The sequence below is a fragment of the Poecilia mexicana genome, unplaced genomic scaffold (assembly GCF_051168715.1).
Source record: "Poecilia mexicana isolate PSO_F unplaced genomic scaffold, ASM5116871v1 scaffold_19, whole genome shotgun sequence".
Lineage (NCBI taxonomy): Eukaryota > Metazoa > Chordata > Actinopteri > Cyprinodontiformes > Poeciliidae > Poecilia > Poecilia mexicana.
In genome coordinates, this window is record NW_028263388.1 from 22,710,201 (window position 1) to 22,827,373 (window position 117,173).

The window sequence follows — 117,173 nt, forward strand, 5'->3', positions numbered from 1 at the left end:
TAACATTTTAATACAGAAATGTGGGATTAATAAAAGTGTAGATACTGACATGAAGCACTTCAAATATTTCTATTTCTAGTTGGAATATTTATATAATTAATTGTCATGATTTAATCTAATCTATTAAACATCAAGAAATCACAGTCCTGTGTTGTCGCATTATGTAATAATGTGAGAAATTCTGCATTCAAAAAAATCGTTTTATGTAATAAGTCGGCTTCTTTGGCTAACTCCTTGAGCAAATTTTCTAAGTTTTTGTCTCATAATGTAATATGTAATGCTAAAATTGTAATGTTAAGAGTTAAGAGCTCGTGGTGAATGAGCAGGAGAAACAAATCTGATTTGAACTAGAAAAACATTGAAAAACTTTATTAATCATTGGACATCAAATAATTACAGACAAAATTATGTCAACAAAAAATGCAACTATCAAACAAGTAAATCAAATATGTAGCTATTAGTATTTCAAAATTCCATCATACATCTTAACATTAAATTCAGTACCAAGTTTAGCATTAATTACCAATAAGCTTCTACACTGATTCATTCACAATATGTTGCACAAAACGGATCAAGTCATTCCTTAACCCTTGTATGTAGAAATGGGGTCCAACCGACCCCACACTTGTATCCTAAAACTTGTATCATTTGCCATAGTCCTCTATGTTTGCCTCAGTCCTGCACACACAAGGGTTAAAAATACATTCAATGCTCTGTACCGAAAATAAGCTCAGGTATCACAGGCATTTCACTAACAATGCAACAAGCACTAACATAAAAAAGTCAAAACATCATAAAAAAAAATAAATAAATACATATGTCAATGGCAGTTTACCCAATTTGTTAAGGATCCTTAAATGTTTATCTTTAAAAAAATTACTTGTGCCATCTTGGATATTAAATAGTTTTTTCACAAACTTATCAAAAAGTTCCGTTTCGTGAACGTGGAAGTGGTATAAGAGACCAAATGGGACTTAAAATCATGTCCTAGAGACGTTCGGCAAGAGTCCAAGCAGCCTAAATACCAAGCAACTCACTGGCAATTCCACATTAAGTTTCCATCCAGTTCCAGAATGAAAAAGACAGACGTCTCCACTTGAGCAAAACACCCCCAGCAGCAGAAAGCAGAATCCAGCCCCAGAAGTGGCGTCTTCTTCTTCTTCTTTTCTATTATGGCGGATCGCAAGCAACTTTATGGTGCATACCGCCACCTACTGTACACGAGTGAGTAGCACATTTACTTTACGTCTATTAAATTCTATTTTTTAATTTTGTATTCTGAAGATAAATAAATAGTGCTTTCCTTAATCTGTAAATATCCATTATGTTTCCTTCATTTTCGAATATTCCTTTAAGGTTCCATTCTTGTCCTGTCCTTCCAACCATTCTTCTCAATTTCTTCCTTTCAGGTTCAAATCTTTTACAGTTCATCAATACATATTCTACATGTTCTTTCTCTCCACATCCTTCACATTTATCATTATTTTTTGTTCCTAATATACATAACATGTCATTTAAATAGGTATGACCTACTATTAATCTGATCATTATTATTTCTTCTCTTCTGTATCTCTCAGTAATATTTTTAATTAATACTGACTTTTTTATTTTATATAAACTTCCTTTCTTGTCTTCATTTCATTTTTGTTGCCATATTTCTATTTCTTTACTCTTGATAATGGCTTTCCCTTCTACTGTGCTGAAGTGTGGGCCAGAGTATTTTTCTTTTATTAACCTAACTTAAATTCCTATATGTATAATGCTGTTTCCTTTAAAAATTTAATAACTATTTTATTTATCTTGTCATGTTGAATTAATATCTTTTTCACTTTTGATGTCTCCACATCATATTTCCTAATGTTTTGTTTCAATTTTTCTCAACTTACCCTATGCTTTTCACAATGAATTATTACATCCTCCTCATCATATTGATCCTTCTTGCAATGTCCTCCCTCTGTATGTTGTATAAATGCCTTCCTCGGTACTCAGTCTCTCCTGCCATTTTATATTCTTTTTATCTTTATTAATTACTTTCATTTCTGTTCTACTCTACTCAATAAAATATATGAATGTAATATTGGACCCTTAAGTTCAATTTCAGTTTCTTTGACTGCTTCTCTGGCCAACATATCCACCTTTTTATTACTCAACCCCATTTTGTGCTGGAACTCATGTACATTGAATATTTGTTTATTTGTTCATATTAAATAATCATTTAGAAGTTTTTGCATGTTAGTCACATTTCCTTGTTTCAGATCATCAAGCCTATTTAAATATCAGTCAGAGACAACACAAGTAAAAATGAAATGCAGTGTTTAAATTCAAGTGTTTATTATCAATGTAAAAAAAAAAATCAGACCCACATCACCCTGTGTGATTGCTTGTTAAAACATAATTTCACTGTGGTTCATCACACCTGAGTTCACTGCCTCCAGATGTACATAGTCATGATTGGTGCAACACCTGTTCTCAATCAAGACATCACTTAAGTAAGACCTGTTGAGGAGGTGATGTACACTAAAAGATCTACAAAAGCTTGACATCATGGTGAGATTCAAATAAATTTCCAAACAAATGAGAAACAAAGTAACTGAGATCTCTCAGTGTGGAAAGGGTTACAAAGTCATTTTTGAAGCTTTGGGACTCCAGCAAAGCACAGTGGGAGCCACTGAATGCCAAATGGTGAAAACAGGGCAGCAGTGAACCTTCCCAGGTTGATCAAAATTAAAGGCATTTTGCTATAGTTTCTGCTGCATTATGAAATAATGTTGTTACATTTTGTGTCATTTTAGGACACTCAGAAAGGTAGAGCTGTGATAATTAAGACTATCTTCTAATGATTCCACCAAATGGATCCATGGATCAGTTTAGTGTGCTGGACCTAAATTAGAGTCTTTTGATGCTTGTCATTAATTATTGTTTTTAACATTTAGAAACTGTTCTAATTAGATTTACAAACATATATTTATCTAGTCGTGACCCAACCTATCGTTTGTACGAACAATATGACTTACAAAAGCAGGAAAAATGTTTAGAAAATATCTTGACAATTTAGTGTGATACGTGGACGAATTTGAGTCATTTTGTGATGGTGACATAACATCCTTTTTCCATCCACACCCAAGATGGCATTGAAAAGGAACAAGCAATGAAAAGTGCAAATCGGATCCAAGTTTTATAAAGGTGATTTTGTTTAACGAGCGGCTGGCAGTATAGCTACGCTTTAGGAACCATAAAAACCTTCACTTCTCTTTTAGCGTGCATCCTCAATCTCAGCAGTCAGTAATTTAGCTGAGTTGAGGCTGACTTCACTCAAATTTTATTTGAGTTTATCTTTTTACAGTGATTTGATAAAGGATATCTTTATATCAAAGATCAGATTGTACATAATCTGATTTTCCAAAATGTTTGTGATGATAAATGCTGTAAGTGGGCCATAAAAAAAAACCTTCAGAGACAGAGACTTATTACAAATAAATTATAATAAAGTATTCAGTGATTTGGGAAGGTATTTATATTTATGCTAGTGAATCCATCAAGCTAATTGAGGACATTTTTTTTCGAGCTTTACATCAAGTTGTAATGTTATTCTCTCATCAAAAACATACATGGAGTATTGCTTTGATTCTTTCATGCATATTTGAGAAATCCTTTAATGTCCCGTTGCAACCATTCGGCAATACCAATATTGAGCTGCGGAGTTACTGGATGATTCCATCCCATCATCGCTTTATGGCACTGCTCAGTTATGTGTGATTAAGTTAATCTGTCTAGAATTGTTGTAGCTTAAAGTTTTTACTGCTATTTTGCAACACCGTGACATACGTTTTTTTTTTTAATGCAGTAATTTTATTTTAACTCCATAGTTTTCAACTTCACCTTTCTTATGGCCGCTCTCCTCACCAACTCCCTCCACGATGACAGCCTCGTAGCACAGGTAAAATCCATGCATGTGCAATTTTTATTTTTTTTATAAGAAATTTAACACTACATAATAGGAATCTTATAAGATTTGCAACTTATTTCCCAAAAACACCCTATGAGGAGTAGTTACTGATTAAAACTACCACAACAGGAATGATTTCACACTCATCCTATGGTTTCAGGCTCTCAGGTGTTATCCACACAGTTCTTACAGTTTTCAGGCTTTTTATAGATATAACCTTCAGGTTTCTTTCTACACTTGCTAAAATATTCATCGTGATTTTCATCCTTTGGATTGCCGTTTGCACTGTTGCTTTCTATATATATTATCTTTAGATTACTTTATTTAAAAGTTATTGTGAAGGAACACATTTATGCACTGATTTATTTATACATATGAGGTTGAAAAATGTTTGCTTTTCCATTAAAGCAGAAACAAAAAGTGTTTGCTTTTCCATGAAAGCAGAAACAGCTGCGGTCTATACCTTTAGGATGACAACAACCACAGAAACTCCAACCACATCCAGAGCTCCTTTAACAACAACCACAACAGCTGCTACAACAACTACAGCAGCTCTAACCACAACAGCAGGTCCAATGACAACAACAGGAGCTCCAGGTATCTTAGCTACTTAATGTAGTCAAAGCTTAACGTAGCTTTATTAAAATAGCAGAAAATAAACTAACTTAACTGATGAAAATCTTACATGGTGTGTTTGTGGTCCTTGTCTTATTTATCAAGGTGTGTGTGCTTCAAGCCCATGTCTCAGTGGAAGCACCTGTGAAGAACGTGCTTGTGTCTGGCTGATGAGGTTTATGGTCCTCAAGGCTGTCGAAAGGGTGAGTGACTGAATCTGAACTAACAAGGAAATATGTTGTTTCTCTTGAATAAATGTTGAGAATTATGCATTATGGTAATATAGTAATTTTTCTCAGTTTCTTCTTAAGGACTTTTGGTATTTATGTTCTGCATTCAGTAAACAGACTGAATTAAAGCAGTAAGTTCAGTTTTTATTTTGTGTTTTTGGAGTAGCTTTGCCAATGCGGATCATGCAAAGTGGGTAGGGCACCAAAATATTAAGCTTATGAGAAATCATAAAATTGTGTGCATGTTGATAGATGTTTTGCATCAAGAGAAAAGAAAGAGCCAGATGATGGTTGGACGTAGTTCATACTCTGTGTCTCTGTGGTCCTCTTATTCTTTGCACTCTTTGGCAGCAATCACAGCAGCCTTGACCACCATTTGGTAGCTCAGAGCTGAAAATAAATATTTTACTGTTGTAGACAAAAAAAAATCTCCATCAGTTATTCACACTAACCTGCTTTGAACACATGAAAAACATGAAAGCTATACAAATGCAACAAGGACATGAGAAATGACCGAAAGTTCAGCCCATAACACCTGTCCTGCTTTGAAAATGATTTACATTGAACCACAGTTTGAGTCTGGTAATATAAAATAATATGTAACTTAATGTCATGCAGGCTTTGTGAATATTTGTTTTTACAGTTCTTCTCAGTTGCTATGGTACATTTCCAAAATTACCATGAACATTTGCAAAACAGCCAGTGCCTTTCTCATCAGAAACTCATTAGAAACTGCAAAACCTAGTTGATGATCTGCAAAAATGAGTTGCTTGATCAAAATGGATTGTTTATTCCTCAAAAGCCAGTATTGCTTTACAAAATGTTATGTATAACTGTTGAAGCAAGGTCCTAAAAAGGCTGAGACTCACTGACACCTTCTCATGTCTTTTTTTTAGCCTGGTTGTTGACCATTATTATCATTTCGTCTATCTTTGGATGCCTGCTGGTCGCAGTATTGATCACGTTGCTAGTGATAGTGAAAAAGTAAGTTTTAATCCTGTTCATCTATTACCTTGGTGCTTTTTAACAATCACCTTTGTCTTGTTTTTTGTTTTTTTCTAAAGCTGCATTCTAACCTTTGTATTAAACTATAAGCTGTGTTAACTGTGAGTGGTCATTTTAAAGTTGGTCGGGTTTTTAAAGACACTAGAGCAAGGCAGACACTGTTGCACTACTCTTTGTTACTCTTTCTTTTCAGATTCAAGATGAAAAGATTCAAACCAAAGAAAAAGACATCGGGAAACCGTACCAAATCCCTCCGACTGTCAGGTCTCCACCATCCTATAATCCTATAGCAGCAACGGTTTTTCCACCTGGATCTTAGAACCAACAAACAACCTGGCAAACTCTGGGATCCCACGAATCCCACGGGCCAAACTCGCCAGCAGGACCAACCTGGAGACAACTCCAAGCAACAGCAGACAAAGCTTGATTCCATCAGGGAGGAACTCGGTGGGTACACATCTACGTATGACACTGTGAAGAAAAAACATTTGCTTTATTCGCTCACAAATTATTTCTTTTTCTTTGCTGCAGCGATTCGGTGACAACCAAGATGACACGTTTTCTTCCAAGAATCGACCCAGGAACAACCCCTGCAAGCAGGTCTGATCCAGCAGAAACCTTCATGCCCAGAACCTTTACGCTCAGCTCAGAAGCGAGACCAACCCAGAACTAAACAGGAACATCTCATCTGGGATGTGTAGATATTGTTGTATCGCATTCCTTTACTGCTTTTGCTTCTATTACTTAACTTCTATTCTCGCCTGTTATAAACTGTCATAAACCAGTGTGGCTTTCATTGTCAAAAATCAGGAAGGTTGTTTTATACTTCCTACATTATAAGTCACCAAGCCTCATGGTTCTGTATGCTAACTGAACAAAGACACTTAATTTAATTGATGTTTATTCCCACTGAGCAAAATCTCAGATGAGGAAATATTGTCCAATATTTTTTCATTTCTTCATTTATGGATTCACTAAAGATGTTCACAATGTGTTGCACAACAAGAACCAAGTTATTCTGCATTCAGTACTCTTAGTTTGAACAAAAAAAAAAAAAAAAAACAGGTATCATTGGCAGTTCACTAAAAATGCTATGATCATAGTAGCATACAGATGCAATCAGAAGCAAAGACACCAAGTGCTGCCGAATATATTAAACCCCCCTACCCTCCAAAAAACAAACAAATCTCTTTTTTTTAATAATAATAAAAAGATAAATTATTAGATGGTGTTTATCAGCTTCTATATCATCTTAAAAGATGGCAAAAGTGAGTGAAATGTTGAAATCCTACAATTAAGACGGCTAATGAGAATTTTTTCCCTTAAATGGACAGACGCATACAAATACATGAAAATTACATACCAGTTCCTATCAATCAATCAATCAATCAAATTTTATTTGTATAGCACATTTCAGCAGCAAGGCATTTCAAAGTGCTTTACAGCATGTGACATTGCATAAACAGTAAGAAAGAGAAAGAGATTTTGGAAAAAAAAAAGATCCAGATTTTTAGTCAAAACGCCATTTGACAAGGACTATAAACCACCAAAAAAAGAGATTAGAGATTAATAAATAGATAAAAAGTAAAGATAAAAACATTAAAAACATCGAAGACATCAAAACCCACACTCTAACCCTAATTTAGCCATAAGCAACTCTAAACGTAGGTTTTAAGTTGAGATTTAAAGGCACCCAGTGTTTCAGCTGTTTTACAGTTTTCTGGAAGTTTGTTCCAATTCATTAATATTAGGAAGTTATTTAATTGTTTAAAAACTGCTTTTTCAATACCTTTGCTGATGAATGGGAGGCTGGAGATCGGCCTGTAATTCTGCAGCAGTGATTTGTCTAGATAGTTCTTTTTTATCAGAGGTTTGATAACAGCTGTTTTCAAAGCCTGGGGGAAAACATCTGAAGACAGCGATGAGTTTACTATTTGGATCAAATCATTAGCAACAACAGGCAGGACTTTCTTAAAGAAATGTGTGGGTAGGACATCCAGACAGCAGGAACTGGAGCTTAATTGACTTATAATTTCTTCTAGGGTTTTATAATGAAGTAGTTGAAATTGGGTCATTTTTCCTGCATTTGTTTTGTTTGGGCACAGCATTGATACTGGCTTCGGAGTGGACGTGCAGATTGATCCTCTGATCTTTTGAATTTTCTCTGAAAAGAAACTGGAAAACTTATTGCATGTGGCATTAGATTGAAGTTCAGGTGGTGACGTCATAGGGGGGTTTGTGAGCCTGTCAACAATAGCAAATAAAGCTCGAACATTGTTAAGATTTTTGTTTATGACATCTGCAAAGAAAGCCTCTCTTGCATGTTTTAGTGTTGTGTGATAGTTACGTTATCTTTCTTTGTAGATGTCACAATAAACACGCAGTTGAGTTTTACGCCATTTCCGTTAAGCCCTACGGCAGTGTTGTCTTGCAGATTGAACTGTTTGTGCATTTCTCCATGGAGATTTCTTCCTACCTGTCACAACTTTCACTTTAATGGGGGCAATGTAATCAATATCTGAAAGTTTGCACTGAAAATCATCTACCAACTTATCTACGCCATTATAGATTAAGGGTGAGGAAGAAGAGTAGATTTGATTAAATGTTTCTGCTGTGTTTTCTGTGAAAGTACGTTTTGTGATAGTAGCTGTTTGTCCAAGTGGGTTAACGGATAAAGAACTGTCAAAGATAACAGCAAAGTGATCCGACAGGGTGACATCAGTTACAGAGACATTGGAAATATTCACACCCTTACTGATAACCAGGTCCAGTGTGTGACCTTGAGTGTGTGTTGCTTGTTTGACACGTTGTGTTAGACCAAAACTCTCTAATATATTAAACAGCTTTTTTGCCCTTCGGTCTAGGGGGTTGTCGACATGAATGTTGAAATCACAGACAATTATCAAACAATCGTAATCAATGCATATGAGAGACAGAAGCTCATTCAAGTCCGTAAAGAAATTTTCCTCATATGTTGGGGTTTTGTATAAAGTTGGTGTCAAAGTTCTTTTGTGGCCTTTTACCTCAATTCCAAGATACTCAAAAGACATAAAATTACCCAAAGAGATTTTACTACAGTTTATGGTATTCTTAAATATTGAAGCCACGCCTCCTCCTTTTTTGTGTTTTCTATTCTCACTTAAAAAATTGTACATAGGAGGCGCTGATTCAATTAGTACGATTGCTTCATTATTGTCATTCAGCCATGTTTCTGTCAGAAATCAAAAATCAATATTATGCTCGGTGATGAAATCATTAATTAATAGAGCTTTAGCACAGAGAGATCTGGTGTTTAAAAGAGCTAATTTATGCGACTTGGAGGCTGAAAGTTCTTCAGTCTGAGGTTCCTTTAGGCAGGGGATCAGTCTGAGGTTTGAATTGAGACTGCTGCTTTTTGTATTTCTGTTTTTTGTAACTTTTCTTGTAGTGATCCAGACCGGTAATGTCCTGCTATGCGGTGCCGGGGGGCCAGACTCATTCTGGTGGAAGACGGGGGTAAAGATAATATCTGGACCCCGGTGTGGATCCTAGGTGAAAATGACAATTATTTAATTATTTTTTCCAAATAGGGCCTTTATTTTTGTATTTAATGTTTGTATCCCAGTTGCCTTTTTGGGGTAAAAAAAAAATTGTGTATGTGTCATGTAAATATTTTTAAACATTCTAAATAATGAAGTAGTTAAATGTTATTTTCTGCATTGCAAAGTAAAAAAAAGTGCCACACAATAAATGAATTTGAGTAAAGAATCAATTGTAGATCAGTTGAGTTCATATTTTTATAGAGCAGAAATTTACAACAAATATTTACAACAAAATTGGTAAAAAGTTTTTTATTAAAGGAAACCTATGTGATCGAGTCAAATAATTGTCAGAAGATATTTACTCGTGTCTTTGACTTTATATCGATCCTTCATGTAGTGACAACGGAGAGGAACAAACTCCAGTTTAAAAGAAAAAAAAAAGTCTTGCAAAACCTGAACATAGCTCAATGTTAGCAACAATCTGCCATGACTGACTGGGGGTTTGAGAAGACAGAACATACATGTGTAAAAACTGAAAACACACAGACAGACACTGGTCCGGGAGTATTTTCTATGTTGATGCAGTGCAAAGAGTTTATGACAATAGAAACTGTTTTAGTATCTTCATTCAGCAGATAAAGACAGCTAAACAGATATGCTCTTATCCAGTTCTCGACTCCACAGGATGAAAGATAGTACACTATTAGTCACAGAAAAAGCTCAGTCGCAGATGTGACTAGAGAGAGCAGGGAAGGTTTCGAGTGGAGTGGAGAGCTCATTAGGTGTGCAGTAAATCTTTGTGTTGTAGTAATAAACTGGTGCTCAAATGCTAGTTTCCTCCAACTGTTGAGAAGAAATATAATACAAAAGCATATGTCCTCTCTATTCTTTTCCTTTTATGTAATAATTTGCAATCCTCTTTCCGTGCCAGAGCTACCAGTAAAAAATTAATCGCTACTGCTATCATACTCTGGCCCACTCCATTCAGTTTGTCTTCTTTATCTTTATCACAGCTTCCCACTGAATCTGAACCATCACAATGCCTTTTCTTTTTCTTGGACTGAAAATACTCACTGACATTGCCTGAATATCTATAGTTACAGCATAAAGTTAAATAATCCATATTTGAGGCTAAAATAAAGCTTAAATATTATCTTAGTATTGAACATCTGTAAACACTCCAAATAAAATAAATTCTGATGTTATTTTCTTGCAGTAACCAAACTGCCATTGAGAGTACATTACTCTGTAACATATACACACTATTTCATGTAAGAATTAATTTAAAGTTGAAAAAACTTAATTGAAAATGTTTCTTCTGCCTGAATGTGTTAAGAATATTTATTTCTGGTATTTTTTATTTTTATTTTATTCTTTAAAATACACAACTTTATATTTTGTCTAAATTTAGTTTGAATTTGTGATCATTTACTCAGAGCTTAAGGTCTGAGTAAATGATCACTGCAAAGTTTCGTTTCACGTGAAGTAAAACTGGTTTCCTCGGGTAGCTGCTCCTGATTTTACTATAGGTATCATGCTGAATGTTATCTCGCCATCTTTCAAACGACAATAAAACATGGCAGCTAATGAGCCATGCAGTTCCTGAACAGCTGTGTTAAACATTACTCAGGAGGTAAAACGCTACAATAAGAAAATTATAGTGAATTTAATAAAATGGGTGCATTTGGGGTAAATGACATGTACATTTACATATCATTAGCATTAAATGTTGTAGGGCCACAACATTTAATGCTAACATTCCAGTCTGCTTTCATTTTTGTGTAGAAGCTGTGCTCACTATTGCTTCCTCTTTATTGTCACAATAGAGCAAATAGAGCAAAGTCGGGGAGGAGACATTGGACAAGAGGCAGGGATGATGATGGGTTGTGTTGAGTTGAGGGTGGGCTGCTGGTGAATGCCCTATAGCGCTCCAACCAGGGGAAACTCTGTTGTGAAAGTGAAACATTTATTTGACTTGTAAAAAAATTTTTCATTGGTGAAGGCTGAATAAAGAACTCTGAGACGCTGGAACTGCTCCAACTCAGAAACTACAATACTTCCGACTCTTCAAACATGGAGTAGATTATTCTACACTAATGACAGAATATCTAAAGCCCTGTTCTTCATTAACAAAACCTTTATTTAACTTTATTTTTATTTCCCAGAAAGGGCTTCCTCAGAAAATGACAAAATATGCTGGTTCCTTGGAAGCTGTTCACAGCCTTTTATGCTTGGAAAAAATATATTTCAATACATGAGATTATTTTATCTTGCTAAATGAATTAAAAATATATTTTTTCATGGATTTTCTCTACATTGCCTTATTTCTAAATTTTTAGTGGATCTATGAAATACAAAAAAAATCTTGTATTTTTGCAAAATGATTTTTCATTTTGCGTGAAAGCTGTGTTGGACGCAATTTACATGGACAAAAACAGGAGAGTAATGGCTTAAGTAATATTGCCTTGTGAAAATTTGCCTTCAGGATAATGCTTAAAAATAAACAGTTTTAAAAAGTGCTTAAATACCGCAGTTACTGCAGCACGTTTGAATGCTGCTATAGAGCTACCAATGGAATTTACAGACAAACTCAAGCATCACTACATTCACTTATTGATCTTGTGCAGCCAGAGGAGACACTTACTTAGTTCCCTAGTAATAAATGTTACTATGGCAAAAAAAATTGGATATTTACAACCAGTTACCTTTGTAAATGTAAACTATAAGGTAAGCAGGAACTACAAGGTTTCATGTTTGTTCCCCTGGGACATATCTTGCTGCAGCAGGCTAATCTACAAGTGGTCACTTGAGGAGCTAATTAAAACTGCCTAAGTACAAAAAGAGGCTGGTTTTCAAGTTGCAACTTCTTTTTTGACCTTTTAAGAAGTGAATTAATTCCCTCTTAGCTTTGCACAGTTAAAGAGGTATGTCATTTTGTGATTTTAATCTTGCTTATTTGTTTATTTGCAATCTGTAGAAATGTATGTTTTAGTGACATATGATACATTATTATACATTTTTCAGTTTGATAGTGGAATTTAAAGAACAAACCCTTCAGTAAAGAAAGAACCATGGTGTTGTGTATTTCCTGGAGCATCACAATCACTATTGATTGCTGGTTTTTACCAAAACATCCAAGAAGTCAGTCAGTAAGGTTATGGTATAAAATGCATCACAAGAACTGAGAAGTAAGAACTTTGCAGCTTGATAAAAATCACTGCCTCACATTGCATGAAGTTGAACTGACACATTGTGACTCGTTTATGATTTTACTTCAGAACTGGTTTTAGTTTTATTGGTAAAGTAAATTTGTTTGACTATTTCATAAAAAGGGGTTTTATTGCATATTGCCATAACTAAGAATGTTGCTATAGGATGTTTTCTATACTTTAAAGGGATGACTCAGAACATAGGCCTCTGGAATGTCATGATATGTTACTGAAAGGTTTCCTTGGATAATTTTAAGGTACACTGCCCTTTGAGAAAAGTTGCGTGAAGATATTTTTCAGAAAAATCAGAAACAAAGACAGTGTGTGGTTGCTGATACGGATATTCAATCACAGCAAACGGTACAGTCTGAATTGTCTTGGAAAGAGTTCACAATCTAACAGAAGAGGGAAAATAATATAACAAGGAAAAAATTGATGAATACTTCAATAGTTGTTATGAGCACTAAGTCTAAAAAACATCAACAAGACAGGATCTAGACGACATCCTCAAAGAACAAATGAGCATTATTCAAATACAGAGTGAAATTTCTGAATTAATATTGTATATGATTGATAGCCTGCCTCCCTGAATGTTCGTCCAAGGAACAGAAGATTGGTTGATTTGGCCTCACTGACTGTTTTTGTATCCTTGGTTTACAGAGTTTCACCTGTAACCTAAGATTGCTCAAAAGCTAATTCCATTCACTCTAATACATCTACACACCTCTGTTCAAATTCCAAATGCCAAATGTGAAAAGACAAGAATCAGCTGAGTGTGAAGCTACACAGGCAGTGGTAAAGATTATGGCAGAGCAAGAATGCTATCCAAGAACAAAATACTAAAACCTGAAGCTGAAGATAAACTAATAGCAACAGAACAAGAAACTGTTTTGAAACCTGTTTGTAACGGACATGCAGCATTGTTCAGAGTGTAGCTCTTCCTATGGTAAGTATGATGCGTGGTATACCATCAAGGAACTTTGTGATGATGATGCAACATCACATGGGTGTTTTAACTGACACTCAGGATGACTTTGAAATTGATTGTGTCAGCGCAAAGAACAATAAAGACAAGATAAGTTATTTCTGTTAATCAGCAGCAGTGTGATTACAGTTCAGGCCCCATAAAAGGATTCATTTCTCACTTTGTATACAACCTTTTCTTAGTAGTTAGTAATTTAGCTGGGCTCCTTCCAAATCCATGCCCATTTTACTTTAGTATATGAACTGATTTCATAAGAAGTCTTAAAATCAAAGGTCAGATTGTTCATTGTCCCGCCGTGTTTCACTGGAAACGGAATGTGATCATAGGTGGATCAAAAAATGCTATTGAGACTTATTAGAAATAAATCATAAACTATTTGGTGACGATTTTTGAATCTAAAGTGGATATAAGAAGTCCACACACCCCTGTTCACATACCAGCTTTTCATGATGCAGCAAACAAATAATTTCACAACTCTTTCCACCTTCAATATGACCTATAGCCTGTAAAACGCAACTAAAAATCTTAAATAAATATGCACACCCTTAAGCCAATACTTTGTGGCACCACCTTTGGTTTTAATTATGGGACTCAGTCCTTTTAGTCAGAAGCCTATGAGCGTGACAAATTTTGGTGTGGCAGAATTTCCCCACTCTTCTTTGTAAAACCACTTAAAATCTGACAGATTATGAGGGCACCGCCTGTGCACAGACCTCGTCAATGGGATGATGACGATGTTCAATGGGATTCAGGTCCGGACTTTGGCTGGGCTATTCCAAAACCTCAGTGTTTTCCGGTGAAACCATTCATTTGTTGATTTAGATGTGTGCTTTGGGCCGTCTCCACTTGATGACAGTCTCCACTGTGTTCCATAGTATGCTTAATTCCTTGGAAATGCTTTCACCTGACCGAGGAATAATGAGATTCCTCTGATGCTTTAGAAGCTCTTTGCGAACCATGGCTTGTGCTGGAAGATGTGGCTACAAAAACATCAGGAAAAACCTACTAGAACAGCATAACTTTATTTTGGATTGATCAGAAGCATCTTAATTGGTGACAAGCCTGTGCTGACTCCAATTTAACATGAGTTTGAATGCAATTGGTTAAATCTGAACACAGCCACATCTCCAGTTTTTAAAGTGTGTGCACACATTATCTCAGTTGTTTATTTTTACTTCACTTCCCTGAGCTATTTCTGTTTTTCAAATGCGTTGCTCGGGTTAGAGGTCACATTAAATGTGAAAAGAGTTGAGGGACTATTTGTCTTGCTGTTATCTTTTTACGTCATGAAAACCTGGTATTTGAACAGGTGTGTGCAGACTTTTTTCAGTGTATTCATACTTGAGTAAATGAACCAAGCTTCAGAAATGGAGAAGTACAAAAGCATTAAAGAACTGGCAAACAATGCAATCTTTGTTCCTCTGGGTTATTATTAACATCTTTCTCTATCTGAGATATAGATATGCGTGAGAAATCAAAGCAGACCTATCCTTAACTATCCGTGTTGGCATACTATCACTTTCAATTTGGTTGCGCAACATTTTCCGAACTCCTTGCAACTTATTAGACATTTAATAAAAAATAAATATTTCATTGGCAAGCTTTAGTCATTCCACAAAGTTATTTATTCTACACAAGGGTATTTGACACATTTATTTAGTACATTGATGGGTTTAAGAAATACTTCATTTCAGTTTTTAAAAAATAATTTAGAGAAATTTACTGCTTAGTAAAGGGCAAAGGTAAGGAAATGAAGGATAAGTGAGAAACCTAAAACCACAAAATATAGGCAAGAATAAATAAACAAATAGGTTTATAACTTATAAATAAGCATTATTAAAACCGAAACCAACTGTAATGAAACATCCTCCGAGATTTTTTTTTTCCCACTCTGACATTATAGAATTGCACGGTAGCTGCAGATTTTTTGGCTGCATTTCCATGTCGCGATTCTCCTGTTTCACAACCTCCCAAATGTGCTCTGCTGGATGAGTCTGGAGGTTATCACTTATCGCATACAGTGTAATCTTTCTCATGTTGAGGAGATATGAGCTTTGTGACATGAAGGGATTGATGTGGTCAGCAACAAGCCACGCACTGGATCTGTTGATAACACTGCTGTCTTTCAGCAAGACAGTCCTGGGTTTGAGTCCCAACCTTTCTGCGTGGAGTTTGCACATTCTTCACCTGTATGCTTCCTGACATAGCCCAATAACGTAACAGTTAAGTTAATTAATCTCAGTTGTCCTTTGGAGTGAATTTGTGTGCTTGTTTGTCCTTTTTGTCACTGTTTTGCCCTGCGATTGACTGGTTACCTGTCCAGGTTGTACCCCGCCTCTCACCCAATGGCCCCAACACTCTGACATGCCTTAGAGGAGCAACACTCATGTTGGCCGTCACATTAAAATGATCCTCAGATTGTACAAACGAACCTGAGGTGTTGAGTAGACCTGAGTTTGCAATACAATAGGCTAGAGATCATTTTCCGTTTTCATTTTACATTTTCAAAAGAATGAGTGAAGATCCCAGTTGATCTTAAGTTTCAAAAATATCCAGATCAGTTTGTCTGGTGCCGTGCCACATTCAAAGTTACTTCAGTCTGATTTCTTTCTCCTTTCCTTTTGATGCTCACTTTTACGCTCACCAAGTCATCCTCAGCATTCAATCAATGTTGTTGGGGTTAACAAGTAACAGATCAGGTTTATGTTGTCAGGTGGCTGGGGGTCTAATAAAACTACACAAACAATAAACTAGAGATCATTTTACATTTTCGAAAGGATAAATTTTAAGTGCTTGAAGTCAGAATCAAAAGATCCATGTTTTTTTGGAGGGGGGGTTACTGTTAACTGTCATTTTGATGCCATATTTTTAAAACTAGGACTCTTTAGGTAAGCTATAAGTTAGAGAGCCTTGGATTATCATCACCCCTCCTAGAAAAGTCAATAATACCCTGCTGGTATTTGCACTCTTATTTGCACAGTTCTGCTCCTTTCAAATAATATTTCTGCTGTTACTTGCATATCTCTGTTTTTTTATTGTCCCTTGTTGTAAAACGTCTGTTAATGTACAAGCCCTCGTGGACATCTTGTAATTTTTTTTAATAATCTTATTCAGTTGCTCATTCCTTTGGACCAAAGTATACTATGGTTTTGACTGAACTTCAGTAAATTATGTTGAAATTTTGCCTTTACACTACTGCAGGTTATTTTTAATTCAGTTTTTAAAATTCAGTTCAGTTCAATTCAAATTCAAAAAAACTTTGTTGTTGGAAATTAAATGTAGTGAAACATATTAAATAAACTTTAAAAGAGTTGTTGTTGCAGATCGTAATGGCTGTGGGCAGGAAGGATTTCTTTCCAGTACTACAGTCAATATGAAGAAGCCTCCGACTGAAGACAATGTTTATCTTTATCAGTCTCACTAAGGGAAGAATGCTCAGCATTGTCCATCATTTTCTTGACTTTATATAAAATTGTTCATCGTACCTTCATCTCCAGATGTAATAGATGTTTTTTACTGCTGCGGCTGAATTTTCCCGCTGTGGGACCATGAAGAATATTTCTATTTTATCCTGCCCTTACTAGTTCCTACAATTGTATTACCTATTTAAAAAACGTTAATTTGGAGACACATTTGACTTTCTAAAGCGTTATTTAGCTAGGTTTTTATTTTTATTATATTAATGAATATTAATAAATATTAATATTAACAATTTTTATTAAATGTTTTTATTTTTATGTTGTAACTTTGAGATAATTATTCAAATGAAATGTATTGTTATTGTTTTTAATAACTTCATGATTTTCAACTTCAAATTATTTTCATGGCCACTCTGCTCTCTGACACTCTTCATGATGACAGCCAAAATCCTAATTTAAATAGGATTTGCAGCAGTAATCAATTATGCATGCATTCTTTGTAGACTGCCAGCAAAACGCCCAATAATTGCACGTGCATTGCTTTATTTGTTGATGTTTCCCATTAGAAAGTTTGCGCTCTTTACTAAGTATTTCAGATCAAGCCTCTAGAGCTAAACAACACTCCCTGTGGAGTGGGGAGTGGTTACTGATTAAAATTTACTCACGAGGATGGCTTCACTTCATTTCTTATGTTACGCTTCCAGGCACTCAGGTGTCATTAACACTTGATTTGTACTTTATTCTGTTTATTTATGGGATTTTTTCCTTCATGTTTTTTTTACAATGGCTCAGACATTGACTGTGATTTTGATCTTTTGGATATCTGTAACCACTTTTGGTAAGCTGCAATGTTTTTATCCATTATCTGTGAATTACCTTGTTTAGAACATGTTGTGAATGAACACATTATTTGTGTACAAATTAGATTTGTTTTTATCTAAGTCAGGTTAAAAAAAAGAATGTTTTTATTAAAGCAGAAACAGCTGCAGCCTGTAAAGGTGTAAGGTAGGAAGGTGAAAGGAGATTTTAACAGGTGGGTTATATCTATTGTAAAATATTTATTTACTTTCTTAGATTTCATAACTGTCATCAAAAAGACAACCATGAAAAAAACGAGTGCCTCAGGCTGCCAGAAATTAAAAATCAATACGATTGTTCACAAAATGAACAGCACAATGCAAAAAATATTCACTGCTTGTCACTTTTCTTTATTCCAGCTTTATTTAAATTAATTGATTTCCTTAACATTCTAGAGATCAATATCCTATTATGCCCTGCAACAGACTGGCAATCTGTCCAGGGTGAACCCCGCCTCTCGCCCGTAACGTTAGCTGGAGATGGGCATCAGCAACCCTCCCGACCCCACTAGGGACAAAGGTGTAAAGAAAATGGATGGATGGAATATCCTATTATGACAACTTGGAAAAAAATTTATGGCTGTTTTTGCAAATTTATTAAAAAAAATAGAAAACCAAGAAATCACATTTACATAAAAATAAAATAATTCACAACCTTTGGTTAATACTAGGGATGCACCGACTTATTGGCCAGCTGATTTTCTTAATTTTCGGAGATCAGTGATCAGCCGATGCTTACATGTGAAGCTGAAACTATCCACCGATCTTATTTACCTCAACGAAGGTCTAAAAATAAACCACTGTCCTCTTCCGGACACCAGGTCATGTCCACATGTTTGCGGTTAATAACAATCGCCCCACTGTTGCCAAGTCATTGGCTTTCTTACTATATTTAGCAACATTTCAGACAAACAAAATTAGTATTGGTCAAACACTTAATTGACTGGTTAAGTTTTTTAAAGATTGGTAATCGGAGATTGGCTAAAAATCTGTAATTGGTGCACCCCTCGTTCATACTTTGTGGATCCACCTATGGCAGAAATTCATGCCTCAATTCTTTTTTATTTTAATGCCTCAAGCTTAACACACCTGTCTTTAGGTAGTGCTCATTGGGACCTTAATGGCAAATGGCAAGTCCCCCCTGTTGTTGAAAAGGGTGCGGGTTGGAGTCCTCCCCACCCCCAGCTGTTTTATTTTCTTTTTTTTTCTGCTGATTCGAAGGGCTGAACTTCGACTCGGCAGGAAAATTAATGTTTTTCATTGTTTATTCAATGTTGCATGAGTCTGTTTTTGTGTTGTCGTTTTAAAATGCCTTGCTACTGAAATGTGCTATACAAATAAAATTTGATTTGATTTCAAATCACATTTTCAGCATCCTTCCCCAAATTTGTGTCTCAAGAAAGGCACACACAAATCAAGCGATTTGCACTGTAGAAACTACTAAAGGATTACCAGTGGAAACAAATCAATTCTAAGCTTTATCAACAAAGTGTTAAGCAAATGCTATGAACACTGTGGTTCTCTATTTTTAATAAATTTGCAAAGCATGCAAAAAATACCATCCATCCATCTTCTAACACCCTTGTTCCTAGTGGGGTTGGGATTGGTGCCGGTGCCATCTCCAGCGAACATTTTAGGCGAGAGGCGGGGTACACCCTGGACAGGTCGCCAGTCTGTCACAGGGCAACGCAGGACAGGACAAACAACCATGCACGCACACACTCACACCTAGGGAGAATTTAGAGAGACCAATTAACCTAACAGTCATGTTTTTGGACTGTGGGAGGAAGCCGGAGTACCCGGAGAGAACCCACGCATGCACAGGGAGAACATGCACAAAACCATGCAGAAAGATCCTGGACCGGGAATCGAACCCAGGTTGCTGCAAGGCAACGGTTCTACCAACTGCGCCACTGTGCACCCCAATTTTGCAAAACACACAAAAAAAATCCATAATATCAAAATAAGGTATGATAGTGGTGTGAACAACTGTTTGCCGCATTCTTGATTTTCTATTTTTTTGGATCCTACATGCTACATCAGAACATCAAACCAATTTTAATATTTGTTGAATACAACACAAGCAAACAGAAAATCTAAATGAAGGTATTTCTTATTAAAAGAAGAAAAAATCAAACCTACATGGTCTTATGTATAAAGTGATTCATACTCTCTGATAAAAAAAAAAAACTTAACTGTGGGTTTATCACAGCCTAGTTAACTTTCTCTTTATCACATTCCAGTTCTTCCTGGTTCTGCCTCTTTCATGTCCCATTATGCTACTGGAGGACCTATTTCACTACTCTACAATTTGTATTATTTAAGTGATTCTTGAGAATAGGGACAAAATGGGTTTTAATTTCCCCATTTTTTTTTAATTATTTCTCAACTTTATGTATGCAAATATGACAAATAATGTTTTGGAAATGTAAAGATGCTAAGGTACAGGCTCCCAGTTGCAACATTTTTTTAAAAAATTATATTTTTAATCGACCTGACCCAGAACTTTGTCATCACCATCTGACAAAAATAAATATAAAATGATTTTTAAAATACCCTATTAGTGATATTTCTACTCATTTTACAGACAAATGCTTCTCAAGAAACAAAAGAAATATTATTTAAAATAAACAACAAAAAGTCCATCTGACGGAGTTGACACAGAACTGAAGGTGGTGACAAACTAGTGAGTAAAATGAAAAACTTGATACATGTGAAGTAATGCAATTTATGTAAAATACATTAAAATGAATTAATTGCACATTTAAGTGAGATTTGACAACAATTTCACTGAAAGAGTCACAAAAACTGATGGAGTTGACATCTGACGGAGTTGATGAAATGCCAAACTACCTCAATTTATATGATGTTATTCTGAAGGAGGCCATATTGTAGCTCATCAGGTCCATGAAATCCTTACATTATACCAAAATTAAGCTTTTATTTCACAAAATTTCATCAAAGTTTTGAAAATTGTCAGTTATGGAGTTGACACATCATGGTTGTAACAAGCAACTTAGGAATAAAACAAGAAAAAACTAAAGAATAACATATGCTAACCAGAGCTAACTAGCCCTCTGAGCAAAGGAAGAGAAAAGACGACGTCATGGGGTCCTCAGAAGTTCTGATGCCCCCCAATAATGCCTGATTTTTTTTACATTCTTTTCATGTCTGACGGTGTTGACAAAAACTAGGGACAAATTTCAACGGAGTTGGAAAATATCTAAAAATTATTTTTAATTCAATTTATTGATACTTTTATAATTATTTATATGACTACTTATACTTAAACCCCCATACCAGCCTAAACTCCTACCTGTTCCAGTGGAAAAAGGTGAGCAACACCGTGTTCGGTGACAAGGTAGTTAGCATCATTCCTTTCTTTTCGCTCTGATTACAACTACCCAACAAAAACAATGTATTTATTACTGATGTTAAGGAAGAAATATATTCTAAATTGGTTAACTTTGGAAAAAGTTTGGCTCTCTCTCTTCCTCTGGATCCCAGGTCCTCTCGGCGAGCCACGTGTAGCCACAAGGAAAACAACAATGCGTGTTGACGTCACAGAATTACAGAATTTAATCCAATAGAAAACAACGTATGAATTAACAACAAAACTGCAGAACAACAAAGATATGCATTCATTACCTGAGACAAAAAGATAGAGAAAGAAAAGGCAAAGACGCGTCTTTGGAGAGAGCTGGTGCAAAAAAGGCAAAATAGTGGCAGCTATCTGAATTATTACTCCTGTGCACGAACTTTTATAATGTAGGTGTGTCTTTCCTTTTTAATATATTCAATTAAGGCGTACCTCCGCTTGACCAACTGGAAGCTACCTTGGACACTCAGAAAACTTAGAACTTCCCCTAATTTGCTGCTGTGAACAAAGGCCATTTGCTCTTTTGTTTAACAAACGAAGAGGAGAGCCTCATCCTGAACTCCTGCGGTTTTAAAACCATCTAGATAAAGGATATACAGAGAAAAGGATTTCACAGATATGTGTGAAATCCGGAGTCTCTCCCGCTATCTCTCCCTACATAAATTCTCAGGAACAAACTTAAATTTTGTAATTAATTTAAGGAAAGTTTATGTTAACAAACTCAGTTTTGCTCTTCTGCACTCAGCATCCCAAAAGATTGAGTCCTGCCTTAAACCAAAAATAACACATAAAATCAACAGAACAAAATGAGGTACAATTCCTTTTTCTAACCTATGAAACATAATATTCAATCCTAAGTATACAAGTTAACACAATCATTTTCCAAAACCCCATTTAGCATAAATCCTGAGTAATTTTCTAATACTAAACAAAACATTTTCATTTAATTCTAACAGTCAGAAATAATACAATTTTCAAATCCATTCATCATCGTCTAAATTAATTCTAAAACTAAATAATACAATTTCCATCAGAGAATGCTATCTATAACTAAGAAAAATATCTTGTAAATTAAATGTTAGTGGTTCAAAATCTTCACACAACCCAGATGTTCACAGAACGATTCTGATCTCCCGTGAACTCGGTACAGTTCCTGTTTCCCAAGGTAATTTAAATGATACTGGCCTCTACTTTCCTGCATATGTTAATCTATGACCTCCTGTCCTATGTGTTACGACCACAGGGGTCCAAGGAGAAGCTCTACAGATCACCCCATTTTCCTTGGTACTTTTGAATACTTACCCAGCCATAGTTTAATTTTAAATCACTAACAGAAACCTGTTCAAAGTTTAAAAAATTGTTCAAAAAGATTAAACTGTATTAAACACTAAAAATAATCATTTTTCTCAACACTGACCAAAAAAATCAAAGCATCTTAATAAAATGATAATAGAAACTGGACTGGAGGCTGGACAGTTCGAACAGCGAGTATCCTACCTTAACTTGCTTTTAAGTTACAGATACCTGCTGCCACTTTCCCTCATGACCTGTCTCCTTTTCTCCTAAGTGAAATTAACAAAATGACATTACATATTATTGGTGGGGAGAGACCTTACAGTAAGGTAAAACTAAAAATAATAAACATATATGCATGCACAGATATTGTGATACTTTCAATATTGGACCAAAGAAAGTAAGGGAATTGCAAGCCTTTAATTTTATGTAACATTTCTGATGAGTAATATTGACACAAAAAATATTTAGCTTAACATTGCAGAGGTGGCCCAATTTAATTTTTGTTTATTGGGGCTAACATTCCAGGCAGCACAACATATATTTCCTGTTTGTGAAATATTCAGAATATGGGACTAAGAAGAACCTATTGCATTTAATGATTATAAAGAAACATTAATATAAATGTTAAATTTTAACATGGTTCAAAGTACAGCAAGAGTTCACTGCAATTAATAATTATAGTTTAATTTTCAAACATTTCTTGCTTGAACCAAAATATGTCATTGTAAGCAACTAAAGGCAAAACATAGTTAGCATCTTGCATTACTAATTAATAGCAAGCTTATGCTGCAGCAGCCACGTTGAGGTAAATCGAGCTGAAAGCACCCTTTAATAATTTGAGAGTTGTTATAGGCACAATTTCAAATGAAGAGCTTTATATGATTGCAAAAGTTAAATTATGTTCAACAATCTACAGGAGCTCAAAGCACGACTACAGTAGCACCAACTATAACCACAGCAGCTCCAACCACAACCACAGCAGCTCAAACAACAACCACAGCTGCTCCAACAACAACCACAGCGGCTCCAACTACCACCACTGCAGCTCCAACTACAACCACAGCGGCTCCAACAACAACCACAGCGGCTCCAACCACAACCACAGAGTCTCCAACTACAACCACAGCGTCTCCAACTACAACCACAGCAGCACCAACAACAACGACAGCAGCTCCAACCACAACCACAACAACAGCGGCTCCAACTACCACCACTGCAGCTCCAACTACAACCACAGCGGCTCCAACAACAACGACAGCGGTTCCAACAACAACCACTGCGGCTCCAACTACAACCACTGCAGCTGCAACAACAACCACAGCGGCTACAACCACAACCACTGCGGCTCCAACTACAACAACTGAAGCACCAACCACAACAACAGCAGCTCCAACAACAACCACAGCAGCTCCAACAACAACCACAGCTGCTCCAACCACAACCACAGCTGCTCCAACCACAACCACAGCTGCTCCAACCACAACGGCTCCAACCACCACCACTGCAGCTCAAACTACAACCACAGCGGCTCCAACTACAACCACAGCAGCTCCAACAACGACGACAACGGCTCAAACTACAACCACAGCAGCTCCAACAACAACCACAGCAGCTCCAACCACAACCACAGAGGCTCCAACTACAACCACAGCGGCTCCAACTACAACCACAGCAGCACCAACTACAACCACAGCAGCACCAACTACCACCACTGCAGCTCCAACCACAACCACAGCAGCTCCAATTACCACCACTGCAGCTCCAACTACAACCACAGCGGCTCCAACTACAACCACAGCAGCACCAACTACCACCACTACAGCTCCAACCACAACCACAGCTGCTCCAACCACAACCACAGCGGCTCCAACTACAACCACAGCAGCACCAACTACAACCACAGCAGCACCAACTACCACCACTGCAGCTCCAACCACAAACACAGCTGCTCCAACCACAACCACAGCAGCTCCAACTACCACCACTGCAGCTCCAACTACAACGACAGCGCCTCCAACTACAACCACAGCAGCACCAACTACCACCACTGCAGCTCCAACCACAACCACAGCTGCTCCAACCACAACCACAGCAGCTCCAACTACCACCACTGCAGCTCCAACTACAACCACAGCGGCTCCAACAACAACCACTGCGGCTCCAACTACAACCACTGCAGCTGCAACAACAACCACAGCGGCTACAACCATAACCACTGCGGCTCCAACTACAACAACTGAAGCACCAACCACAACAACAGCAGCTCCAACAACAACCACAGCAGCTCCAACAACAACCACAGCAGCTCCAACCACTACCACAGCTGCTCCAACCACAACCACAGCTGCTCCAACCACAACGGCTCCAACCACCACCACTGCAGCTCAAACTACAACCACAGCGGCTCCAACTACAACCACAGCAGCTCCAACAACGACGACAACGGCTCAAACTACAACCACAGCAGCTCCAACAACAACCACAGCAGCTCCAACCACAACCACAGAGGCTCCAACTACAACCACAGCGGCTCCAACTACAACCACAGCAGCACCAACTACAACCACAGCAGCACCAACTACCACCACTGCAGCTCCAACCACAACCACAGCTGCTCCAACCACAACCACAGCAGCTCCAACTACCACCACTGCAGCTCCAACTACAACCACAGCGGCTCCAACTACAACCACAGCAGCACCAACTACCACCACTGCAGCTCCAACCACAACCACAGCTGCTCCAACCACTACCACATCGGCTCCAACTACAACCACAGCAGCACCAACTACAACCACAGCAGCACCAACTACCACCACTGCAGCTCCAACCACAACCACAGCTGCTCCAACCACAACCACAGCAGCTCCAACTACCACCACTGCAGCTCCAACTACAACGACAGCGGCTCCAACTATAACCACAGCAGCACGAACTACCACCACTGCAGCTCCAACCACAACCACAGCTGCTCCAACCACAACCACAGCAGCTCCAACTACCACCACTGCAGCTCCAACTACAACCACAGCGGCTCCAACCACAACAACTGAAGCCCCAACCACAACCACAGCGGGTCCAACTACAACCACAGCTGCTCCAACCACAACCACAACGGCTCCAACTACAACCACAGCTGCTCCAACCACAACCACAGCAGCTCCAACTACTACCACTGCAGCTCCAACTACAACCACAGCGGCTCCAACCACAACAACTGAAGCCCCAACCACAACCAGAGTGGGTCCAACTACATCCACAGCTGCTCCAACCACAACCACAGCGGCTTTAACTACCACCACTGCAGCTCCAACCACAACCACAGCTGCTCCAACAACAACCACAGCGGCTCCAACCACAACCACAGCTGCTCCAACCACAACGGCTCCAACCACCACCACTGCATCTCCAACTACAACCACAGCGGCTCCAACAACAACGACAGCGGCTACAACCACAACCACTGCGGCTCCAACTACAACAACTGAAGCACCAACCACAACAACAGCAGCTCCAACAACAACCACAGCAGCTCCAACAACAAACACAGCTGCTCCAACCACAACCACAGCTGCTCCAACCACAACCACAGCGGCTCCAACCACCACCACTGCAGCTCAAACTACAACCACAGCGGCTCCAACTACAACCACAGCAGCTCCAACAACAACCACAGCTGCTCCAACCACAACCACAGCGGCTCCAACCACAACCACAGCGGCTCCAACTACCACCACTGCAGCTCCAACCACAACCACAGCTGCTCCAACAACAACCACAGCTGCTCCAACCACAACCACAGCGGCTCCAACAACAACCACAGCAGCTCCAACCACAACCACAGAGGCTCCAACTACAACCACAGCGGCTCCAACTACAACCACAGCAGCACCAACAACAACCACAGCAGCTCCAACAACAACCACAGCAGCTCCAACCACAACCACAGAGGCTCCAACTACAACCACAGCGGCTCCAACTACCACCACTGCAGCTCCAACCACAACCACAGCTGCTCCAACCACAACCACAGAAGCTCCAACTACCACCACTGCAGCTCCAACTACAACCAAAGCGGCTCCAACTACCACCACTGCAGCTCCAACTACAACCACTGCAGCTGCAACAACAACCACAGCAGCTCCAACCACAACCACAGAGGCTCCAACTACAACCACAGCGGCTCCAACTACAACCACAGCAGCACCAACAACAACCACAGCAGCTCCACCAACAACCACAGCGGCTCCAACAACAACCACAGCAGCTCCAACAACAACCACAGAGGCTCCAACTACAACCACATCGGCTCCAACTACCACCACTGCAGCTCCAACCACAACCACAGCTGCTCCAACCACAACGGCTCCAACCACCACCACTGCAGCTCAAACTACAACCACAGCGGCTCCAACTACAACCACAGCAGCTCCAACAACGACGACAACGGCTCAAACTACAACCACAGCAGCTCCAACAACAACCACAGCAGCTCCAACCACAACCACAGAGGCTCCAACTACAACCACAGCGGCTCCAACTACAACCACAGCAGCACCAACTACAACCACAGCAGCACCAACTACCACCACTGCAGCTCCAACCACAACCACAGCTGCTCCAACCACAACCACAGCAGCTCCAACTACCACCACTGCAGCTCCAACTACAACCACAGCGGCTCCAACTACAACCACAGCAGCACCAACTACCACCACTGCAGCTCCAACCACAACCACAGCTGCTCCAACCACAACCACAGCGGCTCCAACTACAACCACAGCAGCACCAACTACAACCACAGCAGCACCAACTACCACCACTGCAGCTCCAACCACAAACACAGCTGCTCCAACCACAACCACAGCAGCTCCAACTACCACCACTGCAGCTCCAACTACAACGACAGCGGCTCCAACTACAACCACAGCAGCACCAACTACCACCACTGCAGCTCCAACCACAACCACAGCTGCTCCAACCACAACCACAGCAGCTCCAACTACCACCACTGCAGCTCCAACTACAACCACAGCGGCTCCAACAACAACCACTGCGGCTCCAACTACAACCACTGCAGCTGCAACAACAACCACAGCGGCTACAACCACAACCACTGCGGCTCCAACTACAACAACTGAAGCACCAACCACAACCACAGCTGCTCCAACCACAACCACAGCGGCTCCAACTACAACCACAGCAGCACCAACTACAACCACAGCAGCACCAACTACCACCACTGCAGCTCCAACCACAAACACAGCTGCTCCAACCACAACCACAGCAGCTCCAACTACCACCACTGCAGCTCCAACCACAACCACAGAGTCTCCAACTACAACCACAGCGTCTCCAACTACAACCACAGCAGCACCAACAACAACGACAGCAGCTCCAACCACAACCACAACAACAGCGGCTCCAACTACCACCACTGCAGCTCCAACTACAACCACAGCGGCTCCAACAACAACGACAGCGGTTCCAACAACAACCACTGCGGCTCCAACTACAACCACTGCAGCTGCAACAACAACCACAGCGGCTACAACCACAACCACTGCGGCTCCAACTACAACAACTGAAGCACCAACCACAACAACAGCAGCTCCAACAACAACCACAGCAGCTCCAACAACAACCACAGCTGCTCCAACCACAACCACAGCTGCTCCAACCACAACCACAGCTGCTCCAACCACAACGGCTCCAACCACCACCACTGCAGCTCAAACTACAACCACAGCGGCTCCAACTACAACCACAGCAGCTCCAACAACGACGACAACGGCTCAAACTACAACCACAGCAGCTCCAACAACAACCACAGCAGCTCCAACCACAACCACAGAGGCTCCAACTACAACCACAGCGGCTCCAACTACAACCACAGCAGCACCAACTACAACCACAGCAGCACCAACTACCACCACTGCAGCTCCAACCACAACCACAGCTGCTCCAACCACAACCACAGCAGCTCCAATTACCACCACTGCAGCTCCAACTACAACCACAGCGGCTCCAACTACAACCACAGCAGCACCAACTACCACCACTACAGCTCCAACCACAACCACAGCTGCTCCAACCACAACCACAGCGGCTCCAACTACAACCACAGCAGCACCAACTACAACCACAGCAGCACCAACTACCACCACTGCAGCTCCAACCACAAACACAGCTGCTCCAACCACAACCACAGCAGCTCCAACTACCACCACTGCAGCTCCAACTACAACAACAGCGCCTCCAACTACAACCACAGCAGCACCAACTACCACCACTGCAGCTCCAACCACAACCACAGCTGCTCCAACCACAACCACAGCGGCTCCAACTACCACCACTGCAGCTCCAACTACAACCACAGCGGCTCCAACAACAACCACTGCGGCTCCAACTACAACCACTGCAGCTGCAACAACAACCACAGCGGCTACAACCATAACCACTGCGGCTCCAACTACAACAACTGAAGCACCAACCACAACAACAGCAGCTCCAACAACAACCACAGCAGCTCCAACAACAACCACAGCAGCTCCAACCACTACCACAGCTGCTCCAACCACAACCACAGCTGCTCCAACCACAACGGCTCCAACCACCACCACTGCAGCTCAAACTACAACCACAGCGGCTCCAACTACAACCACAGCAGCTCCAACAACGACGACAACGGCTCAAACTACAACCACAGCAGCTCCAACAACAACCACAGCAGCTCCAACCACAACCACAGAGGCTCCAACTACAACCACAGCGGCTCCAACTACAACCACAGCAGCACCAACTACAACCACAGCAGCACCAACTACCACCACTGCAGCTCCAACCACAACCACAGCTGCTCCAACCACAACCACAGCAGCTCCAACTACCACCACTGCAGCTCCAACTACAACCACAGCGGCTCCAACTACAACCACAGCAGCACCAACTACCACCACTGCAGCTCCAACCACAACCACAGCTGCTCCAACCACTACCACATCGGCTCCAACTACAACCACAGCAGCACCAACTACAACCACAGCAGCACCAACTACCACCACTGCAGCTCCAACCACAACCACAGCTGCTCCAACCACAACCACAGCAGCTCCAACTACCACCACTGCAGCTCCAACTACAACGACAGCGGCTCCAACTATAACCACAGCAGCACGAACTACCACCACTGCAGCTCCAACCACAACCACAGCTGCTCCAACCACAACCACAGCAGCTCCAACTACCACCACTGCAGCTCCAACTACAACCACAGCGGCTCCAACCACAACAACTGAAGCCCCAACCACAACCACAGCGGGTCCAACTACAACCACAGCTGCTCCAACCACAACCACAACGGCTCCAACTACAACCACAGCTGCTCCAACCACAACCACAGCAGCTCCAACTACTACCACTGCAGCTCCAACTACAACCACAGCGGCTCCAACCACAACAACTGAAGCCCCAACCACAACCAGAGTGGGTCCAACTACATCCACAGCTGCTCCAACCACAACCACAGCGGCTTTAACTACCACCACTGCAGCTCCAACCACAACCACAGCTGCTCCAACAACAACCACAGCGGCTCCAACCACAACCACAGCTGCTCCAACCACAACGGCTCCAACCACCACCACTGCATCTCCAACTACAACCACAGCGGCTCCAACAACAACGACAGCGGCTACAACCACAACCACTGCGGCTCCAACTACAACAACTGAAGCACCAACCACAACAACAGCAGCTCCAACAACAACCACAGCAGCTCCAACAACAAACACAGCTGCTCCAACCACAACCACAGCTGCTCCAACCACAACCACAGCGGCTCCAACCACCACCACTGCAGCTCAAACTACAACCACAGCGGCTCCAACTACAACCACAGCAGCTCCAACAACAACCACAGCTGCTCCAACCACAACCACAGCGGCTCCAACCACAACCACAGCGGCTCCAACTACCACCACTGCAGCTCCAACCACAACCACAGCTGCTCCAACAACAACCACAGCTGCTCCAACCACAACCACAGCGGCTCCAACAACAACCACAGCAGCTCCAACCACAACCACAGAGGCTCCAACTACAACCACAGCGGCTCCAACTACAACCACAGCAGCACCAACAACAACCACAGCAGCTCCAACAACAACCACAGCAGCTCCAACCACAACCACAGAGGCTCCAACTACAACCACAGCGGCTCCAACTACCACCACTGCAGCTCCAACCACAACCACAGCTGCTCCAACCACAACCACAGAAGCTCCAACTACCACCACTGCAGCTCCAACTACAACCAAAGCGGCTCCAACTACCACCACTGCAGCTCCAACTACAACCACTGCAGCTGCAACAACAACCACAGCAGCTCCAACCACAACCACAGAGGCTCCAACTACAACCACAGCGGCTCCAACTACAACCACAGCAGCACCAACAACAACCACAGCAGCTCCACCAACAACCACAGCGGCTCCAACAACAACCACAGCAGCTCCAACAACAACCACAGAGGCTCCAACTACAACCACATCGGCTCCAACTACCACCACTGCAGCTCCAACCACAACCACAGCTGCTCCAACCACAACGGCTCCAACCACCACCACTGCAGCTCAAACTACAACCACAGCGGCTCCAACTACAACCACAGCAGCTCCAACAACGACGACAACGGCTCAAACTACAACCACAGCAGCTCCAACAACAACCACAGCAGCTCCAACCACAACCACAGAGGCTCCAACTACAACCACAGCGGCTCCAACTACAACCACAGCAGCACCAACTACAACCACAGCAGCACCAACTACCACCACTGCAGCTCCAACCACAACCACAGCTGCTCCAACCACAACCACAGCAGCTCCAACTACCACCACTGCAGCTCCAACTACAACCACAGCGGCTCCAACTACAACCACAGCAGCACCAACTACCACCACTGCAGCTCCAACCACAACCACAGCTGCTCCAACCACAACCACAGCGGCTCCAACTACAACCACAGCAGCACCAACTACAACCACAGCAGCACCAACTACCACCACTGCAGCTCCAACCACAAACACAGCTGCTCCAACCACAACCACAGCAGCTCCAACTACCACCACTGCAGCTCCAACTACAACGACAGCGGCTCCAACTACAACCACAGCAGCACCAACTACCACCACTGCAGCTCCAACCACAACCACAGCTGCTCCAACCACAACCACAGCAGCTCCAACTACCACCACTGCAGCTCCAACTACAACCACAGCGGCTCCAACAACAACCACTGCGGCTCCAACTACAACCACTGCAGCTGCAACAACAACCACAGCGGCTACAACCACAACCACTGCGGCTCCAACTACAACAACTGAAGCACCAACCACAACAACAGCAGCTCCAACAACAACCACAGCAGCTCCAACAACAACCACAGCAGCTCCAACCACAACCACAGCTGCTCCAACCACAACCACAGCTGCTCCAACCACAACGGCTCCAACCACCACCACTGCAGCTCAAACTACAACCACAGCGGCTCCAACTACAACCACAGCAGCTCCAACAACGACGACAATGGCTCAAACTACAACCACAGCAGCTCCAACAACAACCACAGCAGCTCCAACCACAACCACAGAGGCTCCAACTACAACCACAGCGGCTCCAACTACAACCACAGCAGCACCAACTACAACCACAGCAGCACCAACTACCACCACTGCAGCTCCAACCACAACCACAGCTGCTCCAACCACAACCACAGCAGCTCCAACTACCACCACTGCAGCTCCAACTACAACCACAGCGGCTCCAACTACAACCACAGCAGCACCAACTACCACCACTGCAGCTCCAACCACAACCACAGCTGCTCCAACCACAACCACATCGGCTCCAACTACAACCACAGCAGCACCAACTACAACCACAGCAGCACCAACTACCACCACTGCAGCTCAAACCACAACCACAGCTGCTCCAACCACAACCACAGCAGCTCCAACTACCACCACTGCAGCTCCAACTACAACGACAGCGGCTCCAACTACAACCACAGCAGCACCAACTACCACCACTGCAGCTCCAACCACAACCACAGCGGCTCCAACCACAACAACTGAAGCCCCAACCACAACCACAGCGGGTCCAACTACAACCACAGCTGCTCCAACCACAACCACAACGGCTCCAACTACAACCACAGCTGCTCCAACCACAACCACAGCAGCTCCAACTACTACCACTGCAGCTCCAACTACAACCACAGCGGCTCCAACCACAACAACTGAAGCCCCAACCACAACCACAGTGGGTCCAACTACATCCACAGCTGCTCCAACCACAACCACAGCGGCTTTAACTACCACCACTGCAGCTCCAACCACAACCACAGCTGCTCCAACAACAACCACAGCGGCTCCAACCACAACCACAGCTGCTCCAACCACAACGGCTCCAACCACCACCACTGCATCTCCAACTACAACCACAGCGGCTCCAACAACAACGACAGCGGCTACAACCACAACCACTGCGGCTCCAACTACAACAACTGAAGCACCAACCACAACAACAGCAGCTCCAACAACAACCACAGCAGCTCCAACAACAAACACAGCTGCTCCAACCACAACCACAGCTGCTCCAACCACAACCACAGCGGCTCCAACCACCACCACTGCAGCTCAAACTACAACCACAGCGGCTCCAACTACAACCACAGCAGCTCCAACAACAACCACAGCTGCTCCAACCACAACCACAGCGGCTCCAACAACAACCACAGCAGCTCCAACCACAACCACAGAGGCTCCAACTACAACCACAGCGGCTCCAACTACAACCACAGCAGCACCAACAACAACCACAGCAGCTCCAACAACAACCACAGCAGCTCCAACCACAACCACAGAGGCTCCAACTACAACCACAGCGGCTCCAACTACCACCACTGCAGCTCCAACCACAACCACAGCTGCTCCAACCACAACCACAGAAGCTCCAACTACCACCACTGCAGCTCCAACTACAACCAAAGCGGCTCCAACTACCACCACTGCAGCTCCAACTACAACCACTGCAGCTGCAACAACAACCACAGCAGCTCCAACCACAACCACAGAGGCTCCAACTACAACCACAGCGGCTCCAACTACAACCACAGCAGCACCAACAACAACCACAGCAGCTCCACCAACAACCACAGCGGCTCCAACAACAACCACAGCAGCTCCAACAACAACCACAGAGGCTCCAACTACAACCACATCGGCTCCAACTACCACCACTGCAGCTCCAACCACAACCACAGCTGCTCCAACCACAACGGCTCCAACCACCACCACTGCAGCTCAAACTACAACCACAGCGGCACCAACTACAACCACAGCAGCTCCAACAACGACGACAACGGCTCAAACTACAACCACAGCAGCTCCAACAACAACCACAGCAGCTCCAACCACAACCACAGAGGCTCCAACTACAACCACAGCGGCTCCAACTACAACCACAGCAGCACCAACTACCACCACTGCAGCTCCAACCACAACCACAGCTGCTCCAACCACAACCACAGCAGCTCCAACTACCACCACTGCAGCTCCAACTACAACCACAGCGGCTCCAACCACAACAACTGAAGCCCCAACCACAACCACAGCGGGTCCAACTACAACCACAGCTGCTCCAACCACAACCACAACGGCTCCAACTACAACCACAGCTGCTCCAACCACGACCACAGCAGCTCCAACTACTACCACTGCAGCTCCAACTACAACCACAGCGGCTCCAACCACAACAACTGAAGCCCCAACCACAACCACAGTGGGTCCAACTACATCCACAGCTGCTCCAACCACAACCACAGCGGCTTTAACTACCACCACTGCAGCTCCAACCACAACCACAGCTGCTCCAACAACAACCACAGCGGCTCCAACCACAACCACAGCTGCTCCAACCACAACGGCTCCAACCACCACCACTGCATCTCCAACTACAACCACAGCGGCTCCAACAACAACGACAGCGGCTACAACCACAACCACTGCGGCTCCAACTACAACAACTGAAGCACCAACCACAACAACAGCAGCTCCAACAACAACCACAGCAGCTCCAACAACAACCACAGCTGCTCCAACCACAACCACAGCGGCTCCAACCACAACCACAGCGGCTCCAACTACCACCACTGCAGCTCCAACCACAACCACAGCTGCTCCAACAACAACCACAGCTGCTCCAACCACAACCACAGCGGCTCCAACAACAACCACAGCAGCTCCAACCACAACCACAGAGGCTCCAACTACAACCACAGCGGCTCCAACTACAACCACAGCAGCACCAACAACAACCACAGCAGCTCCAACAACAACCACAGCAGCTCCAACCACAACCACAGAGGCTCCAACTACAACCACAGCGGCTCCAACTACCACCACTGCAGCTCCAACCACAACCACAGCTGCTCCAACCACAACCACAGAAGCTCCAACTACCACCACTGCAGCTCCAACTACAACCAAAGCGGCTCCAACTACCACCACTGCAGCTCCAACTACAACCACTGCAGCTGCAACAACAACCACAGCAGCTCCAACCACAACCACAGAGGCTCCAACTACAACCACAGCGGCTCCAACTACAACCACAGCAGCACCAACAACAACCACAGCAGCTCCACCAACAACCACAGCGGCTCCAACAACAACCACAGCAGCTCCAACAACAACCACAGAGGCTCCAACTACAACCACATCGGCTCCAACTACCACCACTGCAGCTCCAACCACAACCACAGCTGCTCCAACCACAACGGCTTCAACCACCACCACTGCAGCTCAAACTACAACCACAGCGGCTCCAACTACAACCACAGCAGCTCCAACAACGACGACAACGGCTCAAACTACAACCACAGCAGCTCCAACAACAACCACAGCAGCTCCAACCACAACCACAGAGGCTCCAACTACAACCACAGCGGCTCCAACTACAACCACAGCAGCACCAACTACCACCACTGCAGCTCCAACCACAACCACAGCTGCTCCAACAACAACCACAGCAGCTCCAACTACCACCACTGCAGCTCCAACTACAACCACAGCGGCTCCAACCACAACAACTGAAGCCCCAACCACAACCACAGCGGGTCCAACTACAACCACAGCTGCTCCAACCACAACCACAACGGCTCCAACTACAACCACAGCTGCTCCAACCACAACCACAGCAGCTCCAACTACTACCACTGCAGCTCCAACTACAACCACAGCGGCTCCAACCACAACAACTGAAGCCCCAACCACAACCACAGTGGGTCCAACTACATCCACAGCTGCTCCAACCACAACCACAGCGGCTTTAACTACCACCACTGCAGCTCCAACCACAACCACAGCTGCTCCAACAACAACCACAGCGGCTCCAACCACAACCACAGCTGCTCCAACCACAACGGCTCCAACCACCACCACTGCATCTCCAACTACAACCACAGCGGCTCCAACTACAACCACAGCTGCTCCAACCACAACCACAGCTGCTCCAACAACAACCACAGCGGCTCCAACTACCACCACTGCAGCTCCAACTACAACCACAGCGGCTCCAACTACCACCACTGCAGCTCCAACTACAACCACAGCGGCTCCAACAACAACGACAGCGGCTACAACCACAACCACTGCGGCTCCAACTACAACAACTGAAGCACCAACCACAACAACAGCAGCTCCAACAACAACCACAGCAGCTCCAACAACAACAACAGCTGCTCCAACCACAACCACAGCTGCTCCAACCACAAGCACAGCGGCTCCAACCACCACCACTGCAGCTCAAACTACAACCACAGCGGCTCCAACTACAACCACAGCAACTCCAACAACAACCACAGCTGCTCCAACCACAACCACAGCGTCTCCAACCACAACCACAGCGGCTCCAACTACCACCACAGCAGCTCCAACCACAACCACAGCTGCTCCAACAACAACCACAGAGGCTCCAACTACAACCACAGCGGCTCCAACTACAACCACAGCAGCACCAACAACAACCACAGCAGCTCCAACAACAACCACAGCAGCTCCAACCACAACCACAGAGGCTCCAACTACAACCACAGCGGCTCCAACCACAACCACAGCGGCTCCAACAACAACCACAGCAGCTCCAACCACAACCACAGAGGCTCCAACTACAACCACAGCGGCTCCAACTACAACCACAGCAGCACCAACAACAACCACAGCAGCTCCAACAACAACCACAGCAGCTCCAACCACAACCACAGAGGCTCCAACTACAACCACAGCGGCTCCAACTACCACCACTGCAGCTCCAACCACAACCACAGCTGCTCCAACCACAACCACAGAAGCTCCAACTACCACCACTGCAGCTCCAACTACAACCACAGCGGCTCCAACTACCACCACTGCAGCTCCAACCACAACCACAGCTGCTCCAACCACAACCACCGCAGCTCCAACTACTACCACTGCAGCTCCAACTACAACCACAGCGGCTCCAACCACAACAACTGAAGCCCCAACCACAACCACAGCGGGTCCAACTACCACCACTGCAGCTCCAACTACGACCACTGCAGCTCCAACTACGACCACTGCAGCTCCAACTACCACCACTGCAGCCCCAACCACAACCACAGCGGCTCCAACTACCACCATTGCAGCTCCAACCACAACCACAGCTGCTCCAACCACAACCACAGCAGCTCCAACTACCACCACTGCAGCTCCAACTACAACCACTGCAGCTGCAACAACAACCACAGCAGCTCCAACCACAACCACAGAGGCTCCAACTACAACCACAGCGGCTCCAACTACAACCACAGCAGCACCAACAACAACCACAGCAGCTCCAACAACAACCACAGCGGCTCCAACAACAACCACAGCAGCTCCAACAACAACCACAGAGGCTCCAACTACAACCACATCGGCTCCAACTACCACCACTGCAGCTCCAACCACAACCACAGCTGCTCCAACCACAACCACACCAGCTCCAACTACCACCACTGCAGCTCCAACTACAACCACAGCGGCTCCAACCACAACAACTGAAGGCCCAACCACAACCACAGCGGCTCCAACTACAACCACAGCTGCTCCAACCTCAACCACAGCGGCTCTACCTACCACCACTGCAGCTCCAACCACAACCACAGCTGCTCCGACAACAACCACAGCGACTCCAACTACCACCACTGCAGCTCCAACTACAACCACAGCGGCTCCAACTACCACCACTGCAGCCCCAACCACAACCACAGCGGCTCCAACTACCACCACTGCAGCTCCAACCACAACCACAGCTCCTCCAACCACAACCACAGCAGCTCCAACTACAACCACAGCAGCACCAACAACAATCACAACAGCTCCAACAACAACCACAGCGGCTCAAACTACCACCACTGCAGCTCCAACTACAACCACAGCAGCTCCAACAACGACGACAGCGGTTCCAACTACAACCACAGCTGCTCCAACAACAACCACAGCTGCTCCAACCACAACCACAGAAGCTCCAACTACCACCACTGCAGCTCCAACTACAACCAAAGCGGCTCCAACTACCACCACTGCAGCTCCAACCACAACCACAGCTGCTCCAACCACAACCACAGCAGCTCCAACTACTACCAGTGCAGCTCCAACTACAACCACAGCGGCTCCAACCACAACAACTGAAGCCCCAACCACAACCACAGCGGGTCCAACTACCACCACTGCAGCTCCAACTACGACCACTGCAGCTCCAACTACGACCACTGCAGCTCCAACTACCACCACTGCAGCCCCAACCACAACCACAGCGGCTCCAACTACCACCACTGCAGCTCCGACCACAACCACAGCTGCTCCAACCACAACCACAGCAGCTCCAACTACCACCACTGCAGCTCCAACTACAACCACTGCAGCTACAACAACAACCACAGCAGCTCCAACAACAACCACAGAGGCTCCAACTACAACCACAGCGGCTCCAACTACAACCACAGCAGCACCAACAACAACCACAGCAGCTCCAACAACAACCACATCGGCTCCAACTTCCACCACTGCAGCTCCAACCACAACCACAGCTGCTCCAACCACAACGGCTCCAACCACCACCACTGCAGCTCAAACTACAACCACAGCGGCTCCAACAACGACGACAACGGCTCAAACTACAACCACAGCAGCTCCAACAACAACCACAGCAGCTCCAACCACAACCACAGAGGCTCCAACTACAACCACAGCGGCTCCAACTACAACCACAGCAGCACCAACTACCACCACTGCAGCTCCAACCACAACCACAGCTGCTCCAACCACAACCACAGCAGCTCCAACTACCACCACTGCAGCTCCAACTACAACCACAGCGGCTCCAACCACAACAACTGAAGCCCCAACCACAACCACAGCGGGTCCAACTACAACCACAGCTGCTCCAACCACAACCACAACGGCTCCAACTACAACCACAGCGGCTCCAACTACCACCACTGCAGCTCCAACCACAACCACAGCTGCTCCGACTACAACCACAGCAGCTCCAACTACTACCACTGCAGCTCCAACTACAACCACAGCGGCTCCAACCACAACAACTGAAGCCCCAACCACAACCACAGCGGGTCCAACTACATCCACAGCTGCTCCAACCACAACCACAGCGGCTTTAACTACCACCACTGCAGCTCCAACCACAACCACAGCTGCTCCAACAACAACCACAGCGGCTCCAACTACCACCACTGCAGCTCCAACTACAACCACAGCGGCTCCAACTACCACCACTGCAGCTCCAACTACAACCACAGCGGCTCCAACAACAACGACAGCGGCTACTACCACAACCACTGCGGCTCCAACTACAACAACTGAAGCACCAACCACAACAACAGCAGCTCCAACAACAACCACAGCAGCTCCAACAACAACAACAGCTGCTCCAACCACAACCACAGCTGCTCCAACCACAAGCACAGCGGCTCCAACCACCACCACTGCAGCTCAAACTACAACCACAGCGGCTCCAACTACAACCACAGCAACTCCAACAACAACCACAGCTGCTCCAACCACAACCACAGCGGCTCCAACCACAACCACAGCGGCTCCAACTACCACCACTGCAGCTCCAACCACAACCACAGCTGCTCCAACAACAACCACAGCTGCTCCAACCACAACCACAGCGGCTCCAACAACAACCACAGCAGCACCAACAACAACCACAGCAGCTCCAACAACAACCACAGCAGCTCCAACCACAACCACAGAGGCTCCAACTACAACCACAGCGGCTCCAACTACCACCACTGCAGCTCCAACCACAACCACAGCTGCTCCAACCACAACCACAGAAGCTCCAACTACCACCACTGCAGCTCCAACTACAACCACAGCGGCTCCAACTACCACCACTGCAGCTCCAACCACAACCACAGCTGCTCCAACCACAACCACCGCAGCTCCAACTACCACCACTGCAGCTCCAACTACAACCACAGCGGCTCCAACCACAACAACTGAAGCCCCAACCACAACCACAGCGGGTCCAACTACCACCACTGCAGCTCCAACTACGACCACTGCAGCTCCAACTACGACCACTGCAGCTCCAACTACCACCACTGCAGCCCCAACCACAACCACAGCGGCTCCAACTACCACCATTGCAGCTCCAACCACAACCACAGCTGCTCCAACCACAACCACAGCAGCTCCAACTACCACCACTGCAGCTCCAACTACAACCACTGCAGCTGCAACAACAACCACAGCAGCTCCAACCACAACCACAGAGGCTCCAACTACAACCACAGCGGCTCCAACTACAACCACAGCAGCACCAACAACAACCACAGCAGCTCCAACAACAACCACAGCGGCTCCAACAACAACCACAGCAGCTCCAACAACAACCACAGAGGCTCCAACTACAACCACATCGGCTCCAACTACCACCACTGCAGCTCCAACTACAACCACATCGGCTCCAACTACCACCACTGCAGCTCCAACTACAACCACAGCTGCTCCAACCACAACCACACCAGCTCCAACTACCACCACTGCAGCTCCAACTGCAACCACAGCGGCTCCAACCACAACAACTGAAGGCCCAACCACAACCACAGCGGCTCCAACTACAACCACAGCTGCTCCAACCTCAACCACAGCGGCTCTACCTACCACCACAGCAACTCCAACAACAACCACAGCTGCTCCAATCACAACCACAGAGGCTCCAACTACAACCACAGCGGCTCCAACTACAACCACAGAAGCACCAACAACAACCACAGCAGCTCCAACAACAACCACAGCTGCTCCAACAACAACCACAGCGGCTCCAACTACAACAACTGAAGCACCAACTACAACAACAGCAGCTCCAACTACCACCACTGCAGCTCCAACAACAACCACAGCTGCTCCAACCACAACCACAGAGGCTCCAACAACAACCACAGCAGCTCCAACCACAACCACAGAGGCTCCAACTACAACCACAGAGGCTCCAACTACAACCACAGCAGCACCAACAACAACCACAGCAGCTGCAACAACAACCACAGCGGCTCCAACAACAACCACAGCAGCTCCAACCACAACCACAGAGGCTCCAACTACAACCACAGCGGCTCCAACCACAACGACTGCAGCACCAACAACAACCACAGCAGCTCCAACCACAACCACTGCAGCTCCGACTACAACCACAGCATCTCCAACCACGACTGCAGCTCCAACCACAACCACAGCAGCTCTGACCACAACAACAGCAGCAACAACCACAACAACTGAAGCACCAACAACCACAGCAGCACCAACCACAACCACAGCTGCTCCCACCACAACCACAGCAGCTCCAACCACAACCACTGCAGCTCCGACTACTACCACAGCATCTCCAACCACAACGACTGCAGCACCAACAACAACCACAGCAGCTCCGACCACAACGACTGCAGCACCAACAACCACAGCAGCTCCAACCACGACTACAGCACCAACCACAACCACAGCAGCTCCGACCACAACAACAGCAGCTCCAACCACAACAACAGCAGCTCCAACCACGACTGCAGCACCAACAACAACCACAGCTGCTCCAACCACAACCACAGCGGCTCCAACAACAACCACAGCAGCTCCAACCACAACCACAGAGGCTCCAACTACAACCACAGCGGCTCCAACTACAACCACAGCAGCACCAACAACAACCACAGCAGCTGCAACAACAACCACAGCGGCTCCAACAACAACCACAGCAGCTCCAACCACAACCACAGAGGCTCCAACTACAACCACAGCGGCTCCAACCACAACGACTGCAGCACCAACAACAACCACAGCAGCTCCAACCACAACCACTGCAGCTCCGACTACAACTACAGCATCTCCAACCACGACTGCAGCTCCAACCACAACCACAGCAGCTCCAACCACAACCACAGAGGCTCCAACGACAACCACAGTGGCTCCAACTACAGCAACTGAAGCACCAACCACAACAACAGCAGCTCCAACAACAACCACAGCGGCTCCAACTACAACCACAGCAGCTCCAACAACGACGACAGCGGCTCCAACGACAACCACAACGGCTCCAACTACAACAACTGAAGCACCAACCACAACAACAGCAACTCCAACAACAACCACAGCAGTTCCAACAACAACCACAGCTGCTCCAACCACAACCACAGCTGCTCCAACCACAACCACAGCGGCTCCAACCACCACGACTGCAGCTCAAACTACAACCACAGCGGTTCCAACCACAACCACAGCTGCTCCAACCACAACCACAGCAGCTCCAACCACCACCACTGCAGCTCCAACAACGACGACAGTGGCTCCAACGACAACCACAGCGGCTCCAACTACAACAACTGAAGCACCAACCACAACAACAGCGGCTCCAACAACAACCACAGCTGTTCCAACTACAACAACTGAAGCACCAACCACAACAAGAGCGGCTCCAACTACAACCACAGCGGCTCCAACCACAACGAATGCAGCACCAACAACAACCACAGCAGCTCCAACCACGACTACAGCACCAACCACAACCACAGCAGCTCCGACCACAACAACAGCAGCTCCAACCACAACAACAGCAGCTCCAACCACGACTGCAGCACCAACAACAACCACAGCTGCTCCAACCACAACCACAGCGGCTCCAACAACAACCACAGCAGCTCCAACCACAACCACAGAGGCTCCAACTACAACCACAGCGGCTCCAACTACAACCACAGCAGCACCAACAACAACCACAGCAGCTGCAACAACAACCACAGCGGCTCCAACAACAACCACAGCAGCTCCAACCACAACCACAGAGGCTCCAACTACAACCACAGCGGCTCCAACCACAACGACTGCAGCACCAACAACAACCACAGCAGCTCCAACCACAACCACTGCAGCTCCGACTACAACCACAGCATCTCCAACCACGACTGCAGCTCCAACCACAACCACAGCAGCTCCAACCACAACCACAGAGGCTCCAACGACAACCACAGTGGCTCCAACTACAGCAACTGAAGCACCAACCACAACAACAGCAGCTCCAACAACAACCACAGCGGCTCCAACTACAACCACAGCAGCTCCAACAACGACGACAGCGGCTCCAACGACAACCACAACGGCTCCAACTACAACAACTGAAGCACCAACCACAACAACAGCAGCTCCAACAACAACCACAGCAGTTCCAACAACAACCACAGCTGCTCCAACCACAACCACAGCTGCTCCAACCACAACCACAGCGGCTCCAACCACCACGACTGCAGCTCAAACTACAACCACAGCGGTTCCAACCACAACCACAGCTGCTCCAACCACAACCACAGCAGCTCCAACCACCACCACTGCAGCTCCAACAACGACGACAGTGGCTCCAACGACAACCACAGCGGCTCCAACTACAACAACTGAAGCACCAACCACAACAACAGCGGCTCCAACAACAACCACAGCTGTTCCAACTACAACAACTGAAGCACCAACCACAACAACAGCGGCTCCAACAACAACCACAGCAGCTCAAACTACAACCACAGCGGCTCCAACCACAAACACAGAGGCTCCAACTACAACCACAGCTGCTCCAACTACAACCACAGCAGCTCCAACAACAACCACAGCGGCTCCAACAACCACAGCAGCTCCAACCACAACCACAGCTGCTCCAACCACAACCACAGCAGCTCCAACTACCACCGCTGCAGCTCCAACTACAACCACTGCAGCTGCAACAACAACCACAGCAGCTCCAACCACAACCACAGAGGCTCCAACTACAGCCACAGCGGCTCCAACCACAACGAATGCAGCACCAACAACAACCACAGCAGCTCCAACCACAACCACTGCAGCTCCGACTACAACCACAGCATCTCCAACCACAACGACTGCAGCTCCAACCACAACCACAGCAGCTCTGACCACAAACACTGCAGCTCCGACTACTACCACAGCATCTCCAACCACAACCACTGCAGCTCCGACTACTACCACAGCATCTCCAACCACAACGTCTGCAGCACCAACAACCACAGCAGCTCCAACCACGACTGCAGCACCAACCACAACCACAGCAGCTCCGACCACAACAACAGCGGCTCCAACCACAACAACAGCAGCTCCAACCACAACAACAGCAGCTCCAACCACAACAACAGCAGCTCCAACCACAACAACAGCAGCTCCAACCACGACTGCAGCACCAACAACCACCACAGCAGCTCCAACCACAATGACTGCAGCACCAACCACAACCACAGCGGCTCCAACTACCACCACTGCAGCTCCAACTACAACCACAGCGGCTCCAACTACAACCACTGCAGCTCCGATCACAACAACAGCAGCTCCAACCACAACCACAGAGGCTCCATCTACAACCACAGCGGCTCCAACTACAACCACAGCAGCTCCAACAACAACCACAGCGGCTCCAACCACAACCACAGAGGCTCCAACTACAACCACTGTGGCTCCAACTACACCCACTGCAGCTGCAACAACAACCACAGCAGCTCCAAGCACAACCACAGAGGCTCCAACTACAACCACAGCGGCTCCAACTACAACCACAGCAGCTCCAACAACAACCACAGCGGCTCCAACCACAACCACAGAGGCTCCAACTACAACCACAGCTGCTCCAACTACAACCACAGCAGCTCCAACAACAACCACAGCGGCTCCAACAACAACCACAGCAGCTCCAACCACAACCACAGCTGCTCCAACCACAACCACAGCAGCTCCAACTACCACCCCTGCAGCTCCAACTACAACCACTGCAGCTGCAACAACAAACACAGCAGCTCCAACCACAACCACAGAGGCTCCAACTACAACCGCAGCGGCTCCAACTACAACCACAGCAGCTCCAACAACGACGACAGTGGCTCCAACGACAACCACTGTGGCTCCAACAACAACCACAGCGGTTCCATCTACCACTACTGCAGCTCCAACTACAACCAGAGCGGCTCCAACAACAACCACTGCGGCTCCAACTACAACAACTGAAGCACCAACCACAACAGCAGCTCCAACAACAACCACAGCAGCTCCAACAACAACCACAGCTGCTCCAACCACAACCACAGCTGCTCTAACCACAACCACTGCAGCTCAAACTACAACCACAGCAGCACCAACTACAACCACAGCAGCTCCAACAACGACGACAGTGTCTCCAACGACAACCACAGCGGCTCCAACTACAACAACTGAAGCACCAACCACAACAACAGCAGCTCCAACTACCACCACTGCAGCTCCAACCACAACCACTGCAGCTCCAACTACAACCACAGCTGCTCCAACCACAACCACGGCGGCTCCAACTGCCACCACTGCAGCTCCAACCACAACCACAGCTGCTCCAACCACAACCACAGCAGCTCCAACAACGACGACAGCGGTTCCAACGACAACCACAGCGGCTCCAACTACAACCACTGCAGCTCCAACCACAACCACAGCTGCTCCAACCACAACCACAGCAGCTCCAACTACCACCCCTGCAGCTCCAACTACAACCACTGCAGCTGCAACAACAAACACAGCAGCTCCAACCACAACCACAGAGGCTCCAACTACAACCGCAGCGGCTCCAACTACAACCACAGCAGCTCCAACAACGACGACAGTGGCTCCAACGACAACCACTGTGGCTCCAACAACAACCACAGCGGTTCCATCTACCACTACTGCAGCTCCAACTACAACCAGAGCGGCTCCAACAACAACCACTGCGGCTCCAACTACAACAACTGAAGCACCAACCACAACAGCAGCTCCAACAACAACCACAGCAGCTCCAACAACAACCACAGCTGCTCCAACCACAACCACAGCTGCTCTAACCACAACCACTGCAGCTCAAACTACAACCACAGCAGCTCAAACTACAACCACAGCAGCACCAACTACAACCACAGCAGCTCCAACAACGACGACAGTGTCTCCAACGACAACCACAGCGGCTCCAACTACAACAACTGAAGCACCAACCACAACAACAGCAGCTCCAACTACCACCACTGCAGCTCCAACCACAACCACTGCAGCTCCAACTACAACCACAGCTGCTCCAACCACAACCACGGCGGCTCCAACTGCCACCACTGCAGCTCCAACCACAACCACAGCTGCTCCAACCACAACCACAGCAGCTCCAACAACGACGACAGCGGTTCCAACGACAACCACAGCGGCTCCAACTACAACCACTGCAGCTCCAACCACAACCACAGCTGCTCCAACCACAACCACAGCAGCTCCAACTACCACCCCTGCAGCTCCAACTACAACCACTGCAGCTGCAACAACAAACACAGCAGCTCCAACCACAACCACAGAGGCTCCAACTACAACCGCAGCGGCTCCAACTACAACCACAGCAGCTCCAACAACGACGACAGTGGCTCCAACGACAACCACTGTGGCTCCAACAACAACCACAGCGGTTCCATCTACCACTACTGCAGCTCCAACTACAACCAGAGCGGCTCCAACAACAACCACTGCGGCTCCAACTACAACAACTGAAGCACCAACCACAACAGCAGCTCCAACAACAACCACAGCAGCTCCAACAACAACCACAGCTGCTCCAACCACAACCACAGCTGCTCTAACCACAACCACTGCAGCTCAAACTACAACCACAGCAGCACCAACTACAACCACAGCAGCTCCAACAACGACGACAGTGTCTCCAACGACAACCAAAGCGGCTCCAACTACAACAACTGAAGCACCAACCACAACAACAGCAGCTCCAACTACCACCACTGCAGCTCCAACCACAACCACTGCAGCTCCAACTACAACCACAGCTGCTCCAACCACAACCACGGCGGCTCCAACTGCCACCACTGCAGCTCCAACCACAACCACAGCTGCTCCAACCACAACCACAGCAGCTCCAACAACGACGACAGCGGTTCCAACGACAACCACAGCGGCTCCAACTACAACCACTGCAGCTGCAACAACAACCACAGCAGCTCCAACCACAACCACAGAGGCTCCAACTACAACCACAGCAGCTCCAACAACGACGACAGTGGCTCCAACTACAACAACTGAAACACCAACCACAACAACAGCAGCTCCAACAACAACCACAGCTGCTCCAACCACAACCACAGCTGCTCCAACCACAACCACAGCGGCTCCAACCACTACCACTGCAGCTCAAACTTCAACCACAGCGGCTCCAACTACCACCACTGCAGCTCCAGCCACAACCTCAGCTGCTCCAACAACAACCACAGCGGCTCCAACTACAACAACTGAAGCACCAACCACAACAACAGCAGCTCCAACTACCACCATTGCAGCTCCAACTACAACCACAGCGGCTCCAACTACCACCACTGCAGCCCCAACCACATCCACAGCGGCACCAACCACAAAAACTGAAGCACCTACCACAACAACAGCAGCTCCAACAACAACCACAGCTGCTCCAACCACAACCACGGCGGCTCCAACAACAACCACAGCAGCTCCAACTACAACCACAGCTGCTTCAACCACGACCACAGCGGCTCCAACTACAACCACAGCGGCTCCAACTACCACCACTGCAGCTCCAACTACCACCACTGCAGCCCCAACAACAACCACAGTGGCTCCAACCACAACAACTGAAGCCCCAACAACAACCACAGCAGCTCCAACTACCACCACTGCAGCTCCAACTACAACCACAGCTGCTCCAACCACAACCACAGCGGCTCCAACTTCCACCACTGCAGCTCCAACTACAACCACAGCGGCTCCAACTACAACCACAGCAGCTCCAACAACAACCACAGCGGCTGCAACCACAACCACAGCGGCTCCAACCACAACAACTGAAGCACCAACCACAACAACAGCAGCTCCAACAAAAACCACAACAGCTCCAACAACCACAGCTGCTCCAACCACAACGGCTCCAACTACCACCATTGCAGCTCCAACCACAACCACAGCTGCTCCAACAACCACAGCGGCTCCAACTACAGCAACTGAAGCCCCAACCACAACAACAGCGGCTCCAACCGCAACAACTGAAGCACCAACCACAACAACAGCGGCTCCAACCACAACCACAGCAGCTCCAACCACAACCACAGCAGCTCCAACTACCACCACTGCAGCTCCAACTACAACCACAGAGGCTCCAACTACAAACACAGCGCCTCCAACAACAACCACAGCGGCTCCAACTACAACCACTGCAGCTGCAACAACAACCACAGCAGCTCCAACTACAACCACAGCGGCTCCAACTACAACCACAGCAGCACCAACAACAACCACAGCAGCTCCAACAACAACCACGGCGGCTCCAACTACCACCACTGCATCTCCAACCACAACCACAGCTGCTCCAACCACAACCACAGCGGCTCCAACTACCACCACTGCAGCTCCAACTACAACCACATCAGCTCCTACCACATCCACAGCATCTCCAACCACAATCACAGCTTCACCAACCACAACAACTGAAACTCCAACCACAACAGTAGCTTCAACCACAACTGCAGCTTCTCCATTCACAACAAACACAGCAGCTCCAACAACAATCACTGGATCACCTATTAAAACCACAGCTTCCCTGTCGACAACCACAGGATTTATAACTACAACAACTGAATCACCAACAACAACCACAGCAGCTCCAACTACAACCACAGCTTCTCCAACCACAACAACTGAAGCTCCAACCACAACCACAGCAGCTCCAACCACAACCACAGCTTCACCAACCACAACAACTGAAGCTCCAACCACAACAACTGAAGCTCCAACCACAACAGCTGCTCAAACCACAACAACTGCAGCACCAACCACAACTACAGCAGCTCCTATCACAACTACAGCAGCTCCAACCACAACAACTGAAGCACCAACCACAACCACAGCAGCTCCAACAACAACCACAGCAGCTCCAACTACAACCATAACTGCTCCAACTACAACAACCACTGCTCCAACTACAACCACAGCGGCTCCAACCACAACCACAGCTGTTCCAACTACAACCACAGCTGCTCCAACTACAACCACAACTGCTCCAACTACAAGCACAGCAGCTCCAACCACAACCACAGCAGCTCCAACAACAACTACAGTAGCTCCAACAACAACCACAGCTGCTCCACCTACAACAACAGCGGCTCCAACCACAACCTCTGCAGTTCTAACCACAACAACTGAAGCAGCAACCACAACCACAGCAACACCAACATCAACCACAGCAGCTCCAACAACAACAACCGCTGTTCCAACTACAACGACAGCGCCTCCAACGACAACTACAGCGGCTCCAACCACAACAACTGAAGCATCAACAACAACCACAGCAGCTCCAACAACAGCTACTGCAGCTCCATCTACAACCACAGTGTCTCACACAACTACCACAGTCGCTCCAACCACAACCACAGCGGCTCCAACAACAACAGGGTCTCCTACAACAACCACAGCAGCTCCAACTACAACCACATCAGCTCCAACTACCACCACTGCAGCTCCAACAATAACCACAGAAACTCCAACAACCACCGCCGCTTCAACTACAACCACATCAGCTCCAACCACAACCTTAACAGCTCCAACCACAGCCACAGAAGTTCTGACCACTACTACTACCGGAATACCAATCATAACCACTACAGGACATCCAACCACATCCATCACAGGAGCTATAATCACAACCACAACAGCAGGAACTACAACCGCTACAGGAACTCCAACCACAACCACTTCAGCTCCAACCACAATCACCACAGTGGTTCCAACCACTACCATGTCAGCTTCAATAACAACTACTACAGCAGCTCCAACTACAACAACTGATCTTCCAACAATGACTACAAAGGCTCCAACCATAACCACAGATGGTCTGACAACGATCACAACTTCTCCAATTAAAACCACAGAAGCTGCAACTCCAACAACAACCACACCAGCTCCAACCACAATCAATACAGGGGTTCCAACCACTACCATACCAGTTCAAACCACAACCACATCAGCTCCAACTAAAACCACATCAGCTCCATCCACCACAGGATCTTCAACCATAACCACTACAAGAGCTCAAACCACAACGTCAGCTTCAACAACAACTACTACAGCAGCTCCAACTACAACAACTGATGTTCTAATAACGACCACAAAGGCTCCTACCTCATCCACCGCAGCTCCAACCACAATCACAGATGGTCTGACAACGATCACAACTTCTCCAATTAAAACCACAGCAGCTCCAACTACAACAACTGAAGTTCCAACAACGACCACAAAGGCTCCTACCTCAACCACTGGAGCTCCAACCACAATCACAGAAGATCTGACCACTTCTACTACAGAAGTACCAACCACCATCACACCAGCTCCAACCACATCCACCACAGGAGCTGTAATCACAACCACACCAGCAGGAACTACAACCACGACAGAAGGTCCAACCAGAACCACAGGGGCTTCGACTACAATAACAGTAGCTCCAACCACGACCACAGCATCTTCACCTAAAACCACAGAAGCTCCAACCACAGCTACAGGAGCTCCAACCACGACCACAGCATCTTCACCTAAAACCACAGAAGCTCCAACCACAAACACTGGAACTCCAACCACAATCACAGACGGTCTGACCACTACTCCTGGAGGAGTTACAATCACAACCACACCAGCAGGGACTACAACCATGACAGGAGGTCCACCCACAACCGCATCAGCAGCTCCAACCACAATCACAGAAGATCTGACCACTTCTACTACAGAAGTACCAACCACCATCACACCAGCTCCAACCACATCCACCACAGGAGCTGTAATCACAACCACACCAGCAGGAACTACAGCCACGACAGAAGGTCCAACCAGAACCACAGTGGCTCCGACCACAACAACAGTAGTTCCAACCACAACCATTGCATCTCCAATCACGACCACAGCAGCTCCACCCACAACCACAGCTGCTCCAACTACATCTGCAGCTTCACCCACCACCACTGAAGCTCCAACCACAATCACAGACGGTCTGACCATTACTCCCGGAGGAGTTACAATCACAACCAAACCAGCAGGGACTACAACCATGACAGGAGGTCCACCCACAACCACATTAGAGGCTCCAACCACAATCACAGATGGTCTGACAACGATCACAACTTCTCCAATTAAAACCACAGCAGCTCCAACTACAACAACTGAAGTTCCAACAACGACCACAAAGGCTCCTACCTCAACCACTGGAGCTCCAACCACAATCACAGAAGATCTGACCACTTCTACTACAGAAGTACCAACCACAATCACACCAGCTCCAACCACATCCACCACAGGAGCTGTAATCACAACCACACCAGCAGGAACTACAACCACGACAGCAGGTCCAACCAGAACCACAGTGGCTCCGACCACACCAACAGTAGTTCCAACCACAACCATTGCATCTCCAATCACGACCACAGCTGCTCCAACTACATCTGCAGCTTCACCCATCACCACTGAAGCTCCAACCACAGCTACAGGAGCTCCAACTACAACCACAGCATCTTCAACTAAAACCACAGAAGCTCCAACCACAAACACTGGAACTCCAACCACAATCACAGACGGTCTGACCACTACTCCTGGAGGAGTTACAATCACAACCACACCAGCAGCGACTACAACCATGACAGGAGGTCCACCCACAACCGCATCAGCAGCTCCAACCACAACCACATTAGAGGCTCCAACCACAATCACAGAAGATCTGACCACTTCTACTACAGAAGTACCAACCACAATCACACCAGCTCCAACCACATCCACCACAGGAGCCGTAATCACAACCACACCAGCAGGAACTACAACCACGACAGAAGGTCCAACCAGAACCACAGTGGCTCCGACCACAGCAACAGTAGTTCCAACCACAACCATTGCATCTCCAATCACGACCACAGCAGTTCCAACCACAACCACAGCTGTTCCAACTACATCTGCAGCTTCACCCACCACCACTGAAGCTCCAACCACAATCACAGACGGTCTGACCATTACTCCCGGAGGAGTTACAATCACAACCAAACCAGCAGGGACTACAACCATGACAGGAGGTCCACCCACAACCACATTAGAGGCTCCAACCACAATCACAGATGGTCTGACAACGATCACAACTTCTCCAATTAAAACCACAGCAGCTCCAACTACAACAACTGAAGTTCCAACAACGACCACAAAGGCTCCTACCTCAACCACTGGAGCTCCAACCACAATCACAGAAGATCTGACCACTTCTACTACAGAAGTACCAACCACAATCACACCAGCTCCAACCACATCCACCACAGGAGCTGTAATCACAACCACACCAGCAGGAACTACAACCACGACAGCAGGTCCAACCAGAACCACAGTGGCTCCGACCACAGCAACAGTAGTTCCAACCACAACCATTGCATCTCCAATCACGACCACAGCAGCTCCAACCACAACCACAGCTGCTCCAACTACATCTGCAGCTTCACCCACCACCACTGAAGCTCCAACCACAATCACAGACGGTCAAACCATTACTCCCGGAGGAGTTACAATCACAACCAAACCAGCAGGGACTACAACCATGACAGGAGGTCCACCCACAACCGCATCAGCAGCTCCAACCACAACCACATTAGAGGCTCCAACCACAATCACAGATGGTCTGACAACGATCACAACTTCTCCAATTAAAACCACAGCAGCTCCAACTACAACAACTGAAGTTCCAACAACGACCACAAAGGCTCCTACCTCAACCACTGGAGCTCCAACCACAATCACAGAAGATCTGACCACTTCTACTACAGAAGTATCAACCACCATCACACCAGCTCCAACCACATCCACCACAGGAGCTGTAATCACAACCACACCAGCAGGAACTACAACCACGACAGCAGGTCCAACCAGAACCACAGTGGCTCCGACCACACCAACAGTAGTTCCAACCACAACCATTGCATCTCCAATCACGACCACAGCTGCTCCAACTACATCTGCAGCTTCACCCATCACCACTGAAGCTCCAACCACAGCTACAGGAGCTCCAACCACGACCACAGCATCTTCAACTAAAACCACAGAAGCTCCAACCACAAACACTGGAACTCCAACCACAATCACAGACGGTCTGACCACTACTCCTGGAGGAGTTACAATCACAACCACACCAGCAGGGACTACAACCATGACAGGAGGTCCACCCACAACCGCATCAGCAGCTCCAACCACAACCACATTAGAGGCTCCAACCACAATCACAGAAGATCTGACCACTTCTACTACAGAAGTACCAACCACAATCACACCAGCTCCAACCACATCCACCACAGGAGCCGTAATCACAACCACACCAGCAGGAACTACAACCACGACAGAAGGTCCAACCAGAACCACAGTGGCTCCGACCACAGCAACAGTAGTTCCAACCACAACCATTGCATCTCCAATCACGACGACAGCAGTTTCAACCACAACCACAGCTGCTCCAACTACATCTGCAGCTTCACCCACCACCACTGAAGCTCCAACCACAATCACAGACGGTCTGACCATTACTCCCGGAGGAGTTACAATCACAACCAAACCAGCAGGGACTACAACCATGACAGGAGGTCCACCCACAACCACATTAGAGGCTCCAACCACAATCACAGATGGTCTGACAACGATCACAACTTCTCCAATTAAAACCACAGCAGCTCCAACTACAACAACTGAAGTTCCAACAACGACCACAAAGGCTCCTACCTCAACCACTGGAGCTCCAACCACAATCACAGAAGATCTGACCACTTCTACTACAGAAGTACCAACCACCATCACACCAGCTCCAACCACATCCACCACAGGAGCTGTAATCACAACCACACCAGCAGGAACTACAACCACGACAGCAGGTCCAACCAGAACCACAGTGGCTCCGACCACACCAACAGTAGTTCCAACCACAACCATTGCATCTCCAATCATGACCACAGCTGCTCCAACTACATCTGCAGCTTCACCCATCACCACTGAAGCTCCAACCACAGCTACAGGAGCTCCAACTATAACCACAGCATCTTCAACTAAAACCACAGAAGCTCCAACCACAAACACTGGAGCTCCAACCACAATCACAGACGGTCTGACCACTACTCCTGGAGGAGTTACAATCACAACCACACCAGCAGGGACTACAACCATGACAGGAAGTTCACCCACAACCGCATCAGCAGCTCCAACCGCAACCACTGAAGATCCATCCATAACCACGCCAGCTCCAACTACAACCAGGCTAGTTCACACAACAACCACAGGAGCCCCAGCTCCCACAACTTCAGCTCCGACCACAATCACCACAGCGGTTCCAACCACTACCATGTCAGCTTCAACAGCAACTACTGAAGTTCCAACAACAACCACAAAGGCTCCTACCTCAACCACTGGAGTACCAACCACAATCACACCACCTCCAACCACATCCACACCAGCAGGAACTACAGCCACCACACCAGGTCCAACCACTACCACATCAGAGGATCCAACCACAATTACTGTAGATCCAACCAGAACTACGCCAACTCCAACTACAACCATGTTAGTTCAAACAACAACCACAGGAGCTCCAACAAAAACCACAGGAGTTCCAAATACAACTGCAGCCCCAACCATAACAACTACTGGAGCTCCAACCACAACCATGCAAGCTTCAACAACAACCATTACAGCAGCTCCAACCACAACCACTACAAGAGCTCCAACCACAATCACCACAGGGGTTCCGACCACAACCATACCAGTTCAAACCACAAACACTACAATTCCAACCAGAACTACACCAGTTTCAACAGGAACTCCAACTATGACCACTACAAGAGGTCAAACCACAACCATGCCAGCTTCAACAACAACCACTACATCAGCTCCAACCACAACCACCACAACTCCAGGCACTACTACTACAGGGTCACAAACCACAACCACATCACAAGCTACAACCATAACCACCACAACTCCTACAACAACCACAGCAGCTCCATCAAAAACTACTGCTGTTCCAATGACGACAGCAGTTGGCCAAGTGACAACTACACGACCTACAAGTATGTTACAAATAGATACAATTTAATAGCACATGCACTCTCATTAGAATAACTGTGCAATAATTTGCCAAATTGTGCATTTGTTGTTCTTGTCTTAATTATCAAGGTGCGTGTGCTTCAAACCCATGTCTCAGTGGAAGCACATGTCAAGATCGTGGTAACGGGTCTTACTTGTGCTTGTGTCTTCCGGGAGATGTTTATCTACAAGGCTGTCAAAAGGGTAAGTGTCTGAATGTAAAATGCATTGCTTCTCATAATGTATTCATTAGAGGCAATGTGTTGCTTCTCATAAAGCAATACATTTTTTCACAATGTCACCATAAATACCTATGGTACTTCCAAACTTAATTCAATGAAGAGACTAAACTAAAATCAAACTAGATAGTCTTGATATAATGCATTTGATGGGGGGCTCTATTCATGAAACTTGTATATTTTTTGTGCATCTTCAGTTTCAGTTTCTTCACTCACACAATTTAATAAATTCCACGATGAACTTACAACATACTGTTTTACCAGATAATACAGATCAGAGATCGACACAGATCATAACTACAAGGTTACTGTGAGTGAATCAGGTCTCCAAAGAAGCTATTTAAAGCTTATAGAGGGAGCCTATTAGCATAAAGTTTAAAGCAGAGTTAAACTTTAGAAGAGTGATCCCTGCACATGCGAATCACTTACAGTGTATGGGACACGCAAATTTTTGACTTTTGAAAAATCCTGATCATTACAGTTGTCATAATGATGACATTTTTAAAATAAAATTGTGTAAAATGTATCAATATACCCAAGCAATAAAAAAAGTAATATTTTAAATGAAAAAGCCATAGTAAGAGAAACCAAACAGAAATAACAGGCAGAGGGATGATCATTGCACATTGCTCGCACTCTGTGCCTCTCCTTTCCTCCTCTCCTCACACTTGCTGCTGTTTGACAGGGATCAGAGAAGCTGTAACTGCACTTGGCAGTCCCTGAAAGTAATGAGATGAAATTATGAAATTATTTTACTGTTGTAGACAAAGAAAAACATAGCAAAGCATTGTTTTACCTGTGGTTTTTCTGCTTTGAACAATGAAAACATGAAAAATTATAAATACAAAAGCAGCAAAGACATGGGATATGATCCCATATTCAACCTGTTACATGTGTCCTGCTTCCTTCTGCAGTCCCAGATGAGATCAAGTGATCCTCAAAATTATGACTTTGAAACTCCAAATTAAAACTGACAACTGAAATCAATCTTAAAAAAAATTATAAATGTCAAAATTATGACTTTTGTCTTTCCCATCTCAAAAAATGTACATTATTTTATTCCCCCGCCCCCAAGTAAGCTTTCTGAAGAAACAACTTTAATGTGCATCTTGTAGCCTGTTGTTCCATGATTTAACAAAATTTGAAGCAGACCCACCACCAAATTCAGTGTTTTAGGTTTTGTGTGTATAAAAGTGACGTAAACCCTCCAACCACGAGTCTTTTTTAAGCCTAGAGTGCAGGGTTCTTTATTTGTTTTAAACAAACTGCGCTAAACTGGCAATTTGTGTAGTAGTTTGTCTTGGACTATGTTTAAATAAAGAGGTAATACTGTAATTCTTTCTTAAAGCATTTTTATTGTCCCTGAGTTATTGGGTAGTGGAATTACCAGATTAACAGAATGACTTAACTGGGTTTTTATATGTATTTATTTGATAATTGAGATGTAGTAGTAAACTCCCATTTGAACATTTTTATTTGTGTTTGTGGAATTTTTGGGGAACTTTCTAACTATAATTTTGTCTTTCATAATAGCCAAGGTTTTCCCTGCTCTGGTGGCCTTGGTGGAAAAATATCATCCTGAAATGGCCGACAAAACATCACAAAAATTTAAAGAGATTGCAGAAAAAATTATTAATGCGGTAAACACTAATTTTTCTTTTCCTATATTGTATTTTGTTCCGAATGCCAGAATTATATGCTACTGTTCTCACCTGTGCTTTATTTATTAAAAGGCATTTTGTTCTATGTCCCTAATACTGCCTAAGCAGAACACTGTTCACTAAAATACTATTTTTAATACACAGATTGACAAAGAGTTCAAAAATAAACATGGATTCATTTTAGCAATAGTCTTGGAGCTCCGGTAAGTTTCAGTGTTAAATCTGTGTTTTTTGGACAGTAGTAACTGCCTACAGTATGACAAAGACTTACCAGTATTCTCCTCCATATTTTCTTTTCAGGGAAATACAATCAGTACTAAGGTCAAACACAGGCAACGTTGAAGCTTCAGTTGAAACCATCTATGAAGCAACGTCTGACATCACACAAGAAATTGTAATAGAAACATTGAAAACAAATATCACCTGTGAAAACTGTCCACTGCCAGCAAACGTTACATGTGAGTCTAATTTAAATATGTACTTTTAAGGATTCTCAGGTCTAGTTTACCTTTCTCTTATACAGTACATTCATTACACTTATCTTTCAGAATATAGGTTATATTAATCAGAAAGCTGTGGTGTTCAGACTGGCTCCCATTTGTGTTGGCAGCTTGATTTCCTCTTTTTCTTCTATTATTTCTTCTTCTATTATAAGTATTGTGTTTGGACTTTTATTATTATTATTATTATTATTATTATTATTAAGACGCACTTTTCAAAACATTTTAACAGACATGGCACCTCTTCACACACAAAACATACACATAATGTTGGTCATGATTCCTGTCAAGACTTTAAGTCTGAAAGAATCTCTGAAGAATTTAGATGTCAGTGATGTTCTTGATTTTAGTTGCTTATGTCATGAAATTTGCTGATCCCATCAAACTTCTTTTCTGCTCCTTTTAAAGTGAAAGACCTTTGTGATTCCGATCCATGTGACAAAGCAACCTCAAATTGCAAACCTACAGAGGGCAGTTTCGAATGCACATGTTTAGATGGTTATATTAAAACAAACTACAGTGAAAGATTATGCAAGGGTAAGTATATTTAACAATCAAGAGAGTTGAAATATTTCATTGTGCACTGATTATAGTGTAACTTTCTGTACTTTAGCATGTCCCTCTGGTTACAAAGCTGAGAACAACAAATGTAAACCGTAAGTGCATCGATCTGACTGTACGACTTTATGGTTTTCTGCAAGTACAACAGTTTCAAGTTAAACAATTTCTTTTCTTTTTTTTCAGATGTGGCTTTGGTCGTACTGGCATAAACTGCAAGGATGGTAAGTATACAGTCGTGAAAATCAAAGCATGTGCATCAAGACGTTTATTGTTATGTTTGTAAGAGTTTTGGGGGGCTTGTATTTAGTATATTATTTTATATTGCAAAATATTATATTAACTTTGTTCTTGGAAGACAAGGACAAAGGGTTATACATTGATTATTCCATTGTCTGTTGAGCTGACAGCAGCAGAACATTTTTCAGGTGTGTCTGACTTTAGCAAAGCTGTGCTGGATGGTGCATGGTATGATCCATATGAAAATCTGCTATTTCAGGATGTTTTTTTAGACAAATACTTTAAAACTCAGAGGCAAAAGTCCTCATTGCAGTCACTGGTTCAAATGTTGGCCTTGGGCCATTTGCTGCTGTAACTGTCTGTAGGTGCATAGGAATTATAAAGTCCAACAGCACTACCAAAGTCTTTGCATAGAAAATGATCAAAGGAATGTTAACACAAAACAACATTGACTAAATAACTATTACATTTTTTTATGTTAATTTATTTTATTTTTTTTTATCAAAGTAAAAGTTTTTGCTGTAAAGCCTACAGCAAAACTTTTAAATCCACTTTTTCAAAGTTTTAATGCAAAATGTTCTCTAAAATGTTATGTGATCCTGTTGTTTCAAGATCATAAAAAAGGTGAGACTAACTAGTGACTCTGTTTTTTTGTAGAGTCGAAGTTGATCCTTGTGATCGTCTCGCCTATTCTTGCATGCCTGCTAGTTCTCACATTGATCGCTCTGCCACTGGTCGTAAGAACGTAAGTTAGAACCCTGTTCATTTATCACCTTCTTGGCTTTTTGTAATTACCTCTGTCTTATTTGTTTGTTTTTTTCTAAAAATGTATTCTAGGTGTGCGAAGGGCATTTACAAATTAATTACTGCTGCCTGTAGAAATCTATCTATAAGCCCAACACAGTAGGACAGACACAGTTTCAGTACTCTTCTGTTTTTCAGATTCAAGAGAAAAATGTCCAAGGGCAAAGAAAACAAAGAAAAAGACGTTTGGAAACCGTACACTATCCCTTCCTTAGGCAAGGCTCCACCATCCTGCAGTAGCAGAAGTAGCTTTTTCGCCTATGTCAATGAGCCAGAAAACATCCTGACAAATTCTGGTGTCCCACGAATCCCACGCGCCAAACTCAGCAGAAGCTGGCCCGGCAAGATCAACACGGAGATTTCTCCGAGCAACAGCCAACAAAGCTGGACTCCTTCAAGGAGGAACTCTGTGAGTACACCTCTGCACAAGACATGGCAAAGACAAACATCTGTGAATTATTAACTCACAAATTCTCATCCCTTTTCATGTCCTGCAGGAATTCAGCAAAAACCAAAATGACATGTTTTTATTCTTCCCAGATTGGACCGGACAACATCCCCTACAGGAACGTCCTAACTATAAAAAACCCTTACACCCAGAATGAAGCCACAGACTACACCAGACTCTAATTAAGGAGAAGGAAGTTGGATCTCTTTAGGATTTCCTATAGCGGTATTTATCCCAAGATACTGCATTACGTTGGAACTCCCTCAATGTAAAATATGTAAACAAGAGCGTATCAACAGAGACGTGCAATTAATGTGATAGATATTGTATCATGTGCTCCTTTACTACTTTTAGCTTGTATTATGTGAATTGTAGTCAGGCCTGACTACAATTCAGGCCTGACTACAGGCCATATTTCAGAGCACATTAGTTGGTTTAGGGATCATCAACAAAATCCAATCGGTCGAAAGCCAGACTGCCATAAACCAGTCTGGCTTTCATCATCAAAATCATAAAGTTTGGTTTATAATTCCTGCATTTTAATCACCCAGCCTCTCAGTTCTGTGTGTTAAATGCACTATTTATTCTCTGTTTTTTTCTGACTGAGCAAAAAGTCACCTGATAATTTCTTGCCCAGAAATTATTTTTTTTGTTAATCTATGAATTTACTGGAGTTGTTTTCTGTAAGTATTTCAGGTTTACTTTGTGCCTCAGTTTTATGTTTATCTAAGTTTTTGAATGTAAGCTCAACTGGATATTTCTTTAAATCTGTTAATGTGTTTCAGTAAAATCATCACAACTCCAATAGTTTGAGATATTTATCAATGTTTGCATATTTTTTCTTATTTTTCTTGGTCTAGTTACAAACCAGTTATACATAACATTTGATTGCTGACTTTGGTGTATTATAGCTAACTGCTAATGGCACACTGAATGAGTGCATGCGTGTATGGATAAATGAGATGAGAACAAAGATTCTGTTATAAAGCACTTTAAGTAGTCTAGTTGGCTAAAATGGTGCAATATAAGTACAATATATTTAACTTTTCCTTTATCTAAATGTGTTAAACTTGTTATATTGTAATAACTTAATTTCACCACTAAAGGGCTCCAAACTTGAAGTTTTACATAAATTATGTATTTATCATCTCACAGAATAAAAATGAATGCCATTAAAGATTGTGGTAATGTGATATTTATTCTTTAAATATTAAAAGAATAACCATATTTCAGAGCACATTAGTCGGTTTAGGGATCATCAACAAAATCCAATCGGTCGAAATATAAAGTCCATCAAAAGTCAATACCTTCCTGAGATTTTCATTGATCCCTTCTTTTATATTCATATTTGTATGTTAAAATCCTGAATTGTGTTGCTATGCTGGACTATTGAGATCCACTAATTTCTATTAATTTTAGTTCAGTTCTTTTGTTATGCTATGTTTTTATGGATACATAACTGATCATATTTTCCAGCAGCTTTTTATGTGGCTAAAGTTCCAGACTTGACTAATGAAAGCCTTTATTTCTATGACATCAAGTTATATGCCCAGTTCCAGCCTCTTTGAGCTTTATTTCATTTCATTACCTCTTAAACATACCTGGAGTGTTGCCTTGATTCTTTCATGCATGTTTGAGGAAACCTTGAACCTCCCATGGCAACCATTCAGGGGTGCCTTGCTCACATAACGCAGCATCCAGTTACTCAAGCTCCTCCTTGGACTTGCTGTCTCCAGCAGAGCTGCTGCCTGACAGAGGCGTTCCCACTCAGCTCCAGCAGAGTACCACCTGCAGCAATTAACAGACAAAAGAGAAAGTAGGAGCTTCTTAAGTTCAAGGCATCAAATTGCAAAGTCAATTTTCTTTTAAGTTTTTTTATATGTAGCATTTTTACAACAACTGAAGGTAATATAGTTGGTTGGTTGTGCATAAAATGGCAGTATGATTCTACCTCTGTACTTTACTCCAGCAATCACATGAAGCCTGTGTATCCCTCCGACACAGCAGCTGATCAATCCAGATTGCTTATAATTAACATTATGTCAGCTCTCTGGCTTTGTTATTGCAGACCATGGCTGTGATGTATATAATGCGTCAGTTCCACACTGTGAAACTTACCAGAAACCGCCTGCACTGTAAACAACCATCATCCACTGCATTCCTAAAATTACAGGCAGGCTGCAATTCTAAAACGGCGCAGAAAATCAACGTAATCTTTCACAACTTCTTCTTTTCGCTGATTAACCCGGTAGAAATTGTAGCTGCAAATCTGTAAACCAGACTTGAATGGAGCGGAATGAATAGCGCAGGAAGGCAGGCCTGTAAACAATAAGTGCACTGCACAGTGTCAATATGAATACTGAGCACTAGGGGGCGCTTCTTTAATGAAGAATGGAATTAGACTGCAGGTTTGTCTTTATTTTACCCCAACTGTTCATTACAATAATTATATATCAGCCCCGCCTCACCTGATCTTTATTTACATCAATTAAAACTGATTTTACAAATTTAAAAACCAAAAACAAACAAACTAAACTAAACATGCAAGACAACATGGCAGAATACATTTCAGTTGAACAGAGGCTTAACTGTTATAACTGTCACATTCAATTCACAGCATGAAAACTGCTTAAAATTTGTAAAAATTTAGTAATTTTTCTCATAAGATATTTGACTCAGAAACAATTATTTTATTTTCCTTTAGTTCTTGTGCATCATTATGCACAAAAGGTGAATTATTAAATAGTGTATAGTTACTACCCAAGTGCACTTCCCTGTGGTACTCCAGAGATCAGTTCTTTCATCAGAATAACAACCATTGAAAAAAAAAACTATTTTATGCTGAACAATTCTACACCCGGTGGATTATCTGTACAAGAAAGCCTAAATGTAATAAGAGATTTACAGTCTTAACAATGAGATTAAAATTACCTTTTGAAAATATCAGTCTTAAAGTGATTAACGACATACTGTCTGAACCATCTCAATCAAAGGTAACATTAAATGTGTTCATTGCAGCAAGACCCCCTTATAATAAAACATTTGAAACTCAAAGCCAGCAATCCAACCTTTATTGTTCCCGAATTAAAAATGTTATCAAAAAGAAGATTAACAGATCATGTGTGATTTCTGACTTTTTGGTTAAAATATTTAACACAAGGCAACACCAGTAGAAAAATTACTTTCCAAACTACTGCAATCATATTATAAATTATTTTACTTATATACAGCACAGATTGAAAGAAACAGAATATCTTCATATTTTATTATTTGGATACAATTTCGGCTCGTCTCATTCACCAAAAACTTAGTTAAACCTGAAACTGAGACTCGAATTAAACCTGAAAAACAACTCTCGTAAATTCAAAAATGAACAAAACAAATATTTGAGCAAGAGCTCTTCTCTTAGCTTTTGTTCAGTGAAAATAAAAATAAAAAGAATTATGTATTTAAGTTCAATTAACATACAGAACTGAAAGATTGGGTGACTGAGATTGTAATTATAAACCAAACTTCATGAAAGGCAAACTGATTGATGACAAGAGCAGAGTATAAGTCACTCAGTCGCAGCTAAAAGTATTAAGGAACACATGATACAACAATATCTGCTACATTACATTGCACATCTTAGCTGAAACGCTTCTGTTTACATCTTTTACATCAAAAGGGTTCGAATAAATTACAGTGTTTTGGAAAAAACACCACTATAGGAACCCCTATAGGCGATTCAGCTTCCTTCTTCCCTCTGGTCTCGGATCCGGGCGTAAGGTTTAGTGTCTCAGTTCTTCTTGAGCTAACTCCGGGAGAATGACACCAAGTCAACTAGGTTGTCATCAAATGGCTGCAGCAGAGAAGAAAAGACATCCGAATTTGTGAGTAAATAAAACACAAATGTTCATCTTCACGTCATCTATACCCACTGAGTTCTGCTCGTTGTTCTGCTGAGTCATCTCCAGGTTGTCCCAGTTGTTGATGGTGTTGGCCCGTGGGATTCGTGGGACCCCAGAATTTGTCAGGCTGCTTATTGGCTCTTTGAGCCAGGTGTAATAGCCATTGCTGTTGCTGGACAGTGGGTGTTTGGCAAGAGAAGGGATTTGGAACGGCCTCCTAATGTCTTCCTGTTTGGTCCTGGATAATTTGGTCCTCTTGAATCTGAGAAAAAGAATAAGAAAGTTATGCAACTGTGTCTCTCCTACTTTATTTAGCTTAAGGTTTGATTTCTATAACTTTCTCTAACTGATTTGTAAAACCACCCAACTTTAAATGGCCTTGCATATATTAAATAGTTCTCAGTCTAATACCAAAGTATGAATGCAGTTTTATAAAAAGGACAAAGGTGATTATAAAAGCGACTAAGGTGAAAAATGAACAGGATTCAAACTTACTTGTTTAGTACCACTAGCAGAGCGATCGCCGTGACGACCAGCAGGAATCCGAGGACAGAGCAAACAATCACGACGATAAACAACCGTTCTGACAAACAACCGAAAAGCAGTCAGTAAAAAAAGCTGGGGCTCAGCCTTTTTATGACAGAATCACGTAGCATTTTGCAAAATGTAACATTTTGATTTAAAAGATTTTATCTTAACCTTAAAAACTCACTTGGAAAAAGAAAATATATATATTTCTTTTTCAGTGAATGTTTTATGTGTTAATACTGACTTGATAACTTTTTAAAATAAGAAGTTTGTATTGTTAGTGGCCTTTGGGTGTCAAACTAACAGAAATAATTTCATTTGCATGTCGTTGGTTGTATCTTACAAATTTTGGGAAAGATTTTTAAACAATTTCACAAAAGAAACATGCTGAAATTATCTGAAAATTTCTCACAGTGGAAATTTTTTGTGTGGAAAATATGACACACCAGCCAAGGGCAGCTCCGCAAAAGTCAGTTGAATTAGAAAAATTGTCTGGATGCCATAAAATTTGAAATTATGTTGCGTGCTATAGCAGGTTAGTGAGGACAAAAAGCTCCAGATTGAACCTAAATTACAGCACTACCTCATATTTTTTTAAACGTTAGAAAGCAATTGCCTCAAAATTGCTTTTCTGTTGCGATCAGTGGAGAGCATATGAAGAATTAATTTGGTGTTTTGAGTGAGCTACAACTTCTTTGCAAACAATTCGATAATCTGACAGTCCATCTCAAAATTTAGATGATATACTAAGTCTTAACTCTTGTCCACAGAAAAACTAAAAGCAAATATAAAATGTATAATCTTTATGTGCATGCTTTGACTTTCACTGCTCTATACTCACCATCCTGGCAATTCAAGCCAGTACGACCAAACTCACATCTGAAAAGAAGAAATTGTTTAACTTGAAACTGTTGTACTTGCAGAAAACCGTAAAGTCGTACAGTCAGATCGATGCACTTACGGTTTACATTTGTTGTTCTCAGCTTTGTAACCAGAGGGACATGCTAAAGTACAGAAAGTTACACTATAATCAGTGCACAATGAAATATTGCAACTCTCTTGATTGTTAAATATACTTACCCTTGCATAATCTTTCACTGTAGTTTGTTTTAATATAACCATCTAAACATGTGCATTCGAAACTGCCCTCTGTAGGTTTGCACTTTGAGGTTGTTTCGTCACATGGATCGGAATCACAAAGGTCTTTCACTTTAAAAGGAACAGAAAAGAAGTTTGATAGGATCAGCAAATTTCATGACATAAGCAACTAAAATCAAGAACATCACTGACATCTAAATTCCTCAGAGATTCTTTCAGACTTAAAGTCTTGACAGAAATCGTGACATTTGATACCACCATCTTTTGCTCATGAAGAGGTGGCATTCTTGCTTAAAATGTCAAAAATAAGTGTAGTAAAAAAAAAAATTAGACAAAATTAAACAATAGTAGAAATTATTGTGTTTGTGAAGTAGTTGAATTACTTGTAGGCCCTATAGTTGTTGTTGTTTGGCCTCCTGCTACTGTAGATGTCATTGGAGCTGCTGGAGTTGTCGTAGTTGGAGCTTTTCTAGTTGTTGTTAGAGCTGCTGTAGTTGTTGGAGTTGCTGTAGTTGTTGTTGGAGTTGCTGTAGTTGTTGTTGGAGTTGCTGTAGTTGTTGGATTTGCTGTAGTTGTTGGAGTTGCTGTAGTTGTTGGAGTTGCTGTAGTTGTTGGAGTTGTTCTTGGAGTTGCTGTAGTTGTTGTTGGAGTTATTGTTGGAGTTGCTGTAGTTGTTGTTGGAGTTGCTGTAGTTGTTGGAGTTGCTGTAGTTGTTGTTGGAGTTGCTGTAGTTGTTGTTAGAGTTGCTGTAGTTGTTGGAGTTGCTGTAGTTGTTGGAGTTGTTGTTGGAGTTGCTGTAGTTGTTGGAGTTGCTGTAGTTGTTGTTAGAGTTGCTGTAGTTGTTGGAGTTGTTGTTGGAGTTGCTGTAGTTGTTGGAGTTGTTGTTGGAGTTGCTGTAGTTGTTGGAGTTGTTGTTGGAGTTGCTGTAGTTGTTGGAGTTGCTGTAGTTGTTGTTGCTGTAGTTGTTGGAGTTGCTGTAGTTGTTGTTGCTGTAGTTGTTGTTGGAGTTGTTGTTGGAGTTGCTGTAGTTGTTGGAGTTGTTGTTGGAGTTGCTGTAGTTGCTGTAGCTATTGCAGTGGTAACAATAACAACACCAGTAAATGAATGTCATCTTTAAAGAGTAAACCTTTTTTATTTTTTTGATAAATGGTATAATGTATTTCTTTTAATTTGGGTTTCTGCATTTCAGTCTGTAGACATTAGTTGTACTTGCTTGTGCATTAAACCAATAAATGCCAGACTAAAAGCAATAAAAACTATTTTTTTTTATGTTTGAAGTAAAGGTTGTTTGGATTTTTGAATTTCTTGCAGCTTGAGGCGCTCATTTAAAAATAATATATCATGGTTGCTCCTTTTATGTCCTAAGGGCTAGTTTCAGTTACAAGATCTATAAAAGGAAATAAATATTTCCTAAAAGTTATAATCTGTTGAAATATTCACCTGCCTTACTTGTAATTCTTTGCAGACTGCCTCTAACTAGTACACAAATAATCTGTTCCTACTCAACAACTTTTGAACAAGTTAAAGATAATATCTAAAAACGTAGCCACTTACCAACAGAAATCAAAAGGATGACAGTCATGATCAGTGTTTTAGCCATTGCAAAAAATAAAAAATAAATGGAAGGACAAAATCCCACAAAAAGACTGAAAGCAGTGTGAACTATGTGTGTACAACACCTGAGAGCCTGAAAATGTAAGATGAATGTGAAATCAATCCTGAAGAGGAACTTATAAACCGTAATGTCTCTTCCTAGGGCGTTGCTAAGCACTAAATGGGTTACCAAAAAAACAGAGAGCATGGTTTGTTTGTTTTGTTGGGGGGATGGTTTGATATACCCATATGAAATCATAAACTGTATCTGCCATATATTTCAGGAAGTGTCACAGATTAAGGATATGGGTCAAAATACTATCAACAAAATGAAATATGTAAAAAGGAAGTTTGTTGTGATAAAAAAAAACTAATCTTAAATCAATCCAGAGTTTTCCATTTGGGTCATATTCATATCAAAGTGTATGGAAATAAAAAATATGCATAAAACAGGGTAAACATTTTATCACTATTTTGGTACATTTTCTTTAAAAAAATGAATAGAGTTTTATTATTTGTAAATTTGACCTCATGTGGTTTAAAAAATGTTACATTAAATCAGAAACAGTTGTGTTTTTTAAAGACTTATAACTGAGGCAGGTGAAGGAGAAAGTAAGGTATGATTCTACTTCCAGACCCAGATATAAATGGGACCAGTTGGTGTAGAATAGAATAGAAATATTCACAGGTCAATTCTGGTGTGACATCAGCAAAGTGGCAGGTAATTGAGGCATGTAGATTCACACAAAGATGTAAAAAAAAGAAGTTATATTAAAAAATTTATTTAAATTGTTCAGACATGTTTTTATGCCCAGTAGCTCTTTACTAAATGGTACATTTCTCTATAATATTTTTGAACATTTTAATTAAGTGCTTTCTAAACACACCAAAGTAGTGCAGAAAGGTGTCAAATGTTCCTGTGCAGAATAAATATCTTTATACTAAAGCTTGTCATGCAAATATTTATCCCTCACTGATTTCCCTTGAAGTTGCAAAGACTTTTGAGGATGGTGTACAGCCAAATCCAAAAAGGCGATATAATTATTAAAAATGGGCCACCTTTGACTTTAAGAGGACAGATTTGTTTTTCATGCTGTTTCACTTCTTTTCTCATGAATATCTCTGCTTTTGACTTTATAGGTCACAGAAATATGTTAATAATAAACAAGAGGAAGAAATGTTACACTCCCTGTCAGTTGTTTATTGTTTTTACAACTTCCCCACATGTAATCTGTTAACATGGAAATAAGCTTGATTTATTTGCTAACCTCCATAGGAAATAATGAAGTTGACGTTTGATCGTTGTCTGAGTCAGGGAATGGCTAAAAGGAAATTCCGCCAAATCTTTTGCTACTTTGAACATCCTTAATGTGTTCTAGTTTTAAAATGCCAAACTCAGACTCTTTACACTCAAACTAGATTATCCTACACAGATATTATTTGTGAAATCTTCATTACAAAGCCAAGAAAATTCCACTTTGGTTTAGGCACCTTTTTTAAGAGTTAGACATGTAATCCTTGCAGCACTTCTCTCAATAACTGGAGCAGACTCCCACATGTTAACATTTTTGTCTATGTAGATGGCTTTAAATTAACAATGTCACATGGTGTTAACATTGAATTTAGTTATACCTCTGGTCATTGCCATGTTTTTCCTTCAGCACTGTGTCTCTTGATATTTATGAATCACCCAGCTCTCAACACAGAAGCAATTTAAAAATCTAGATCTATAAATATCATTCATTAAGCTGATGTTTTGAAAATCTATTTTTGGCGTGCAGAGTGAGATTTGACTTCGTGCTGAACTCCTAAACCCAGGATTCCAACATTTTGCTGACACCTACCGTTATTTTAGAGAACTACAAGCTTACAAGCACTGCTTCTTTATTTATTTAGTCATTTAAAAATAAAACTTATAAAGCATAATCCAAAGCATGGCAAAATTCAAGAATAAATAAAGAAAGCAAACAATGAAAGAAAATGCATTAGTTGACAAAATAAAGTGTCTTCCTGAAGTATCTGTAATAAAAAGCTAGTATCTTTTCATATTGATAATTAATTGCCTGTTACAGATGACTAATATATTATTGTCCAAAAGTAATTTCATATCAACCTTTATTGTTACACTGGGTGTGAGCCGTACGGAAGAGGATTAGGGCCACTGGGGGGGAAAAAATCTGACTTTAACCTCAGAATTCTGAGATTAAAGTCAAAATTCTGACTTTTTTTCTCAGAATTCTGAGATTAAAGTCAGAATTCTGAGATTAAAGTCAGAATTCTGACTTTTTTTCTCAGAATTCTGAGATTAAAGTCAGAATTCTGAGATTAAAGTCAGAACTGTTTTATTTATTTATTTTTTTCCAGTGGCCCTAATCCTCTTCCGTAGAGCCGGGTGACTAAGACAAGAGCAGAATATGAGGTGCAGAGTGCCCTCTAGTGGCGAGAAAACGTATTACAGACACAACTGGAATTCAAGAAGGCGTGTTGTCTTTACTTTTCTGGCAGTGTGTCACTCTTTCCTGTCTGGAAACACTCTTCATGGCTTAATTGCTAAAGATCATTCTAAACTAATTGCTTTACTGGCACTGACTTAACATTTAAATATAATCCATTTCCAAGTGTGTTTGTTTGATCCGATGTGTCCGTTAATTTAGGTCAGGCAGTTGAAAGTTGGATGTTTTGTAAGAAAATAAAACTCAAAACACATCAAAAGTTTGGGAAATGAAAGATCCTGAAAATAAGCATTTAGATTGACATTTTGAACAGTCTGAACTAAACATATCTGAAACTCTTTATTAAGTGTGCCCAAAAGCTGTTGTATAGAAGACAAATAATTCAAATTAACATTATCATTTCAGCCAAGAAGAATTGCCAGAATTACTTTTGGAAACTTGTTGATGGTGGTACAAAATATGTGGCTGAGTGGAAATTTGATGAGAGAGACTTATATTATCATCCTAAATTTATAATTTTTAAGAATAATTTCAGTTTGTTTGAACCACCTTCATTTAGAACATTTCAAATAATTTCTATAAAGCTTAGAATTAAATTTTTTTTTTTTTTTGGGGGGGGCGAACTGTTTTTCAATCCAATTCCAGGATAAACTAATATCATTTTCAACGCTTTATGTCTGAAAGTGCTTGCAGTTTCCTTTAAAAAAAAAAAAAAACTGCCACTGGAGGGCAACGTTTTACTTCATTCTTAAGCAAGTGTTAATTAGTTTAGTGTCAGGTTGCGCAGCCTTGTTTGGATAAACATCACCTTCTCTCCAGGGATATCGTTTAGCAGAAAATAAAAGACTTTAATAATAAATTATTAAAGAACAAATAAATGTATTTCATGTGTTTTAGAGTTTTAAATTTTGGTGAGTTGAATTTCTAATTTACCGGTCTCAGAAGCTGCATGCTGTTGAGTCTCTAGTTTTTTTCCCTGAGTCATTTAGGCACTGAAATAACTTTGCTTCTTGTTCCTACTGAAAAGCCATAAACCAGCTGATAAGAGCTCTAGTGAGAAGGTAGCCCACCATAAAAGTCCAATAAAGGAAGTCAGCAAAAGCTGCTTATTGTCAGTTTTTACTGAGTGTAAGGATGATAATTTTCCATTAATGTAGGATTAATGTAACATAAAACTGCTGCACGTTGCATCTTGGCGGAACTTCCTGGTCCTTGCCTGGAAAAGAATGAAAATCTGCATAAACAACGCGGAAATATAATTGTGCATGCATGTGTGGAACACCAGCTGTTATTTGCTCCTGACTCGCAGGAGGGATCTGACATGATGTTTCCAATCAGATACTGTTCAACATGAGGTGCTGCTGAAGGGACATTTCTGCTGATCTCAGAAAACAAAGACAGCAAACTCATCACGCCAAAATCCAGTGTTATCTTCCAAAGAAACTTGGATAAGCACATTTAGAAAACAGTTAACAATTTCCTCAGTTAAAGTCATTATTCACAATTCTGCATTTAGAAAGACTCTTGACAAAAATGGCTTTTATGAGAAAGTTCCAAGGTGAAAACACCACTTACTAAAAAACCTAAAGGTCTCAGATTTGCAGGAAAACATCTTGATGATCTTCTAATCTTTGGCATAAAACTAACAAAGCATTTCAGAATTAGAACAACCTGGAACTGATGGTAACATGGACTTTGCTGCCAACAAGGAAATAATGCAGGAAAATCCACCGATGTGGCTGAATTACAGCAATTCTGCCAAGAAGAGAAGGTCAATGTTCCTCTGCAATGATGTTAGAAAAATATTTCAAAATACTTTTTCACATCATTGAATAGCCTTTGTTTAGATACTTTTACACTTTTTGGTGCATCATGACTTTTCCGCGTGACATTTGTGTTCTGAAAACATTTTAAATACAGAAATGATGGGAAAACCTACAGCATGGTACCGAACTTAACCAGGCTCATGGTTGCAGTTAGCCACATGCAGTTGTTTCACACTTCTCATTTATGCAGTTTGACCGTGTATTTTAGGTAATGATTCACATTTTAAGCACAGTTATATCAAAAGTCATGTGTTGAGACGGGTTAGGTTTATAAAACATCTCCATGAAGCTACAATGTTGTGCAATATAACAATCAATTCACAATTGGGAGGCATTTTGTAATTCATCCATTACATATTAAGCTTAATAAATCCTTGTTTTCATTTTCACTCAGTTTGAAAGTGTTTCTTTAAATCTTTGGAGGCAAATAATAAACATTTCTGCATTTTGTGATAATTTAATAGATTAACTGTTTTGATTTTTTACATACTTTTAGGATTTATTTAGGATTGTTTTAAATAATTATGAAAAATGATGAAACTCTCATAAACATTGAGCCATCACTGCATAATGAACAAACGGACCCATTAATCTCTACATGAAGCTAAACTGATGAGAAAACATTTAATTTGATCAAATATTTAAACAACTTCAACAACATAAATGTTTTGAAATGTGACTGGTTCCTCCAGAAAATCCTTAAAATCTGTTTGATATCCTCTCTTCCCTGAACTGTGAACTTCCTGTCACAAAGTTACAAAAAAATGAGTGCTTACCCTTTTTTGCTGATGTAGACAACATATCGACAGGTAAAAGTTAATCTTAGATGAAGTTTATGCAAAGTATAACGAGCCATAAAAACCAGTTTTACTCCGTTGTCACATTACTGAAGTGCTGCCTGCTCGGGGTTTGACATCTCAATCTCAGAGTCATTACCACACTTTGGATCATTTGGCTTCAGAGAGTCATGGTTGCAGACTGAGCATGAGTTCACACACCGGACTGAACTAACACCTTCGCAGTGAAACACAGGAGGAAAACTGAACCTTTAACAATGGCCCTAAAGGGTCTTCATCTTCTGGCTCTGTTACTGCTGTCCCAAGGAATTCACCTCGTTCAAGGTAAGTACATTTTTCACTTAAAGTTCAAGTTATAGTTTAAACTTCAACTTTTGGTCATTTTCAATAAAATAAATCAATTTACGCAAATATTTACCATACAAATATGTCTAGAATCTTTTTGAAGTAGCTTAATAACTAAACTATAAACTCAGGAACTGTGTCTTATTTATTGTATCCCATTTTTTAAACCTCAACAGAATATATTCTATTCAAAACAATTATTTATGAATAAGTGATTTTCGACATGTACCTCACTTTCCAAGTCAAAGGATCCAATAAGTGCAATAAATTTCTAATAATACAATTCTGTCAATCTAACTCTAAATTATGGTGATTTATGCTATGTTTCATTAAAAAATAAAAAGTAAAAGTTCCAAATGTTTAGATTTGAAGCCCTCTCTCTGATTTAGAGCTATATAAAGCTGTTTTAATTCTCTATTTGTCCATGTTGATTCTCTCCCTGCACTTTTATCCACAGGATATTTATGTAATCTTAGAAATATGAATGTGGGCATACATCCTGACGTGATACAAAAACCACGAACACAAGATAAAATATCATTCTGCAAATGTCACAGTAATAACAGATTTTAAACTGACAGCAAAGCGTAAAAAAGATCACGAGTTGGACTTGTCTTTTGTGGTGAAGAATTAACTTTTCTTTTAAGGCCGGATCACATGCTTTCAGGTTCAGATGCTGCACGCAGCCATAAACATGGTAATTCATTTGTAAAAGAAACAATAAAATACATTTTTATTCGAACTAAAGTGACTCTGACTTAAAGAATTTTAATAAAATGTCATAAAAATAATAATAAAACAAGATTTTTCGCAGTGTCAGTGTAAAGTCGACCAACATCAGAGCTCAACTTTTTTAAGGTGGTATTTTTGTGAGTCATGTTCTACTAATTTAAAACTCTTGAAGCCTTTCAACTTCTCAGATACATTTTTTGCAAGTAGTTTTATCTGATTTATGAAGATCAGGATGCATCTGCCTGACAAATTGCATTTTCTCTTGTCTTTCCCCTTTTGAAGAGAGGCTAAGAAGAAACATTCCTGTTTTCACTCCCTACTTAAGCCTCACGGATTCAGTAGGCTACATTTTGCTAATTAAACGTTTCCAGATACTCTGATCAGTTGAAAAAAGTAAAGTTTGTGATAAATCCTGATATTACACAGTGATTTGTACCTTTTTTGTTCACTGAAGCATTGCTAATTTATGTTGTACTTTATGTGATGTGCTTTTGTGTCTTCTGCAGGAAGTTGTGCCAGTAATGAGTTTCAATGCAGAAATGGACAATGCATCAACAAAGACTGGAGGTGTGATGGGACTAAGGACTGCACAGACGACTCTGATGAGCTGAACTGCCGTAAGTGCGGCATTTGATTTCAAATTTATCACAACCTGGGAATGAATAGTGGTTATTTCTTAACACCACAGAAGAGCGTTCCGAGTGTGTAAATAGAAGGTACGTGGACTTCTTTTCTTGGCCTTAATTTTCTATGAAAGAAGTTCAATTACCTTCCATTTAAGCAATTGGGATTCCCAAAACCTGGATGACTGACAATCTACAAGGACAGAGAAGACGAGCACAGAAACAGACAAGCAACAAAATAAGTCAGCGAGGAAAGTCTGAAAACCAGTTCACCTGTTTTGTTTCCCTGCTGCAGCACCTCCATCATGCAGCTCGCAGGAATTTAAGTGTGTGACAAGTGGTGAATGCATCTCACTGGGATTTGTCTGTGACGGGGAGGAGGACTGCGTCGACGGATCCGATGAACAAAGAACCTGTGGTACAGACTACAAGTTTAATCTTTCATTTCAAAAAGAGAGAGTTGAGGTTGTTTCTCAGGGTGATGATGGGTAATAAAACTGCCTGAAATTGCATGTAATATCATGTCAACCTGCTACATTAAACAAAAACAGTTTGCAGTGATGCAAACTAAAACCACTAGATGGCCCCGTTATCTCACTGCTCACTTTTATTGCACAGGAAGTTACAATAAAGTGAACTCAAAGCCACAGGTTATGTCTCTGTCCATAAAGAACATAGACAGATAAGGCAATTATATTTATCATAAGTCTTATGAGACACTAGCTGTGTGTGCATATTTCTATGTATCATTGTGTTAAATAACACTGGAGTTATTGCAAATAACTCCAATAACGTTTAAGTTGAGCTGAGGAATGATCTCTAAATCATCCTTTTGTTTTATGAAAACCTGATTTTGAAGTATGTGTCTAGTTGTAATAACACAAATGCAAAGAAAGCCTCTGACCCAGTTCTGTTTCAGACGGACAAACCTGCAGGCCAGACCAGTTCACCTGCCAGGAGGGCCAGTGCATCCCCAGCAAATACAGATGTGACCGAGTGACGGACTGTGTGGACAACTCTGATGAGAGAAACTGCAGTAAGACTTTTGTCTTTAATGGCGGCTGATCCTGCCGTGCTTGTAGTTGGATTTTTCTGCTGTCAGATGATCTTCAGTGTTGTCTCAAACTTAGTTAATTTCTAATATTTGCATAGACTTAAGTACTTTACCTTTTCTTTACAGATTATCCTCAATGCACCCAGAAGACATGTGCAAACGGAGCCTGTTACAATCACTCTCAGCACTGCAATGGGCTTCAGGACTGCAGAGACGGATCTGATGAGGCCAACTGCAGTGAGTAGACTGCGATTAGCATCCAACACATTTTTATGGAATTGAAGTTAAGCTTGCCACAACGTGGATGTGGTTTGCCCTTCAGGGCCACCGTACCTGTGTCCTGCGCTAGCTCTGAGAATGAAGACAAGTGTCTGGAATAGTTAATTTTTTGTGGAACTCCTGCTCTTTACTTGCAGTATTTAGACAGAAAATGGGCAAAGAGAAAATGGGGGGTGCATGCAGCAAAGTTCCCAAATTCACTAACTGAATGGCGGAAATATATTAGCCTTCAAACGAGGCGTGAACACTTAAATGCCTCATGACCTCAAAGTATATTTAGGGAACAGACAAAAATATCAGGGTGCCTTATGTTTGGGGAAATTAAGACAATAAGTCATTTGGTCCTGTCTGTGTGAATTTGGCTTGGTTCATACTACTGGAGGATGGAATACGGGGCCGGATGACCATTTTAGGAAGCCGGCTGTCCCGCCTGAATGTTGCATTTTAAAAGTCCGAGTCAATATTTCCTCTTCAAACGTCTAATATTGAAAAAAAAAAAACTACTGTGAAACTTTTTTTTTCACAAATAAGTGCATTTAAACCAAAGAAACGCTTGGTTTAAATGCATACCTAGCTTTTCTGTTTGGAGCCTGAACAAACTACGGGCGCCATCTTGGTTTAGCTTCGGTTGATAACGACGCAGGATTTTTAAAAATTTTATTTTCTTGTAAAAATAAGGTAACCAACTCCTTCTGTCTGCTATTTATTTTTGCTGACATACATTTCAAAATATAATAAGAAAACGACGTAATAACAGTAAAACGCTTTTTAGGTAGTTTTTTTTAACTTTGAGGTTATTTATGACCATTGAGACCAATTGAATATCTACACATTAGAATAATCTAACTAAATCAATAGAAAACCTATCGAGCTTAAAATATATTTGAACTTAGTCCAATTTATCTCATAAACTGCTAAATTTAATTCAGTTATAGCCTGTATTGATACAGTACTGATTTAGCTATTTCGTTTGGTCAAAATTGATTATTTAAAGTGGATGCAAGACCAACAAATCTTGATTTTTAGATGTTTATTATTGTCTAAATATTAAAGTAAAAATAAGGGGTGACGAATATTGAAAGTGTCATCTAATCAACTACTATTTAAGCTATTAATGATTTGATATTGTAAATAATATGCAGTTAGATGAAGCTCTGATTGCAGAATAAAAGTACCTTTTGAAAATTATAACCTTTAAGGAGGTATTAAACATATTTTAAGCTCACATTTCTGTATTAAAAATGTGATTTTATTAGTCTGATGTATAAAAGTCTAACATTTTTCTTGAATTTCTTCAAAAATTATCCCTTACAATATGTAACAAACACTGACAGCATTTATTCTTTGCTTATGAAGTGGCATTCTGGTTTAATATCTTACTATAATACCGTTTTTGTTTTATTTTTCAGCCGCTCTCCACTGTCCCATCCACCAGTTCGAGTGTGCGAATGGCTTCTGTGTGCCACAGCCGTTTGTGTGCGACCACTGGGACGACTGTGGGGATAACAGTGATGAGCAAGACTGTGGTAACCTACATTTCTAAAGAAGTGGCAGCAAGTGTGCAATCTGCCTACTGACTCCCATTAAACATCTCTGCCTTGCAGAATATCCAACCTGCAGTGGCAACCAGTTCACTTGTTCCAGTGGCCGTTGTATTCCTCAGAACTTTGTGTGTGACAAGTTCAACGACTGTGGAGACTTCAGTGATGAAAGTGGATGTGGTGAGATTCATGTGGACTTCCATTTGGCCTTTCTATCATTCTACCTAAAGCTCTGTGAAGAGAGCATTCTTTCACTAAATTTAACAATTCTGAAATAAATTTGATCTACTCTAGTTTGAAATCTAGTGGTTATGGTTGAAATTGGTAATTTTGCTTACTATACATTCGGTAAAACATAAAACACTTTGTGATTTGTGGAGCATTTATTGACTTTATGTCAATGTCTTTTTTGCTTTAAAATCAGTTTACATTTTAACTTAGTAAAATCACCCTATTTTGTGTTTTTATAATTTAAAAAAAGGTTTCAGAAGTCCCAAACAGTGTTTTATATAATGTGTCATTTATTTAAAGTAATGCTGTGCATGTACAGTAGGTGATGCAGTTTTTAAGGTGCAAAAACCTTAATATCCCTCTCTTTTGAGTTTTCAAAAAATAAACAGTTTTATATGTAGTTATTATTAAATAACACAGGTCAAATTTGACCATTTTAAGTATTGTTAGAATTTAACAATACTTAAATTCTAACAATATTTAGAATTTAACAATTAACATTAACAATTAACATACTGACTGTTATAGTTCTCCATTCAATGTAAAATTTCTCATGTAGGCATTTTGAAATATAACAACTCAGGGTGTTAGAGCATAACAACTGATTTTACAATAAGACGGTGTGACATTGAGAGTATTATTAGTTCTTATCACATAATAATGCATGAAACGTGAAAACAGCCTTAATAAGATTTGTTGAAATCTTCCCTAAAATGGACACTTTTTAAATATTTTTTTTCTGTGGCTTTCAGATAGTGACTCTCGGGACTGTTACCCTGGTGAGTGGGGTTGCCCAGGCTCAATTGCTTGCATCCCAGTGGGTAAAGTGTGTGACGGCAAACCTGATTGTCCTGGAGGAACGGATGAGACCAACACCACGGCACAGCAAACATGTGGTAAGTTTTTGGATGGAGATTTTTTAAAAAGGGGGGAAAAAATCAGCGCTGATACAGTTTGGAAGATAATTCAACATGATGTAAGGAAGTATTAAGTATATTTCAGATGTTGATTAGTATGGGGAAACCTAAAGGATTTTACCAAAAGCAGTATTTCCAGACTTCATTCCCAAAACTATTCTCTAAAGGTTATCCATTCATTATAAACTGTAGGAATCCAGGTCAAAATGAGAATGCTTTTTACTGTAAATCAAGGTGCTAAGGTTTTAAACGTGGTGTTTTAAACTCCCAGCTTATCACTTTGTAAGATCATATTGTCAACATAACTGCTATCTGCTTTCACACACTCCTGGTTTAAGATTAACCTTTGTTGGTTTGTCATTCTCAGTAAATCACAGCAATGATTCTGGTCACGTTGGTGCTCTTGTGATAATGTTCTCTATTGCCTTCCTCCTTGATGATAACAAGCTTGTAAAAAGACCCATAAACATGATTTGGAGTTTATTCACAGGTCTGGACCGGTGCTCTGCCTTGAGTTGCGAGTATCTCTGCCACCCTTCTCCCCAGGGTGGCACATGTTACTGCCCTGATGGATATATAGTAGCTAACGACAGCCGCTCCTGTCTAGGTGAGTCACATGTTGTTTTTATACATGTGTGAATTCCTCACTACTGTGAAAAACATTCTGGAAATCTGTTGTTGATTATGAGTCAGCATGGAAGAGCTAAATTTACAGCCTTAATTTCACAGCTGTCTGCTTATAGATCCTTGCTGTTCGCCCTTTACGCTTAAAACGTGACTGTTTGCTCTGCTGCACAGACTATAATGACTGTGAGATCTGGGGGATCTGTGATCAACTCTGTGAGGATCGACCTGGGACTCATCACTGCAGCTGTGCAGATGGATACTTCTTGGAGCAGGGACACGTCTGCAAAGCCAATGTGTCAGGTACACAAACATCAGGTTTAGATCTCACTCTACACACTGTAAAACGTTTGAAGGTGGTTTAACTTGAAAATGAAAGTCCAAAATATTAGATTTTACATAATACTGCCACTTTAAAAATGAGCATGAGGTAATTTTGACAGTTTTTCATCTTTAGTTTCATGCAAGATGTTTGTGTCAAAAAGATGTTTCTTCCCAATTTGACCCAAGCAAATGTTACAAGTCAATGTGCCAGTAGAGTTTCTACTCTGAACTGTTCAGTTTGGATAGAAAATGGGTTTTCCTGGCATGCCTTTGAAAGAAAATGTCTTTTACATATCTTTGGGGAAAAAAAGTGTGTCAAAAACATTTTTAAAAGATAAATTTAACACAGTTGAATGTTCCATATCTCACAATTTCTTTTCCAATTTATTTTTTAGGTGGGCTGCCACAGCTCATTTTTACAAATGGGGGTGACGTGATGATGGCTGATATTCACGGGCGCTTTGTCAGAACTCTGGTGCCGGCCCAGGGCAGAGGTTACGCCGTTGGGGTGGCCTACAACATTCGGAGCAATTTAGTCTTCTGGAGCGATACAAATACAAAAAAGGTCTGTCTGGTTCACTGTCTGCTTTTCCTCCTTTTCTAATGATTGCAAAACCAACTCCTTAAATCTCTTTTCTAGGTTTATTCTGCCAGCTATAACGGGGAAAACATCAAGGAAATTCTGACCACTGCAGTCCCCAATGTCCAAAATCTTGCAATGGATTGGATCAACTTCAAACTTTATGTTTTGGACGCAACTCTGGAGCGAATTGATATGTGCGACTATGATGGAGGGAATCGAGTCACGCTGGTGGCTGAAAACTTGGAAACTCCTCATGGCCTCGCCCTGGATCCTACGGTGGGGTGAGTCCAGTCGAACCACATCCTTTCAATCAAATCGCATATTTTCTTGTCACCTGAGACACCTGGATGTGTTTGTTGTTGCACAACACCTCCCTTCAATGTTTGCTTCCTGTTTGCAGCTACATGTTTTTCTCAGACATGGGTGTGAACCAGGAGAACGTAAAGCTGGAACGGGCCTTCATGGACGGCAGCAACCGAGCGGAGCTCATCAAAAGCAGACTCGGCACACCCACTGCGATAACCCTGGACATCATAACAAAGAGGGTCTACTGGTCCGACAGCCACTTTGACACGGTGGAGACGGTCACATACAGCGGTTTGGACAGGTTTGGGATTTTTCTGCTTGTCTTGGTATGTGGTGCGTTTCTCTCGATGTAACATCTGAACTGTGGCTGTTTTTTTTTGTGTTTGTTTTTTTTCCAGGAAAACAGTCCTCAATGGTGCAACGCAGTCGCCACATCCTTTCGGGATGGCTGTGTTTGAAAACCATGTCTTCTTCACGGACTGGACCAAGATGGGGGTGATCAGAACCAATCGCTTCAACGGCAGCAATCCCACTCTCCTCTATCGCACAGCCAACCGACCAGGACACGTCGTCGTCTCTCACTCTCTCGTTCAGCCTTTTGGTAGGAATGCTCTGGTCCGTCTTGGAACAATGAGTCGGTCTGATCATGAGAGGTAATCCCATCTGTGTCTTGCTGCAGTGATGAACCCGTGTGGCAGACACAATGGCGGCTGTCAGCATATTTGTGTTTTAAGCCACCGCTCAGATAACGATGGTTTGGGCTTCCGCTGTAAATGTCGCTATGGTTACGATCTTGGATCCGACCGTCACAGCTGCTTTAGTGAGTTTCCCTTTTCTTTCTGGTTGTGTTCCAGGTTCTGCTTTTTTAATGATGAAACTATTGGATAAGTTGTAATTACTTTCTCCAATTATTCCATTTCTTGAATTGAATTTGTGACCGCAGTCTTTCTCCTTCCACAGAGATTAAGGACTACTTGTTGGTTGCTTCCTCCCTGGCCATCCGGGGAATCCCTCTGAACTTATCTCTCCAGGAGGACGTCACTCTTCCCCTGAATGGACTCGGATCCTCTTTTTCTGGCTCCGCTGTGGAATTTGATGGGAAAGAAGAGGCTGTGTTTTACAATGACAGGTCCAAAGGACTCATTTACAAATCCAACCTCAATGGGACCGGTTAGTATACGTGGCATGTTTTGTGGATATTGCTAGTAATTTTGGGTTCACTTCTTACTTTGTTGTTGCTTGAACCCCATCAGCTCAGCAGATTTTGACTGGGAAGAATGTGGGAACCGTTGATGCGATGGCTTACGACTGGACCTCCAAGGTTTTGTTCTGGACCACATCAACGTACAGGGCAGTGGTGGCCTTCAGAGTCACAGACAAGTCCAAGAAAGACATTGTTACTGGGCTCAGATACCCGAAGGGTATTGCGATTCATCCAAGTGCAGGGTGAGTGCTTCAAATAATGAAGAATGCGTGTAATTTATTGGGATAAATTAAAAGGGGTACATAGTTGTGAAGTAGAATGACAGTTCTGTTTTCTTGTTTGTCTTAGATAAATTTCTAAGCTAAGCTGTGTATCTTTATTCAGTTCTCTTTTCCCAGATGCCCCTAAATTAAATTCACCTAACTCATAAGCATGGTCTAGTCAAAGTCCAGACTGTAAATCTAATTTAGAATTTAGAATCTGCGGCAAAACTTGAAAATTGATGTTCACGGATGATTTCTACCCATCCTGAATGAGCTTGAGCTACTTTGTTATGAATTGCTGAAAATGATGGATGCTGCTGTTGACATAAACTTAAAGAATTACAGTTGTAATTGATGCAAAAGCTTTTTCTACTAAATATGGATTCAGTATGGCTGATGTTTAAATATTTATTTATTTTTTTAAAAATCCACTATTTGTTTCCTCTTCACAATTATGACACATAAATAATCTATTGTACAAAATCCCATTTGTGCTTCTAATGTAAAAAAATTGTTGTGGCGTTGATTTACTTTGGATGACACTGTTTGGACAGTTTGCAGTTTATTGCATATTAAAGTCAGTCATGTTTTTATTTTTTGTCATTTTTGTTCTTTCATTCGCAGATACTTGTTCTGGTCTGACTGGTACCGTCCAGCCGTGATAATGAAAGCATTCCCTGACGGCAGCAACGCTGTTCCTCTGGTCAACACAACGCTGGGATGGCCGTTTGGACTCGCTCTGGATTATGTGTAAGGACGACGATGATACCTGCTGTTTATCTGTGCACTCCCAACCTTTTTCTTTTAAAATGCTGTGTTTTCCTTCACCATTGGATGTGATTTCTGTGTTTGCAGAATGGACAGGTTGTACTGGGTGGATTCCCTTCTCGATCAGGTTGGCCACATTAGCATCGAAGGAACTGACAGACAGACGTTCACCAGCATCGGCCAGATCACTCAGCCGTACTCGTTGACAGTTTATTCAGGTGATCTTGTTAACTGCAGCATCATGATTTCAAATTTCTCCATCACAACTCTATACTAGAAAGTCACATGCATCTTCTAGTATTTTTAAGAATAAAATAAATAAAAATGGCGCTAAAATAAATGACAATACAGCAAATTCAAGTAAAAACAAACTTTTCCAAGTCTAATTTTTCATAACATAAAGCTTCTAAATTTACCTACTGATTACTTTTCATACAGTGAAATCTGAAGCTGATACTTACAGTTGATAAAATATATGGCTATGTTCACGCAGCAGGTCTTGATGGTCAATTCAGATTTGTTTGCTGAATTTTATTTTTTTAACAATAATCTTATTCTGGAAGTAAAATGCTTATGTATTTTCTGTCCTGTAGACTACCTCTACATATCTGACACAAGGACCAGAGCAATATTTGAGATGAGGAAGAGGGATGCAGGAGGAAGCATAATGATCAGGCAAGGAGTCACCGGCATTTTGAACATCAAGGCCTATTCAGCTGACCTCCACAGCAGTAAGTTCACATAAAGCAAGACACCAATATCTTGTTTAGACACTTAGACATGATTGATGATTTGAAACGTGGATCCATTCACTGGTTCCAGAGACAGGAACCCATTGACTCCCTATTTGCCCTCGCTCCTACAGCCTTCAACAGCCGCTGTAATGCAGTGCCCAATGGACTCTGCAGCCACTTCTGCTTCCCAACGCCCTCCTTCAGCCGGGTGTGTGGCTGTCCGTACGGCATGAAGCTTCAGACCAATCAGAGGGACTGCATCAAGGACGACTCCGTCCCTCCGCCTGACAACTGCGGCGACTACGCCTTTGAGTGCGACGAAGGACGCTGCAGGCCCAACTCGTTCCGCTGCGATGGCGTTTTTGATTGTGTTGACAAGACCGATGAGGCCAACTGCACTGATACTGGTAAATGTGTTTGTGAAGTAGCTGCGTGTAATATTTAACCACAGTGATTTTAATAAATGAGCTGAAAGCCTCATGCATCCCCACCAGGAGCGACCTGCTCTCCATACGCTTTCACCTGCAACAACAAGCACTGCATTTACTCCAGCTGGCGCTGTGACGGCCACGACGACTGTGGAGACGGCTCAGACGAGGACAACTGTCCCACTCGTGTCCCAACCACCTGTGGGCCTTCCTACTTCACCTGTGATAACAACAGGTGCATCTCCAAGAATTGGTTGTGTGACGGTGACAATGACTGCGGCGATGGCTCTGACGAACAGAACTGCAGTAAGTTTATCCTCGTCTGTTTAGTCTTCACTCACGTACGTGATAATTTAAGTGTGCTAAAGGAAAAGTGTCATTCCCAGATTCAACCATCACCACATGCCCTCCTGGCTTCTTCCTGTGCCCGGACCACCGCTGTATCAGCGACTACTACGTGTGTGATGGAGACCAGGACTGCTTGGACGGATCAGATGAGAAAAACTGTGGTACGTATCTGTAATTTTTATGTATTATTTTTAGATTTTCAGTTTTGTTGTTCCATGTTTTCTCTCCTTTCTAACTCCTTCCAGAGTTCTCCTGTCAGTCCTATGAGTTTGCCTGCGCCAGCGGAGATCAGTGCATCGGCTCCTATTACCGCTGCGATGGCGTATTCGACTGCAGGGACCATTCAGATGAACAAAACTGCCGTAAGATAACCAGATAAATTGATATGCATGATTGTAATAATCATAATTTAGGGTGCTCATCAATACATTTGATACGTTTTTCTTAGCGGAATCAGGGGTGGGCATTTATCGTGATACATTTGTCTCATGATAAGAAATTAGATTTATTGTTGCTACAATAAATTCCAAATGTTTTAAACCTTTTAAAGCTGCCCTTATGGTTTGGATTGTTAATTTTACTACTTTCTGCACTCCTAAAGATGGCCACAGCCATACAGTTACCTGAAAAAAGAGGCAATAAATAGTTTGTATTGTTCCTTTGTCGTTTTCACAATAGTACCATAAAATATTGTGATAAAAGCTTTCAGTCTGTACCGCCCACCCTGGTTCTGACTGACCCTATATTTTTCTTAAAGTTCTGCTTTGTGACCTGCAGCCACTCGAGGTCCAGGCCTTTGCCACAGCGACGAGTTCCAGTGCCAGACCGACGGTTTCTGCATACCAGACGAGTGGGAGTGTGACGGCCATCCGGACTGTGAGGACGGCTCCGATGAGCACAACACATGCCCGGCCGTCACCTGCAGCTCCAGCTACTTCCAGTGCACCAACAAAATGTGCATCCCGTCGAGCTGGTTGTGCGACGGCGAAAACGACTGTCGGGACATGAGCGATGAACAGAACTGTCCCACCCCTCCCTTCAGCTGTCCCTCTGGACAGTGGCTGTGCCCCACCGACCAGGTGTGCATTGACCTGGACAAGGTGTGCGACGGGCAAAGAGACTGTCCCAACGGAGCAGACGAATCACCAATCTGCAGTGAGTTTCCTCCCGTTTACGCCCCACTAAAGAGAAGAACAGTGAAACTGATAGATTCTGATGCACTTCTTTAAAGACCAAGACGACTGTGCTCTGAACAACGGAGGCTGCAGTGACGGTTGCATCCAGGGACCATTCGGGGCTCAGTGTACCTGCTCACCTGGGTTTCAGCTCCTCAACGACTCCAAGACGTGTGAAGACATCAACGAGTGTCTGATCCCTGGTTACTGCAGCCAGCAATGCTACAACGAGAGAGGAAGCTTCAGGTGCCACTGCTCAGACGGTTACCTCTTAGAGCCCGACGGACGCACATGCAAAGCTACAGGTAAAAACCAAGCGGAGCTACAATAAACCTGAAAAAGGCTAAAATGATGTAATGACAAAGAAATGTAAGGATATACTACATACTGCTTAAGAGGAAATGAAGCATTTTCTTAAAATAACTTCAAAAGTTATTTGGACTTTGTGAATTATTTATTCTTTTAGTTTATTTTCATTATAAATTATTCTTATATGCTAATTTATTTATGTTTACTTAACTTTAAGAAGCTTTATTTGATTTGATTTTACATCAAATTATTTTAAATTTAAATCCAAATGCATGTACCTTTTGCAATTACAATTATGATTTGTTTCTTTGCTACCAATTTTTTAAATAATTTTTTCTTGTGAATGATTTGTTTCTATTGCTTACGTTATACTTTTCATGACTTGAATTGGTTTTCACAATTCCTCAGCTATACGATTTTAATTTATTAAGCAATTAAATAATTTAGGGTTTTGACCTTTTTATTATTTACCAAGTGAGAAATAGTCAGATTTTTGTTTTTATATTTTATTTTAATCTATTTTGTAACCTTTGCGAAGCTTTCCGGGGGTTTTTTAAAGTGCCCGATTATCAAGGTTTGATAGGGTTACGGTTAAAAACAAAACAACAAATATCTAAGTGTTGCAGTACCAATAATCATAAATTCTCTTTAGATGGAGCTTTGGATTTTGTACACAGAACACTGACACATTTTATTTCCTTGCCTTTAGACCCACATGCTGCTGTACTTTTGGTTGCAAAGCGTAGCCAAATCCTGGCCAACAGGCTCATCATGAGGCCACCAGTGATCCGTCCAGTGGTCACCGGGTCAGGCATCGTGTCTGTGGACTTTGACCGCGAGACGTCCAGGATCTACTGGGCTGATGCCACACAGAAAAAGATATGGAGTGCCTTTCAGAACGGTACAGAAAAGCGAGAGGTAAGTGAAACAGAAAAATGAGCTACGTATGCACTGAATGCAGGGCGAGGTTGTTAATGTTTCTCTGGTTCAGGTGTTTTCCACTGGTTTGATGGTGCCAGAGACCATCGCTGTGGACTGGGTGGGTCGAAATCTTTACTGGACCGACTCTGATCTGGAAAACATTGAGGTTTCAACTCTGGACGGTCGTTATCGGAAGGTCCTCCTAAACAAAAACATAACCAGCCCCCGTGGGCTCGCTTTAGATCCACGCAACCAGTAAGCTCATATTTAAGCATGTATTTGGAATGACCAGTTTATTTTTGGAAACGGTCAACACCAGCTAAACAAGTCGATGTTTCTTGCAGCACATACTTGATGTTCTGGTCCGACTGGGGTCAGAACCCCAGGATCGAGCGAGCCAGCATGGACGGAGCCACGAGACAAGTGATTGTCAGCACTAAGATCTATTGGCCCAACGGTCTAGCTCTGGACTACACCACACACAGAGTCTACTTTGCAGACGCTTACCTAAAATATATCGACTACTGTGATTATGATGGCAGAAACCGCCATCAGGTCATGGCAAGTGACTTGGTATGTTCAATCTATTGTTAGAAAAGAGTAAAGTGCTTGCTTGCTTTGTAAAGTTTCTAAACTCCAGGTAAATGTGTGCCTGCTCGCATCAGGTTCTCCAACACCCACACGGTATGACTATATTTGAGGACAGCGTCTACTGGTCGGAGCGCTACACCAGCAAGGTGATGAGTACCAACAAGTTCCATGGTGGAAACATCACGACTCTTTTCAGCGGTATCTACCAGCCGATGGGTATCGTAATGGACCATCCAGTCAAACAGCCAGCAGGTCTGTGCTTTACATACAGTATGTTTTCATAAAGTCACAAGTTTGATCAAATTAATGGTTTGTAACTGACTTTTGTGTTTAGCCATCAACCCTTGCAGAGAGCACCTTTGCACACAGCTGTGCCTGCTGTCCACCCTGAGGCCGAGGTATTACACCTGCCACTGTCAGTCTGGCTGGAAGCTGGACTCAGACCAGCGCACCTGTATCAAAGGCAGGTTTCCAACTAGTTGTAATATATGATAAATATCATATATTCAGCACATTTTTCTCGACAACTTAAAAACAGGTTACATTTTCTCATGTTTTCTCCTGTTTTGCTGCAGACGACTCTCCCTTCTTGATGGTGGTGAGGGACACTGTGATCTTTGGGATCCCTCTGGACCCCAATGACACGTCCAACAACGCCATGGCCCCCATATCTGGCATCACCAAGGGACAAGACATCGACTTCGATGACAAGGAGCAATATGTGTACTGGGTGCAGAGCACGGTGCGTGGATAAACTCGACAAAGATTTAAAGACATGGGGGGAACGAATGGTGTCTTTAGGAGCAATAACTGTCATTGATCATTTTTTTTGTCTGAATTTATCTCACATCATTGTGAAGGGATTTTGAGCCACTCTTGGTTAAAGCATTGTTTCAGTTAAATGCACAACCCTTGAAAACTCCCAGAGAAGGACTGACTGAGTCACTGCAACGCTCTGATTTCTGCCACTCTGTTGTAGATTTGCTGCTAAAACAGATTTCCAACAATTTTACAGGTTTACCACTTGTGAATCAAATTTTTCTCTTTAGAGTGACACTTCTTAGACTGACAGACATCAACAGTTGCTTCTTTAAGCTGATATTTTTCTGCATACTCCAGTAGGATGCAGCTTGATAATAAGCTCCCGTTTGCTGCATTCCCGTCTAAATCCTTACATTTTCCAATACAACGAGTCATTTAAACTCTCCTTTTCTTCTGACTGTAAATGCCTGTGCTTAGTTATTTACAACTGAATTGAATGCATAGCTTAAACTAGTGTATTTCTAACATATTTTTGCTGATCTCTTTTTTTTCAGAGTTCAATTTGGCGAATCAAAACCAACGGCAGCGACAGAGCTCAGTTTGCTCCAGCTGCTTACATGGGCGCGCCATCTGGTCTGGCCTTTGATTGGATAAGCCGAATGATGTATTATACTAATCCCACCAGCCAGACCATTGAAGTGAGGACTTTTTGTTTTTGTGTTTTTAAATACTCTTCACTGCACATCGCCAGAACTTGTCTTGGTTGACGTAGATAAAGACATTAGAACTCTAAATAAAACTGAAATAGAGTTTTGTTCTGACAGCTGTTGTGATTTTAGCTGTCAGTTGTACAAAAAAGGAATAAATTTTGTTGTTGTTTTTAGGTTATTCGTGTAGACGGAAATGAGAAATACAGGAAAACCATCATCACCTCAACTGGAAAACCAGAGGCAGCAGGAGAGCCTTTTGGGATTGCACTAGATCCCGCCCGAGGGTAATCCATCTGTCCACTAAAGAGGGAAAAGAAATATCAACCTCAGGAAGCTAGACGCCTTACTGTGCTTCTTATACAGGCAGACTTGACTTCATGTAAATGTTACAGGGTAGTGTGTGGCGTGATTCATTTGTTTCTCACATCTGTTTCCCTCTCAAGGAAGCTGTTTTGGACAGACAAAGGGTCAGATAACGGTGTTCCTCCAAAGGTTGGCAGCGCTGATATGGATGGAAGTAACCTGAAGAACCTTTACACCACAAACCTGGCGAACATTGGGTTCATCGCTGCCGACATTTCTGCCCTGAAACTGTACTGGGGGGTGTCAGGGTCAGGGGTGGTACGTAAAAGAACAATATACCAGCATAACACATCAAGTATTACCAGTAATTTAGTACTTTAACACAGCTTCTTCTTCTTCTTCGATGCATTTTTTGAATTTGTAACAATCAGAGCAAAGGCTTAATAGCTTTGATGCATGAATTGGGACAGTCTTGCAATTTCTTCATATTTGATTAGATTCAGACATTTTACTTTTATGTTACAGTTGGAAGAAAGCCAGAAAGGGAGGGAAGAAGGGATTAGACTAGGGGTCAACAACCTGCAGCTCAGGAGCCACAAGTGGCTCTTTGGACCTTCTAAATATTGAAAGGAACCAGTTAACGTTTTGAAATGCAAATACAATAACAAATGCAGGTTCTTAAACATTTTTATGTTTTTTTTCCCTGAATTATTTTCACTGAATTTCAACATGGAGAGACACTAAAAGCACCATCATTATGTTTTTAAATCTGTTTTCCTTGTTATTAGGTTGGAGTCTTTGCTTTTTTTTAATAACGTATCCATGTTTATCTTCATGGCAAATCCTAAAAACAGAAACAAAACGCTGGTCCTTGACAAGAAAATTCCTAAAAGTGGATATTGTTACGTCCACCAGGCTCGTTTGATGGGGTAACATTAAAAGGAGACCACACAAGGATTTAGTAACTTAATGAAAATAGAATTTATTAAATTATATTAAAGAAATCACCCTGAAAAAAAGAATACCTGAAATGAGAAACCAAAATAGATTAAAGCAGAACCTATAATTGGCCAGAAATAAGCAAATGCTAAACAAATCTAACAAATCTCAACCAAAAGTTACAAACCAAACCAAATGGGGTTCTGAGGAGAGAGAAGGAAAAAGCCTCCTGACTGCTGCATGCCTGGCAGTTTTAAAGCTGCAGAACACCAATCAGGGCAACATGCATCACCTGTAGAGACCTGTCTGCAGAACCCTAAAAGGAAAAAAGGGCAGAGACCCACTGAAGCCGTAACAATATTTTTCTGAAAAGGTGTAATTTTTCAAAAAGCCATGTGACATTTGTGACTCTAAATGAATTTTATTTGGCTGACCTGAGAGCTTTCTGTTGTGAAGGTTGCAGACCTTTGGATTAGGAGGTATAGGCTTTTTTCGTAACTCCTCTGTTCTGTCTGCTCAGATCGAATGTGGCACCATGGATGGAGTGACCCGTGTCACAGTGGTCAGCGGCCTGTCTCAACCTTGGGGCCTTACGGTCCATCAGAACCACCTGTACTACACCGACCTGGACTATGAGGTCCTTGAGAGGGTGGACAAGGACACTGGAGCCAACATGGTGGTGATGCGGAGCGGCCTGTCTGGCCTGCGTGCCGTAAAAGTCCACGCCCGAGACGGTATGAGAATATTCATACAGACGTCTATTGATATAGACTCATTCATTTCTTTCAAAGAGGGAAAAATAAAAAAATTTTTAAATTTACATCCAGAGGTTGATTTTCATCTGTGATTATTTTAGTCGAAGTATTAATTTTCCTTCCTCTTCCTCAGACTCAGCAGGAACTACAAATGCCTGTAGCACCAACAATGGAGGCTGTCCGCACCTTTGTCTCCCCAAACCTGGGAATCAGAAGACCTGCGCCTGCACCACCGGATTTAACCCGTCTCAGGACGGCTCCCGCTGTGAAGAGTACGAATCGTTCGCCGTCGTCTCCACATCCGACTTCATCCGTGGCTTCCACATCAACAGCTCGGACCACTCGGAGGCGATGGTGCCCGTCGGTCGATGTACGTCGATGAAACGTTGCTTTGCATGCTGGTTTTGAAAACTTCCACTAACGGCAGGCGGGATCTGATGGTTTCTTTACAGCATATTATTCCACTAAAAACAAGGTGGACCTCCACGTTGAGTCAGGCTTTGTTTATTGGAGTGAAGACAGCGTCTACTCGTCATACAGAGGCATCTTCAGGGCCAAAACAGATGGAGGAAGTTTCAGCCGCATCGTCAATTCAGGTGTTGGAGGAGAAGGCATTCAGGGTTTGGCTGTGGACTGGATTGCAGGTATGACTCATCCTGAAAAATGTTTTGCTTTGCTCATTTGTGAGGAAGATCGCAGTTGTTGAACTACATTTCATGTTCAAATTTCAGGCAACCTGTACTTCACCAACGCCTTTGAGAAAGAAACCTTTCTGGAGGTTCTGTCCATCAACTCCTCCTACAGACTGATTCTAGTGAAGAGTCTTGAGGACCAGCCCAGAGACCTGGCGGTCAGCCCCAGACTCCGCTACCTGTTCTGGACGGACGGTGGCCAGTCACCCAAGATTGAGCGCGCCCTGCTGGACGGGACAAATCGCACAGTTTTGGCCTCGGCGAGCCTGGCGTCGCCTCGGGGTCTGACTGTCGATTACACCAACAACTTCCTGTACTGGACCGACGACGTTCTGGACATGATCTCCCGCATGGCCCCGGACGGGACGGGGCGGGAGATCATCCGCTACGGGAGCCGCTATCCGTCTCCAACAGGATTGGCTATTTTTGGAAACTACATGCTGTGGGTGGATAAGAAGCTTGGCAAGCTTTTCCAGGCCAGTAAAGACCCGGCCAATACGAACCAGCCAGAAGTGAGTCATGGGTTTCGTTTCAAAACAAGAAATATGTCCACAAATCTTAACGTAATTGGATAAACCATAAGTAGAATTTAGCGTTTCTGAATTCCATTCACACAAATACTTATTTCATTAATAGCAATAGTATAAAAAACCGTGATAAATAGAAATAATAAACCTTCATTCTGTCCAAATTTAAGAAGTAATTTTTGAAGAAAACAAAACTTATGTGTTAATTTTATTCCAATCACTTTTAATAACTTCATTATGCTCTCTTCCTGTCCAATACATTTTCATACGTTTTCAAACATATTTTATTAGTTAAATTGCAGAAAAATGTAAGTTTGGAGTAATGTAAACACTGTCAATATCAAACAGTAAAATAGTACTGGGTTCCTAAAAGTCTAAGCATTTAATTTAAGATTTTTTTAGCTCTGAATATTCATGGAAACAGGAAGAGGATGAAAAAATTATTTGTTCTTTATTCTTTGTCTTTATATTCATCCGCCTTATCGGCCCATCTTTCCATTTACACAAGTTTGTAGATTTTTTTTACATCAACAAACTCAAACTGGGCCTTTTGTAGGTCAGCAACCTTTTCCACTCAAAGGAAAAGAGACACTTTTGTCCAAGCTGCAAAAATAAAACTCGCTTAGAGTCGCAAAAAAAATTTTTTTTTCTAAATATACATGAAATGTTTTATTATGAAAGCTAACAAAATTGAAATATATTTCTATTTTCAGATTTAAGAACAAAATGATTCCAGTAAAAGAAAAAAAAGCAATTTTGTAGAAAGAGATTAGCCTTTTCTCTAAATACGGATAGTGGAGAAAGATGTGTTTCATAATTTGAAGCTAGTTATAGAACTTATGGAATAAAACATCTATAATTACTATTTTTTTGTTGCATCCATAATCAAAACCATTTTAAACGTTTTTGGTTTTGTTAGAGCCACAGACTCCTGCATCTCTCTCCGACTCATTCCTAGCATTCTCATTTTGCCTTCCCTTCTTCTTCATGGGTTTTGCAGGCTTTATGTTTGCAGCTTGACCTCTGCAGGAATATCCCACCATAATCTCCACCTGTTGGTTTTGAAAGCACTGTCGAAATTAATAGTGATTCCATGTCCTTCCTTTTAAGCAGTAAACATGTTTTTAACGTTGCCAGGTGATCCGGGACAGTCTTGACGGGGTGATGGATGTCGCCGCCTTCGACTCTCACGTTCAGCCCACCTCCGCCAACCTGGTGGGTTTCAACCCCTGCCACGAAGACAACGGACGCTGCCAGCAGCTCTGCTTCGCCATTCCCGAGCAGCAGCAACCCAAATGCGCCTGCGCTCACGGCTCGCTCCTTAGTAACGGAGTCTCATGCGGTTACGGGCAGGACGAGTTTTTAGTTTTCACCACCGACTACACGGTGAATAGCCTAAGGTTGGACCCGACGGATCACAGCCTTCCCTTCCCCACGGTGGACTTGGGCTACAATGTTATAGCGTTGGATTTCGATTACAAAGAGAGGCGAGTTTTCTACACCCAGTCGAAGGGGATTGGTCGGAGCATCATCGGCTACATCACAACAACATCGATCACCAGTCCGCCTGTAATCCTGGCCTCAGGTGAGTTTACTGCAAAGCGTCTTCGTCACTCTTCATTAGAGTCACGATAATACATTTTCCAAGACAATAACTTGACCCAGGAAACAACAACGTTGTTGTTTTAAGACCATTCTCAATCAATATAATGTAAGGACAAAATAATGCAAGAACACAGAGATCAATAACCTTTGATTTCCCTTGAGCAGCTAAAACCAGAAGTGGAAACGTTTTAAATATTCAAAATAAATAAACAAAACAACAAATAAAATGGATGCTGAAGTCTCGAAACAAAATTGTCCTTTTAGGCCAGTACACCAGAATGAAGCCTTTTGTGTCATTTAGCCATTTCAGAAAAACAAACAAACATGCAAATGGAAATGATCGAGCTTGATTTAATTCATTTTGTAATTTTTGATTTATTTTTGATCTCTCTGTTTTTTAACATCTCACATTCACTTACTTCCCAGACTTGGATGACCCTGACGGGCTGGCGTATGATTGGATCCACAAGCGTCTCTACTTCACCGACTACGCCAAGCGTAACGTCCAGTCGGTTGGCCTGGATGGGCAGAACCGCACAATCATTGCTCACGCAAACCGTCCCAGAGGCATCATCGTTGACCCGTGCTATGGGTAAAAAAACGCTAAATGTTTCAATTCAAGCTGATTTAATTGTATTTTTACACATCTGTAATATGTAATATCTCCTTTAATTTTGTTGCAACTATTCCCAGTTACTTGTACTGGACTGATTGGGGAACTCCAGCTAAGATTGAGAGGGCGACGCTAGGTGGGAACTTCCGGACCGCCATCGTCAACGACAGTCTGATGACACCAAACGGCCTTTCTATCGACTATGAGGACAGGATGCTCTACTGGGCTGACGCCTCGCTGTAAGTCTAAAACATCCCTCTTCCCGAAAGAAAGTCAACTTTCCCTCATTTCTCTATTCGTGTTTTTCAACAGTGACAAAATCGAGCGGGCCACCCTGAACGGCGAGAATCGAGAGGTGATTCTTCAGGGAGTCCAGTACCCGTTTTCCATGACCGTGTTTCAGCAGGACATCTTCTGGACGGACTGGACGGAGCGGGGCGTGTTCAGGGCCGGAAAGGACGACGGCTCGGGTTACACGGTGCTAGCCCAGGACTTGCAGTACCGACCCAACGACATCCACATCTACGCCAGCGCCAAGCAGGAGGCGTGTGTCAGCTTCTGTCAGCAGTTCAACGGAGGCTGCAGTCACATCTGCGTTTCGGGTGAGAACCCGTTCACCGCTTCATTGCTGGAAAAAGACGCAGCAGTAGGAAATTATGTATTAGGTAGATAAAAAAGGAGTAAATTTCTATCCAAAAAACTGGAATTTTGAGAAAAATTTTTAGCTTGAAAAGTCGAAAATTTGCTAGAAAAAGTCAGACATTTTCTAGAAAAAACATGGAGAGTTTCAACATTTGAAAAGGTTTCAGTCTTTTCTGGAATATTTCTGAGATTAATCTTAAAATTTCTGAGGCTTGGCAGAAATTCACTCCTCGACTTTGTAACTTCACAAGATGCTCAACATTTCCTATGTAAATTTTCTTCATAATTTTTGTGTCGCGAAAAACTTTATCCTTTGTATTATTTAAATTTTATTGTCACAAGACTGAAATCTTGTAATATTCTGACTTTATTCTTATAATTTAGAAAAATAAATTATCTTAGGCTGGCCCTAATGTTCAGTTATAGTGTTGACCTGAATAAAAAATAAATAGACACTAACAAGATGGCGGCTCTGGATGTGCTGACATCACTCTGATCGAAAACCCAAGGAGTGGATTGGTGGGAAAAAAATCAGATTTTCCAAAAATTTACTTTTCAAAACCCAAAAATGTGATTAATCAATAAATTGATTTGTCGGCCAGTTCTACACGACAGCGTCAAATTATTTACGTCATTAATTTTGTAATTTTCGACAGTGTAAAATTACTAAACCAGAGATGTAAGGCGTCTTTAGTTTAGAGCCTCCGCAACAAAAAGAGACATTAATTAGCTCTGCTTCTGTCACTATCTCTCACTTTCTCTGTCATTGTTCCTGCAGGTCCAGTGGGCCCGGAATGCCAGTGTCCTCACGAGGGGAGTTGGTACCTAGCAAATAACGGCAAAGACTGCATCAAAGACACAGGGAAGCGCTGTAAGCCTGAACAGTTCACCTGTCTCAACGGTAACTGCATTTCAGCTCGCTGGAAATGCGACGGCTTCAACGACTGCAATGATAACTCCGATGAGCTGGAGAGAGTGTGTGGTGAGACAGAAAACTTTGTTTTTATGCCTCTACTGTATAAAATGATTACTTGATTATGTAAAAAGCTATAATCTCTTATTTTGCTTCCTAGCTTTCCACACTTGCTCTCCAATGGACTTCACCTGCGACAACGGTCGCTGCGTCCCGATGACCTACGTCTGCGACTACACCGACGACTGCGGTGACAACAGCGACGAGCGGGGCTGCGCCTTCCCCACCTGCAACCCGACGACGGACTTCACCTGCGCCAACGGACGCTGCATCAACTCGGCCTACGTCTGCGACGGCCGCAACGACTGTCGAGACAACATTACGTCTGATGAAATCAACTGCCGTGAGTAACGACAGGGCGAGAGGTTGATTCATGGAGCAATGAGTTTAGATCTACATGGAGGGGCGACGCAGTTTTAAAACGTCTGAATTCAATTTAAATCGTTTTTCATCCATTTATTTATCACTTAGCTCATAGTTTCTCCTTTTATGCACCAGTCTTTCCATCTATCTATCTTCCATTGTCATTTCTGCAAATTTTATTATTGAATTTTTATTGGGAAAATGTGCAGAAAATTTACTGCTTACAGAAAAACTCCAGATTATCTGGCGTTTCTGAGCAACTAAGCTAAAGTATTAAAAGTCAGGATAGAATACGAACAGAATCCACCTCACTGTTTCTTCTGTTTTCTAACCAAAATATTAAATCTCCTACTTTCAAATCACAATTCAAAATGCATCTGTTCACGTTGGCCTATTCTTTGTCATTTTTCTCATTTAATTTCTACTGAAATGAAATAGAAAGAAAAAAATGCGGTGGTCAGATTAATATATTGTGCATTCCAGTACAAGTCATATCTATGAGGTACTGAAGCTCTGATCTTCCTCCTCTTCCAGCTGACCGTGTGTGTCCAGCTGGCCAGATCAAGTGCGAACGCAACAATATCTGCATCTTCCCTGAAAACCTGTGTGACGGCTACAACAACTGTGGTGACAACAGCGACGAGAATCCCCTATTCTGTGGTAAAATACCAAAAGAAACTTTCTTTAAACAGACTCAGTCACTTTATTCTATTTATTCTGAATTTGTTTTTTATGCATCACACCTGCAGCCGGCCGTACTTGCGCTGCCAATCAGTTCAGTTGTGATGCAGGAAAGTGCATTCCTCAGTCATGGGTCTGCGACTCCATCACTGACTGCACCGATAAGACAGATGAGCCTCCTTCTTGTGGTAAACCTTCTCTATTTAAGCTTAAAATATATCTTTTAAGAATCGTTTTTGTGCATAAATAAAAGCTTCTTGTCTTAATTTGATGTTTTGAGTCACATTGAAATGTAATTTAAATGCATTTCTCTGTTTTTGTGCAGAGGACATAGCCAGAACATGCGCTGCTGGCGAGTTCACATGCAGCAACGGGAACTGCATCCCTCAGTCCGTGGTTTGTGACGGCAACAATGACTGCTGGGACAACAGCGACGAGGCTCCAGAACTGCAGTGTGGTGAGGCAGCAGTTTTACTTGGAAAAGTATTCATAACACTTTTGATTCTTAAAGTTCTGTTACGTTACAATCTCTGATTTTGAAGTATTTTATTGGAACTTGATCTGACAAACCGACCGAAGAGTAAATATGAGCTGGAAAGAAAGGAATCCATGGTTTTCAAAAATATTCACCAAATAAAGATTTAAAATGGATGTAAGCTTGTTACTTATTAGGTGACTTCTAAAAGTGTTTTCATTTTGGGGTTGCAAAATGCAACCTCATACTTGAGGCCCCTTTTCAATTTCAATAGTTTAAACCCCAAATATACTTTAATAAACTGTTTTAGTTTTAACATCTCCAGTCTTCCTTATTTCCACTCTTAGGCGTACAGCCAATCAGCATAAAGGAAAACAAATGCTGCTCCTTGATTGGCTGCTTTGCAAATGCAAGCCAATAATCAAGTAGCTGCAATTTCACATATTTTTGATGTGGTCTATGAACAAAAATTTGCAAATAGATGAATTTTTATAAATATAATTCCGCGAATACTTAACCAACCAAGAGAGAATAATTTTAGTTTACACTTTTGCGCTACTTTGTATTAATCTATTGCGCTTAATGGAGTGAGTGCCTCCATTCCTAAGGACCCAATGTCCTATTCGAAGTTTCTGCTCCAGCACAGCTGAATTACATTCATAGTATGTAAAAATGTTTTGCATTGGCCTCATACTGAACCACTTATTTAATTCAGGTCCTCATCTGATCTTAAAGACCTGAGATCTGAGATAAAATCCCAATAAAATACATCAAACTTGGTGATTCAGCCACAACAAAATATGAAAGACTTTATGAATACTTTTCTCATTCTTTGTTTTAGGCTATGACGTGTCCAGACAGATCCTGAAACACACATTTTACCGTATTACCTTTGCTTTGTCCTGTAGGTGAGCGTACCTGCAGTTCCAACCAGTTCACCTGTCCCACCTGGTACCCGGGTCATCCTCGCTGCGTGCCGCTGAACGCCGTGTGCGACGGTGAGAAAGACTGCGCGAACGCAGCCGACGAGCTGCAGAACTGTCCCACCCGGAACTGCCACATGAACGAGTTTGCCTGTGCCAACGGGCTCTGCATCCTCATCCCATACCAGTGCGTGAGAAACATTCGCAAAAGCGGAACGGCAGGACGTTTATTTAGCTCAGCCTAACCCTCACTTTCTACCTCTCCCAGCTGCGACCGCGTGAACGACTGCGGAGACGGCAGCGACGAGTTGAACTGTAAGTACGACACCTGCAGCAGCAGCCAGTTCACCTGCGGGAACGGAGCCTGCATCCCCGCCTCCTACACCTGCGACGGGGATAACGACTGCCTGGACGGTTCAGACGAGGCCGACAGCCTGTGCGTCACGGCGCAGCCGACCTGCTCGCCCCAGCAGTACATGTGCAGCTCAGGAGAGTGCATTGACCTCCACAAGGTGTGCAACGGGCAGAAGGACTGCCAGGACAACAGCGACGAAAAAGGCTGCGGTGAGAGAAATGAGCTTTACTGTGTTTGACTGGTTACAGTTAAGACAGATTAAAGGTGTCACCTAAACAGGATGTGTTTTAAGGCAGATTAACCCAGATGAGATCCTGAGAGCATGATGGGCCGTTCCTTTGTTTTACTTGTAAAATAGTTGTCTCAGTTCAATCCAGTTTAATTAAATTTTACCCTGCAAAAACTCAAAATCTTACCAAGTATTTTTGGTCTAGTTTCTTAGTATACTTGAAATAAGAGAAAACTGATTTCTCAGCAAGATGCAGGAGCTTGGTTTAGGTCAATAATTTCTGAACATTGATGGAAAAGTACATGTTACACTGGCAGATTATTTCATTAAAAACACGGAGAAACTTTGTTGTTATAAGTGAAAGTGAACTTAAAACAAGCTCCTTTATCCTGCTGAAAAGTAATTTTAAGTTAGTTTTGTCTTATTTCAAGCGTACTAAGATATTTGTACAAGAAACTAGACAAAACTACTTGTTTTTGCAGTGTTTTTATATATAGACAATCCAAAACAAACCTCATCTTGAGTCACATCATTTCAATTCAGTCCTAATCCTAGTTGGTAAACAGTCCATTAAGCTACAGTTATTATTCTAAGGAAATCCAGCAGATTGACAATTGGATCAAGTTGTTGACTTGCAGATTTCACTCACATTCATTTTGTGCTGTTTGTCCACCAGGTGGCGCTTTTTCCCCCTTCAAAGCATGCATCAAAACTTTGTTCCAACTTTTAGCAAGTGTGCCTTGCCTCAGTAATGCTAACTGTGGATCACTGTTCATTTTAGATCATGGCGTGTGTTTTTCAAAAATCTACATATGTATAATGTATTTTATGGAGATTTATTTATTAATTTATCAACAAAAACATAGAGAAGTATTGAAGAGGATTAGGGCAACTGAAAAAAATTACTTTTCTCAGAAGATTTAAGTCAAAATTGTTAGAAGAAAAGTCAAAATCTGCTACACTGGCCTGTTTAAACTAAAAAAATGTAAATGCATTATATTTTTTCCCAACTCTATTTTGAGCTATTTCTGCTTTCTTAAATCTTCTCAGTGTATAACTAATCTTTTTTTTTTCCTTCTGCTCAGGAGTCAATGAGTGTCTGAACACACAGGTCCATCAGTGCGCTCAGCTCTGCACAGACACCCTCACCAGCTATTACTGCTCCTGCAACCCGGGCTACCGCCTCATGTCCGATGGCAAAGCCTGCGAGGACGTCAACGAGTGCACCACCACGCCCGCCGTGTGCAGCCAGATCTGCGAGAACAGCGTCGGCTCCTTCCACTGTAAATGCGCTCCTGGGTACATCCGCGAACCGGACGGACGCACCTGTCGCCAGAACAGCGGCATCCCCTCGTACCTGTTGTACACCAATCGCTACTACATCCGTTATTTATACGTAGACGGGACGAAGTCTGGCATAGCGGTGCAGGACCTGTCCAATGCGGTCGCTATAGACTATGATGACTATGAGAAATGGCTGTATTGGCTGGATGTGGGTGCTGGAAAGATTGAGAGGATGCGTTTTGACGGCACCGGCAGAGAGACACTAGTGGCTCATAACATCGGAGGAGCTGAAGGCCTGGTAGTAGACTGGGTGGCAAGGTGAGTAGACAGAGAGCAACGTAAAGTTTTGAGCTTATACATTATAATCAAATGTTTGCAGTTAAAGTAAGATTGTTTTGCATCTTGCAGGAAGCTGTACTGGGTGGATAGTTATTATAGCTCGGTTCATGTGATGGAGCTGGACGGGCGCTTCCAGAAGAAGCTGGTGACCGGAGAGTTTAAAAACGGAAATGAGACGTATTTCATCGGCCGACCGCGCGCCGTGGCCATCAACCCCAAATATGGGTACACACACACACACACACACACACACAATGAAGCACAAGCTTTAAAGTTGTTGAATAACTAAAAAAAAAAGTTCTGTGAGAATTTTTGTATGCATGCATTATGTATTATGCATCATTATCTGACTTTTCCTCGCCCTCCTCTTTCTTCCCTGAATGTCTCTTCTTCTCAGATGGCTGTACTGGACAGACTGGGGCGACAAAGCGTACATCGGCAGAGTCGGCATGGATGGCAGGAACATCAGCGCCATTATCACGACCAAACTGGAGTGGCCCAACGCTCTGACCATCGACTACACCACCAACAAAATCTTTTTTGCTGACTCGCATCTTAACTTTTTGGAGTGAGTTACTAAAAAATTACAGTGCATTCACAAGTCGTGAAAAGGTGTTTTCCCTTCGCACATACAAATTTCCTCTCATTTTTTGTAAATATTTTAGCTATGCAGACATGGACGGCCAGAACCGACACCGGGCCATTGCTGGGACTCTTCCTCACGTCTTTGCTGCTTCCCTGTTTGAAGACTGGATCTACTGGACAGACTGGAACACTCACACCTTAGAGAGAGCGCATAAATATACCGGCGAGCAGCGCGTCATCATGGGGAACAACACCCATCGGCCCTATGACATCCGAGTCCACCACCCCTATAGGCAGCCTAGAAGTAAATCAATATAATCTACTTTGAACTGAGTGTTTGAACAGACCACAACAGTGATTTTTTTTTTTTTTTTGATAATTTTATTCGCCAGTTGAGAACCCCTGCTCCTCACATCACCTGACCTGCAGCCATCTGTGCCTGATCGCGCCTGGAGGCCAGCAAGCTTCCTGCGAGTGTCCGGACCACTTCATCGGCATCGCGGTGGGATTCCAGATCCTGTGTGTGGCAGACTGCTCCAGCACCCAGTTCCGCTGTGGAGACAACGAGAAGTTAGTCTGACGGAAGATGATGCTTTGTATCTGTTATCTTTGTTCATCAAATCAAAGACGTTTCACTAAACTTTAGAAATGAAATCTAATAAAATTATAATAATTAGCATATTTTGAGAGAGGCACAAGGGTCACAATTTGAATTTGAATTTATTTAATAAGTCCAAATTAATCTATAAACAGATTTAGCCATGAGGGCTAATTTTCATCTGATTTAATACAAAGATAAGTTTGGGGGGAAAATAGAAAATCAAATAAGTGCATAAATTAATTAGATATGTTTTCACAGTTTATAAAATACAAAATAAAATATTTACATTTTAAAATTATTCATTACAGTTTACTGATTTTAAACATGTTTATGTTGCAACAGATTCGTTTATTTTATCCCAATTTTACAAAATCAGTGACCAGGGCTTTGTGATTAGTTTATTAGTGATTAGTTTGTTAGAATAAATTATTTACAGTAGTTACAAAGGTTTTTAACTTGAATTGGATGACTGACATTAAGTCAGTCATGTCACTGACATATTACAATATTTGCTCATGATCAAATAAAAAGGGAAAATTAAAAACATTTCTGTTAATTCATATAAATTCAAAAAAGGAAATTTGAAGGGAAAATTACAATAATTATAAAGGTTTATCTATTATCTATCTATCTATTGTGTGTTTTTCTAGATGTGTGCCTATATGGTGGAAGTGCGACGGCCAATCGGATTGCGGCGATGGTTCAGACGAACCTCAGACGTGTCCACCTCGGTACTGCCCCATCGGCCAGTTCCAGTGTTGGGACGGGAACTGCACCTTCCCCGGTTTCCTCTGCGACGGACACCCAGACTGTCCCGACAGCTCAGATGAGGACGCTGCCCTCTGCAGTATGGGAGTTTCATAAACCTGAAAACATTAAACATATCAGTTAATCAAATCTGGTCAGTTTCTCAGTGGAAGTGGGTTCATGTCGGGTTTTGTGTTCTCGTAGGCGATCATCGATGCGAGGTTAACCAGTTCCAGTGTAAAAACAAGAAGTGCATCCCTGTGTCCTGGCACTGCGACGGCGTCAACGACTGCACTGACGGCAGCGATGAGGACGCAGAGACTTGTGCTCAGAAGACCTGCCGACCTGGAGAGTTCAAGTGCGCCAACGGCCGCTGCCTACCTTCGAGCTACGTGTGTGACGCCCAGGACGACTGCGGAGACGGATCAGACGAGCCGTTTGAAACCTGCAGTAAGTATCAGAACGGATCCGGTGGAGGTCTGGTGTTACAGTTTCAGATCTCACCTCTCGTTTATCTTTCTGCCTCTTCTCAGTGGGTCCAGAATACAAGTGCGATGAAGACACAGAGTTTTCCTGCAAGACAAACTACCGCTGCGTTCCTCAGTGGGCCCGCTGCGACGGCACAAACGACTGCCTGGACAACAGCGACGAGGAAGGCTGCGGTCAGTTCCACGTCTGATCTTCTTGTCCTTCAATGTTCTTTTGTTACTTTTGAAGAGTTTTCTACCTGATTGCAAACAATGAACCAAGAGTTTATTAACTTTGATACCAAACTGCAGTCATTGTACACTGACCATGTGTTGAATCGCCCAAACAGAGGAGTTGACCTGTGACCCTCTGGGAGATTTCCGCTGTGACAACCACCGCTGTGTTCCCATACGATGGAAGTGTGACGGCGCCAACGACTGCGGCGATGGATCGGATGAGAGAAACTGCGGTAAGTCTTCGATTATTTATGCTTTAACTCAGTTGTTGTTGAAGCTTCTGCAAAATATTACATCCATGTTTTTATTGCTTTATAGATCTTTATAGATTTTTGCTATTTTTCTCCCTTCCTTTTAAGTTTCATATCAGATGAATCAGCTGCTTTCAGGCTGTAGATAAATGTTTTTTGTTTTTTTTCCAGAGCCAAGGTCTTGCACTGAAAGCGAGTTTCGATGCGACAACGCTCAATGCATCCCTGGAACCTGGCGGTGCGACCACGACAACGACTGCGGAGACAACTCGGATGAACGAGACTGCGGTGAGTATGCAGTGCATTTAAGACCCACATTGCTTTTGGTTTGCAGCTCTACATTTATCAGGGTTCCTGCACAGAAGTGAAAAGTGTTAAGTTTGCTTTTGATACTTTCTAGGTCTGAACTCACTGAGCACTGAAAATACTTCTTTCCAGACTTTATTCTAGAAGTAAAAAAATTTAATTTTTATTTATATTTATATAACCTGCATTGTTTATATATGTGTCTAGAATTTTCCATTTTCTATTTGTTTCAGTTTCTGACTTATATTTTGCTGTTTGTTTTAAATTTCTTCCACATCAGTCACCAGTTATACTGCTACTTTTTAAATTTGTACAAAAAAACATAATCTAGTCCATATTTTGCAAATCCAATAATAATAATAATAATAATAATCCTTTTTTAATTTCAAGGACAGTTTCAGTCTGACGCCATGATTTGTCAGACTGAAACTGTTTTTCAGTCTGATTTTCAGGGAAAATCAGATCTCCCTAAAGTAATAACAGTAATAATAAAAAAATTATTTGACTGGAAAATAAATCAGGAATGATTATGATAAATCAGAGGATGATTTGTGCTTTTCTCTCCTTCAGAGCTGCTGACGTGTCGCCCGGGTTTCTTCCAGTGCGACTCGGGTCACTGCGTCCCCGCCGCGCTGCAGTGTGACGGCCGGGCCGACTGTCAGGATTTATCTGACGAGACCAGCTGTCGTAAGTAAACACGAAAACTAACAAAACCTTTACAGGTATTTTTTACAAAAATAGAAACATTATCCCAGATTATTGGCTTCCAAAATGATCACATAACACAATGGTTTGCAACTTTATAATTAAAATAAACATGCATCCTTTCCAAATGACTGAAAACTTAATTTTCACTGAGATGTAAAATTAAGCTCCTTTTTTATTCAAACTTGAAATTTGCAGACTGGAAAATCTGTAAAAGCCGTAAATGTTTGAAAGATTAGTTCATTTCTTCTCATGTTTTACTTCAGTTTTGTAACTAATGCTTAAACACAAGTTTTAAAAAGTGTTTCTTCACTTACATGCAACAAAAATGTATTGAAGTGATGCACTGGACTTTATTCATCTTGTTCAACTTCATTTTGAGAAATGTTTTCGTGTCGTTAGAAATAGTTCGGTTTATGCCTCAGTAATTTTTTTTGCAGCGATGTGATTCTCTTATTCTTCCGACTTTTCCAGCAACTCGTTACCCAGGAGGCCGTTGGTGTCCTCCCAACCAGTTCCAGTGCGCTAACCGGCTGTGTGTGAGTCCGACCTGGGTGTGTGACGGCGTCGACGACTGTGGGGATCGCTCCGACGAAGTGCTCAGTCTTTGCTGTGAGAAAAATTTACATTTCTATGCTTATAATATTCTGTTTTATTTTATCTTTTTTGTTTTAAACTTAATTGTCCGTATTACATTTTAAGGTCAAATGGCGTCGTAGTTTATAGCCTGAAAACCAAAAGCGTCCAAAATTAGCAACATTAAATAAATCTCAGGCAGCTCTTTTGTTCTTTTTAAAGCAGCTTCGTAATTTTAAAATATAAACGTTTCTGATGAGAATATCTTGATGTACATATGTGAGTTCGTATCGTCAACACAAAAAAGCTCAAAATAAGAAGCTGTTTTTGAGCTAAGCTAAATTAACAATAAATCCTAAATCAGTAGTTTGACTTCCCTCAGAACCACAGTATGTGACATGTTGCGGTAAGAAAACTAGCTATAGATTTTCAGTGTCACAGTTTGAGTTGGGACTTTAAAACAACATTTTTAAGATCTACATTTCTGTGAAACCATCACAAGTTAAACTGATTTCATGCAGAGCAATAACTACTTTATGGTGGCTAATATAAAGTCTTCAGGTGAGACAGTTGTTGAGAGAAATTGGAGTTTCTCAGGGTGGTCTAAAAGCTGAAATAAAAGCTAAATGCTGCCAGAACTGAGTGTTTTTTAGGATGCAATATTGATAGAATATCTTTTAAATTCATATCTAGGTAGCTGGTTTGTTAGGTCTCAAACCGTCCTACTCACTGAACAAGTTGTCACTAAAATTTTTACCCTAATCAATTCACATTAAGGCATTTTTTCTACCTGTTCATCCTTTTTTTTAACATACATCTGAACTTCAAACATGGAAATTAATATATTTATTATGAGCTACAAGCCTTGAAGCACCTAAAAAGAAAACTTAATAATTTTTTTTAATTTTTAAAATCATATTTGTTTTTAATCAGTGAACGTCACCTGTGAGATGCCGTCCAGGTTCCGCTGTGCCAACGGCTACTGCATCTATGCAGGCCTGCTGTGCAACATGAAGGATGACTGCGGAGACGGCAGCGATGAAGACGAAGACCTCTGTATGATTCACACACACATTTTATCTGCATTTATAAACCACAACACCACATCCAAAGCAAACTTAGAAACATGTGGACAAATCCACATCTGCAAGCTACAAATCAGGCTAAGTGCAGAACTGCTGTTGTGCATTTGTTTTGTCTTTTAAATGTAGCCATAACCAGATTCATGATAAGTTTCTGAGATTGCCAGGCATTAGTCTAAACCCCTCTAATGCGCCGACCTTTGCTGAACTGAGGTCAGTGAAACGGGAAATCCCGATGTAAAGCCATTGACCCCAGAGGTCACAACGCCTCCAGCTTCCAGATGACAAGAAAGTAGTTCACTTCATGAAAATGTTGCACAATCGGCTTAAACATCCATCAAATTATTCTTAGAGAAGATTATATTGTTAGGGGCAGGGTAGAGATTCCCACTGGCTTGTTCATGGAAAACAAATTGTTTGTTGGTCATATCATGTTACAGCAGGCAGCCATTGTTTCTTAGTGTTTGATATCATGGTGTGTTTGGAAAAAAGTATGACCTTTAGGTCCCTTTAATGAATAATTGTGCGTCTTTGACAGGCCGTGAGCCCACCCTGGCCCCCTGCACCCTGGAACAGTTTAAATGTACCAACGGACACTGTGTGGCCCTGCCTTACGTCTGTGACCACAACGACAACTGTGGGGACCGGACAGATGAAATGGGCTGCAGTGAGTAACACCAACACTTAACATTATGGAAAACATATTTGAGTTATTCTACGTCTATTGTTAAGAAAAATGAGACAAAAATTGGACATTTTTTCACCAAAAATTTCAGATTAAACATATTTGGGGTTTAATTCCAACTACAGAGATATATTAGACTTACTGGCTGCCATTTTTCATCAGTATTAAGGAATTATTTACCTAAAACAAGCTCACATGTCTTGCTGAGAAGTTACTTATAAGTTAATTTTCTCATATTTCAAGAGTCTAGAAACTAGACAAGAATACTTGATAATATTCTGTGTTTTTGCAGTTAAAGTATTTGATCTATGCAAAAATTACATTAAAATGTTGCAGTTTTGAACTGTAACATTCTGTTTAACTCACTTTAGTTGTCAGCTTTGCTAATCTTGAGTTAAGAGGTTAAAGCAAGTCAGATTATTTTCCTAACTGATGTATCAATCTTAAAAAAGGGTCTTGAAATGTTTTGAAGTGTTTTCATGAAATAGCTGCAAACCTTTGAAGTTAGGTAGTAGGTAATAAAAAAATCTGATTTTCTGATTAACTGTTTTGATATTTTCATAAAGATCAAAATTCTTCTTGTTCTTTTTCTATTTTCTTCTTGTGTTCTTTAACAATGTTTTGTTTGTTTTTCTCCACACACTCTGAATCCAGATTTTGGCCAAGATCGGAACTGCGATGAGAGTCTCTGCCAACACATTTGCACCAACCTGAACGGTACCGGCTTTATCTGCTCCTGCAGGACTGGATATAAGGTGGACCCCGACAACACCTACAACTGCCTCGGTACACACATTCCCAACCCAAACAGGTCCAAACCCACTTGTTCTCCCTCTCAGAACCTGACAGTTTTCTCTCTCTGACAGACATCGATGAGTGTAAAGAGTATGGTACCTGTCCTCAGGTGTGTAAGAACACCAAAGGAAGCTACGACTGCGAGTGTTCATCTGGCTACAGGAAAGTGGGTGATGGAAAGATGTGTGAGGCTGAAGGTGAGAGCAATCTTTTATGGGCCTGAAGCAACTTAAGGGATGATGAAAAATCGAGGGACCTTTCACCGTGGTAAATATGTGCTACAACATGTAACGTGTGCTTCTCCCTCAGGCGCCGCTCCTCTGCTGCTGCTGCCGGAGAGCGTTCGGATCCGGAGGTTCAACCTGCAGGCGGAAACTTACCACGACTTCCTCCAAGAGGAGGAGCGCATCATGGCTCTGGACTATGACTGGGACCACAACAACACTGGATTCAGTAAGACGCTTGGATCAGTCATTGCTTTAAAGGGAACATTTTGTGCAAAATTCACATTTTGCATGTTATTATACTTCCATTTAGGTCTCAACTGCTTCTAAGACATCCTAAGCATGTTAAAAAACTACTCAGGCATTTTTTTTGCAATAAGTTAGTGTTTTTTTGTTTCTGGAAATTGAGCCGTTTCAAAAATTGTTGAGCCACAATTAGCAGACACTATGCTGTTACCTAGCAACCCCAGCCTACGCTTGCCCCTCTACAAACCCAAGCACAGCTCCAGCACATTTGATCAGCTTGTTTCACCACTGTTTGTACAATGGCTGCTGGAAAACACAAGTGTTTTATTGTTGACTTACCGTTCCAAAGCCACTTGCTGCATTCTTGTTAGTTGTGCAGGTGGCCCCACTTCTGATTTTCAAAGATGTACGGTTATGTAATTTTGCATCTGTTTGCAGCCATTTTCAGGTGCAAGTGTAAACTTTGATTTGTGGCCAGCTGCAGCTTATATGGATTAGGATTTAAAGTGACAAGAGGCCTTAAAACAACTCATTCTGAAAGAAGTTGAAAATATCACCTTTGTCTCACTATCTAAGAATGATTTTGTGCAAAAAATGTAATGAACTTGTTTTAAATACATCGTAGACCTATCCTAACTTATTCAAGGAAGCATAGTAAGTCACATTTATGCAGTAAGTTTTACATTTTGTTTATTATCCTTTTAGGCATGGTGTACTTCACCGTTGCTGGTAAGGACGCTGAGCCCGGTGCCATTAAGAGAGCGTATATAACTTCAGTGGACGATGGCAGTAACAACATCGCTGCTGCTGTTGACCTCGGTATCAAATACATCACAACACCAGATGGCATCGCTGTGGACTGGGTGGGCAGGTGAGGTACTTGATTGCTGTATAAGCTTGATGTTAGAATGCCCACTAATGAGAAGTTTGTATTTTTTCTTCCTAGAAACCTTTACTGGGCAGATTCCAGGCTGAAAAGACTGGAAGTGGCCATGTTGGATGGACGCTACAGGAAGCATCTTGTGAAGACTGATTTGGGGTATCCATCTGCCGTGGCGGTCAACCCTCGGCTCGGGTAAGGCAGAAAAAGATTCGTTCTGGCTGACAGAAATAAAACACACCTGTAAAAATTACTTTTCTAACTCCTGCTGTAGAATGCTGTACTGGGCAGACAGAGGAGACGTGGCTAAGATCGAGTGTTCGTGGTTGGACGGGCAGGAGAGGAAAGTTCTAGTAGCCGACGGCCTGGGTTGGCCCACCGGCCTGGCCATCGACTTCACCAACGGAGACAGAATTTACTGGTCGGACTCCAAGGAAAGCCACATCGAGTCTATTCTGCCTTCAGGAGAGCAACGCAGAACAGCAGTTTATATAGGTGAGACACAGGAAGTGGGTCTTAAAAGGCTCACATTGTACAATAAATATGACCCAGTAATTAAAGGTAATACATAATGGCTTTCTTCTTGCTGCTTCTCCCTGAAAGTGTGTTGAACTAATAGACTAGAAATAAACACTGCAAAAACACTAAATCCTACCAAGTATTTTTGAAGTAGTTTCTAGTTCAAATATCTTGAAATAAGACCAAACCAGTTTTAAGTTAGTGATTCCTTAATATTGATTAAAAGTACTAGTCCCACTGACACATTATTTGAATAATCTGCCAGTAGAATTAGCACTTTTTTTTATCAATCCTAAGGAATTATTAACATAAAACAAGCTCCTATATTTTGCTGAAATGTTACTTAAGGCCATGTGGCTGTTTGATTCTCTCTTTTCCCTGAAATCTACTGTCACATGTTGGACTCTATTAAGTAATTAGTCGACAGTTGGGTGTATTTTATTTAGAGGTGGACCAGGGTAAACACCAATGGATGCCACACGCTTTAGATTGGTACTTGTAGAAAAGATTGACAACCAAAAGGATTGTTTTTTCCTCTCCCAGCATAACTGTGCACTATTTCATGTTGGTTTCTCAAATAAAGACATTAAAGTTTGATTGTCCAGTGGGGTTATGTGGAAAATGTCAAGTATGCATTTACACGCCTGAAGCTTATAAAAAATCAAACTTTCTGTCTTTTATTTGATGTGTAGATGCGAGAAACCCCTTCAGCGTGTGCGTGTTTGAGGACCACGTTTACTGGAGCACTCAGGAGAAAGGCGAGGTTTTCCGGCAGAACAAGTTTGGCCAAGGAGACAAAGTGAAAGTGTTGACTGCTGGACCCTGGCTGACTCAGATCTCTGTGTACCAGCAGCAGAGATACAACTCCATGGCCAGTAAGACCAACGCTCACATCACATGTTCAAGAACATTATGAAGAGAATGTCATAGTATGTCCTTTATTTTCCACTCTTTCCATTTCATTCCACCTTTTTTTTTCCATTTTGCATTTTTGCACATGCAGTAAAGAATCCATGCAAAGGAATCTGCAGCCATCTGTGCCTGCTCCGGCCGGGAGGCTACACCTGCGCCTGTCCTGAGGGCACCAACTTCGTCGCCGGCAGCAACACTGAATGCGACGCCGGTAAGAAACAAAACCTTTTAGCTTCACTTGTGTTGTGAGAGCAGAAGGAGATGAATTTGTGCTGTTACGACTGGCTCAAGGTCATAACAAAAACGGGAGACCATGCAGGGGTTAAAGTGTAGAAAAATGAATATTTATTAACAAAAACAACAATGGATTGTGGATATCAGTATCAGTGGTGTAATGCAAATGCTTGGATGTGTTGTATGAGTGCATATGGAAGTGTTGAAGTGCCAAAACAAAGACAAACTCAAAAGTGCAAAAAGGAGGGGAGCTGAGCCCTGGCAACAAAACACCACAAGCGTCAAGCAGCAGAATGGACGCTGAAGGCCAAACCAAAGACAGAGACAGCCAGGTTCAAGTACTCTATGCTCCAAATTAGCAAATCAGCAGCACTTGTAAAGGGGAGGAGCACAAAGACAAGACACCTGCAGCCCAGCCTACAAGGCCCAGGGCCGTAACAGTGCAGATACAGAGAAAACTCACTCAGTGTTTCTGATTACTCAGGTTTTGATCCACCGCCCACCATGCCTCCACCATGCCAGTGTCAAAATGGAGGCACATGCTACTTTGACGACAACAAGGCTCTCTGCATGTAAGAGTTTGGGTTCTGTTTCTGCATTAAACTGTGTTAGAAATGAAGAAATTATTGCAATGCCATGATCACACACAGTAAAAAAGATGAAAAATCCAATCTTCACTGGGGAAATTATTAATTTAATTCATTATGAAACATTGATCAGATTGTTTAGGAACTTTTTATTTCTAACAAATGACTTCCTGTTTCATGGGTTCTTTGTATGATGTGACAGAGATACACAGACAGAGGCTGCAGGGAAATGGCTTCTTTCTTAAGTGAAGTCAGATAGATGATTGAAATGTAAAACGAACTGGAATAGCATCTATGTTTATCGTAAAAATCTCCAAATCTAAGTGCTGAGATTATGAATGCCATTTAGTTGAATATTTGTTCAGGATATAAACAATGTGTCTTTAATGTTTGCTTTTACTCCACAGATGTCCTTCTGGGTGGAAGGACGACTACTGCCAGACCAGCGTGCACAACGTGGTTGCATCCTCAGGTATGTTTTTATTTCCGTAGAAATAACAGCTGAAGATAAAAATAACCTTAATATTGATATCAAAAAGTCTCATCCTCTTCCTTTTGCGTTTCCCTGACAGTTGGAATAGCCATCGGGGTGACGGTGCTGATTGTGGCCCTGCTGGTGGCTCTGGTTTACTGCTGCAGGAAGAAGCCCAACATCATGGGGAGGCTGCAGGGCAGCTTGCCCAGTATGCCCAGTATGCCCACTTTCTCAGGTCTAAGGTAAGCTGTTGCTGTCAAATATTCAATCCTAACAGAAAGATGAACATGGGACAAATATTACAACATATTTTGGAGGATAAACATGATTTATATTCCACTTTTTTAAAAGGCAGTTTCTATATTTTTATTGCATTTGACTGTGTCAGCATTTTGACACGTTCTGTTTTTGTTGACGATTTTTAGGAACGGATTCACCCAAAATGAACCAAAAACAGAAGAGAATGAATCGAGGCAGAATGGAGACACAGTCAGTCATAGTTATCTTTATTACCTGTCACCTTCTTCTTGTGTTATTATGATTTTTCAGCACCGTTTTAACCTTCAGACCTGGCTGGTAAACGGTGTAAATAAATAAACGGCTGTATTTTGGGCTCAGGTTCCCTCCATCTCGGTGTTGATGGTTGACGCGGAGGGGAAGAGCTTTGAGAACCCGGCGTACGAAGCTGAAGGGCAGCCTGGCTCCACCCGCAGGGCGACGCCCACATCCACTCCTGTTCGGACACAAAAGGTCCTTAAAAACACACACACAGCTGTTCGCCTCCACGTTGGATTCATTCCACTCACTTCTTGTCCTTCTAGATATGTTGTTAAATGTTTTCTGTCTGATGCCATTTTCTCATGTTTTTTTATGGAAATATGTTTTAAAGACATTTATAATTTATGATAAAAACATTGTAAACAAATGCAGCATAAATGTTGATGAGCCTAATTTATTCTTCCTCAGGAGAACATTGTTAACCCCCTGTATGGGGAGGGAGGTCACCTCACAACAAGTTCAGCTCCATCTGCCATTTCTAAGGTCAGGTTATTAACCAATTGAAACAATAAATTAGTTTTATATAACTATATATCTACATCTAGCTATCTATCTCTATCCGTCTCTATTTATTCGTGTTTCTGAGCTCAGCATCAGGGATTAAATCTTCCCGCCTGTGTTCTTTCTCAGGCGGCTGCCGGTGAATTTGAAGAGGATGTGGATGTTGCATCGAGTTCCCGGGTAGCCATGGAGGTATGCATCTAAGTTTAGGACAAAAGGTTTGCAGTCCGATGACGGTCTCTGTAAAACCTTTGTCTAATCGAAACATAATTCCTGTTTTCAACAGCAAATCAAAGCCACTCAGGATGAAGGTTCAGGCTCTGTCGTGAATCCCATCTACGAGGTGAGCGAAAACCCGCGATGCAGAACATGTAGCCATGAAGCCTCATGTTTTATTTTAAGTAAATATTTACCTAATACAGCAATGCCATGTGATAGAGATGTGTAGAAAGCCTTATACTTCTTGTGTTCTCAAACTGTTATCAAATTAGGATTCCAAAACTACAATAGCACCAAAAAAAGTTTTTTGTTTTTTTTGTCCTACTATCACAAATGTAAACAAGAAATGATTACTCAACACTCAACCAGCTTTGGTCTGCCAAGACTAAGAGTTAACTTTCCCCACAACAAACACTCCAGGTGGGACTGACATCAAAAAATAAATTAAAAAACAAAGTACCTCATTCTCTCTGTTAAGTACAGTGGGAGATCTGTGATGCTGTGGGCCTGTTGCTCTTCTAAATGGCCTAATATTCTTGTTAGAATGTATAGCATCACAGGAACATCCAAACAACATGAAAAAGTAAAATTTACAAAAAAAATAAAAACAGCAAAAACAAAAAAAGAGGCAAACAGCAGGGCAGATGTTCTTGAAAAACTAGTTTAGTTGTCTTTGTTCTTAAATAGTACAAAGACTTTTTAAATGAATGACTCTTCCTGGAAATCCAAAAAGTGACAAAATCATTGCAGAAATGTTTTTTAGGCTATAAAATCTTAGTTTCAGGATAAAAACCTGGTGTAGAGAGAAGGACTGTCATTATTTTATAAAGTTTTAGCAACAGAAAGATAATCCTGACTTGAACTTGGATGGAAACTAGTTCATTTTGCTCCATTCCTATACAACATTTTGATGTTCTTGCAGGAAAACGAAGACGAGTCTACTTCTGATTCCGACGTTTGAGACGACCGCCGCGCTCCTGGACGGGAGACAAACACACCTGAAATAATAACATGGACTCAACTAAATTTATGTAGAAACCTTGTGGAAGAGAAAGCACAGTGTTCTGTGACACCTTTAGATGTAACTTAACTTCAGTGAAGGTATTTGTATGAAAATCATCTGGAATATGTGATTTGTTATGACTAGAATCCGGCTGGTTTAGTTCAGTGAATATTGTAAATCAAACGTTTGAGACATTCTTGATTAAGAGCTTGTGTCTTTTGTAAATTTTAATTCCATGACGCATCTTTAACTAAACTTTTATCATTAAATTGTCTGTCGTTGGTATTATTCTTTGATCTTTCAGTCTAATCACAAGAAGAGGCTCCCCCCTGCGTTATCCTTTTTGATCACAGATAAAACTCTGATCTCCATCTTCTGCGTCTGACCCACTGAGCGACTGCGAAACGCTTTGTCATCCTCTATTTAATCCAGTGATCGCAGCGCAACCGCAACACTTCTGTGTGCCTTTTCTCACACACTCCAGTGTGTCTGCACACATTAGGGCCGCGCCAGCCAAATGAGCGGAGGCACCACAGACAAGTGAACAAGGCAGATAAGAGAGAGGGGCTGGGAAGGGTGGTGGGAGCCGTGTTTTCGTGCCTCTTGATGATTCACAGTCCACGTTTCCAACCTGCTGGTTCCCCATGAGGCATCACCCAGAGAGCGAGCTGCACTCAGAGAGACGGAGGGAGGGAGGGAGAGACGCACACCAAAGAGGCATGCAGCTCACAGCATGTGTGCACACAGTGCTGCCTTCGGGGACTGTGGGAACATTACCTCATGCATGAATTGTCCAGTTATACCAGAATGGATTTTAGAAAGCCAAGGAATTCCCTTATTTAAAAACTAGAGTTGAAACATGTCAGTTTTCGTCTTACTGACAGAAAAATAAATGATTTTGCACATCCAACTGGATGCAACCTTTCTGCATTCGCTGGTTTTATGGAATGACATTGATGGTTTCTCAATTTATTCAAGAAACAGAAAAACAACCATGCTACGGGCCGCCGGCTCCAAGTCCTACACACCGAAAGCAAATTGTACGTTCACATAATCATTCACATTAACGAATGTATTTATATATTACAACACAGATTATGAAAATAATAAATAATATACCTATAAATAAACTGGATACATTTGGAAAACACCCACCTCTCCCACAGGAGAACCTGACATCGGGGTTCCCAATCTTAAAGTCACACGTTTATAACAATGACTGAGTTTTCAAAGGTGTTACAGTCAGGTAAAAAAACAATCTGAATAACACAACAACTACATTTTGTGTAATTAAAACAAAAAAGAAGTACAACCGGGTTATAAGTGCATCAAAACTAAGAATTCCAACAAATTATGATCTATAAACTAGGGGTGCAATGATTGTGGTTTTCTGGCCGATCGCTGATTACTGATCTTCAAAAAGCCTGACCTGCTGATTCAGATTGTCTGAAATGTTGCGAAATATAGTAAGAAAGTTGCTGAGTTGGCAACAGTGGGGTGACTGTTGTTAAATGCAAACATGCAGACATGACAGTGGCTGATTTTTAGACCTTTGCTGAGGTAGAGAAGATGAATGGATAAGATCGGCTTCACAGGTGAGCATCAGCTGATCACTGACCTCCTAAAAATTAAGGAAATCGGTGCAGATTAATCGATGTGCCCCTACTATGAACACATCCACACTACCATGCAAGTACTTTAATGCATTTGTTGACTTAATTTAAAATCGTACAAATGTTTGGGACATATGTCTGGATACACGGATGCGGATAACCTCTTATTTTGTGTGCATGTGAAGTATTTTTTGCCCTATAATGTTCATAGAAATCCTAAGCGGTTGCTCAACTCTCAGATTGGATTGGAAATTATTAGCAGCCAGAAAAATCCAGATTGGTGCATCCCAGTAAAAATAGATAGTAATATTCACTTTGTCCTTTTTTTGAACATTCAAACTATAATATACTTTAAACAGAGAAGAATATACTGTCCATCCAACCAAAACATCCAGATCCCGTTAACACAAGATCTAAAATAAGTAAAAACACATTTCTTCTGACTTGATAATCATCGATGATTAGGGTGTGATCATTGTAACCAAACCTCTACAAAACAAGTCACATCACATTTTAGTAGGTTCTTTTTGAGCAGATATTGATCAGGATATTGCTTATGTCACATGTAGGGAAGAGATTAACTGTGCACATCTTTTTGTCACCTATAAGGATTTCAGTAAAGATTTATACGGAACAATACATGGAAATGACCACAGATGGATTTCTACTCACTTATTTTTACGAAAACAGTCATTATAAAGAGAACCCGCTGAAAAACCTGTGAGCATGGAATTTACGAGGCGTCCCCGAAGGCAGCAGGAGGAGAGCCGAGACAAGGCGAGAGCGAAGTGGCATCGGGGGGAAGGGGCGGCTCATTTAGATAGACAGGAAGGAGCGGGGAAATAAAACCCAATTTATGTCACTCAGCTGCGGACCAGACAGACAGAACCTGAGAATAAAGAAATAAATAAAAATAAATAAACAAAACAAAGGTTGGTTTGCATTTATAGCGGCCGGGCTGTCGAGTGGAAACAAAGACAGACGGAGAGGACCGCACGCTGAGAGGAGCCTCAACAAGGTAAGGATGCTTTCAATATGCGCTCACTTACCCCTGCACGCTTTTTAGCCTTTATTTATTAGTCTGAGACTGAATGAGCGGTGTACAAATGTACAGCGCAGGAGTCTGAGACTAAACAGCGCTGAAAGAATATGCTTTAAAAAAAAAAAGCTTTGAGAAACTCTTAAATGTTGTAGGTTTGACAGCACATGTATGAAGGGAAAACGTGTGTGACTGACTGGACTGCATGTAAATGAGGGGTGTGGACTACCTGCTCCAGTCCATCTCAGCTGGACTATAAAAAGTAATTTTACGGCTTTATTTGCTCTTTGTAGGCAAATAAAGATATTTGTTGAGGGAATTATAGAAATGAGTGATTTTAATTGGCAGTAAGTGAACACACAGAAGTCCTAAAGGCATTTTTTGGATTCTGTAACTGTGTTGGGAATAATAAAAATAATACAATCTTTATCCTAGTGGAAATATATACTTTATATTTGAAGCACAATATTTTGGTGAGCACATATTTTGCAATCAGTGTAAGTAAACAAATGCACTAATGCAAAGATGAGTACTTTTTTACCTTTTGGTAGTGATAAATTGCACATGGGGTTCCACAAGGCGCCATTCTAGAGTCACTTCCATTCAATATATGTTTGCTCCTCCTATTTCATATTGCAGAGCTGAATAATGTCTCTTAAATCAGAACTAAAAACACTTTTGGTTACTGTAGCCTTTCCTGTAAAGCTCAAATATTTGGTCAGTTCATTTTTATTATATCTTAGCAAGTTAGTTGATTGTTTTAAATTTGTATTTTGTTTGTTTTTATTTTTTTATTTCTTATTTTACTGCTTGTATTTTTATGCAGTTTTCTTTACCTTTTGTTCCTTTATTTTTATTTAAAGTTCTTAGCATACCCTGTTTATGAATGCTGCTACAGGTAAACTTCCCTTGTCTAAAATATTAAAAACATCAGCAACAAATAGCAGAATACAGAAAAAACTAGACTGATAGAGGCCCCACATAGTCATTTATTGGACAAAATCAATATGAATACATAGGAAATAAGAAAAAAATAGCAAAATTGTGCTACAAATAAACAGATAGTTAAAATAGCAGAGTAAAGTACAGCAACAAGTTACCAAATACTGCAGATTAACAAAAAAAAAAAGACTATAAGACTTAAAATGATGCAACAATTGTAAGGGGCAAAAGGACATATAAACCTCTTAAAATATTATCAAATTAGTTAAAAAAAATTATAAACATATTGCATTGGTTTATGATTTGGCCAAAGTTTAATGCTAACAAACCGTAAAATCTCACAAATAAAGCTCTTTATTTGAGAATTATAGCCTTGTATCCGATGACATCGATCTGTGTCGTCTTCTAGCTTTTCACTGGATATTGTTACACTGTATTATTGCCACTTTCCCATCATCCTTGAATCAAACCTCTTCTACATCGACTTCTGTATAAAATTTCTTCTCTGCCATGAAAGATAAAAAGATTTTGCCTGCAGGTTTTTGGAGTGTTTTGTGAGATAGACTCTGAAACCTCGGGGTCCGTCCCTCAGACACAAAGGCAGCAGCTTTTATTCCAGCAGCGAGCGCTCGGGCCGGCCTGATCCTCCATCCGGCTGCTTCTCAAATGGGGGCGTGCTGAAGGTGTTTTCAAGTGATTTTCTTATAAGCTTCTTAAGAGCCGTCTGCCTCCTGACCTCCTCTGCACAAACATTTCAGTTTCTGTCTGGTGTTTTATATAAGTGGTCTCAAAATCTCACATAAGCTTTAGGATATCGAAATAACAATCCAGGTTATTGTTTCATATTTG

The 117,173-nt window shown here is 42.4% G+C and overlaps 4 protein-coding genes across 5 annotated transcripts; 3 read left to right on the forward strand and 1 right to left on the reverse strand.

Moving 5' to 3' along the window:
- The first annotated feature begins 3,886 nt into the window (after positions 1–3,886).
- On the forward strand, positions 3,887–44,006 carry LOC148153741 (uncharacterized). The gene is made up of 8 exons (XM_088001075.1): positions 3,887–3,937; positions 4,416–4,543; positions 6,116–6,243; positions 28,737–29,422; positions 30,554–31,219; positions 42,194–42,664; positions 43,529–43,813; positions 43,998–44,006. Exons 1-8 carry the CDS (start codon positions 3,887–3,889, stop codon positions 44,004–44,006), a joined length of 2,424 nt encoding a protein of 807 aa, XP_087857201.1.
- Positions 44,007–49,892: 5,886 nt separating this feature from the next.
- On the forward strand, positions 49,893–60,857 carry LOC106932777 (uncharacterized). Its single transcript, XM_015011643.2, has 11 exons — positions 49,893–55,214; positions 55,321–55,434; positions 57,003–57,109; positions 57,275–57,333; positions 57,431–57,588; positions 58,039–58,167; positions 58,244–58,286; positions 58,375–58,412; positions 59,086–59,173; positions 59,371–59,641; positions 59,773–60,857. The coding sequence occupies exons 1-11, from the start codon at positions 49,952–49,954 to the stop codon at positions 59,860–59,862; spliced, it is 6,360 nt and encodes a 2,119-aa protein (XP_014867129.2). The 5' UTR covers positions 49,893–49,951; the 3' UTR covers positions 59,863–60,857.
- Positions 60,858–62,734: 1,877 nt separating this feature from the next.
- Positions 62,735–66,933, reverse strand: LOC106932778 (uncharacterized). 2 transcript variants are annotated; one of them, XM_015011644.2, is made up of 8 exons: positions 66,751–66,933; positions 65,580–66,263; positions 65,179–65,307; positions 65,060–65,102; positions 64,940–64,977; positions 64,066–64,153; positions 63,601–63,832; positions 62,735–63,521 (listed from the first exon to the last, which is right to left on the reverse strand). In XM_015011644.2, the coding sequence occupies exons 1-8, from the start codon at positions 66,794–66,796 to the stop codon at positions 63,474–63,476; spliced, it is 1,308 nt and encodes a 435-aa protein (XP_014867130.2). In that variant the 5' UTR covers positions 66,797–66,933; the 3' UTR covers positions 62,735–63,473. The 2 variants fall into 2 exon arrangements, with proteins under 2 accessions (XP_014867130.2, XP_087857066.1); XM_088000940.1 differs by lacking the exons at positions 62,735–63,521; positions 63,601–63,832; positions 64,066–64,153; ... (1 more) ...; positions 65,060–65,102; positions 66,751–66,933 and having other exon boundaries at positions 65,580–66,729.
- A 5,189-nt stretch (positions 66,934–72,122) lies between these two features.
- Positions 72,123–112,999, forward strand: lrp2b (low density lipoprotein receptor-related protein 2b). The gene is made up of 81 exons (XM_015011661.2): positions 72,123–72,189; positions 73,449–73,559; positions 73,861–73,983; positions 74,485–74,601; positions 74,746–74,856; positions 76,308–76,424; positions 76,503–76,619; positions 77,423–77,566; positions 78,078–78,194; positions 78,386–78,514; positions 78,931–79,100; positions 79,176–79,399; positions 79,519–79,725; positions 79,823–80,025; positions 80,104–80,244; positions 80,385–80,594; positions 80,678–80,870; positions 81,516–81,641; positions 81,747–81,877; positions 82,253–82,390; positions 82,525–82,800; positions 82,888–83,127; positions 83,208–83,330; positions 83,415–83,531; positions 83,947–84,324; positions 84,401–84,649; positions 85,363–85,571; positions 85,645–85,829; positions 85,919–86,147; positions 86,240–86,417; positions 86,500–86,628; positions 86,741–86,907; positions 87,482–87,625; positions 87,812–87,921; positions 88,081–88,258; positions 89,400–89,613; positions 89,768–90,004; positions 90,087–90,278; positions 90,366–90,838; positions 91,991–92,438; positions 92,885–93,050; positions 93,152–93,310; positions 93,384–93,673; positions 94,492–94,695; positions 94,787–95,029; positions 95,584–95,709; positions 95,799–95,918; positions 96,056–96,187; positions 97,114–97,315; positions 97,397–97,692; positions 98,798–99,314; positions 99,405–99,560; positions 99,733–99,903; positions 100,001–100,224; positions 100,313–100,490; positions 101,172–101,368; positions 101,473–101,718; positions 101,802–101,930; positions 102,086–102,205; positions 102,395–102,511; positions 103,100–103,216; positions 103,709–103,846; positions 104,744–104,866; positions 105,431–105,559; positions 106,232–106,363; positions 106,444–106,569; positions 106,682–106,825; positions 107,548–107,713; positions 107,789–107,917; positions 107,997–108,217; positions 108,934–109,116; positions 109,245–109,364; positions 109,872–109,959; positions 110,382–110,446; positions 110,547–110,691; positions 110,875–110,938; positions 111,068–111,199; positions 111,416–111,490; positions 111,638–111,700; positions 111,795–111,851; positions 112,650–112,999. The coding sequence occupies exons 1-81, from the start codon at positions 72,123–72,125 to the stop codon at positions 112,686–112,688; spliced, it is 13,821 nt and encodes a 4,606-aa protein (XP_014867147.2). The 3' UTR covers positions 112,689–112,999.
- Positions 113,000–117,173: the final 4,174 nt, after the last annotated feature.

Excerpts from the sequence above, each read along its gene's own strand:
- lrp2b (XM_015011661.2), top strand. The coding sequence starts at position 72,123 with ATGGCCCTAAAGGGTCTTCATCTTCTGGCTCTGTTACTGCTGTCCCAA. Across the intron at positions 90,279-90,365 it reads GGCTGTGGACTGGATTGCAG|GCAACCTGTACTTCACCAAC; the intron begins GTATGACTCATC and ends TTCAAATTTCAG. Across the intron at positions 94,696-94,786 it reads TGAGCTGGAGAGAGTGTGTG|CTTTCCACACTTGCTCTCCA; the intron begins GTGAGACAGAAA and ends TTTGCTTCCTAG.
- LOC148153741 (XM_088001075.1), top strand. The coding sequence starts at position 3,887 with ATGGCCGCTCTCCTCACCAACTCCCTCCACGATGACAGCCTCGTAGCA. Across the intron at positions 6,244-28,736 it reads TTCCATCAGGGAGGAACTCG|CAGCACCAACTACCACCACT; the intron begins GTGGGTACACAT and ends CTACAACCACAG. Across the intron at positions 29,423-30,553 it reads CAGCACCAACTACCACCACT|GCTCCAACTACAACCACAGC; the intron begins GCAGCTCCAACC and ends ACAACCACAGAG.
- LOC106932777 (XM_015011643.2), top strand. The coding sequence starts at position 49,952 with ATGACTACAAAGGCTCCAACCATAACCACAGATGGTCTGACAACGATC. Across the intron at positions 57,110-57,274 it reads CAGAAAAAATTATTAATGCG|ATTGACAAAGAGTTCAAAAA; the intron begins GTAAACACTAAT and ends TTTAATACACAG. Across the intron at positions 59,642-59,772 it reads CTCCTTCAAGGAGGAACTCT|ATTGGACCGGACAACATCCC; the intron begins GTGAGTACACCT and ends TATTCTTCCCAG.
- LOC106932778 (XM_015011644.2), bottom strand. The coding sequence starts at position 66,796 with ATGGCTAAAACACTGATCATGACTGTCATCCTTTTGATTTCTGTTG. Across the intron at positions 65,103-65,178 it reads CAGTGAAAGATTATGCAAGG|CATGTCCCTCTGGTTACAAA; the intron begins GTAAGTATATTT and ends TCTGTACTTTAG. Across the intron at positions 64,154-64,939 it reads TGGCTTGAATTGCCAGGATG|AACGGTTGTTTATCGTCGTG; the intron begins GTGAGTATAGAG and ends GTTGTTTGTCAG.